Raw genomic sequence first — 116,067 nt, 5'->3', positions numbered from 1 at the left:
GAAAGAGGAGAAAAGGTCAGTGCATCGTTTTCTGGTCACCTCTGCTATCACAAAGTGGCAACAGCTGTTGTATTTTTAGCCTGATTTTCTACCTGCAGGAATCAGACCACTAGACTCCGGTAAAGGAGTTTTCTTCTTGGGGTGCTGGCTGCAAACGTTTTTTGACGAGACTATTCTTAAGGAGTTGCCCATTTGAACTTAGAAAGAGCAGTAGGTGTAGAAAAGTGTGGGTTATCATACTAAGTCCTAGTTTTGTTATTAAAGTATTTTCTCTGAATTATTAGTGTAGAAGGAGAATAAGACATGAGAGTTTAATGAGTGGATGTGGAAGCAACGATGCCTTTCTTTTCTACTTTTGGTGCCCGTAGATCAGTGGGACACAAGAGAGAACTAGAATGGGATCTAAGCAGACAGAGAGAAGGGAGGGGCAAAAATAGAAATCTGAATGGAAACCTGGCTTCCAGATTTTTGATGATTATGGATTATCCAGACATGTCTCAGATCACAGGAGCCAGTGCATTGAGCTCATTCATGGGAGATCAATTGTAAGCCCAAGAAAGAAGTTAGAGCAAAAATCAAAAGGGATTTTAACTGTAGAAGAAAGGTCAGGAAACTGAAGCTGGAATAGCCTCTTGGATCTTTATTCTCATGTCTAAATTCAGCTTTTTCTCAATGAAATTTTTTAACACCTCAGATAGAATTTAATTCACCAGTGGAGGTCTGCCTTTCTATACTAGCCTCTGCCTTTCTATACTAGCCATCATCAAAGGCATGAATGACAATCTCTGACCTCAGAGGAGCATAGGATCTCATGGGGAGAATAAGACTCATAGACCAGGTAATAGTATGAAACACCTTTTGAAATTCTTATTCTGGAAACTTTCAAACATACACAATATAGAGAGAATGACATAATCAACTTCCATGTACGCATCACTTGCTCCAAGGATCATCAATATATGGCCAGTCTCGTCTTATTCATCCCCCTCCCCACACCGTTATCTGCTGGATTATTTAAATACCAATCCTACACACCACTGGTGTGTGGCGTTTAAATTAAGTAATGTAGATAGAGCTAAAGGAGTTCAGAGAAGATGGAGGATGTAGAGAAATCTTTATGGAGAAAGTATGACTTAGTTCTTGAGTGATGAGTTAAGCTGGATAAGCACAGAGGAGGCACGGGGAGAGTGCATTCAGGTAGGAGGGCGTAATGTGAATAGAAGAAGGACCATTTTTTACAAAAAGGAATGAAGCACAGATGCGTGCTACGATGTGGATGAACGCGGAAAACAATATGCTAAGTGAAAGAAACCAGACGAAAACGGTCACATGTTGTATGATTCTCTTATATGAAATATCCAGAATAGGCAAATGCATAGAAAGAAAACAGATGGGTGATTGCCAGGGGCTCTAGGGAGGGGAGAATGGGGAATAACTGCTTAATGAGCGTGGGTTTCATTTTGGCATGGTGAAAAAGTTTGGGACCTAAATAGAGGTGGTGGTTGGAAAACATGGTGAATGTATTAGATGCCACTGAATTGTTCACTTTAAAATGGTTCATATGAGTGGCATGGACATATATACACTACCAAATGTAAAATAGATAGCTAGTGGGAAGCAGCCGCATAGCACAGGGAGATCAGATCGGTGCTTTGTGACCACCTAGAGGGGTGGGATAGGGAGGGTGGGAGGCAGACGCAAGAGGGAGGGGATATGGGGATATATGTATATGTATAGCTGATTCATTCTGTTATAAAGCAGAAACTAACACACCATTGTAAAACAATTATACTCCAATAAAAATGTTAAATAAATAAAGTATAAAATATTTACTATAAAAAATGGTTCATGTTATGTTATGTGAATTTCACCCTGATTACAAAAACAAAAACAAAAAAAGAACAGTAATGATTAACTCCATGACACCCTTTGTTAGGTGTTGCAGGCACGATGCTAGAAACCGAGGATAAAAGGGCACCAAGCATTATGGCGCTGGCAGTCCAGTTGGAGTTAGCAGCCAGGTGAAGAAGCTTGTGCAGGGGCTACGGTAGAAATATGTCAGGGTGCACACTGAGGGCACGATGAAAGGGGCTGCTCAGTCCCAGCTGGGTAGCACTGTCCAGTACAAATATAATGTGAGCCACATGTGTAACTTTAAATTTCCTGGCAGCCACATTTTAAAAAACTAAAGAGAAACAGTTGAAATTCTTTTCAGACTATGTTCCATTTAACTCGATATCTCTAAAACATCATTTCAGCATGTAATCAATGTGTAAAATTATTGATGAGATATTTTATTTTATTTTATTTTATTTTGCGGTACGCAGGCCTCTCACTGTTGTGGCCTCTCCCGTTGCGGAGCACAGGATCCGGACGCGCAGGCTCAGCGGCCATGGCTCACAGGCCCAGCTGCTCCGCGGCATGTGGGATCTTCCCAGACCAGGGCATGAACCCGTGTCCGCTGCATCGACAGGCGGACTCCCAACCACTGCGCCACCAGGGAAGCCCAGATATTGTATATTTTTTTCATGCAAAGTCTTTGAAGTCCAGTGTGTATTTTAGACCAGCACATTGCAAGTGCTCACTGGCCACATGTGCCAGTGGCTGGTGTGTCACACAGGGCAGCTCCACAGGGACAGGAAGAGCTTCCCCACGGGTTGAGCAGTGGCCTGGAGTTTGTGTTGCTCCAGGCAACCAAGTCAGGGGTTGGGGGCCACAGCTGGAGGGGAGTTATGAGGGTGACATGCTCACCCTACAGCCAGGGCAGAGGGTCAAGCCTGATTTCTACGGAGAGCGTAATAGGGACAATGTTTTAATGCACATCTGGTATTGTTTTCTCTGACCTATTTCCCAGGAGTGGAGATAAAGAAGAGGAAACACAGAGGTCGAGTTCCCATTACACATAATTGATTTAATGCCCACTCCCTACACCCAACTGTCTGTCTCCAGCATTCTTTTCTTATTTTTTTTTTCCAGAGGAAAATTTATTTATTTATTGGCTGTCTTGGGTCTTCGTTGCGGTGCGCATGCTTCTCATTGCGGTGGCTTCTCTTGTTGCGAAGCACGGGCTCTAGGCACGCGGGCTCAGTAGTTGTGGCTCATGGGCTCTAGAGCGCAGGCTCAGTAGTTGTGGCGCACGGGCTTAATTGCTCCGCGGCATGTGGGATCTTCCCAGACCAGGGCTCGAACCCGTGTCCCCTGCATTGGCAGGCGGATTCTTAACCACTGCGCCACCAAGGAAGCCCTCTTTAGTCTTCTTGAATCTGGAACATTCCCTCAGCCTACTTTATCTTTCAAGACATTAATATTTTTGAAGAGTGTTTTACAGAATGCCCCTCATTTTAGGGTTCTCTCATGCTTCCTCATGCTTACATTCAGGTTCTGCATTTTGAGTACTGCATAAGTAATACTACTTCCCTTTTATTGCATCACATGTTCTAATAACTTTTGAACACTTTTCTAGTCACTAAATTGAAGAGAGTATTACTTAAAAGTAAGTACATACAAACACTTAGCACAGGGCAAGGCATAGAGTAGGCTCTGGACAATTCTTATGGATTGAGGTTTGGAGGCCTTATGCCAATAAGAGAGGGCTATTGCAATTCTCACATGAAATTTATAAAACAAATAGAAGTTTCCTTCACATAAAAAGCAGGAAGCTTCTGATTTAAGTATATATGGGAAAATTCTGAAAATGTTTAGAATGTGATTTCATTGAAGACATACATAACTACAATGAAACAAACCTCAGCTCACACACATAATAACACAATCTCTCTCATTACAGCAGATCAGTTTTTATAAAGAGGCTACATTCCATCTTGTTCTCTTTATCTTCAGCATTTTCTTAATTTGGTGGGTTTGGACAAAAACTTTCTTGCACATTTATTTATCTTTCTTTTGTGAATCATGTGAATTCTAAAGCTTATGTAGTTTTAGAGCTAAATGGTATCTATTCACTAATCCTTTACATGAAATGACTGAAAATGAAACAGGGTTTTTCTCAATACCTTGAACTAAATACGGAAATGCAAAAGAACTCCAGTTCAGTGAAGAGTGTGCCCAGCTGCACACTCTGTTCCAGAGCCGAGACCTGTGAGTGGAGTCGGGTTTAGGGCCCAGCATCACAGCCCTCACCCCCTGCTTCTCCCAGGGACCCAGGAGAAGGGGATACAGTTGGAAGCTGACACCAATTCTCATGGATCCCTTTCTTTTCACCCGTTCACCACAGAATGCAAATTCTATTACAATTTTTGAGTATGTGTGTGTGTGTGTGTGTGTGTGTGTGTGTGTGTGTATTGGGGGTGCCGATAATATTGAAAACAGGTCATAAAAAGTGTAATGTTTGACTGAAGCAGAGAGAGCAACTCCATAGCCACATTTGAATTTCTGGGAGAAGTTTGGGTAGACTGTGGTTCATGGCAGGAGTCAATGCTTTAAAGTTTAAATTTTTAAATATGTTTTGTTGTTCTTTTGACCACTTCCTTACCTTCTTCTGGCATTAGGAAACATTGATCTACAAAGTTAAGGCTATGCACTGAAGTGGTCAAGGAAGTTGCCTTTGTGAAACAAAGTGTTTTACTCGCTACATATAAATTTGTAGTTTCTACCCCTGCACCTATTTCCCCCAAGTTTTTGTGGGGCAGGACTGTGTGGATTATGTTCATGCCTGGGTCTTAAAGGCAGGTGGGACTGTCAGAATAGGACAAGAGTGTGGGGGCAGATCCCACAAAGTCATAGACTGAAAAAAATTTGGGAAACACTGATATTGAGGAAGAAGAGCGGCCAAATCTTCTAAAAGTATATAAAACCCACCACATCATAACACTCTCTTTACAGAGCTGGCATTTCGAGATTTCTAGGTTTAAAAATTATATTAGGGCTTCCCTGGTGGCGCAGTGGTTGAGAGTCCGCCTGCCGATGCAGGGGACACGGGTTTGTGCCCCCGTCTGGGAAGATCCCACGTGCCGCGGAGCGGCTGGGCCCGTGAGCCATGGCCGCTGAGCCTGCGTGTCCGGAGCCTGTGCTTCGCAACGGGAGAGGCCACAATAGTGAGAGGCCCGCGTACCTCAAAAAAAAAAAAAAAAAATTATATTATTTTTCTTGCTATTACTTGTCCTTGTTTGATTTTGTCTTCATTTGCTCATCTGCTGAACTGAGTGTGCAGAGGTTCATAAACAGAATGTGAAACACATAAGTCGGGAGAATCAAAGTGGCCACCTGTCGGGGCAGGCTGCCAGAGCCGGCGGCTCTGAATCACAGGGGCCCGGATCACATGCTGGGCATTGGCTTCACATCTCTCTGGAACCTGTGTGTTCACATCCTGGCCTTTCTTTCCTACACGCAGCAGCATGCTTTGGTTGGAAGCCATTACTATCGTCCTGTTTGATTGCTTGTTTAACCATTGTGAAAGATCACTCCCGTGATCCTGATGGACCAGCCATTATGCATATAAGAGTTTTGACTATAAGAGGGCAGGCTGTGGGATGCTATTCAATTTATGGCCTCCCACCATGTGACTCTGTGCAGCTGAGGGGCCTGACTGTGGACCGTTAAATTTCATTAGAAAAGACCATGCAGAACTTGTAAAAGCTACTCAGTCAATTTTGGTGCTTCTACAGTTTGAAAACCATCTGAAACTATTTGAAAAGTTTATTCTCTTTTAAAATGAGTTATCAATCATAGGGAAGGTTGGAATCAAGCTATTGCTTGGTTCCACTCAGAAAAAAATAGCTCAAATTTTTGGGTTGCCTTTCCAAGTTCAAAAATCAGCCTCATCATTAGTTAATCCTTAGGCAGACGCTATTCTTTGCCTACTCCAAAGCCATGCCCTATTCCTCGTTCTCTGATGCCGTTTGAGTTTTGGGTGGAGATCTCTAGCTCTCAAGGAAGGGGGATCCAGCCCCTGGCCTAAGTGAGCACATGATCCACTTCTGGCTAATACCAAGGGGGGAAGTCTGCTGGGACGGGGGTGTCTCAGGGAATATTTTCTTCTCCTATAAGAGAAGTGTATACCAGGTCATTTCTTTGCCCTTGTTGCTGCCAGTTTTCTGTCTTTGAACATGGTCACTTGAAGAAACTCTCTGAGGAGCTATCTCTATTCTCTTGCAACCCTGAGGGGACAGGGGAAGAGACCTTGAGCTGTTGAATCAGTGCCAGCCCTATCTCTGGATTCCTTGTCACGTTAGAATTAAAAACCCTATCGGTAGGATATTCTGTTACTTGAAGCCAAAAGTAGTCCTATGTGTTATAAATAGCACTGGTTACCTGCAAGGCCCTGTGCTAAGACATCAGGGAAATAAAAGACCTATTGGATACGACTCCCATCCTCAAGGGACATGCAATCCAGGTGGCAGACCTTTTCCAGTCAAGGGCCAGAGAGTCAATACTTCAGGCTTTGGGAGTTGTACAGTCTCTGTCACAACTACTCAGCCCTGCAGCTGCGGTGAGAAAGCAGGTGTAGACAAGATGGAAATAAGTGATTTTGGCTGGGTTCCAACAGAACTTTATTTATGGACACTGACATTTCATAGGTTGTTCAAGTGTCACAAAATATTCTTCTTCTGTTTTTTCCTCAACCATCTGAAAATGTAAAAACCTTTTTTAGCACACTGTACCAAACTGTGAGGTAGGCTAGACTTGGCTCATGGGCCATAGATTACTGACCCCTGAGCTGGACGAAGGAAAACCCTAGAAAAAAGACTATCTCTTTGATTTATAGGAAGGACGAATTGAAAGTTTTGTTGTTCCACTTTTGTTTTTAAACAAAAGATAACCTCTCGGCAATTGAGAAGGGCTGACCAAGAGGTGAGGGAGGACTGGAAAACCAAGGTGAATGGAAGAAATGTTCAAGGACTTTCATGCTTTTGAGGTTTAGTTTAAGAAGTTCTCTACTCCGCCAGGTCACTTAGATAGTCACCCACACCTACTTCTATTAATCCCATTGTTTCAGCTTTCAGATATTGGTCTTTAATCGATCTAGAGTTCACTTCGTACGTAGTGGTAGGTGGGGATCCAATTTTATTTTCATCCATGTAGTAGCAAGGTTTCCCAAGACCATCTTCCGAGAACCTCTCTTTTCCCCGGTTTGTTGTAGAGGATGTTTGGGAGCAACTTGGGTGTCTGTCACCTGGGGACCAGGAGAGTCAGATGTAAGGATGGGTGCTCTGGGGTACTAGGCAGCAGGGAGAAGAGAAGCCTAGAAGTCCTCACAGCCGCGTGGACCTTAAGACTGTAGGGGGAACATCACACACAACACATGTGTAACTTAAAGACACGTGCATTCACCACTGCCACACCGCCTTTTCACAGAGCCCGAAACAGAGAGTCACCTTAAACATAGAATGCTGGGGTGGGGGAAGACGGGAGTGAGGAAAGTGAACAAGAGAATAAGTAAAATATAAAACAAGGGAACAGACTTATGTGGAGACTAATGAGAATGTGCTTCAAACAGAGGGATAAAGTTAACTCAACTTTCCATCTAGGTTAACATTTTTTTTTTTAAGTTTTTTACGTTAACGAGGATCTTGAAAAACCAGATCTGTTTCATGTTGTGACCTGGGGTTTCCTGATCATTTCTGCCTTCTGAGTGAAAGCCTGGTGATTTATCCTGCCACAGAAATGAAACTTCCCCCAAGGGGGAGTGGCAGATCACTTGATGAATGAAAAAATGCCAGAGGTTTTGTCAAGTGTGGGCTAGTGTGAGAAAAGAAGGTAGCAGTGCTGCAGGAAGAACATTCTGGCAGGGCTGTGAGGCTAGAGCAGAGAGAGTTAGTGGTCATCCACACAGGATAACAACAATGGCAATGACAATGATTGTTTTCCATATGTTGGACAATATTTTTTTTTTTTTTTTTTTTTTTGCGGTACGCAGGCCTCTCACTGTTGTGGCCTCTTCCGCTGCGGAGCACAGGCTCCGGACGCGCAGGCCCGGCGGCCATGGCTCACGAGCCCAGCTGCTCCGCAGCACGTGGGATCTTCCCGGACTGGGGCACGAACCCGCGTCCCCTGCATTAGCAGGCGGACTCTCAACCACTGCGCCACCAGGGAAGCCCATGTTGGACAATAATTTAAGTGTTTTACATCCTCACAACAACCCACCAAGGTGAGGAGAGGAGACAATAGGTACTCTAATTGTTCTGATTTTTCAGATGAGGGGACTAAGGCACTGAGAGGTGAAGCAATTTGCCCAAGGTCACACAGTAAGTACTAGAACTGAGATGTGAACCCCTGCAGTCTGGTTCTGGAATCTGCCACTGAACCCTCTTGCTGGGCTGAGGGTTTCACTAGGTGTTATCAGTACCTGATGAAGCTATATCACTGGTACCACTTAACTTATGCTCGTGGTATTAGTGGTTTAACTATAAAATATTTAACCTTTTAAAAATATGGGGGCATTCAGTATTACAGGGGACAATATATAGATTTTTTTGCCTTAAAATCTTCTTTCAGGAATATTTGTTCTGTGGTTTTATTTCTCAATAAATTCATATACCACCAATTATTTTTAAGTAAAAAATATTGAGGGTCATATTCTTTGCTGGTGCCACAATATACTGTGAAGTGTTCTTCCTGGGTTTGGATATTGGGAATGACACAGGTGAGAAGGGGCCGCTTTGATGGAGGTACAACTATGACAAATTAACAGGTTAACTGGACCTCTTAATCTCTAATTATATTATTCATAACTGAATCAATGGAAAGGATCCTGGCATGTCTTCATTAGTCTCAAAAACAAATGGTTGCATTTTACACTACCAAACAGATAAAAATACTGTCAGTGAGCAGAATAAATGAAGAGGAAAGAAAACGATTAGAATAATGTCAGTGAGCTGTAGAAAAGGGAAAGTTAAAGATTTTTGTATTCAGTGCTGTCCAGTGTTAAACTGATCTTTCAGGCCAGTGTTTTGGAGTGTGTTCAAACCACGAAAAAAGAGCAACATTCTTCATTAGCTGGAGATAATAAGAGGCATTTTCAGTGGGATTTAATGCTGGGTAGAGACTGCACCAAGCATGGATATAACTGAGTCTGAACTCATTGAACTGATTTGTGCTGTTTACTGATGTTCAAAAATAAAAAGACCCCATTGATTCAAGTTTTCTGTCCCCAAATCCTTTCATCAAGTGTGCAAGGAATTGGCATGACACTCAAGGCCACAAAGAGCGACACCATGGAAAAGAGACTCGTAAAGGAAGTGGACTTTTCTGGCAGGAACACGCCACGGCCTGTGAAAGGGAACACTGAATGTCTGTAGGGCCAGGCCAGGGGCCACAGCTGTCAGATGGGGCCTGAGCGGACACATGGCTTCTGCCGAAGGAATCGGGTTTCTGAGAAAGAATTAAGGCTCGGCCGAGGTGCCGGAGGAGAGCTCAGAATGGTGAAAAAGACAGCTGGGGTTGGCACCAGGAGAGCACGCCAGGCCCCCTGAAAGGCAGCAAATAAGGGCCATTGTTCAAGGGCATTCCAGCCCCCAGGGGCTCAACCAGACCTGCTGAGAGGAGGTGGCTGTCCCCCTGTGGGGGCTCACACTGGACTCCAGGATGCACAGAGCTGGAGTTTGCAGGCTTAATCCAACTTTTAAGAGGAGAAGATTATAAAAGTATGCTTTAATAGGGACATCTTTTAGAAATACAGTCCACCCAAAGGGGATGCCCTCGTGAGACAAATGAAAGCGACAATTAGGAAGCATCAACATAAAGGAGGAAGAGGAGAAACGGGCTTTAAGACAGAATTCTCTCTCTCTCCACACCCATCTATATGTATGTATATTTACATTTTAATATGAAAAATTTCAGACATATCTAAGGGCAGAATAGCACAATGATTCCATGTATATCTATCACCTGGATCTAGTCATTACTAACATTTTACCGTGTTTTCTTCATATATTTTGATCTATTTATTTCTTTACCATTATTTTAAAATAAATCCCAGACACTTCCTGCATATTTCTGTATGTATCACTAATAAAAAATCACCTTTTTTTTTTAAAGTTGGAATTGCTTTCACTGGGGTGAGCACCGCTGACCCGCCATGGTCAGGTAAGTGTTCTACCCCAGAAGGCAGCTGAAGCCTGGCGCCTCCACCCACCACCTCCCTGGGTCAGCGGAACATGCAAAGCCCAGTCAGAGGGTAGAGGCAGGGGTGGAAGCCACCAGGACCTGGGGCTGGATGAACAGGAGCGGGTGGCATCGGGCTGGGCCGCCTTGGTCAGCACATACTGTCCAGGCAGCGTCACTGGGCCCAGCACAGGGGTTGAGGCTCTCTGGGAGAGGCAGGCAGGCAGCACCCCAGGGTAAAAAGAACATGTTTTGTAACTCCAAATTGTAACAGTTCTAACTTAGTAATTCCTTAATATCACTTCATACTTAGGCGACTGTATTGGTTATCTGTTGCTATGTAACAAAAAATTTAGTGGCTTAAAATAGCACAAATTCATTATTTCCCAGAATCCATGATATGGAGGACCACTTGCATTATTAATTAAACAATAATTATTAATTAAGACAATAGTAATTATTACTAGAGCAAACACATTTTTGTGACAGGTATTGTTTTAAACACTTTACAAAACTTAACTCATTTAAGTCTTCATAGCAACCTTACTTAGGCAAATGCTATTACTATTCCCATTTTATAGGTGATAAAATTTGAGGCACAGAGATGTTAAGTAACTTTTCCAATGTCACACAGCTAATAAATGATATAGGTATGATATGAACACCAGCAGACTGGGTTCAAGACCCAGACCCAACCCAAGACCCAGAATCTGTGCTTGTACCACTATATTATGCTGCAGCATTTTATTCCCCTGCCTACTATACACCTCTACTATTCTATCTAAAAGATACCTTAAAGTTACCGTGTTCAAAACTGAACTCCTGATTTTGTCCCCCAAACCAACTCCTTCTACAGCGTGATGGGTATTGTGGATTTGCTTGCTCTACATCTACCCCAAGTTCCTTCTAAAGTACCTTTCAGGGCTTCCCTGGTGGCACAGTGGTTAAGAATCTGCCTGCCAATGCAGGGGACATGGGTTCAATCCCTGCTCCGGGAAGATCCCACATGCTAGGGAGCGACTAAGCCTGCACGCCACAACTACTGAGCCTGCGCTCTAGAGCTCACGTGCCACAACTACTGAGCCCTTGCTCCGCAACAAGAGAAGCCACTGCAGTGAGAAGCCCGCACACAGCAACGAAGACCCAACGCAGCCAAAATAAATAAATACAAATAAAATAAAGTGCCTTCCAATACTGCAGAGGCTGGAAAGCTAAAAACTACATTGCCCAGACTTTCTTGAAGCTAGAGTTCCAGATGTCAGTTAGGTTTCGACAATCAGTTGCAAGACCTGAATTTGGAACTGATTTTATGAGGAGAGGCAGAGCACATGTATCTCTTTACTAATGAGGAGGAAGTGGTAGAGCTCTGAGGCCTGCAGAAGTCAGGGTGGCTTCCTAGCTTAGCAGAGGCAGCTTGCTGACTCTGGCTTGGTCGTGAGACTGAGAGTTTTTCCTAGAAGCTCAGGGTAGAGCCTCTATTGTTACATCATTTTATACTCTGAAATGTCTTTTTCTGCTTCAACTAGAGTGGAAATTTCTGCTAGAGTGTATTCTGTTCTCTGCAGCTGAACCTTGACCGATGATGTAGTCTGCCTTCCCTCAGCAGCAATTCTGTTCTTCCTGGATACGTATGTGTGTCAAAGTTATTTAACTGTACACGTTAAATATGAGCAATAATTTATTATTATTTATTATGCCTCAGTACAGCTATTAAATTAAAGATGAAAATGAAAACATGGTCCATTTGAATTAATTTTTATGTATGATGTGAGGTATGGCTCAAAGTTCATCTTTTGCATGTGAATATCCAATTGTTCCAGCACCGTTTGCTGAAAGACTACCCTTTCTCCGCTGAATTGCCTTCAGATATTCATCAGAAATCAGTTGTCCACCTCTGCTTAAGGACCTGGTATTAACCAGCCCTGGGAAGCCACCATGGTGCATCCTAGGGACATTATTGAGGATGCTATTGAAGGCATCACATGTACACTAGAAACTCCTCTGATCTCAGCACAGGGAATGGTTAGCCTTGTCCTGAGCAGCTGTTTGTTTGTGTTCTCTTTTTAGGAAAAAAGTCAGGGTCACTATGGGCTCATCACTCATTGTTGCCTTCACGCTGTGAGGAAGCCTAGAGGCCCCTGTGCCACCACCGCTAGAAAGCACAGAGCCCGTACTGCAAGCATGTTGGTGACAGTCCTCATTCTTGGCTCCATTTTATCTTTCCTGCTCTCACTTGCCCTTTTTTTTGGCGGTACGCGGGCCTCTCACCGTTGTGGCGCACAGGCTCCGGACGCACAGGCCCAGCGGCCATGGCTCACGGGCCCAGCCGCTCCGTGGCATATGGGATCTTCCCGGACCGGGGCACGAACCCGTGTCCCCTGCATCGGAAGGCGGACTCTCAACCACTGCGCCAACAGGGAAGCCCTCTCCCTTTCCTTTTGCCCTAGTTTCCTCATCTACTTGTTTAAAGTTTTATCTTACTGTGAATATTTTTGTAAGTCATCTCATATCCTTTCTAGAATAAAGTTATACCTGAATAAATAAATAACAATTGTTAAAATAAATTAAGTCCTACAAGATCAAGCACCTTCTTCCCATAAAATTCTTATAACATAAGATTTTTCCAGGACCTACTCACTTGAGCAGTATCATTCACAGGGGCATTCTGGCACAACAGTGAGTGGGGGCAGTCCCTTGGAGTCATGGGATTTGCTCTGCAAGGGCCCAAGCCTGGTGTTGAAATGCCTCCAGGCCAGCAAGTCCTGTGACTCTGAGTCAGCTGCCCAGGGCTCCTGGAGAGAAGATCATTACCTCCCTCTTCGTCTTTCTCAAAAGTAAAACAAATGCCAAAGAACTCACTAGCCACGGAGCAGATAAATGACCGGCATCTTCTCTGATGCCCAAATTCAGCACAATTAGTTCAGCAGGTGGGTTCTGCTTTGCTGCACCAGCTACGCAGGAAACAAGGAGCACAGAAAGCCAGCCACTAAGTTAACTCACCTTGCCTGTGGCAGACTATTTGAAATATTGCAGGAAAAAGGATGGATGAGGGTCAGGTATCACATTATTGAACTCTGATGAAGCACCATAATGTTTCAGGCAGCATGAGAGAGAGAGCAGGGTCTTCTCAACCTCAGTCACCCTTGTACCACCTTCCTGATTTTTGTCATATCTGTGTACTTTTTATTGTAGTTTTTACTTAATATTTATCTTTGGATCTACTAGTGATACTTTAATCTCATCCTAAGCAATAGTACTCATGAATTCAGGAGTTTGATACGCTAGCTATGTTTTTTCTATCTGTAGAAAAATAATCTACTGTAGCTATAGAAAAGTAATCTATTGTAAAATAAATATTGGAAACCGGTTGAAATTTAAAAATGTGTTCACCTACCTCCAAAAGTCATCTCAGGTACCTCCAGAGGTAGACGTGCCACACTCTGGGACAAACCAGAGGAAAACAATCCTGGATCTCATAGGACTGCAGAAAAGTGTTGGCTCCAGTGGGACTTGGGGGATCAGAGAATCTGTTCTTTAAAAGAGTCATATGTGGGACTTCCCTGGTGGTCCCGTGGTTAGGAATCCCCTTTCCAATTCAGAGGACGTGGGTTTGATCCCTGGTATGGGAACAAGATCCCACATGCCTCGGGGCAACTAAGCCCATGTTCCTCAACTACAGAGCCCACGTGCACTGGAGCCCACGCCACAACTAGAGAGAAGCCCACGCGCCGCAACAAAGAGCCCGCGTGCCACAAGTAAGACCCGACACAGCCAAAATAAATAAATAAATTTTTAAAAAGGAAGGAAATTAAAAAAAAGAGTCATATGTACATATGTGCATTATTATAGACTGAGACATTGAATACCATAAATGTAATTCACCACCCCCCAAATTAATCAAATCAGCAAACATTCGTATATTGATCCACCTTCTTTTTTGTTTGGCCACACTGCATAGCATGTAGGACTTAGTTCCCTGACCAGGGATCAAACCTGTGCCCCCTACATTAGAAGTGTGGAGTCTTAACCACTGGACCACCACGGCAGTCCCTTGATTTACCTTCTTAATTAGGTAATGGAAATAGGCCAGCTGGGGTTTCTTCTGCTTCAAGCCTTAGTTATTTTCTTCTTTTCTTTTTTTTTTTTTTTAATTTAGTTTCAGCTGCGTTGGGTCTTCGTTGCTGCACATGGGCTTTCTCTAGTTGCAATGAGCAGGGTTACTCTTCGTTGCGGTACGCAGCCTTCTCATTGTGCTGGCTTCTCTTGTTTCAGAGCACGGGATCTAGGCATGCGGGCATCAGTAGTTGTGGTACGAGGGCTCAGTAGTTGTGGCTCGTGGGCTCTAGAGCGCAGGCTCAGGAGTTGTGGTGTACGGGCTTAGTTGCTCCGCAGCACGTGGTATCTTCCCAATCCAGGGCTCGAACCCATGTCCCCTGCATTGGCAGGCGGATTCTTAACCACTGCACCACCACGGAAGCCCGCTTAGTTATTTTCTTACTAGAAATTTTGTTTCAGTTGAATAACTTTCCTTTTGAGCTCCTCTCTTCTAAATCTTGTGAGTAAATGGGAACTAGGGAGCTATGTAGTGATAAAGTACTACTTTCACAGGATAAAGAATCACTCATGTATGCAGATCTAGAAAAAAATGAGGCTTTGGAAAACCAAAATAATCACAAGGCAGGGACTATAACTTGTACACCATTCCTGATTCTGTTTTGAAGCTTCTGATAAAACGGAGTCTTTAAAACAAATGTGTTAACTAATGTCAATAGTGCAGTGTTTGTAACACCCTTTAGAAACAATGCTGGCAGTTGTAAGTTCTCTCTATATTTTATGAGTAGTACTTAAAAAAAAATTATTTATTTGGTTGTGCCGGGTCTTTAGTTGTGGCATGTGAATTCTTAGTTGCGCCATATGGGATCTAGTTCCCTGACCGGGGATTGAACCTGGGCCCCCTGCATTGGGAGCATGGAGTCTTAGCCACTGGACCACAAGCGAAGTCCCTATGAGTAGTACTGATACTTGTTCATTCAGTTTACTAAGTGCCAGTAAAAGAAAGTTTCGTTTACAAAATATCAGCAAATGTGACCCGAGGGAAGACCGTATTCCAAAGGGGGCTGGGATTTTCCCTGGGAACCCCTGTGGAGTTGCAAATGCTGAGGGAGAGGGGCAGGGATCCCATCAGAAAGGGCTAGGAGAGAGAATATTTTCAGTCTGTGTTTTCACTCTCTGCTGGGCATGGGGGGAGAAGGAGGACAAAGAGGACTTTTGTTGTAAGGACGGGAGAATGGGGTTGGTGGTGTTTGGTCACGGCACTGAGCATGTACAGGCACAAGAGAAAAAAATGCAAAAACAATTTTCCGCAAGTCAAGGAAGAGAAAGCTTATTTATCAACAATAAAAGGACAGGAAGGGGCTTCCCTGGTAGCGCAGTGGTTGAGGGTCCACCTGCCAATGCAGGGGCACGGGTTCGTGCCCCGATCTGGGAAGATCCCACATGCCGCGAAGCGGCTGGGCCCATGAGCCATGGCCACTGGGCCTGCGTGTCCGGAGCCTGTGCTCCGCAACGGGAGATGCTACAACAGTGAGAGGCCCGCGTATCACAAAAGAAAAAAAAAAAAAAAGGACATGAAGTGTAATCAAGTATTAACTGCAGACAGATCTGGATAGTGTTAGAGCTGAGTTCTAGGACTTCTAAACTGAAGCTAGCCCAGAGAGGTTTGTAAAGACATTATTTTTTAAAAAATCAGGCATCAGAAGCAGAAAGAACACATGACATTCTGAGAGATGCTGCATTTCGTTAACCAGAAGTGCTGATTTATAGCTTCAGAGTGATGGGTTGGCAGGATAAGGGCATTGTGGGACAGGCAAGGCCAGTACCACAAAGCAGGGGATCAAGACAAGGGCTAAGACATCAGGCATTGGTCTGGGGGTGCTGTCACTTCCTTGAGGATGGAGGTTGGAGGGATGTGGTAGAGGCTCTCTCTGCAGCTTGGGTCATAGCAGCTCTTAGACAATGGCAAAAGAAGGCAAATGGGAAATTTCAAGGTTTTTAACAATTCCTGCGAACTCTTATGGTGGAAACAGAGGCTACAGGGCAGAACAGATTAGGAGAAAGTTGCCTCCCACTGCACCCCCAGGTCACCCAGAGAAATTAGAAGGCAAATGAGACTTCCATAGAAATTTGAAGCTTTTTTTTCTTCTAATTTTAGGTTAAACTTCATAGAGCTCCTTTCTTGACAGCTGGACTACATTTAGTGAACTGAAGACAGTGAAGACAAAGTCTAGACATTGCAGCCTCCAGTGTCCCCTCCCCCCTTCTCTTCCACATAGTGGTCACAGGAACATACAATGTGACATGTTGGTGGTGTGATGGAAAGATCCTCAAAAACACAAAAAGCACAATTCAGCAGTCATGAGCTCTATGAGTTTGGTGAAGAAAGAACTGTGTGAGTATGAGTGTGTATGTAGGTGGGCAAGGTCTAAGAAAGTGCATCCTGGCATTATTTATGTTAGTAAATTGCTAGAAAAACCCAAATGTCCATTAGCAAAGGAGAGGTTAAATAAATAATGATACATTCATGCAATGGAATACTATGCAGCCATTAAAAAGGAGACCTTTGTATCAGAGTTTGGTCAGGACATCCGAAGAGCCTCTGTGTATTCCATGACTGATCCAGGATGGGCACATAGCCCTGAGCAGAGCCAGAGAGGCTGTGGGAATTTTGCTTGGAATGTTTTTTTCTTCACTGACTTTCAGAGAAGATGTAGAGTCTGGAGCTGTGGCAGGAATGTTGTCAGATGAAAAGGGAGCCTGAAAAGAAGCCTAACTGGTAGTGAGACCTTACCAGGGACAGTTTCAGGCGAATGGCGGGTGGGAGACAAATGGGTTGAAGAGTGAGAGGAGACTGGGCAGAGGAGGGGAGCCATCGAGTGAAGCTAACATTTAAAGACACATGGCTGTTACAGGGAGTAGAGAGCTGGAGTGGTGGCGAGAAGATGAGATGGAGAGCATTTTGCATTTGTTTCTCCACCCCCCAAGCAGGGAGGAGATGCTACAGCATGTGTGACATTTATGGGAGACTCAGTGAAGGGGGAGTGGATAACTGGTGGTGTCAGATAGCATGTGTGAAGGGCTGGACTTGGAGTGCAGAAGAGAATGACCAATGTCTTCTTGGATGGCTTTGAATTCTCTGTGAAGTATGAGGAGGGGTCATTCTTTCAGAGAGAAGATAGGTTAGGCGACAGTGGAGAACGGCTTAGTTGGGAACAGTGTAATCGAGTATTAACTGCAATCAGGTATTAACCTTTCGGTACTGCCCGAGCCCCCTGGAGGAACTGTGTGGATTTCTGGGCAGTGTCACCGAGATCGTAGATCGTGACTCACAGCGCAGCTGTCTGTAGCACCACTCTGCCCTGCAGGTGTGTTGGTCACAGGAGACAGCCTCCCTGGGTTTCAGGTTGGCCAGGCAAGTACCTGGAGGAAGGGGGTGCAGAAGAGTTGCAGTTACGTATCTTTAAGAGTGATTGACTGATGGGCCATGGACTCTAAGCTAGATAAGGAAGCATGTGAGGTCAGGAGGTGCCTCAGTCACTTGGGGATAGTTCTCTCTCCCTTAGAGTTTCATTTTCCTCTTCCTTTAGCAGCTTGTTAGAAGCTGCTTGGCCAGTTAGAAGGCTAGGGTTGTTTCTTAAAGCCATCCCTGTCCAATTCTGCCCCCACCAGTGAGCTGCCTAAGGTGGTACTTTCTGCCAAGAAATTTTTTTTTTCCTTTCTGTTTTGATGAGATTCTGCTGTTTGGTCAAGCACAAAAACTGGTCTGCAGGGCAGATGGCATCTTCAGAGCAGTTGGGAATCCTGTCTCTCTGGGTCTCTGGATTGTTCTTTTTGTTTTTTGAAGGTAAAAGAAAAGTTTTATTTTTCTTACTGTTAATTGATCTAACAAATATCAGTCTGCTCAAAATAATAATAGCAACAATGTATCTGATTATGTATGCCTATGGATGTATTATATATATATACGGATCTCTGGTTTTGATGAAAAAAAGCACATAAGACCTGAGGCAATGTCCATACAGGACTGATCCAGGGGCTCACTGGAAGGGACTTACAGCAACGCTGCTGATCAGTCTCCCAGTCTTCATGGCTATTATTGCTGTATATTTTCAATGACAAAAAATCCATCATCTATTATCCTTTGAAATGCGAATAGGTTATGTCTTCTGTCTTCAGCACCTACATGGTGGGGAGGAAAGCGGAGAGGGATAAATCAATAAGACTTTTCAAAGAACAATTTAACAAACTCTATTAAAATGAAAAATTTTCAACTCAGCACTTTTGCTTCTTACAAAACACTACCACAATGCAAAGATATATGTTCTAGAATGTCCTAGTGAAGGACTGTGGGCCCATAAATAGGGGCCTGGTTAAGTAAATTAAGCAATGGACACACAGTGGAATACTATATGGACTTTGAAAACAGTGAGGTCAGCCGCTCTCGCCTTTTGAGATGGCCCGCCCCCTGTATGTGGAGCATGTTTCTGCTGGGGCCACTCGCCTTTTGGGACAGACCGCATTCTGTCCATGGAATGTGTATCTCTGCTTTCAGTTTATTATGGCTCACTCTTGAATTCTTTCCTGTGTGAAGGAAAGAATTGGTGGCCCAACCCAGGGACTCACCTGGGACATGACCAACCTCTTGTGCCCAAGTTTCCTGCAATAACTTTACAAAGGAAGAGGAAGAAGGTGGTCTTTTCTCCCTCCCCACTTTTCCTTTGATTATAAAAATGTAGCCCACTTAGTTCTCGGGGCAGAGCTCTCTTGCTTGCCTGCTTCTATCCTTCATAAGCATCCTATATTATATTAGATCTACTTATCTAAAAAAACAAAAAACAGTAAGGTAAATCTATATGTACTGACATGGAAGGTTCTTCAAGACGTTCTGTTCAGTGACAAGATGCAAAATAGTATGATAGCATCGATAATGATAATACCTATCAGAATGTGTATAAGGAATAAAAATGGAAGAAATGCACACAAAAATGTTAAAGACAATGTTATTGGGAACGTGGAGTATAATTTTCACTTTATGTATTTCTATGTGGTCTGAATTCTCTATAGTGAACAAGCATAATTTTAGTGAATAATGGAATTATTGAACATAATTTCTCTCCTACGGATGTTACACTCATTACTGATCACACAATCTCTGGGTGGTGAATATTACCTATTCTACAGATAAGAGAATTAGAAAAGTTAACCTGCCCAAACTCACATTTAGATCATCTAAAGAGATAATCTTTTCAAACTCTATATCATAAAGTGAATATAGTCTTCCCAGGCTCCGCTTATCTCGCTTTAGAAGCTCACTTCTGGCCCTTTGAGCTACTTCTCCTTCCCATTATGATTTCACTTCCCTCTCAAAACTATTCATTTCCTCTGGGAAGTTACCACAGGCTCATGGCTCCTCGTGACTCCATTAACCTTACTCTGTAGCATTTTGATATACTCACTGCAGTGCTTTTGTATATATGTTACCGTTTGAATTTGATTTATTCTCCTTCATCTTCATCTTTGATGATGAGCTCCTTGATAGACTTGACACTTTGTTTAGAACTTCCCATAATCCTTCAGAGCCTGTTTCCAAACCTCAATAGGTCTTAGGACTGAATCCTTAGTGTAACATTTGCATTTGGTGGGTCCTTAATATTGATGATCAACAATTCCTATAAATCAGGCAAACTTTTTCTTACACAGAACTGTATGTTTTCTCTACTGAATTATGTAAATGTCCCTCAGTTGAATAGCTTCTAAATTAATAGATAATTCCAGTAAAGTCATGTCCTCTTTTGAATTTTTTTTCTTGGTATAGGGGAGATGTGAATCACATAGAGTCAATAGAAGGTTTCCAAATGGAAAAGCTTGACAACCATTGTGATAAAAAAATATCAGTGGCAGAGAATTCCTCTATTTCTCCACTTCAATGCTGACAGGACTAAATGCTGTTTACATTATAAATGACCAAGGAAATAAGACTAGACTTCCAGTTGGTTGATAACATATGGTTGAGAAAAGAGCCTCAAGGTTATCATATTGATTCTAGATTATCTTCCTTGTCTGGTGTAAGTAGAGAGACAAACACATATTCTTACCCAAATAAGTGAATCAAATGTAGTTTCCATTTTGCTCCACAAATATTTGAATGTGTACCTTTAACATTTCATTAGCAGCAAAAATAACATGGTCTACATCCACAGTCAGTTGTTCTTTAGAGTAGTTTTACTCCTTGTACTTCAGTACTTGAATGAATGGAATCTTCAGAGTGGAATATTTAATTCAAGACTTGGAAACAATTTGACAAACTAGTTGATTCATAGTGATCACTTCAGAAATCTAAAAGCTACTCGATAATACAAAATTGAGGGTGGGAAAGAAGGCATTCCTTTTTTTGTTTTTCTAAATTAAACCTTTAAAAATTTGTAAACTTAATTCAAGTACATGGAGAAGTACAGAAAAAATATAATGAATAATTATGTACTCATCACCCACTCTATAAAATTTTACTATTGTCATATTAAGTTTAAATTTTTAAAAAGTCACAGATATAAAGCCCCCTGTATATGCCTCCTAAATCTCATTCTTTTTTTTCCCCACCCTGAACAAGCTCTATTCTGAATTTGGTGCTTATTATTCTCATGCTGTTATTCCTTTACTATGTTTATAAATTCATAAGCAATATATAATATTGTTTTGTACTTTGTACTTTCAGTGGTATATTATACAAATCATTCTGCACCTGTGCTTTCTTGGCTGTTTATACATGTAACTCAAGTTGTTGTACAGATGTATCCTATTATACCAAAGTGTATCTGTTATTATGGGCATGGACTTCTGGTTTTTTCCAATGTTTTGCTACTACAAGCAATTCTATTTAAAGTTTTATACATGTCTCCTTTTCCCACATGCAGTAGTTTCTCATATATTCATGTGCATATAATCATCTGGTGAGTCTTGTTAAAATGCAGACTCTGATTTGGTAGGTTTGGGATGGGGCCTGAGATTCTGCATAGTTTCCAGATGGTGTTGATGTTGCTGGTCCTAGGACCACGCTTTGAGGAGCAAGGGCCTTGCAGAGGAGTAAAACTTCTAGGTTGTAGAGGATGATCATCTTCAAAGTTACTAGATATTGCCAAATGGTTCTCTGGAGTGCTTGCACCAATCCACACTCCTATCAGCAGCTCACCAGAGTCTCCACAATGTTACATCTTCATTAACATTGTTATTGTAAGACTTTGATTTTTGCCCATTTGATGGGCATGAAGTGGTATTTTGTTATATTAATTTACCTTTGATGAGTATTATTGAAGTCAGACCCCATTGAGTTTCTTCTTCTGCAATAATTTTTTTTTTTTTGCGGTACGTGGGCCCCTCACTATTGTGGCCTCTCCTGTTGTGGAGCACAGGCTCTGGACGCGCAGGCTCAGCGGCCATGGCTCACGGGCCCAGCCGCTCCGCAACATGTGGGATCTTCCCGGACCGGGGCATGAACCCGTGTCCCCTGCATCAGCAGGCGGACTCTCAACCACTGCGCCACCAGGGAAGCCCTGCAATAATTTTTAACATAAACTAATGTTTTGGGTAAAGAAGATATCTTCATTCATCTGTTTCATACTTTAAAGCATCCTTGTGCAGCCATGGCCAACATTAAGTCTTGAGACTTTCAGGCTAGAAGAAGGAGGAGCTGCTGAAACAGATGGATGACGTGAAAGTGGCGCTGTCCCAGCTGCATGTCTCCAAAGTGACAGGCAGTGCAGCTTCCAAACTCTATAAGATTCGAGTTGTTTGCAAATCTATTGCCTGTGTTCTCACTGCCATTAACCAGACTCAGAAAGAGAACCTCAGGAAATTCTACAAGGGCAAGAAGTACAAACCCCTGGAACTGCAGCCCAGGAAAATATGTACTATGCACTGCCAGCTCAACAAGCGTGAGGAGAACCTGAAGACCAAGCAGCAGCAATGGAAGTAATGGTTGTGACCACCATCGAAGTACACAGTCGAGACCTGAGCATTGTGGTGTCAATAGAAAACAAACTGGCTAGGAAGAAAAAAAGGAAATACTGAAGGGAGTCCTTCAAGTTAAAGCAGAAGGATGATAAAGAGCAACAAAAACCATACAAAAATATAAAACTCCTTGGTAAAGGTAAACATATAGATAAATTTAGAATTATGTAGTATTGTAATGTAAGTGCATAAATCACTTTTAAATCTGGTACAGATTCAAGAAAACAAAAGCAAGCATAAAAAGTAATTATAAATTTATGTTAATAAATATGCAATGTTACAAGAGATAATTTATATCTCAATAACATAAAGTGGGTGAGGCAGAACTGTAAAGGAGCAGAGTTTTTATATGTGATTAAAGTTGTTTTCAGTTTAAAAACATATTATTATAACTTTAAAATATTTTATGTAATTACAGTGATAACCACAGAGAAATTATAGAATATACACAAAGGGAAATGAGAAGGGAATCAAAATATGTCACTACCAAAAAAATCAGCAAAACGCAAAATAAGGCAGCAGGATGGAGAGAGGGACAAAAAGTTTATAAGATACAGAAAACAAAATGGCAATATAAGTCCTTTCCTGCCTATAATTAATTTATATGTAAATCGATTAAATGTACCAATTAAAAGACACATTGGTTGAATGGATAAAAAACAAGAACCAACTAATATGCCATCTACAGAGACATGCTATAGGTCTAAAGACACACATAGGCTAAAAGCGAAAGGATGGAAAAAATATTCCATGCAAACACGAACCTAAAGAGAGCAGAGGTGGCCATACTTAGATAAAATAGACTTTAATACCAAAACTATCATATGAGACAAAGAAGGACATTGCATGATGATAACAGGGTCAATTCACCAGGAAGATATAACAGTTATAATATACATGCACCTAACATTAGAACTCCCTAATATATGAAGCAAACATTGACAGAACTGAAGGGAGAAAAAGACAGCAACACAATAATAGTAGGATACTTCAATATTCCACTTTCAGTTATGGATAGAACAGCCAAACAGAAGATCAATAAGAAAACAGAGGACTTAACACTATAGAATAATTGAACGAAACATATACAGAACACCTCACCCAACAATAGCAGAATACACATTCTTCTCAAGTGCACATGGACATTCTCCAAGGTAGTCCATATGTTAGGTCACAAAACAAGTCTTAGCAAATTTAAGAAGTCTGAAATCATACAAAGTATCTCTGACCACAATGGAATGAAATTAGAAATCCACAGCAGAAGGAAAAAACACAAGTATGTGGAAATTAAACAACATACTCTTAAACAACAAATGGATCAAAGAATAAATCACAAGTGAATTTAGAAAACACTTAGAGACAAATGAAAAATACAACATACCAAAACTTACGGGATGCAGCAAAAGCAGTGATAACAGGGAACTTTATAGAGATAAACACTTGCATTAAAAAGAAGAAAGATCTCAAATCAATAATCTAATTTTATACCTTGAAGAAATAGGAAAAGAACAAACTAAACATAAATTTAGCAGAAGGAAAGAAACAATAAAGATTAAAGGAGAGGTAAATGAAATAAAGAATAGAAAAACAATAGAAAAAATCAATAAATCCAAGAGTTGGTATTATCAATAAAACCAATAAAACCAACTGAATGTTTGTGTCCCCTCACCTAAATTCATATGTTGAAGCCCTGACCACCAAAGTGATGGTATTTGGAGGTGGGGCCTTTGAGAGATAATTAGGTTTAAATTAGGTCATGAGGGTGGGAGCCTCTTGATGGGACTAGTGCCCTCGTAAGAAGAGGGAGAGAGAAATCTATTTCTTCATGCACATGCATGACAAAAGGCCACCTTAGTACCCACAAAGAAGGCAGCTATCTGCAAGCTAGGAAAAGGGTTCTCACCGGAACCTGACTATGCTGGCACCCTGACATGGACTTTCAGGCTCCAACACTGTGAGAAATAAAGATCTGTTTTTTAAGCTATCCATTCTATGATGTTTTATTTTGGCAGCCCAAGCAGGCTAAGACATGGTCTTTTAAAAAGATCATCAAAATCGACAAACCCTTATCTAGATTAGCTAAGAAAAAGAGCTAGAAGATTCAAATAACTAAAATTAGAATTGAAAGAGTAGATAGTGGGCTTCCCTGATGGCGCAGTGGTTGGGAGTCCGCCTGCTGATGCAGGGGACGCGCGTTCATGCCCCGGTCCAGGAAGATCCCACATGCCGCGGAGCGGCTGTGCCCGTGAGCCATGGCCGCTGAGCCTGTGCGTCCAGAGTCTGTGCTCCGCAACGGGAGAGACCACAACAGTGAGAGGCCCGCGTACCGCAAAAAAAAAAAAAAAAAAAAACACTCAACAAACTGGGAAAAGAAGGAAACTACCTCAACATGATAAAAGCCATATATGAAAAGGCCACAACTAACATCATATTCAACCACGAAAGACTGAGTTTTTCCTTTAAGGTCAGAAACAAGGCGAAGTGGAGCGACTAAGCCCGTGCGCCACAATTACTGAGCCTGTGCTCTACAGCCTGCGAGCCACAACTACTGAGCTGACGTGCCACAACTACTGAAGCCTGCATGCCTAGAGCCTGTGCTCCGCAACAAGAGAAGCCACTACAATGAGAAGCCTGCGCACTGCAATGAAGAGTAGCCCCCGCTCACTGCAACTAGAGAAAGCCCATGCGCAGCAATGAAGACACAACGCAGCCAAAAATTAAAATTAAGTAAATGAATTTTAAGAAAAGCAATTAGGATTAAAAGTGTCCATTAAAAAAAAAAAGAAACAAGGTAAAGATGCCCCCTCTCTCCACTTGTATTCAACTTAGTACCGAGTGTCCTAGCCAGAGCAATTAGAAAAGAAAAAGAAATAAAAGGCACCCAATTCCGAAAGGAAGAAGTAAAATGATCTCTGTTCACAGATTCCATGATCGTATATGTAGAAAACCCTAAAGACTTCATGCACACACACAAAAGAACCCTGTTACAATTAATAAGTAATTTCAGCAAAGTAGCAGGACACAAAATCAACATACAAAAATCAGGTGTATTTCTATACACTAATAATGGCTAATGTGAAAAGAAAATTAAGAAAACAATCACATTTACTATGGCATCAAAATGGATAAAATACATAGGGATAAGCTTAACCAAGGAGGTGAAAGACTTGTACACTGAAAACTATAAAACATTGCTAAAAGAAATCAAAGAAGACACAAATAAATGGAGACATCCTGTGCTTATGGTTTGGGAGACTTAATATTGGTAAAATGTGCATATTACATAAAGCGATGTTAAGATTCAATGCAATTCATATAAAAAACCCAATGTCATTTTTTTGCAGAAGTAGAAAAAAAATCCTAAAACTCATACGAAATTTCAAGGTACCCTGAATAGCCAAAATAATCTTGAAAAAGATCAAAGTTGGAGGCCTCACATTTCCTTATTCCAAAACCAGCTACAGTGCAACACCAACTGAGACAGTCTGGTACTGGCATAAAGGCAGATATACAGACCCATGAAACAGAGACTAGAGCCTATAAATAAACCCTTGCCTATATAGCCAAATAATTTTTGGCAAATATGTCAAAACTACAAAATAGGGAAAGATAGTCTTTTCAACAAATTGTACTAGGAAATCTGTATATTTACATGCAAAAGAATGAAGTTGGACACTTACCTTATACCATGGACCAAAATTAAAATAGGTTAAAGACCTAAATGTATAAAACCACTAGTGGAAAACATAGGAGAAAAGCTTCAGGACATTGGATTTGGCAACGATTTCTTGAATGTGATACCAAAAACACAGACAATAGAAGCAAAAATAGACAAATGGGACTATATCAAACTTCAAAACTTATGTGTGTCAAAGGAAACAATCCACAGAGTGAAAAGGCAATCTGTGGAATGGGTGAAAATATTTGCAAATCATATATATGATAAAGGGTTAACATTCAGAATACATAGGGAATTTCTAAAACTCAACAAGAAAACAAATAACCCTATTAAAAATGGGCAAAGGAGTTCAATAGATAGATAGTGCTCCAAAGAAGATATACAAATGGCCAACAAGCATATGAAAAGATACTCAACAGCACTAATCATAAGAGAAATGCAAATCAAAATCACGAGATATCACCTCACACCTATTAGGAAGGCCACTGTCAAAACAAGAAACTAAGTGTTGGGGTGGATGTGGAGAAACTGAAACGCTGCTGCCGGGAATGTAAAATGGTGTAACTCCTATGAAGGGCAGTGTAAAGTTTTCTCAAAAAACTAAACACAGAGCTGCATATGATCCAGCAAACCCATTTCTGGGTGTATATCCAAAAGAATTCAAAGCAGGATCTTTAAGAGATGTTCATTAAAACATTATTTACAGTAGCCAAGAGGTAGAAGCAACCCAAATTCCATTAACAGCTGAATGGATAATCGAAATGTGGTTCATACAATACATACAATGGAATATTATGCAAACTTAAAAAAAGAAGAAGATTCAATCACAGTCTACAAGGATGAGCCTCAAGGACGTTATGCTAAGTGAAATAAGCCAGCATAAAAGGACAATTACTGTATGAGTCTACTCATATGAGGTATCTAAAGTAGTCAAATCATAGAAACAGAAAGTAGAAATGTGATTGCCAAGTCCTGCAGAAAGGAGGGAGGGAGAATGAATGTTTAGTGGGTAAACAGTTTCAGGTTAGCAAGATGAAATAGTTCCAGAGATCTGTTGTACAACAATGTGAACGTAGCTTAATGCCGCTGAACTTAAAAATGTTTAAGATGGTAAATTTAATGTTTTTTTTTAACCACAATAAAAAAACCAAACAAATCTGAGCTATTATTAATTTTAGGCTTTTTCCTCCCATGAATATATACTTTCCCCCAAAACTGGACCACATTGTACATGCTGTTTTATAACAGGTTTTGCCCATTGACTACAGAGTGAAAACTTTCCAAGTTTATTCCCTATTCTTCTAGGTCATTCAGAAAGGCTGTTTAGTATTCCAATATGTGAACCTACCACATTAACCAATTTCCTGTTGTTGGACACTGGATTGAATTATTTTACTCTTATGAACAATACTATGTAGCTAAATCATGTTATGCCTTTTAAATAGTTTTAATATCAGCTTCTCTCTCTCCTTCTAGTCAGCTCTCAGCTGTTACACTTCTCCCCTTCTAATCTGTGATCAGATAATCAACCTAGTTAAATCAGTTTACTTGTAATAAAACCTTATATACGATTCTGTCCCTTGCTCTGAGTCCGAGGTAAAAGGGACAGCTGTTGTAGAAGCTGTGAAGGGAGGCTGTTTATGCTTATTTTGGGTCTACTTTCAGCTCGACCAGCTCTGCTAGAATCGGTTCTTGCCTCACTGAATAAATCCAGACGGTGAAAAAAAAAAAAAAATCCAGATGGTGGCACTTGCTCTCGTGCCTTGTGGTTGCCTTTTCCCTTCCACTCTCTTAGGGTCTTGAAACTCAATCTACCTTTATGCCTGGCCACCACCTCAGTGTTACCTGTTTCTGATTTTCTGAAGCCCTGCTGCCCCTTAGGGCCTGTCTAGGAGTTCCTGGCCTCCTTGGACTCCTGATACCAGTATGCATGCATACTGCTGACTTCTACTTTGTGGACTTCTTTGCTTCAGTTTCTCACACTTTTAAGGAACTCATAGCACCTATTTGTACTTTTTGACAAGTGCACTATCTGACAACTTTGGATCTCATTTGTGTGTGTGTGTGTGTGTGTGAGAGAGCACAGAAAATAGACTTCCAACAATTACAACTCCCAAATTGCATATTACTAAGTAGCCTAAATGTAGTTGGATAGGCTAGTTTCCCAAACTTGCCTGAAGGATCTCATGGGTCACTTGGTAAAAAAAAAACACATTCCCAAGCCTAGCCCAATGGATATATTATTTAATCAGTACCCCAGGTGATCCTTACAGTCAGGCAGATTTAGAAACACTGGGCCCTTAATCTGCATCCTCAGAGCTTCCAGGACATTGGGAAGTTCAATTGGGACCCCAGGGAGCCTGGTAAGCCTGTAACCAACCTAATGGTAGCACAGGGTTCATTCCATCAGGGTAGGACAACTCTAGGAGTCAACTGTGTTGAAAAAAACATTGGAAAGTCTTTAGAGCTTACGACCAAAGCAGGAACTTAGGGTCTATTTATCACTTCTATACCAAGGATGGTTTCAAACATACACCCCCTTGATTAGATTTTATTCTAAATGCTGGGGTTCCACAACTTAGTTTGAGTCATACAGTTCTTCAAAAAGTGTAACAGAGAAACTGGATCCCATGAGGATTAAACCCTTTGCATATATGCTAAAATCACGTGGAGTGCATATCTTTTAATAGTTTTTACCTTCACTTAAAAAAATGACTTCAATGCCAGATCTGTGTCAGGAAACTGTTCTCACAGTGCTAGCTGTGTAATTTTTGAGGCTTGAGAAAGGAACACAGAACTCTGACACATATGCTTCAACTCATGACAGGTCTCTGGGTATTTGGATCAACCATATGTAAGATATACAAGGTATTACTCCCTCAATCTGAGGACACAGGGAGATCCAAACATGTCTGAGAATTCTAATAGAAACTCTAGAAACAGCTGGTGAATCCTCACCGCTCTACATAAACTATTTGGGGGAAGCAGGGAGAAGATTACTGAAAATTTTAATTTCCTTGTTGGAAGTTTCCAAATTTATTATAATAAACATATTTTATAAAGAAGTGTTTTAATAAATATACCACAAAGGAATAAGAGCATACCATAATAATGTAAATGGAGGCGGAAGAAAGCAGCCTAGATTTGTTCAAAAACTTTTTTCCAGTTATAAGTCCCTTCTCTGTTACTTAAAAAAAAATTCTAGAGAAGATGCATCTTGAATAAAGAGTTATTCGTTAGTTTAAAAAAAATGCTTTTCGGGCTTCCCTGGTGGCACAGTGGTTAAGAATCTGCCTGCCAATGCAAGGGACACAGGTTCGAGCCCTGGTCTAGGAGGATCCCGCATGCCGCAGAGCAACTCAGCCCGTGTGCCACAACTACTGAGCCTGAGCTCTAGAGCCCACAAGCCACAACTACTGAGCCCCCATGCCACAGCTACTGAAGCCTGCACGCCTAGATCCTGTGCTCTGCAACAAGAGAAGCCACGGCAATGAGAAGCCCGTGTACCGCAACAAAGACCCAACACAGCCAAAAACAAATAAATAAATAAGTAAATAAATTTATATTAAAAAAAAATGCTTTTCAAAAATGCAGCTAGAAAAACTAGCTTGATCATAAGTATCATTAAACTTGCCAATAATGTTGCTGTTTATAGTTGAAAAAAGCTTCCTAGTCCTTTTTTAATTTTCCTGATTTTCTTTCAATCAAAAAAACAAAGTAATGCATGTACATGGTAAAATATTCAAACAGTTCAAAATGGTATATAAAGTATTTCTCCTAACTCAGACACCAATTCTTTTCCCAGAGGTAATCATTGTTAGCAAGTTTCTTAAATATTCTTCCAGAAATGTTTTATGCAACTACAAAGGATATTTATATACTATTTATTCACAGGAGATCATAATTTCTACTCCTCTTACAATCCATCCACTTGATGGGATAATGTGAGGAAAAAATAGAATTACATAAAAATTAGGCCAAGATAAAAATTAGCCCAGAATTGTTGAAGAAAACTCAAATGGTCCATGAGAGAGCCAAAACTGAGGAGGAAAAAATATGAGGGGAAAATGCTTCTTAGGTCTTAAAAAGTTTTCACCCTTTAAAAATTGTTATTTCTCTCTTTAAGAGAATCTTCTTTAACATGAAGTTTAAAGTCATGCTACTGATGTTTATTTGGTAAGTAGGCTAAACATTTAAGCATTTTTTCTCTGCTGGTTCTAGAAATTATCTCCTTCCTTTTAAAAAAAATGTTTAAATGTAAAATTTTAAATGGTAAGAGAGTAAAGTGATGTAGAATAAGAAAAGTACTTTATTCACTGCACCCTGACAGTTTTTTCAGTTCCATTCATAATTATAGCAAAAAAAAAAAAAAAAAAATCCGTTGCTGAGTTTTTGTTTTACTTAAATAGTTACACTCAAGAAAATGCTAAATATAAAAACTCCTATTATTGAAAGTTTATACTTCTTATAAATATATATGTATATATATAATATATATGTATGTATATATATATATCTGCCCTTTCATATGAACCACTCAAAACAATTTTAAAAGCTGTTCTTTTCTGTATTTAAAATTACTCGTTTAAATATTTAGAAGTTCCACAGGAGGTGGCTTTAATGGAATTTTTCCCAGAGTAAATTTCTTGGATTGAAATTGTTCCTGTTCTTCTGCTGTTAGTTGATCCCTGGGTGTGAATAATACATTATCTGTTGTGGTGCTGCCATTTGAGAATGAGAGAGAGGTGGATATGCTGCTGTTTCCAAAGGTGTCACTGGATGACTTGGAAAAAGCAGTGTGAGACTGTGAGCCTGGACTACCAAAACCAGCTGAAGAACTGCTGCTTCCAAAGGCTGGGGCCTCTGGAGCTCCAACAGGTCCTGCTGCCGTAGAAGCTGGAAATCCTGAAAATCCGGATGATCCAAAACCAGAAGCTGCAGGGCTTTTAAATGAAAATGAAGCAGCAGATGTGATCTGGGGTTTCCCAAGTCCAAAAGCTGGAGTAGAAGCAGTGATGGCAGAACTGGCGGAGGGTACAGCTCCAAATGCTGGAGTACTCCCAAACACAGAAGGGCTTCCAGAAGGCGCAGTAGCAAATCCAGAGCTTGGTTTAAAACTAAAATTCTGAGCACTAATGCTGTTGTTGTTATTCACTGGAAAACCTACAAAAACCAGAAAAAGAAAAAAAGAAGCTATTAATCAGAAAATGTAGCTATATTACTACTCCCCACCCGCCCTTTTTTTTCTTATTTCTGCCATATTTAGATGATAATTAACTTATTGGAAGGAAGAAGAGAAAAGTAAAAATGAGAAACTAGGACAAACCCACTAAACCCTGTTGTCCTGTCTTTCTGCTACATTGATCTCATTTGCACCATAATTTACACTCAAGGAGGCAGCTCTTGAGAAACCTCAGGGATTAGGGAGTAAACCTTCACTTCACCTGTCCCCTCATCTCATCGGAACTATCATTTGAGGACAATACTATGCTGTTATATACAGGGACAACAAAGTCCTCAAAGGTGCTGCTACCCTAACTATGTATTACTATGGAAGTCTTGAAAAACCATTCCTAAAATATACTTCTAAAGCCTGAGCCATAGGGTCTTTCAAAGACCATGCCCATTCTGAATCCCATTTCGCAAATGCTTGATGAGCCAAATTCTTTGAAGCTCTATTATGGAAGGTGGTAGAGTTTGCAAGAGTGACTTAAAATGGCACTAAACAAAACTTCAGGCTTTATATTTGAAACCTATAAAATCCTATTTTTTTGAATCAGTGAAGTCCTTCATTACTTTGTCACTTACCTGGTGACCCAAACGTTACTGATGGCCTACTGCCAAATCCAAATGCAGGTGCTGCTTGATTTACTCCACCCTTTATATCAGAGAGCTATTAAAAAAAAGGTAGGCAAGTGAGTAATTCTCAAGTACCTTTTCTATACACTTTATAGCCAAATTCAATTTTTAAAATGTGCACTTAAAAACGTCTTCATTTTGTTTAATATAGAAAAATGCCTACAAGTGAATGTTCATAGAAAAAAATGGGCCAACCTCAATGAGTTCGAAGTGATTGTGCGGCTGATGAATTATGAATGATTTTAATTTTACTTATGCTTTTAAAACACTTTCTAAATTTCTTCAATGAACACATATTAAAATCAGGAAAATACTTTTTAATTCTAGATTTTAGTTTCTACTGGTTGATCTGCATTTATCAAAAAACCTAGATATTAGGTAAAGGACCTTTAGAGGCTACTCAGTCTACTTACTCAAATGCTTGAACTGAAGTTAATTCGCAATTACATTATTAAAAGCTTACCACTAAAATCTATTAATCTATTCCCTGAAAATATTTTATGCTCTTGCTATTTTCTGCTCTAGAAATGTCTTTCGTCTCTGCTTACTGAAATCTTAATCTCCTTTTCAAGGAACTGTTCACTTAATCCTTACCTCTAAGAAGTCTTCCCTCATCAACCTAAGCACATAAGATTTCTCTCATTTTAAAACCCTATTGGCATTTTTTCTTTAAAAACAAAATCAACTTTACTGAGGTACAGTTTACATAAAATAAAATGCGTCCATTAAAACAATCTATCTATATCTTGATGAGTTTTGACAAACTTATAACCACAACTACAATCAAGATTTAGAATATTTCCATCACCCATAAAAGTTCCCTTGTGTTCCTTTCCAGTCAACACTCTCCCAAGCTCTGGCCCCAGGGAACCATTCACCTACTTTCTATTACTAGAGATGAGGTTTGTCTTTTCTAGAGTGTCATATAAATGGAATCATATAGTATGTACTTTTTCTTTTTTTCGTCTAGCTTCTCTCCCTCAGTCATTAACAGGTATGTGGATAAACAAATTATATCCATATAATAGATTAAAGGAATAAAGAATAAACCACTTGGCAGGGACTTCCCTGGTGGTCCAGTGGTTAAGAATCGCCTTCCAATGCAGGGGACGTGGGTTTGATCCCTGGTTGGGGAACTAAGATCCCACATGCCGCGAGGCACCTAACCCTGCACGCCGCAACTACTGAGCACGCGGGCAACAACTAGAGAGAAGCCTGCGCCTTGCAATGAGGAGCCTGCGCAATGATGAGCCTGGGTGCCGTAGTGGAGGATCCCGCATGCCGCGATGAAGATCCCGCTAACCGCAACTAAGACCCGACACAGCCAAAAATAAAATAAATAAATAAATATTTTAAAAAAACCAATCACTTGGCATGAAGAATTGACACATGGTAAGCCAGTTGTAGGTGGGCTGTCCAAGATTCTCACCTACAGAAGGGCTCTTAGGAAGGTGGCAAAGGACATGGAACTTCCAACCTTAAAGGAAGCTCTGTAGTTCTCTGGACTCAGTTATCCCTTCTACATCAGCAATGGTGATGGCGGGCCATCTCTCATCTAGAGAAAAAATACTTCTGAGGAGTCCTACTGAATTCAAATGGCATTACAACAACTGAAAGGTAGAAGAAATTAGCTTGCACAAGAGTCTAGTCATTTGCGGGGGGTGTGAGGAATTGGGACATTGGGGTTAACACATATACACTATTGACACCATGCATAAAATAGACAACTAATGAGAACATACTGTATAGCACAGAAAACTCTACTTAATGCACTGTGGTGACCTAAATGGTAAGGAAATCCAAAAAAGAGGGGATAGATGTATATGTACAGCTGATTCATTTTGCTGTACAGTAGAAACTAACATAACATTGTAAAGCAACTATACTCCAATAAAAATTAATTAAACAAAAATAAAATGCAATGCCCCCCAAAAAAAGAGTCTAGTCATTTAGAAGCACATATTTAAAAAAAGAGTAGGGGGACTTCTCTGGTGGTGCAGTGGCTGAGAATCCGCCTGCCAATGCAGGGGACATGGGTTCGACCGCTGGTCCGGGAAGATCCCACATGCCGCAGAGCAACTAAGCCTGTGTGCCACAACTACTAAGCCTGCGCTCTAGAGCCCGTGAGCCACAACTACTGAGCCCGCGCGCCACAACTACTAAAGCCCATGTGCCTAGAGCCCGTGCTCCACAACAAGAGAAGCCACCGCAATGAGACGTCCGTGCACTGCAACGAAGAGTAGCCCCCTCTCGCCACAACTAGAGAAAGCCCACACGCAGCAAAGAAGACCCAATACAACCAAAAATAAATAAATAAATTAAAAAAAAAAAAAGAAAGGAGTCGGGACTTTCAAACAGTCATTCACTAACTTTAGACAGCTACTACTCTCATAGCCTTTTTCAGAAAGTACAAAGAAAAACCACCTCGTAGACTGGAAATATCAAATTCTAAATGTAAATATCTTATTTAAAAATAATATTCTTAAGAACTTCTTATGGGGGTAGCAAAATAAACTATTGACAGAGATAATGAATATGCTGCAGTAGGATCATGTATCTTTGGGGACAAGTGGGCATGTATCTCCTAAAGGCATTTCTGTATAAGACAAGGAACATATGGTCCTTCAGTCACAAAAGTATACATTAGTCTAAATATGCATTCATATTTTTCAAAGCAATTTCTTTTTAAATGCTGATAACCTGGCATACTTGAATTTATGTAATATTTTCCAATGTTTAAAACTAGTACCACCAAAGTTAAACACCTTATCCTAAAAATAGTTTTAGAAAAGCATAATTATCTGTGCTTTTCTGACTAAGGAACAGAGACAAAACAATTCCAGGACTGTGACTCTAAATGATAATATAGTTCTTGAGAATGTGTGTATCACAATTCTTGACAGAGAATTTTAGCTTTGCTTTCCAAATCCAAAGTGAAATTCTGCAAAAAAGCAATAGATAAGACGTTTCCCTGTAGAAAATTCTCCAATACTCACCAAAGCTATTGTAGTTGATGTATTTAGACTTTTCAGTTCATTTACCCGGTTCCTCCACTGATTTATTAACTGTTGGATGGAATGTAGCTGGAGAGAAGACAGAAAAATGATGAGTCAATATTGAGTGTTTAAGATAATCTCTCCAACAACTTCATGTTTGTATTTCCAAAGTCACAATAAATTTATAAAACATTTTTACAACACATAACTTGTAAAATTTGCATTGACCTACCCCTACTTGCTAAAGATACTCCAGCTGTAGACCCCCTTCCCTGTTCTCCAACTCCTTGTATCACCTAGTTAAAATCACAAGTACCTGGCAGTACAGAGACAAACATGTGCACTAGTTGAAACACATGATATTGACTGTAGACAATAGAAAAATACATGATTTATGTCATTTCCTTTAGGCACTGAACTTATTCAAGCCCAGCTTTTCAATTTTTTGATATTTGATATATGAGAATGTTAATCTATATACAACACTGCATTTTATTTAAGTTTGTTTTTCTAGCATTCATTGTGGTGTCTGCACCTAAGACATACTCCATAGATGTTTGCCAAATAATGAAAGGTATGATTTCTGGGACTGATTGCTGGATAACCCGTAATAAAAATAATGACATTCCTAGTTACTACAGTCAAAGTATATTATCACCATTTTAGATAACCAACCAATTTCAAAGAAATTCTAAATTTTAATTTAGAATATAAAAATAGCCTTGTTCTGAAAAAAAATTATAGACCTCATCCACTTTGCCAACACAGAAGCAAGCCACTACAGAGAAGACAATAATTAACAGCTAATCGGTTAGGTAGATGAATAGGAAACAAACTTACATAACTCTGTAAGTTATTGCTGGTTAAGAAGTTATGGTATTCAAGTCTCAACTCCTCTGGTGAAATATCTGTAAAACCTGAAGTGAGGAATCAATTGGAATCTTTAAATACCAATACTTTTGATAGTAGAGTAAAATAAGAGGTACTAGACAGGAAAATATGCTAATCTTGATCATTAGAAAAATTTCATAATCATAAGGAAAAAATTCAAAGCCTATACTCTATTTAATAAAGTATAAAATTAGAATAAAATATAGTTGTTATCTGATCTTTGAAGGGGAAAAATTTTCTAAAGATAAATGGAGTGGAAGGAATAATAAACAAAAGAAACAAGAAAGAATTGACTACATATACATTCATACTTCTAAAAAAAATATTCTGTAAGTCAGAAACTACAATAGCAAAATTGAAAGGCAAACAGTAAACTGGGAAAACCATAATTGCAACATATATGACAGGATAAGAGCTAACATCAATGTATAAATAGCTATTACAAATCAGTAAGAAAAATAAGTTAGTATGGGCAAAGATAATGAATGGGCAATTCACAAAACAATTCAAATAGCCAGTAAATAAATGAAATTAAAAAGTTCACGCAAAAAAAAAAGTTCAATTTAAAAATACAACTTAAATAGAGATACAATGCTTTATTTATCAGACTGACAAAAATTAATAATGAATAATTGTTATTAAGGATGTGGTGAAATGGACATTCTCCTAAGTTGCCATTATGGAAATCAAAAAGGTAAACTTTTCTGGGAAGAAAATTGTCAATAAATGTCAAATGCCTTAAAAATGCTCATACCTTTTGATCTTAGAATTTCTAGGATTTAACCTCAGGAAATAATTAAATGTATAAACAAAGGGTGTTACATAAAAAGATGTTCATTCTAGTATTTTTAGTAATGGAGACACTGAAAACAAAGCAGAATACAACACTAGGTTATGATTCCTAATTATACATATAAATAAGAAATATGTGTGCACATGTTTTGAAAGAAATACACTAAAATGTTACAGTTGTTATCTCTGAGATTAGTTGATCTTTATTCACATATTTCTGTATTTTCCAAGTTTTCTATGGCAACAGCTGTAACTTTCATAATTAGGAAAACTTTTTAAGAAAGGGAGAAGAAGTTCAGGATATTTTTCTACAGAGAATTATTTATAACCAGACACCATTAACTCCAAAGACCCTTACCTCAGAATAAAGAAAAGACTAAACATTCAAATCAGAATCCTGGAGCTCTCTAACAACTTGTCTTTACCACCTTTATTAACTGCTCAGGCCACAAAACCTAGAATCACTTTGCATTTCTCTCTTTCTCCATATCTAATTAATAAGCCTCTTGCCAGTACTAGCTCCAAAACAGAACACGAATTTTGACCTATTTTGTCTCCACTGCTAGTAACTCTCGGTCATCAGCAGTTGTCTCCTAACTCATTGCCCTGCCGCTATTTTGCCCCCCAACATACCATTTCTTTTCATACAACAGTCTAAGTGAGCTTTTTAAAAATTAATTAATTAATTAATTTTAATTATTTATTTTTTGCTGCATTGAGTCTTTGTTGCTTGTGCGCGGGCTTTCTCAAGTTGCAGTGAGCAGGGGTTGCTCTTTGCTGCTGTGCGCAGGCTTCTCAGTGTGGTGGCTTCTCTTGTTGCGGAGCACAGGCTCTAGGCGCACGGGCTTCATTAGCTGTGGCACGTGGGCTCAGCAGTTGTGGCTCGCGGGCTCTAGAGCGCTGGCTCAGTAGTTGTGGCACATGGGCTTAGTTGCTCCGCGGCATGTGGGATCTTCCCGGACCAGGGCTCAAACCCATGTCCCCTGCGTTGGCAGGCGGAGTCTTAACCACTGTGCCACCAGGGAAGTCCCTAAGTGAGCTTTTTCTAATCAGATCATATCCCTCCTCCTGCTCAAAGCTCTTTCTGGCTTCCTAGTGCAATTAGGCCCAACATAATCTGGCCCCTGGCTGCCTCTCTCTGGCCTTATGTCATATTACTCTTTCTCTTATTTACTCTCCTCTGGCAAATTCAGGCCTTGCTAGACGAAATACATGGCAACCTTGTTTCCACAAGGGCCTCTGCACTAGCTATTGTACTGTAAGCAACATTTTCCCCCAAATCTTCCCATAAGTGACATCTTCTCTTCATTCAGGACTCAGCTCCAATACTGCTTCCTAAGAATAGATAACCACTCTCTGTGAAGAAACATTATCCCTCTGGCTACTTTCTCCTCCTTCCATCTGTTACTCATCTGAACCATGAAGACAGAAAATGATTTGAGTGACTATTTCCTCAATTCTTTCAAGGGTGGTACAAATGTAGTATCATTCTAGCTGCACAGGAAAAATTAATTCATTATAATGGATGCCTACAGACAGTGATTCTCCAACTTTCTGGTTTCAGGACCCATTCACATTCTTAAAAATAAATAAGGATGGCAGACCTTTTGCTTACATGGGTTACATAAATCAATATTTACCATATCTGAAATGAAAACTGAAAAATTGTACAAAATATTAATTCACTTAAAAATAAGAAATATATCAACATAAATGAAAAAACTATTTTCCAAAACAAAAAATAAAAATTTAGTGACATTGTCTTATGTTTGTAAATCTCTTTAACGTATGGCTTCATAGAAGACTGTTGGATTATTATATCTGCTTCTGCTGTTCAATCTGCTTCAACCTGTTTCAGTATATTGCCTGGTTCAAGTATATGAAGAAAAACTGTTCTCACACAGATGTGTAGCTGGAAAAGGATGACTTTAATGGCCTTTTCAGACAATTGTGGATATCCTTCTTGATACTATACCAAAACTTGACAGACAGTAGTTTCTTAAAGGTTAGCTATAATGTGGACTCAAATCATATTAATGAAATCATATTAATAAACCAAAACTATTAATTGTTTTATCTTGCACTTAGAAAGGATTTTTCAAACATGCATAATTTTGTAACGTCACACATTGGTCATCTGGAAAATATTGGTTCACTGAGTTATCCAGAACCTCCAAATGTTGGCACATGTCATCTTACAATATCAAAAAATTTGTTAATGTTACTTTGTGTGTGCTTCCCATTTTGTCACATAGAATATTTAAAAGGTGTACACTTAAGGGTCAATATTTAATAAACTTAATAATTTTTACCTCTTCATCAAGGACATTCTTAAGTGAAAATGGCATTAAAATTTTTTTTATTGACTATTATAATCTGCTAGTACAGTTTGTTGCCCGTGCCTCATCAAAGCTTTTGTACGAACAGTGCAAATGTCAACACAGTGAAAATGGCAATTAATGTCTTAGTATTATTATGAAAATATTTCTAAACTTGTACAGCCCCTAAAAGGATTTTAGCAATAGGGTTGCCAGATTTAGGCAAAAAAAAGAGGATGCTCAGTTAAATTTGAATATTTGACAAACAACAAATACTTTAAAAGTACAAGTATGTCCCAGGAATTCCCTGGTGATCCAGTGGTTAGGACTTGGCGCTTTCACTGCCGTGGGCCCGGGTTCAATCCCTGGTCTGGGAGCTAAGATCCCACAAGCTGCACGGCGCAGCCAAAAAAAAAGTATAAGTATGTTCTAAATACTATATGGGATATTCATATACTAAAAATACTGTTTATCTGAAATTTAAATTTAACTGGATGTCCCATATTTTATCTTACAACCCTGCTTATGGATCTACATTTCACAGTGAGAACCACTGCTCTAGGGCATTAGGCATTATGTTCAATTCTGAACTTTTTAAAAAAGGCTTAACACTTATTTTCTTTACAGAAAAATCACTATCTAAAATTATCTTATTTATTTGTATTACTTATTGCCTCCATCCCTCAAGAACATAAACTTCATAAGGGATGGATCCTATCTATCTTACTCATTGCTATATCTCTAGCACCTAGAATGAGGCCTGGCACAAAAGAAATTCAATAAGTATTTGTTGAATGATTAAGTAAATAAACAACTAAGGAGTGGTGTGACACAAATGCTCACAGAGAATGAACAGATAGAGCAGAGACAGACAGAAATCCCAGAGTTCTGAGAGACTGAAAGGGCTCTCATCTTCTAGGCACTTGCTGTTCAACTTAATAGGGCCCAGGACCACCCAGAGGAGGCTTATAAAACTGTGGTGGTCTAACGCAAGAGGGAGGGGATATGGGGATATATGTATGCATACAGCTGATTCACTTTGTTATACAGCAGAAACTAACACACCATTGTAAAGCAATTATACTCCAATAAAGATGTCAAAAAAACAAAACAAAAACAACTGTGGTGGTCTAGCTTTCAGCCCAAAAAGGGCGATGGACAAAAGAAAATGGGAAGGAAAGGAGTATTCTAAAGAAATGCTATCTCTGTAGCCCAGCTAAGGCTCCTTACCTTCAAATATTACCCCCAGAATAGATCTCAACATGCTTTATGAAAAATAACTATCCTTAGAAAAAAAGATAGGGGAGAAAGAGAACAGAATCAGGCAGCCAAAGCCTTGGCATAACAGGACTCTTCTATTCACTGCAGGCAGCTAAAGGGTTCTGAAGTTGTATCGACAGGAAACCAAGGAAGCAGAGCCTCTTCTTGGGCTTACAGAATTGGAAAGGTGGTGGTTCCTGATTCTACTAATTTTCCCAAGGGATCTATATATCTTGAACTATATCTTCCAACCTCAATCTCTGAATTATGAAGTTCTGCTAGAATACTCGGATACTTTAAACAATGTCCAAACTCTCCTAACTGTAGCTAAGTTTGTGGTCGATTTCTTTATTTGACATAGTCTTGGTTTTAGAAAATAATAGTTGTAAAACACATTTTAAAAACACATAATTTCTAGTTACCTGAAATATTAGGTTTCTTTTTCACTGGTGAATAAACAGAAAACATCCACTGCCCTGATGATTCCCAAACCTCCATATCTTTTACAATTCCTTCCCTGAAAAAAAAAAAAGGGCGAAAGATCTTTTTCTACTGATTGTTAAAATTTACCATTTATAATTTTCAATGATTGAAATTTTAAATTGTACTAAATATATAATTTTAGATTTTTCCGTTATATTTTCTGAGGAGTGTTCTTTAAAGCAGAAGCTTATAGAAATATGAGCTACATTTCATGATTATAAATAATATCAAAGAAGTTCATAATTTTGGTTTTCCAATACACTGAACCATTAACTGATACATTTACTGAGAACTCAACTATCATACCATACATATCTTAAAGAACTGAAATATAATAAAATACACAATACTAAGTTTAATCTTTCTTTGTTCATTATTAACATCAATGATCATTTAACTGGGAAAGAAAGAACCAGTAAGTAATAAAGAACCATAAAATATTTAAGTGGTTAGGATTTCAGAGATCATTTTGTCTAATTCTCACATTTTGCAAAAAGGGAACAGACCCACGTCCGTGGTTAACTTGTTGGCAAAGTCATGGATATATCTGGGTCTAAATTAAATATTTTCCCCTTATCCAGAATAGCAGAATTAATCAAATAAGAATAACTGATAATAAAATAATAATAAAATTTAGGATTTTTATGATGGCAACATCAAATATAGGAAGGAGGGTTTCTTTTTCCTTTTTTAATTTTTTTAATTTGGTTTTTTACTTTATTTATTTATTTTAATTTATTATATATGGTACATGGTTCAAAATGTTTACAACTAGTCTAATTTAGTTATGGGATGTAAAAGACTAATGAGTATATTTAAGTTCTGTCCTAATTGCTGGGGGCTTGACGGAACAGTTATACACAGCCAGGCACTGTTTTGGCACCAATCATAAATTCTACTATGAATGTTCTCAATAAATGGTAAGCAATCTACTCCACAATAATGAAGGAAATCAAATGAAATGTTTACATGGGCTTACTGAAGTAAAAGTTTTAGAAAGAAGAATACGAGATGCTATAAGTGACCTCCAAGATCACAAGTTGCTTTAAATCACCTCATACTTTGTAAAGAACTCGTAATTTAATATAAGCAGGACTACATTAGAAAGATATTCACAGTACGGTGTTATCAATAGAAAAGTGGAAAAAGCATAATTATCCCCAAGAACTCATTGTATCGATAAAGAAGAATGACATTTTTAAGTGAAATAAAGTCTAGTATGATACCTGCAAAATAGTAGTTATCTCTGATCATGGATTTTTTCCTGCTTTTTGCTTATTCTGATTTTTTAATAATTTAATAAAGTAATAATAACATTACCTCTTTTTTAAGGAAAGTACTGTAGGTACTTTTGAAAAAAAATAAGCAAATGGGAAGGAATTTTTCTGAAGGCTTTCACTTACAGAAGTTTCTTATCATCTTTCTGCCCATCAGAGCTAGGTGAAGCAAATGGGTTCTGAGACCATCCAAACCCCCTGTTCCTGCTAGCTGACGCTCCAGAATCAAAAGGAGCAAAAGATGGCTTTTCTTGATCTTTGCTGCCCCCCCATGGTGTGGATTTGGAGAAACTGGATGGCTGGATAACACTAGAATATCTCTGGCTGGTGGTATTCCATCCTCGTCTGTTACTACCTGAAATAAACAACAAAATAAACAATTTTACTAGCAACTCATTTTTAAAATCTCTTAAAATTTCATTGTAGTTTGTTTTATTATATGTGCAGACATTATGTGAAGATTCAACAAGCACTACATTTCCACTCATTTTTTTTTGCGCTACGCGGGCCTCTCACTGCTGCGGCCTCTCCCATTGTGGAGCACAGGCTCTGGACGCGCAGGCTCAGCGGCCATGGCTCACGGGCCCAGCCGCTCCGCGGCATGTGGGATCTTCCCGGATCGGGGCACGAATCCGTGTCCCCTGCATCGGCAGGCGGATTCTCAACCACTGCGCCACCAGGGAAGCCCTCCACTCATTTTAAATTACAAAACTTTTCACTTTCAATTTATATAGGTAAGTGTAGTATCAACAAATCACATAATGGTCTAAGTTAACAAGATTGAGAAGATTGTAAATCCACAGAAAAATAATGATATATTACTAAATTCAGCTGACCTAAGTTTATTAGGTAAACAACTGTTCGATAATGGAGTGGATAGAAGGCATGTACCGAAATCATAAGCTCCTTCATGATAAAAAGATGTGTCTGTATCATTCTTTGCTCCCCAACTGGGCCCTATATATTAGTAAAATCTGAAAAACAGACAATGTATTGAGAAGTGTATTGAATATAAAAGATTAGAGTCTACCTTCTGTCCTTGAATAGATGGGTAAATCTATTTGACTCAGTATTCTCTCTGAGAAAACAACACCAACCCACCTACCTTCCACAGGGAGATTATAGAGGTAATTTACATATGAATAAAGTGTACTGAGTTCCTCTATTATGAGCAGATTTCTAGTATTCTATAATTATCAAAATGAGCCAACATTTTTATCCTCTCTGTCTCTATATTTTACAAAATTTTTTCACTTCTGTCTCAATTATTCATCACTTCTTAGTTGGGGTCAAGATAATTCACCTTGTTTCTGACTGAATTAGGAGATATGCCATTAAATATGTATATTAAAAACTCGAGCGATGGGAGATACACTCCTTTATGAAAATTCACCTCCCAATTCTAAAACTGCTTAACGAAACCTAAGAGGAAAGGGGGCAGATTGCTAGACCAGATCCCTCAAGTATGGGTTAATGATATTTTATTTTCCTAGAGTTTCAAATCCTTTGCGGGGACGACACAACTGAAGAAATTCATTCCATCTTTTGTATACAGCTTTTGGTCTTCATACTTACTAATTCCATAAGCATTTATTTGTTTCTGGGCATTAAATACACTGTTTACTTGACTAGTTTTATCTCCACTTTTAAAATCCATTAACATTTATCCATTCAACATTTATTCTCTAATTACTGCATTTAGAGTGAGTCTCAACAGAATGTCATATTACGTTTTGTTGTTCCTGGAAATACTCGCACATTTATCAGATCCTGAGTCTTAATTTTTGGTTTGGAATATTTCACTAGACCAATTTGTGGGTGATGCAAAAAGACTGCCCCCAAGAAGAGGAATCAGACGTGAAACCACAATGTAACACAAGGTTTAAGGGTCAGATGAATAGCCCTAAAGGAGGAAAGAGAAGGGAGAGGTGGTCAGCATCTTGTGGTAACTTTAAGGACTAAGTTTCAGTCCTAAGGAAACCTAACGATTCATCTGACCTCTAAAACCTTGCATTGTACTATGGTTTCATTTCGGACCCCTCCTCTCCTTGAAGACAGTCAATCCTTCTGCATCATCCACAATTGGTTTAGTGAAATATTCCAAAAGCTTCGACAATGACTTAGGCCAGGAAGCAGGTCAACGTAGTCCTGCACCCCCTTCCCTCATAGCCCAGAGTTCTTAACTGAGCATCCCACTCTCGATTTTACCCCAAATTTTATAAGCATGTGCATTTATCTGAGGTTAATGGCTCTGTAGCTTTTATTAGATCTTCAAAGGAGTTTCCCAAAGTTAAGAATCCTGACTTTGACCCCAGTTGCTAGCCTCTCCCTAGAAAAAACGTTTAGAAAAAGTTATATTCAAGGCATCAAGGGGCAAAAGCAAGTACGCAAAAAGGTAGTAAAGTAGTAAAGAAAGGAGGCGTCTGGGTCGACCTATGCCAATTCTGCGAACCACTGCCGCCCGAAGACAAGCTTAAGTTCTGACACGTATTCCTGTTTTTCATTAGTAAACAGGACCAAGCCCATGCCTCCAACCGCTCAACAAAAGCCAACCGAGCTCCTAATAAATGAATAAAAAAGCCGGTGGGCGGGGCGGGCGAGGGGACGACGCGGGCACGTCCGCGTCACCTGACTGGTGCGCCTCGGCGCTGTGCCCAACGGCTGGGCCCACGAGGGACGGCCGTTCGTCGCCGGCTCGGCCCCACGCCAGGCCTTCCCCAGCTCGGCTAGGGGCGAAGGATGGAGGAGAACGTCACCTGAGAACTGCTGCTGCCGTCCTTCGCCCGCACCCCCGGCGCCGGGATGTTCGTTCCAGCACCGATTTCCGAAGCGACACCGGCCTTGAAGGAAGAACTGACAAATGGTCATGGCGACTGCATCGCGGACGGAACTGTTTTCAGTCGACACCCTCAGCTAGCAGAGCCCAAAACAGCCGGAGGTCGCGGCTCCGCTACTGTGACGTCATCTTCTCGCGCCTGGGAAAGGCCCTTTATCTCTTGTCCCGTCCCCACTGCGAAGAGAGGCGTGACTTTACCCAATAGGATTTGAGAAAAGTGGGACCGCCCCCCACGCACTGAGCGTGGCCTGGGAAGGCAGGATGATTGAAAGGTTACGTGGAGAAAGGCGTCGAAGACCGTGGTGCAGCATCTCGTTCATCAGGGGAGGCTTGAGGTCCAAAATGAGAGGAAAGAAAGTTGGTCGGGCAAACCCATAACTTCAGCAAGCCCCTGAGAGGAGGATCAGCTGTGGTTTGAGAGGCCGAGTCGTATTTTTCATTTGTAACTGCTGAGAAAGTAAAAATCTGCCCAGCCATTCATCAGGATGGGTAACAGTATAAGATAAAGCCAGTTGTAACGTTTACAGGAAAGTTTCTTTTAAGGACAAACTGCAACTAAAAAGTATCATAACAACCCGCGTCTTTGGATACATTCTTACACGGAGAAACCTTGTTCTTTAAAGTCCATGTAAACGTTGCTATTTGAAATTTTATCAGTAAGAATGAAACATTCCACTTTTGCCTGGAGGATCTAAGACACTTTGACACAGAGAAGCAGCTTCTATTTCTAATCAGGTGCAGTGCTGCAGACAAGGGGTTCCTGAAAAGAATGTTACTTATTCTCTTAACTTTGTGGTTTCCAAGGGAACATGATCCTACACCCACTTCTCACTCCAGATGTGATTGTGATGCCTCTTTACACCGCTCTGCTTTGCTTTGAGGCTATCAAAACTGTTTCATTTAGATTTTATCTTAACTCCACCTTTCCCACAAATCCTACATCTACCTTTTCCATTGTGTGGTGAGACACCCTACAGTTCCTCTACTGTGCAGTCTCCTTGGTTACAATGCGTCAATAAATCTGACTTTGTTGGCTTACAGGTTCGTCCCCGGTGGTTTAAGATGACTAGCCATTGTTCTTGCTCATATACTTTGTTTGGATTTTGATGACAGCAGAATCTACAGGAGCACTGGGAATAACTGGTGCAACCTAGTTTATTATTTTTTTAAATCAGTTTAATTCATTTGTTTTGAAAAAAATTTATGGAGTTACATGTATATATAGTACAAAGATCTTTTTCCTGAACCATTTGAGACTATATTGCAGACCTCATGCCCCAACACCCAATTATTTATTGTATTTCCTACAGACAAGGACATTCTACTTAACCACAATATAATCACCAAAATCAGGACATTAATATTGCTGCATACTACTATCTAATCCTTAGATTCTATTCATATTTTGCCTAACGTCCGAGTAATGTCCTTTAAAGGACAAGGATGCAGTTCAGAATCATTGTTGCCTTACTCATATTTCTTCAGGCTTCATTCTGGAACATTTTCTCAGTCTCTCCTTGACTTTCATGACCTTGACACAAACATTACAGCTAGTTATTTTGTAGAATTTCCTTAATGCAGACTTAATCTGTTTTCTAGTAATTAGATTTAGATTATGCATCTTTGGCATCCATGGTTTTCACAATGTACCTGTCAAGTTGTGCACAATTTCTGTTTGTCACATTGTCACGTTCACTTTGATCACTTCAGGTGTTGTCTGGCAAGCTGCTCCACTGTAAAATTACTCTTTTCCTCTTTGTTAGTAATAAGGATTTTGTAGGGAGAGACTGTGAAAGTATATAAAAACCTCATTCCTCACCAAACTTTTAGTTCACTCATTTATTTATTCCTATCAGTATGACTTATGGTTTCCAATTTTATTCATTGGGTTATAATTTGTTACTATAATTTATTGTGATGCTCAAATCATTTCCAGTTGACACATCCCATGATTCTTTGAGCACTTCACTTCCTGGCCTAAAATATGCTCCAGGGTCATCTGACACTTTCCCTGCTTCAGTCCTGGAATCAGCCTGTTCTCCAAGGAGCCCTGGGTCTTTTTTGGTGGCACTTAGAAGCCAAGATCTGAGCTCTAAATTTGCTCATTGCTATTGTGGTATCTTTGTTCCCAAATCCTTTCATGGGCATTGCTAGAGAATACATACTATAGACAGACACATTTACATTAATACATATTCCTATATCTATATGTCTATTAAAAACTATGACTGCACACTGATAACCTCCAATTTCAACCCAAGATCACAGAATTCATTTTATTTCCCCTTTGTATTTCTTTCATAGTGAGAAACTTGGCTCCCATCATTCTTAACGTATCTATTTTGAGCAGTCCCCTTGTAGTAATGAATCTCTCACTATGTTCACTGACTTTTCATCCATGCAAATGCCAGCATGTGTAAGAACTTTGCTGGCATCAAAGACCTAAAATAATACCAGTTAGGCTGAAGCTTAAACAAGGGTGTGTATGGTGCTCCGTGAAGGTGGAGAGGTGGGCAAAGCCAGAATCCTGACTGAAATCATCTGAATAAAGTGCTGTGTGAGATGATGACAGCCTAGGGCTGAGGCATGTAGAACTCAGTAGTGATAGGGGAGGGGTAGGTGGAAATCAGGAAAGTGAGGTCACGGGAAGGAAACATCTGGTTTCAAGGTGGCAGAGTAAAAATGCCTCTGCCACCCTTTCCTCTTGAAAATATCTCACAATGAGGGGAAAAACAAGCAAAAACATCATCTTTGATTATACTAGGAGATAACTGTAATTTCAAACCACAATTTATGAAGACTGAATGCACATAGAAGAGTACATAGTAAATTACTTAGAGGAAGAATCATATTCCTGTAAGATGGACAACTGATGTCCCCAGAGAGGGCTGAAAAGCCACAAGAATTAAGAACCACTAGGTATCACAGAACAGTGGACTGTTTGAAAATCTGTTATGAGGTTCAGTTAGAAATCCATTAGGTGACTATCCTTACCTGTTGGGAGATAGGTTCTTTTCTTGAAAAAAGGGAACAAGAGAGGCTTTAGGGTCCAGGATGTAAATATAGAGGGTCAAGTTATGGTACTGACAAAAGAGGAACCGAACTCTGCCTGTTGAATGGCGCTTTGTCTGAGCTCCAGAAATCCTGCAGCCAGGCTTATTGTCAGTCTCTTCCCAGCTTGCTCTCCCACACTCAAGGGGCAGGAGTTTTTAAATTTATATTCTGGAGAATCAAACACCCCAGAAAAAGATCTGTGGATTTCTTACGGATCTCCAACAAAAACAGGCAGCCAGGGGCTTCCCTGGTGGCACAGTGGTTAAAAATCTGCCTGCCAATGCAAGGGACACGGGTTTGAGTCCTGGCCTGGGAAGATCCCACATGCCGCGGAGCAACTAAGCCCGTGCGCCACAGCTACTGAGCCTGAGCTCTAGAGCCCACGAGCCACAACTACTGAGCTCACGTGCCACAACTACTGAAGGCTGCACGCCTAGAGCCCGTGCTCTGCAACGAGAAGCCACGACAATGAGAAGCCCGTGCACCGCAACGAAGAGTAGTCCCCACTCACCACAACTAGAGAAAGCCTGCGCACAGCAACCAAGACCCAAATAAATAAACAAATAAATTTATTTAAAAACAGGCAGCCATTTCCTTAACATATGATGAGATTCACTGACAATTCAGCTCACGTTTGTAAACAAAAGTTCACAACTTTTTAATGTCTAATTTTAAATATAAAATGCACAGCCAGGCACCAGATATTTGAGGAAAGACTCCAACAGGAAAGAGCAAAGCAATCTAAAAAGAAGTCAGAGGAAAGAGAAACACACCAAAAATATAAGTAATGTTAAGGAAACTAAAATATCCTCAGACAGGGCAACATGAAACAAGACCAGCATGCTATATAAAAGGACAATCCTAAAAAGAAAATGCTCTTGGAAATTAAACATGGAATAGTGGAAACAAATTCAATGGATGGCTGGAAGATAAAGTCAGGGAAATCTCCTACAAGAACTGAATAAATTATACTCCAATGAAGATGTTAAAAAAAAAAAAAAGAACTGAATGAACCAGACCTTGAACCCCATTTTACAGCTTTGTTATCAGAATAGGTTTAAAGCTCTGGAAAGTAAAAAAGCTTTCTAGTTAGTAAGGATGACATTTCAGACAATTTCCCAGTACAGATTTTCTCCTAAAGTAGTTTGAATTACCTTGGGAAGGAGGAAAGTTAGGAAGATGAAAGTAGATTCAAGCTTTTAAAAGTCTTTTGAGGCAACTGTAAGGAGAAAGGGGGTTATTTAAAGGAATGATTTATCAAGTGCTGAATGATGTAACCTGTAAAATATTCTTTCATGTTAGCAAATTACGGGGACTTAGTGAGAGCTGTTTTGGTGCCATGTTTGAGTGGATTGAATTTTTGAAGTTGTTGATGTGTGTTAACACTACCACCCTTAAAAAGCAAAATTTCCTTCAAATATCTCCTTTACCCTGGCCTCTGCAGCAAATCCAAAATATTTGCCGTTAACAGTGTATGAGGCAAAAGGAAAATAGACTGCTGGATTTAAAAAAATGGCTCTCTTCATGACTCTAAATTTTCCATGACACTATATGTCACATTTTTGAACGCTAGGTCACAATTGTAATTAATGACTGTTTTTGACAGCAACAATTTTTTTCAAGACATTAAAATTTCATGTTCACACTGTGATTTTCAAAAGTAAAAGCCAAACTGCTATGTCATCAAAGTCGTGTCACTGTAAAAAATATAACATTAACAATCACATATCTACTAAAAAGAAAGTAGAGCACTATACAGGATAGGAATTTTGGGTGGGGGAGTAACAGAAAATATACTCGCCAATATATTGTATTTTTACTCATTATCATGATATTGACAATATCATAGACTACTTCCAGGACAGAAAACAGACACTAATTAGAATTACTAAGATTACTAAGGGAAAAAACCACACACAATTCATTATAACCTACATCAAAGCTGTCTACATACTTATCGTAGTGTGCTCTAGTCAGCAGATACAGCCTAAAGAAAAGGGTAGTTATTTAAAATACCTTAAACAGCTGCATATTCCCATATGGGAAATTATTGTATCAAATTAAGTAATATAACCATTGTAATATGATAAATGGATATTCTACCCTCAAAAAACATTGACACATTTTTTTCAACGGAGAGGAAAATTCAAAATTCAACATAAAAATGTTCAGAATGGGCAAATCTAGAGACAGAATGATTAATGGTTACCTAGGGATGAGGTGTTTGGGAGATGCAACTGGGTTGAATAATGTCTCCTCAAAACTCCAAAATGTGACCTTATTTGGAGACAGTGTCTTTGCAGATGTCATTGGTTAAGATATGGTCACAATGGATTATGAGGAGGGTAAGCTAAATCCAATGACTGTTGTTCTTATAACACCACATGAAGATGCAGAGAGACGAGACACACAGGGAAGAAGGCCCTGTGAAGACTGGGGCAGTGACTGAAGAGATGTAGTTATAAGCCAAGAAACACCAACATTTGCCGGCAGCCATCAGAAGCTACAGGAGAGGCATGGCAAGTTTTCGCCTCAGAGCCTCCAGAAGGACTCAACCCTAACAGCACCTTGATTTAGGATTTCTGGTCTCCCAAATTGTGAAAGAATAAATTTCTGTTGCTTTAAGCAACAAAGTTTATGGTGATTTGTTACAGGAGCCATAAGAAGGTAACACAGGGAAAATGGGGAGTGACTGCTAATAAGGATGGGGTTTCTTTTTGCGGTGAAGAAAGTGTTCCAAAATTATGGTGATGGTTGCATAACTCTGTGAATATATTAAAGACCATTGAATAGTACACTTTAAATCAGTGAACTGTATGACATGTAAATTATATCTTAATAAAGCTGTCATGTACATAAAACCTTACATAAATAGAAATATATCTACCATAATCTTTTTATAATTCCTTTTTCATATAAACATTTTTAGGTTTTAAGCTTATAACCCCCATTATAAAGAAAACAATAAAAATTTAAAGAGAAACATTGTTTCACAAGTTCAAAAAACAACCATTACCTAACACATTTAAAATGAAGAATGAACTTAGCGGTCTACTTGAAGTTTAAAAATATTTAATATTACCAGGTAAAAACATGGATGGTGACAGCTTTACATGGCTCACTCCATACATTTCATAATGTAAAAGGGCAAAACATTACTTGGAAAGAAATGAAGAGTTGGTTTTGTAAAAGATTTACTGACCACATATAAGCAATTAATACAAGATGACAAATATTTAACTCAACTAAAAAACTTTTAGAGACAACTGGGTCAAATATTAATGATGTGCTCTGCTAAGGAAGAGAAATCATGTACCTTTCTAATCTGTAAGAAGTTCAAAATGTATAACTATCAGTGCTATTCTAGTGACCTAGAAATTTGCTATAAGTAGCTTTCTTTTGCTAGGTAATAATTCTTATAATGATTGGATTTTATTTAACAGAGTGAGCACTGAAGAGGCATAATCCTTTTTTAACCCCTGGGAAAAAAAGTGATATAAATTAGTGATGGGTACTAGGCTTGACATTTTGTGTTAAAAAGATGGAACTATTTAATTGGACAGAATATATTTCATGAGGAGTTGGGTACATTTTTAACTCTCAAAATGTGTTTATGAAGTTTTGTGAGATATAAGTGTATGCTTTGACTCACTCTGGCTTGCTTTTAAAATGCAATACATTTGGCACTAAATGGAACAAATGAAGACAAGCAAAATTACGTGAGACTAAGCTGCTCCAACAGAACTGCCTATCTTTGACTTACAATTCATACTATTTCTTAGTTCTTGACTGAACAGAAACAAACAGTCCTAACTACATAGCACTTCTATGATGTATGAAAATAGAATCTAGAGCTAAGATGAGGTTGCTTCTATGGTGAGTCAATCCCCCATTCTGCCATAATCATTGTTACAAATGTGAAATTCATTTAAGAATTCATACTTTCACCAAGTGCTTATAACTTTACAAGTTTTCTTGCTAGATATGTTCTTGGTTATGTGGCCAGCTGAAATATGGTCTTTGAATGAAGTAAGAAATCCCATATAAAAGAAAATCTATTTTATAGGAATCTTACTTTACTTGAAACTTCCTTGAAAAGAACAAAACACCAAACTAAAACTTTGTAACCAAACTCTTGGAACAAAGCACTGGTGGCCATACTTTTGAGTCTCCAGTGAGTCTTGAAGTTCACTCATTTTTCATGTTTCAAGGGTTTCTTCATTTGCTCCACAAGTATCAACAACACAAATTAAACAACTTGTTACTGGAAAAGCTCGGACTTTGGAGTTGGCGATCCATTTGTCTGTTTCAGTGTTATATTCAAGGATGTGTCCTAATCGACCCACACCTTGAAAACCAGCCAAGACATAAACTACAGAGCCGACTGCTGCACATTTGACTGTTACACCCTTCCATGGCATTGGTGAGACCATCTTCCATTCGTTTAATTTAATATCGTAATATTCCACATTGTCCAGACCACCTTCAAAAGAATAAAACGTGAACAGCTATATGAACAATTCTAAGATCTCTTAAAGTAATAATTCTTTGTATTTTTTCCAAACCTCTCATTATGAAAAACTTCAAACATGCAGAAGAGTTGTAAGAAGTTTACAATGAATCCTCACATATCTACCATTTAAATTCCTATTCCTACTTGAACACAACAGAAATTTAACTTAATTTTCATTTGTCATTTTAGAATCATAAATACTTATATTTATTCTATAAAATTAAAGATGTTCTATCTGCTCTGGAAAAATTAAAAAGTAGACCAGTGAAGTTTCCTTCTGATTAAGTTTGATTATAATCATTCAAATGTCCTTCTTTTTCCTTCTACCATTTATCTGTCAGCAGCTTATGAAAAACAGCAATGGATAGAGACAGAAGGAAATAAAGCTATTTCTTTGTTATACTTAAGTAGTGATTAAAGGTACTGACTAAAATAAGCTTTGTGGAATCTTATTTATAGATTCAGTCCAAATTCTACATTATTAAAAGCAATTATTTAAGATTCTTTAGTACAACATTATTTAAGAAAATAAAAAGATCAAATTTACTCATTTAAAAAAGTAGTACCAATATTTTCATGCAACGTTTAAAAATGTTTAGGAAACACTGCCATTCAGAGCCTGAATACAAGTCCTAAAAGTTAAATTAAGAAGTTTTAAAAGTTATATTAAAGTTCAAATGTTTCTGTCACTCAACAGTTTTGTTTTTTTTTTAAATATTTAATTTATTTATTTGGCTGTGTCAGGTCTTAGTTGTGGCATGTGGGATCTTTAGTTGTGGTACGTGAACTCTTAGTTGCACCATGTGGGATCTAGTTCCCAGACCAGGAATCGAACCCGGGCCCCCTGCATTGGGAGCATGGAGTCGTAGCCACTGGACCACCAGGGAAGTCCCCACTCAATAGCTCTTAAGCTAATGTGATACCATTCCCCAGAGGGTATTTGGAAATGTGCTAAAGCCGCCTGAGACTGTCACAATGACTGGTGGCTATTACCTACATTCATAGACAGAAATGTTACAATGTTTCATAAACCGTTAGTTCACAGAAACTATAAAAAAAAGTCTAATGATGTATGTGATCAAGAAACATTTTCATAACTTAAGATAAGGAAATATCAGCAAATTCATTGCAAAAGTTGAAAAAGTGAACTAATTTCACATACCTAAGCCATTCTGACCACCCACAGCAAATATCTTGTCTTTTACAAATACCAGTCCATGATTCTTCCTGGCTTCAATCATTGGACACAGCTCAGTCCACCTGAAAAAACAAAGGAAAGTTTTTAGTATACATGTTCACAAGAAGTAAAAGGACTCATACGAATTTATAAGAAAGGTCTGTTATCCCAAGTAAGCGCTCATTTACCACTCACATATGTGTACACATGCACACACACACACACAAATGTGCGCCTGCATGTCTGGAAAGCTAGAAAACAAAAGTTTAACAGCGGTTTTCAGTAATTTATAGGTGGGGTGAATAGGGATTTTATTCCTTTCAACTCCAATAGGATATGGGAAACAGAGGATATCTGGAGACTATTAACATGTCTTTGGAAGACATCCATTTCCTATAGTTCACAATAACTTGTAAAACAGTAACAAACAAAACAGGGAAGATATGTAAGAAAATATAAGGTACTAATATGGTTTTAGTCACATGTGGTTTTAATTAATATTTACATACGGTAAGTAAAACGAATTTATCATGGGCCTCTAGCAATCAGCAAATTAGCATATCTGTTACTATTCACACATACATCTTTAAATATACACTTAGAACTTCAGGCAGCTCCTATCATTCTGTCACGTTTAATAACTTATTAGCATGTTGCTGTGATCACAGGCACTACTATAAAGAAAGAGATTGAGAATATAAATGTGGACACAAGGGTTGAAGGATACTAATTCACAGGTAGCAGCATTAAACACACAGACAATTTTGTTATTGTTTTCTATGAGATTCATCTCTCTCTCTCTTTTTTTTTTTTTTTGCGGTACGCGGGCCTCTCACCGCCGTGTCCTCTCCCGTTGTGGAGCACAGGCTCCGGACGCGCAGGCTCAGCGGCCATGGCTCACGGGCCCAGCCGCTCCGCCGCACGTGGGATCCTCCCAGACCTGGGCACGAACCCGTGTCCCCTGCATCGGCAGGCAGACTCTCAACCACTGCGCCACCAGGGAAGCCCTAATATGGTTATTCATAACTCTTCTTTTAAATAATTTAATACATTTAACTTTTCAAAACATAATTAGAGCATAATGATGAACTCTGAAATATCAACAACTCTTGTTGCCTTATATTTACATACTTTTGGTTTGTTTTAAAAATGGTTTGACAGTCACCACTCTCATTTTCTGAGCATTCAGTTAAAGTAAGTCCTCCTGTTTTTCAGGATGAACACACGTGCTCTTCCAGGTGAAAAGACAGGCATTCAGCTAGAAAGTGGGAGAGCCAGTACTTGACCTCCACAGCCTCTCCACACAGTGAGCTGTCAGTGTGTTAAACAGAGGATCTGACTTGGAAAAATTCAATATACATACCCCTTTCTTCTCTAAATATGTCTATGATATAAAATAAGAGAATGTTTTATATATATCTAAGTCTCCTCAAGGTTTAGAATTAAGGAACTTCGTGAAACATCCTTCCTCCTATAATTCACATGCAGAGTATGCACTAGGTCTCTGCTCTCTCCAACCTGAGTTTAGTGTTCAGTAGCTTTTCTCAAAATTCTAACTGTGGAAACTGTGTTGTGTTGTTTCCATAGGTTTCATTTCTTAGCTTCCAATCGAACATATTCTAGTTAAAAAACACTTTAAAAATTGTCAAAATTGGGAAGAAACAGTTTTACAAAAAATACGTTGGATGGACACAACATATTAGAAAGGAAATCATAGTAGTATATAACATCTTTCATTATGAGATTTGGATAATCATATTCACATTAGCTTTTCACTTAGGAAAATTTAGAGAATATAGAGAATTCAAATTTAATACATAAGCTCAATATATATAAAAGAAATGCTAAATTGTGTAAGTTTTAAAATATTCCCCAAACTGATTATATTCACCTAGTTTTAAAAAATACTGAAGTTGTAGAATCCCTTTATACTCTTTCTCTGCACTGATACTGCCTGAATAAAGATCTCAGAATTTAGAAGCCTGGAGTTCATATGGTATGGGCTCTACTCCAAGATATTTTTTAGAAACGAAACAATAATTAGGCAGCAGAATGAATGAGATTACAGTTTTCCAACTAGTATGCTGTAATGCTTTTTGAGTATAGGATTTATGTGAGGTAAAGTAGAGACTGATACAGGAGGGAGGACAGTTGGTATATACCCTGCTCCTATGGTTTAGGACAAGAGGGGATGGATAGATAGCTGGATGGATGGATGATGGGATTAGGATAAGGTGTATCCCCAGTGTGCCCTGGCAAGTACAAAGGTACAGTTTAAAAAAACATTGGGAGAAAGAGACTTCCGGGAAGATGGCAGAAGAGTAAGACGTGGAGATCACCTTCCTCCCCACAGATACACCGGAAATACACCTACATGTGGAACAACTCCTACAGAACACCTACTGAACGCTGGCAGAAGACCTCAGACCTCCCAAAAGGCAAGAAACCCCCCACGTACCTGGGTAGGGCAAAAGAAAAAAGAATAAACAGAGACAAAAGGATAGGGACGGGACCTGCACCAGTGGGAGGGAGCTGTGAAGGAGGAAAGGTTTCCACACACTAGGAAGCCCCTTCGCGGGCAGAGACTGCGGGTGGAGGAGGAGGGGAGCTTCGGAGGCGCGGAGGAGAGCACAGCAACAGGGTTGCGGAGGGCAAAGCGGAGAGATTCCCGCACAGAGGCACGGTGCCGACCGGCACTCACCAGCCCGAGAGGCTTGTGTGCTCCCCGCCAGAGCGGGCGGGGCTGGGAGCTGAGGCTCGGGCTTCCGTCGGAGCGCAGGGAGAGGACTGGGGCTGGCGGCGCGAACACAGCGTGAAGGGGGTTAGTGCGCCACGGCTGGCCGGGAGGGAGTCCGGGGAAAAGTCTGGACCTGACGAAGAGGCAGGAGACTTTTTCTTCCCTCTTTGTTTCCTGGTGCCCGAGGAGAGGGGATTAAGAACGCTGCTTAAAGGAGCTCCAGAGACGGGCGCGAGCCGTGGCTAAAAGCGCGGACCCAGAGACAGACATGAGACGCTAAGGCTGCTGCTGCCGCCACCAAGAAGCCTGTGTGCGAGCACAGGTCACTACCCACACCCCCCTTCCGGGGAGCCTGTGAAGCCCGCCACTGCCAGGGTCCCGGGATCCAGGGACAGCTCCCCCGGAAGAACGCACGGCGCGCCTCAGGCTGGTGTAACGTCATGTCGGCAGAGGCCGCCGCAGGCTCGCCCTGCATTCCGTGACCCTCCCTAACCTGGGCCTGAGTGAGCCAGAGCCTCCGAATCAGCGGCTCCTTTAACCCCGTCCTGTCTGAGCAAAGAACAGACGCCCTCCGGCGACCTACACGCACAGGCGGGGCCAAATCCGAAGCTGAGCCCCTGGAAGCTGTGAGAACAAAAAAGAGAAAGGGGAATCTCTCCCAGCAGCCTCAGAAGCAGCAGATTAAAGCTCCACAATCAACTTGATGTACCCTGCAGCTGTGGAATACATGAATAGACAACGAATTATCCCAAAATAAGGAGGTGGACTTTGAGAGCAAGATTTATGATTTTCCCCCTTTTCCTCTTTTTGTGAGTGTGTATGTGTCTGTGTGAGATTTTGTCAGTATAGCTTTGCTTCCACCATTTGTTCCAGGGTTCTACCCATCTGATTTTTTGTTTTTTTCTTATTATCTTTTTTATTTTAATAACTTTATTATATTTTATCTTTATTTATTTTACTTTATCATCTTTCTTTTTTCCCTTCCTTCCCTCCTTCCTCCCTCCCTCCCTCCTTCCTTCCTTCCTTCCTCCTCCTCCTCCTCCCCTCCCCCTCCTTATTCTTATTCTTTCTACTTTTTCGCCCTTTTCTTCTGAGCCGTGTGGATGAAAAGCCTCTTGGTGCTGCAGCCAGGAGTTAGTGTTGTGCCTCTGAGGTGGGAGAGCCAACTTCAGGACACTGGTCCACAAGAGACCTCCCAGCTCCACATAATATCAAATGGCGAAAATCTCCCAGAGATCTCCATCTCAACACCAGCACCCAGCTTCACTCAACGACCAGCAAGCTACAGTGCTGGACATCCTATGCCAAACAACTAGCAAGACAGGAACACAACCCCACCCATTAGCAGAGAGGCTGCCCAAAATCATAATAAGTCGACAGACACCCCAAAACACACCACCAGACGTGGACCTGCCCACCAGAAAGACAAGATCCAGCCTCATCCACCAGAACACAGGCACTAGTACCCTCCACCAGGAAGCCTACACAACCCACTGAACCAACCTTAGCCATTGGGGGCAGACACCAAAAAAAACAGGAACTACGAACCTGCAGCCTGCAGAAAGGAGACCCCAAACACAGTAAGATAAGCAAAATGAGAAGACAGAAAAACACACAGCAGATGAAGGAGCAAGATAAAAACCCACCAGACCTAACAAATGAAGAGGAAATAGGCAGTCTACCTGAAAAAGAATTCCGAATAATGATAGTAAAGATGATCCAAAATCTTGGAAATAGAATAGACAAAATGCAAGAAACATTTAACAAGGACCTAGAAGAACTAAAGATGAAACAAACAATGATGAACAACACAATAAATGAAATGAAAAATACTCTAGACGGGATCAACAGCAGAATAACTGAGGCAGAAGAACGGATAAGTGACCTGGAAGATAAAATAGTGGAAATAACTAGTGCAGAGCAGAATAAAGAAAAAAGAATGAAAAGAACTGAGAACAGTCTCAGAGACCTCTGGGACAACATTAAACGCACCAACATTCGAATTTTAGGGGTTCCAGAAGAAGAAGAGAAAAAGAAAGGGACTGAGAAAATATTTGAAGAGATTATAGTTGAAAACTTCCCTAATATGGGAAAGGAAATAGTTAATCAAGTCCAGGAAGCACAGAGAGTCCCATACAGGATAAATCCAAGGAGAAATACGCCAAGACACATATTAATCAAACTGTCAAAAATTAAATACAAAGAAAGCATATTAAAAGCAGCAAGGGAAAAACAACAAATAACACACAAGGGAATCCCCATAAGGTTAACAGCTGATCTTTCAGCAGAAACTCTGCAAGCCAGAAGGGAGTGGCAGGACATATTTCAAGTGATGAAGGAGAAAAACCTGCAACCAAGATTACTCTACCCAGCAAGAATCTCATTCAGATTTGATGGAGAAATTAAAACTTTTACAGACAAGCAAAAGCTGAGAGAGTTCAGTACCACCAAACCAGCTCTACAACAACTGCTAAAGGAACTTCTCTAGGCAAGAAACACAAAAGAAGGAAAAGATCTACAATAACGAACCCAAAACAATTAAGAAAATGGGAATAGGAACATACATATTGATAATTACCTTAAATGTAAATGGACTAAATGCTCCCACCAAAAGACACAGACTGGCTGAATGGATACAAAAACAAGACGCATATATTTGCTGTCTACAAGAGACCCCCTTCAGACCTAGAGACACATACAGACTGAAAGTAAGGGGATGGAAAAAGGTATTTCATGCAAATGGAAACCAAAAGAAAGCTGGAGTAGCAATTCTCGTATCAGACAAAATAGACTTTAAAATAAAGACTATTAGAAGAGACAAAGAAGGACACTAAATAATGATCAATGGATCGATCCAAGAAGAAGATACAACAATTGTAAATATTTATGCACCCAACATAGGAGCACCTCAATACATAAGGCAAATACTAACAGCCATAAAAGGGGAAATCGACAGTAACACATTCATAGTAGGGGACTTTAACACCCCACTTTCACCAATGGACAGATCATCCAAAATGAAAATAAATGAGGAAACACAAGCTTTAAATGATACATTAAACAAGATGGACTTAATTGATATTTATAGGATATTCCATCCAAAAACAACAGAATACACATTTTTCTCTAGTGCTCATGGAACATTCTCCAGGATAGATCATTTCTTGGGTCACAAATCAAGCCTTGGTAAATTTAAGAAAATTGAAATTGTATCAAGTATCTTTTCTGACCACAATGCTATGAGACTAGATATCAATTACAGGAAAAGATCTGTAAAAAATACAAACACATGGAGGCTAAACAATACACTACTTAATAACGAAGTGATCACTGAAGAAATCAAAGAGGAAATCAAAAAATACCTAGAAACAAATGACAATTAAAACACAATGACCCAAAACCTATGGAATGCAGCAAAAGCAGTTCTAAGAGGGAAGTTTATAGCAATACAATCCTACATTAAGAAACAAGAAGCATCTCAAATAAGCAACGTAACCATACACCTAAAGCAATTAGAGAAAGAAGAACAAAAGAACCCCAAAGTTAGCAGAAGGAAAGAAATCATAAAAATCAGATCAGAAATAAATGAAAATGAAATGAAGGAAACAATAGCAAAGATCAATAAAACTAAAAGCTGGTTCTTTGAGAAGATCAACAAAATTGATAAACCATTAGCCAGACTCATCAAGAAAAAAAGGGAGAAGACTTAAATCAATAGAATTAGAAATGAAAAAGGAGAAGTAACAACTGACACTGCAGAAATACAAAAGATCATGAGAGATTACTACAAGCAACTCTACGCCAATAAAATGGACAACCTGGAAGAAATGGACAAATTCTTAGAAAGGCACAACTGCCAAGCAGCTGAATCAAGAAGAAACAGAAAATATGAACAGACCAATCACAAGCACTGAAATTGAAAGTGTGATTAAAAATCTTCCAACAAACAAAAGCCCAGGACCAGATGGCTTCACAGGCGAATTCTATCATTTAGAGAAGAGCTAACACCTATCCTTCTCAAACTCTTCCAAAATATAGCAGAGGGAGGAACACTCCCCAACTCATTCTATGAGGCCACCATCACCCTGATACCAAAACCAGACAAGGATGTCACAAAGAAAGAAAACTACAGGCCAATATCACTGATGAACATAGATGCAAAAATCCTCAACAAAATACTAGCAAACAGAATCCAACAGCACATTAAACGGATCGTACACCATGATCAAGTGGGGTTTATTCCAGGAATGCAAGGATTCTTCAATATACGCAAATCAATCAACGTGATACACCATATTAACAAATTGAAGGAGAAAAACCATATGATCTCAATAGATGCACAGAAAGCATTTGACAAAATTCAACACCCATTTATGATAAAAACCCTGCAGAAAGTAGGCATAGAGGGAACTTTCCTCAACATAATAAAGGCCATATATGACAAAGCCACAGCCAACATTGTCCGCAATGGTGAAAAACTGAAAGCATTTCCACTAAGATCAGGAACAAGAAAAGGTTGCCCACTCTCACCACTCTTATTCAATATAGTTTTGGAAGTTTTAGCCACGGCAGTCAGAGAAGAAAAGGAAATAAAAGGAATCCAAATTGGAAAAGAAGAAGTAAAGCTGTCACTATTTGCAGATGACATGATACTATACATAGAGAATCCTAAAGATGCTACCAGAAAACTACTAGAGCTAATCAATGAATTTGGTAAAGTAGCAGGATACAAAATTAATGCACAGAAATCTCTGGCATTCCTATACACTAATGATGAAAAATCTGAAAGTGAAATTAAGGAAACACTCCCATGTACCAATGCAACAAAAAGAATAAAATATCTAGGAATCAACCAACCTAAGGAGACAAAAGACCTGTATGCAGAAAATTATAAGACACTGATGAAAGAAATTAAAGATGATACAAATAGATGGAGAGATATACCATGTTCTTGGATTGGAAGAATCAACATTGTGAAAATGACTCTACTACCCAAAGCAATCTACAGATTCAATGCAATCCCTATCAAACTACCACAGGCATTTTTCACAGAACTAGAACAAAAAATTTCACAATTTGTATGGAAACACAAAAGACCCCGAATAGCCAAAGCAATCTTGAGAACGAAAAACAGAGCTGGAGGAATCAGGCTCCCTGACTTCAGACTATACTGCAAAGCTACAGTAATCAAGACAGTATGGTACTGGCACAAAAACAGAAATATAGATCAATGGAACAGGATAGAAAGCCCAGAGATAAACCCACGCACATATGGTCACCTTATCTTTGATAAAGGAGGCAGGAATGTACAGTGGAGAAAGGACAGCCTCTTCAATAAGTGGTGCTGGGAAAACTGGACAGCTACATGTAAAAGTATGAGATTAGATCACTCCCTAACACCATACACAAAAATAAACTCAAAATGGATTAAAGACCTAAAGTAAGGCCAGAAACTATCAAACTCTTAGAGGAAAACATAGGCAGGACACTCTATGACATAAATCACAGCAAGGTGCTTTTTGACCCACCTCCTAGAGAAATGGAAATAAAAACAAAAATAAACAAATGGGACCTAATGAAACTTCAAAGCTTTTGCACAGCAAAGGAAACCATAAACAAGACCAAAGACAACCCTCAGAATGGGAGAAAATATTTGCAAATGAAGCAACTGACAAAGGATTAATCTCCAAAATTTATAAGCAGCTCATGCAGCTTAATAACAAAAAAACAAACAACCCAATCCAAAAATGGGCAGAAGACCTAAACAGACATTTCTCCAAAGAAGATATACAGACTGCCAACAAACACATGAAAGAATGCTCAACATCATTAATCATTAGAGAAATGCAAATCAAAACTACAATGAAAAAAAAAAAAACTACAATGAAATGTCATCTCACACCAGTCAGAATGGCCATCATCAAAAAATCTAGAAACAATAAATGCTGCAGAGGGTGTGGAAAAAAAGGAACACTCTTGCACTGCTGGTGGGAATGTGAATTGGTACAGCCACTATGGAGAACAGTATGGAGGTTCCTTAAAAAACTACAAATAGAACTACCATATGACCTAGCAATCCCACTACTGGGCATATACCCTGAGAAAACCACAATTCAAAAAGAGTCATGTACCAAAATGTTCATTGCAGCTCTATTTACAATAGCCCGGAGATGTTAACAACCTAAGTGTCCATCATCGGATGAATGGATAAAGAAGATGTGGCACATATATACAATGGAATATTACTCAGCCATAAAAAGAAATGAAATTGAGATATTTGTAATGAGGTGGATAGACCTAGAGTCTGTCATACAGAGTGAAGTAAGTGAGAAAGAGATAAATACCGTATGCTAACACATATATATAGAGTTTAAGAAAAAAAAAAATGTTGTGAAGAACCTGGGGTTAAACAGGAATAAAGACACAGACTTACTAGAGAATGGACTTGAGGATATGGGGAGGGGGAAGGGTAAGCTGTGACAAAGCGAGAGAGAGGCATGGACATATATACACTACCAAACGTAAGGTAGATAGCTAATGGGAGGCAGCCACATAGCACAGGGAGATCAGCTCGGTGCTTTGTGACCGCCTGGAGGGGTGGGATAGGGAGGGTGGGAGGGAGGGAGATGCAAGCGGGAAGAGATATGGGAACATATGTATATATATAACTGATTCATTTTGTTGTGAAGCAGAAACTAACACACCATTGTAAAGCAACTATACTCCAATAATTAAAAAAAAAACATTGGGAAGTATTAAGTGTGATGATCTCAAGAGATTTCCTAGTCTAGACACTTAGCAAAAGATATGTTTCAAGATAAGCTTCTTTCAATTCTATCCCTAACATGGGTGACTAGTTGAGCAAAAAATGAGAAAAGAACAATTGTAATTGCACTTTTCTTTGGGAAAGGAGTTACTAATTTTGCTTCCTTAAATCCTTCAAAAATAGGTGGGAAGCATAAATAACTACAAATGACAATCATATTTTATAATTAAATCTTTACGCTTAATTTAATAAAAGCAATAGCTGGAGTAGAAGACTTCTATGTTTTGTAGCCTGGAAATATTTCCTAAGTACAAAATTTGAGCATAAGAGTTTTGGTGCGGCTCTTTGGCATAACATTTATGTTGAACATATTTGCCCAATAACTTGTTCTAGTAAAGGAAGAACAATCCTTTCAAACGAGCAAGTTAATTTTTTTATTGAAGGTCTTTGGATGTTTCTGATTATCAACAAAAGGTCTGACTGGAAGATCACCTGCGTTCATTTTCTTGTTAGTTAATTACACTATACTTACCACCCCCCACTATCAATAACTGGCTCATATCCTTTGGCTGTATTGAATGGGTTCCATCATTAATTACAAGATCAGAAAAACGGGCTAACCGTTTATTTCTTTGTATTTTGCCTTTTAAAAGCATTTATTTTACTTCCCAGTTGACTTAAGAATATTTTACTTAGGGACTTCCCGGGTGGTCCAGTGGTTAAGCCTCTGTGCTCTCAATGCAGGGCGCCCAGGTTTGATCCCTGGTCAGGGAACTAGATCCCACATGCCGCAACTAAGACATGGCGCAGCCCAATAAATAAGTAAATAAATATTAAAAAAAAAAAAGAATAATTTTATTCAATAAATATGAATCCAAACATACTTTAGTAAGCACAAACTCAAAAAAGACATTATACCTAGGGGTATGATTCATTAATGCCACGAACCAATACATAATATTTCTAACTAAAGGCAAATTTACTACTGGTCATAAATTGTTTCCCCCTCTCTACACTTCCCGATCTCTCAAACGAAAATATTTTGAGTTTGATGAATCAGTCATATTTTCTTATTCACAGACATTTATTTATTGCACAAGCAGGAATAGAAAGAGAGGGGCTCCCATGGGGTATAAGGTCAAGCTATTTCTTAAGGTGTAGAGGAAGGGTCAAGGCTATAAACATGCCCCTGACCCTAGCACATTCAAAAATCCTTCTGCTGGGTTCCTTCTGCCTTTTGACATCTTCTTCCATTGAGCTTATAGAATACAATTAATTGTGTAGTAAGAGTTTTAAACTGATACATACGTTTCTGTGGCAGGATCATAAACTTCACAGGAATTCAGTACTCGCCCAGAAACATTGTTCCCTAAACTTCCACCGCAAACGTAGATCAGGCCGTTGGCTTCCACCATCCCATGGCTGCAGCGCTGAGTCAGCATGCTGGGCTTTGTGTGCCAGCTTTCAGTTCTTGTATCATAGCACTCAAATAAATACAGAGCCGAGTTTCCTGTAAAAGAAAAGGACCCCATCTTGCTTAACTTAGTGTGTATGTGGGCCTGGAGTGAGTTGACTGTAGAGTTGAATCATTAATTACTGGAGGAAAGAATTTAGGGTTGTAGAGTCTTTACTCAATCGACAACAACAAAACGTAGAAATAGTTTCAGAAAAAGCTACCTCTGTTTGTATAGACCTTGGAAAATATTCAGAAAAGGATCTGCTGGAGAGACTTATTAATTGGTAATTAAACAACAAAAAAAAAGAAATTGGTTTGATTTCAAAAGATTTTCAAATTAAATAAGAAACATTATGTATGTCTTCCAGCCCAGTTATGATGATGGGAATTAACTGAACCTCAAATGTTTATAGAGAGGGGGAAAAACACAGCTGTTTACAGATGGTAAGTCTATACCTTAAAATATGAAGACTACTATCTGAGAGTATCCTCAGGCTTGTCATTTAATGTTCTGCAACAGCCACTGCATCATTAACAAAACTGTTCTTCCTGACTGCTCTCAGCAGTTGTGTGGGTAGGCCCTGAAGTCATGCCGGTCCATTCTTGAATATACACTCAAAGTATCGTTATGTGTTTCTGGTGTACTTTGATTATACATTTTAACAGCAAAACACACCCATCCTGTTTTGCAACTTCTGCACATTTTAGGAGCTCAATAAAGACTTTTAGAAATGATACCATTAAAGATCAAGTGCTTTTTTTCTTTCCCAAGAAAAACGAAGCTAGAACTTTATCAAATTATTGCTCCCTTTCCACTTTTCTGGACTCTTCTAACGCTTAAAAGCAATAACACACTTATAAGTCTCTATCAAAACCAAAGCCTATGAAGAGCAAAGTTCAAAGAGTAACAAACAGAAGAAGTAATAGTCATGACTAACAGCAACTTCTTTTTAACTTTTTAAACATTTCAAATTTGGCAGATTCAGTCGGCTGACACTAAAGGGAAATAGTATATAGCAGATTAAAAAGAGTTACTATTTAAGTCAAAAACTGACTTAGTAGAGTAAATGCTGAAGAAATGAAGTTATCTACTATACTTTCCACAAAAAAGTATATGTATAAAACACTCAAGTGTTTTAGAAAATCATAATCTTTTATGATTTTCAAGTCACATTTAGAAAATCATAATCTTTCTTGTATTCATTTTGCATCTAGTGGGAGTGGGGGTAGAAACTTAAAACAAATAAATATGCTGACCAAAAGTAAAACAGTCTTTGGGCTAATATAAAAATCATAAAAGAAAACAAAAAGACAACGTTTAAATTCCATACTTTAGATTTACTTGGTCTTCCTAGTTTTCTTTATAAGCCCATTATTTAGCTAAAGAAATCACTTGAAAAGATGAAAGCATATAAAAACTAGTCTGCACCTAGAATATTCATTTAGAAAAATTATTCATTTAATAAACGAACACTAGTGGACACTTATAAATTATCCGTCAATGAGAAAGGTTTTTATACCCATACCCACACCCTGTTCTGATCAATAAGCTTAAGATACCACTTCCAATCATTACATTAAAAAGTTAAAGAATAGGGAGTTCTCTGGTGGTCCAGTGGTAAATAATCTGCTTTCCAATGCAGTGGACACTGGTTCAACCCCTGGTTGGGCAACTAGGCCCACGTGCTTCAACTAGACAGCCCGAGTGCTGCTAACTACAGAGCCCGTGTGCCACGACTAGAGACAGAAAACCTGCACGTCACAACTAGAGAGAAGCCCACGCGCCGCAACGAAGATCCCGCATGCCACAACGAAGACCCGACGCAGCCAAAAGAAAAAAACAAAGTTAAAGAATAAAGCAAATGAAAAAGATTATTCTTACTTTTTTCTGATACAAAGAAAGCAGAGATAATACAGATTTTAAAAGCCTGAATGTGGGTCTATGAGTAAGCCAAACTCCAAAATCTTTAAAGCAAATAATATTACGTATATAAAATAACTAATCCAGATGGCAACAATGAAACTAAAATCCAGATGACGTCAATGAAACCGTTGTCATGACAAAAAATGGATAGTTAACATAATCTAGGAAGTTGAAGTTCTCGTAAATTAATGACTTAGAAAGAGTAAGGTAAACCTTCAGGGAAATGTGCTCTAAAATATGACAGATATGTATTTAAATTTGTCAAAAAGTACCTGAACAAATAATACCAACTCTGTTTAAATATGAAAGCCAAGACCCTCAGCTTTAAAGCACAAACAAATACTGAATAAGTCCTTACCAACTTCGGAACCTCCAGATGTATAAATTTTGCCTTCTGCAGCGCAGGCAGCAAGGCTGTCTCGAGGTGTTGGAGGGCCCAGTTTGGAATACCAGCTATCTTTAACGACATTATAGCAGTCCATTCGTTTTATGGGGAAAAGCTGAGAGCCACCCAAAATGTAAACTACATTGTCCCAAAACACGCATGCTGCGTCTCTTCGTTTTTCAAAGGGGCAGCGGATGTCTGTCCAGCTATAATCCTGTAACAGGAAAGGACAGGAAGATTTCAGTAATGGAAAACTATAATAGGAAAGGATGAAGCAAAGATATAATTGAGAACATACAAAACATAAGAATATGTTAAATTTATCAGAGTACATATAAGAATGTTTGGCTTGAGACTATTATTTAATCTTGCATGATTTCTTCAGAATGTTGGTTAGTCGTGGCAGAAGGCAAGAGGAAGACAGTGACGGCTTTGGGTCTTTTCTGGCTCTAAAATAAACGTTAATACATTTGTATGTATCACCAACACCCCGTCTTCTATTCCTTCTGTTATTGAGGATAACAATACAAGAAAATACTAAAATAAGCAGTTTTGTTATTTAAAGGAAGATTTTTTTTTCAAATGTAATTATGCGCATCCCTTCTTTGCCGGATGTGTAGGGATATAAAGAATCAATGGATAATCTGAAGCTTTAACTGCCATTAACCTACTAATGTCTAAAGCCAGAAGGCATTTTGTAGACTTCTGAGAGATATTAATTTTCCGTAAATATTCAGGTGAGCCAGTATAGTCAGCCAGACTCTTAAAGCTGTGATAATATGAAATACTTGAATAACCTGAGTAGTCTGGAAACTTTTTTCTTCTCAATGAGAGGAAATGGGCACCTATCAGTACTTCACAATAAAGGCTGTTCACAGCACCACTGATTCCTATGTTTGATGACATCCAAGGACACCTGTGCCCTTCTTCTATGTAAATATGTGGGGGAATGCTCCCAAAGTTATAGCTTGTTGGATCCTCCCCCTTTTAAAGCAAGGAAGTTACAGTGTTCCTGCTGCTTTCTGAAAATGGTTGAAAATAATTAGGGTCAGATAGAAATCCAAATAATTTCCAATCTCATCAATCAAAGCACTGTGATTTATTAATGTGGATTTCCCTTTGGGAAAATTTGATATCTATCATGCTAATGTCCTGTTTTTCAGGCATTCACTGAATTAGATCAAAGCATCGTAGAACGTAAGAAATGGTCTCTCAGGTAAAAGAAGAGTCCCTGATTGAGAATATCTTGACTCCTAGTGATGATAAACATTCTGCTTTTTAGGTGACCAGAGAAACAGAGCCTTAATCCCTTCCTTATTCTCAAATTAGAGTCTATGAGGCCCCCTGGGTTACTCAGTGGTATTTTTATTGGTAGGCACACAAAACTGCAGGATAAACGTAACATCTTCCTGAAGCTTCAGTTTTACTCAATGGATTTGAAAAACTGAGGAAGAATATTTTAAACATTTGTTTTCTTGGGGAAACTGTGTACCACAGAGTGAAAAAAAAGTAAGCGATAAAATATTCTACAGGGAGCAATACCTCAAAAGTAAACAAAATTACTCTCTTACATATTATGCAGATCTACTCGTAGCTCCTACCTGACCAGGTTCATTAGCAGAGAAATACAATTTCATTAATAAGGTACATTAACTTAGTGAATCTCAAGTCTTGCCACTCTTACACCCAATTTATTTGATATTATTAGAAAGTAATATGCAAATTTTCCCATAATTTCTAAAGACATCCTTAAAAACATTATCTTTCTAAACTCTTCCTTAATTTCAGGATGAGAAAGTTGGCCAGATATTTTTTGAAATGGTCTCCAAGACCTGATACTCTTCAAATTAAAAAGAACTGCCCAGGTAGAAGCTGGAACTGAAAAAACAATATACTACTTCTTTTAGCTAGATGAGCTTAAACACTTAGACACTAAGATTATGAGGTTCCAAAGAATGAAATAATTTCAAAGAGCTTGGTAACAGAATAATTCTAACTTTCCAATACTACTCAAGGGTCTGAGTAGGGAACGGATGATCATAAGTCATACAGGACTTGGTTATACTTCATATTTAAGAATTAAAATGCATTGCTCTCTCGGAACTCTAAGTCCAAGGGAAAATTGATTAGCGTGTGTGTCTGCAGTGTGTGTGTGTGTGTGTAACACGGGAATAGGCACATGTTTCTATCTACTTGCAATGTGGGCTCTCATTTCTCTAGAAGCCCTTTTCCAACTCTCCCAATACTGTCATTGGTCACCATACATGTTAAACACTATGCTTGATAAATACTAGCTATATATAATATTCTGCCTAATAGTTCATCTTCTACACAGGTAAGTGAAATATCCTTCTTTTTACCTGGAATGCAAAATAGACTTCATTTCAGATAAAATGTAATGCTTTACATTTGGGCTCATTAAATATACCTGTCAGGTGTTAAATGCACCTATGTTAGAGCATATCTGCCTTTGGTTCTACACAGGGGAGCTTACGGTCTTTTTTCTCGGTGCGTGTATGGGCCAACCTCCCTTGGAAATCTACCCAATTCCCTCAATCTACCCCCCATCCAAAATAAAGTACTGAGAATGTGATTTAACGTTTGCCCTTTGATAACTTGTTATACTACCTAGGAGATGTGTGCAGTTGAAAAAGCAAGCAGAGAGGGGATAAAAACAGATGGGAAGTCAGGCTTGTCAGCTCAGTGGATATCTTTGCCAGGTCTTATTCTAGTCATGGGACCACTCCCAACCTGGGGCCTGTAGGTGGAGGAAGAATTACTTATGGCTCCCAGCACTCACAGGCTACAAGGCAAGCTAGAAGGGCATGGAGCTTTCATGTTAGCAACAGATGGATGAAGAGCACTAGAGTCACAGTGTATGTGTGTGGGCAGGAAATTGTTACCCTAAAAATATAATTTAATGCAGTTTTTATTGAGTACCTATTCCAGGCAAGGTTATATGCTTAGCTGCTGAGAAGATATGAAAATGAGAAAACCGGAAAGCTTAGAAAAAACACAGGTAGAAGGATTTCTTAAGTTCTGACACATCACCCATGTATGCATCCACACATATATATGCAGACATACCCATGTATAAAGTCCTGTCTTTCCTGGTCCCAGTCAGTCTTTCTTGCCTCTGCTGTGATATATCACATTCTAGACTTTTTTCAAGCTCAAGACTCCTTTTCTTTTTGCAAGCTTCCCTGATTTCCTTTTTCTGAATCCCCACCACACTGAAGTCTGCAGTTGATGACTGAGTATGCCATTACATCTTGTCTTGTGTGACTTTTCAGCTGTAGGACACTGCTACAGCAAGTGAAAGTGAAAGCCCTTCTTGAGTTGAAGGGCTGTAATATTTTTCTCCAAATGCCTTAGGGTAAAAACATCAGCCTGCTATTTTCCTTGAGAGTAAGGATTGATTTAATATAATCTTTATTCTGAAAACACATGAATCCTCAAATAATAGAAACACTACAGATGTAAATTTTAACAATAATCAAGACAACCAAAATGCAAAATGAAAGTTTTTATTTTTAAGACTTGAGAACTTTATTTTGCATCGTTTTGAGAGAAAATCAAGCAAAGCTAGGGGAGAGAGGAGGTATATGCCAGATGCCACAACATTCCTAGAAGCAGTGTCATGAAAATTACATCAAAACACTGTGGCTAAAAAAAAAAAAAAAAACAAAAAAACAAACAAACAAACAAAAAAAACACTGTGGCTTATAAAAAAAGGACAAAATAATGCCATTTACAGCAACATGGATGGACCTAGAGATTGTCATACTGAGTGAAGTGAGACAGAGAAAGACAAATATATGATATCACAAATATATGATATCCACACATAATGTAGAATCTAAAAAAATGGTACAAATGAACTTACTTACAAAACAGAAATAGAGTCACTATTACAAATAAATGATAATATTATATATCCTTATGAGGAATACTCCACAGCCCTTCAAAAGGATGGTATTTTCATTGACATGAAAATACCACAATATAAATGCTGAGAGAGTAAAAAAAAAAGTTTTTGTAAAATAGCACGTATGGCATGATCCCACATATATAAAGTGAGAACACTGGGGACTCCCCTGGCAGTCCAGTGGTTAAGACTCCGTGCTTCCACTGCAGAAGGCATGGGTTCGATCCCTGGTCACGGAAGCTCTGCATGCCATGAGGTGCGGCCAAAACAAAAAATAAATAAAAAATAAAATTAAAACAATAAAAAATTCTAAATTAAAAAAAAATGAGAGGACTGGAATGATGTTCACCAACTATTGAGGACTGTTTGTTATGCTGGGAGCACTTTGGCTTTCTCCTTTTCATCTTGCTATGTTTGAATTTTCTACAATGAGCATATATTATTTTTTTTAATAGAAAAAGTAAATACAACAATTAGGCAAGTAGTACCAAAAGTATGGTACAAAGAAAACAACTTCTCACATCAGATGCTTATAATAGTACTAAATGTTTTAACATAAATGTGGACTTAAAAGTAATTTAAGTTAAGGCTTTAAAAACTTAAACACCTAAAGAGCTATTATACTATGCAGCTGAATTTCAACTACAAGATGGATCAGAAACAATCTTTGCCTTCCTTCCAAATAGCACACTATTAGGGCATATCTAGTTTTTTAGAAGTGAACACTTGATTGTACTTAATTTCCTAGGCTGTACCCACTTTTAAATGCACTCATTTTCAATGGGATCACACAGATATTTCTGTAAACATATTAACCTCGCAAAGTCCAGAAAGGGATTTAATAATCAGCCATTGGAAGAAAATACTCTTGTAACTTAAGTTCTTCATAAAACATAGCATCACAGCTAGAAAAAAGGCTTCCACAATTGGGTGTGGGTGGGCAGGGCGTGACTGTGCTACTGTAAGCTGCTAGATAAACTCAGGAACAGTGAACATATAAACGGGCAGTTCCCAGCTACTGATCAGTTAAAACTAGCAAGGAGTGGGAAGTGAGGCCAGACACCAGCTCAAAGGGAATTACTAATTAAGAATCACTACTGTTTTATAAAGTCACAGCATGTTCTCCCCCCTCCACTCTCAAACTAAAACCATACCACCAAGACACACAACTCAAATCTACTCAGAAATTTAAGTGAGATGAAATTCAGTTCAAAAGTGAAACCTGATATGAATATTATGCTCAATATCAGCTCTTGTCCTTTCAGTAGAAAATACATGAAATAGCAGGGGAGCATCTCTGCGCTAGCACCTTGCCAGATATCTCAATGACAAGATTTGCCTTTAGATGAACTCTGACGTGTAATTTTTTATCTTGGCACAGGAAGGCATATTATACTTTAAATGATTATCTCAAATCTCAAAATGCAGTAACATACCCATTTAATAAAATGTTCTCACCAATGGGACAAACATCAACTCTGTCTCAGATGTGTGGAGTATAGGAGATAATGCACCCAGTCAGGAGGTTTGGAAGAGTTAGGCAGGGTAAAGAAAAAAACAAAATGGAGATGGTAAGCCTTTTTACATTTAAATATGGGAAAATGAGAAAAACTTAAGGATGGCAGGGAGAAAGAGACTCAGTGAATGAAGATCAAAGAGTCAAATGAACATAATTGATATTAACGCAAATCCTAAGATTTAAACCTTCTGTTAATAGACCAGAAAACTGAAGTTCAGAAAGGCTGACTTGCCTAAGCTCCTATACCTAGACTTGAAATGCTCTTTCTACAAAACAGCTTCTTTCTTTTAGAAATAAAGGAAGGAAGGAAGGAAGAAAAGGAGGGAGGAAGGAAGACAAGGGACCAAAAAAAAGGTCTCACAAAAGAAAAAAGACCAATGATTGAGTTCTTCAGTTCTTCCACCTATATCTAAATTCTTTTTTTTTAAAGCAAAAAGTTAGACTCCATTCAGTTAAATAATACGTTGTATGCATTTTATGAAAACTTTTAATACTCATACTTATCAAACCAAAAAGATATATTCATACTTAGGACTCAATATATTCTTTTCTTTCTCTTTCTTCCTATCTAAACTCTACCAATAAGTGTCCCTCAAGAAAACTTCCATGAAGCTTCCATGGACTAATTCAACCCAGAGGAATCTCTTCTTTTTAGACCACCAAGGCTGTCATTACCTATCCCATACCGGGACTTTTAATTGGCTACATTCGGTGGCAGCTTCACCAACCTCGGCCTCTGTGTTCTCTAACTGCTTCAAGCTTGTATACATCTCATACACTTTGAGTTTGACTCCTTCATAATCCCTGCTGCAGCCTAATCCCCAAATTTCAAATTCTAGACGAACTGTCATACTGGTAATATATGACAAAATATTTGCTCAAACTGCAGTTTATAACCAGCTAACTGTACAATATGCTATGGTACAATCTGCTGTTGTTTATAGCAATGAAGTTAGCTTTCTCTTATACTGATCACCAATTTTCAAAGACTATCACAAGAAACCTATCTGAACATGATTTAATACTTCTAGGATAAAAGATCTTACTGTGCCTTTGGGTCATCATATGAACAATCACCAAAGGTAGCCAACAGTAATTTTTGAATGACACGGTATAGTAAATATTTACTTCATTCCCTGTTGGTTTCCCTCAGCCTCTTACCCCCTAGCCCTGCATTTATGTAGCCACTAATTGTAATTAGTGTATATGTATATGTAGCCAGCTAATTCCAGGATGACGAGAGTCCTTTAAAGCACTACCACACAGATTTATCATCCCTAGTCTCCTTATCCCTTCCCACCTGTGGCCCTCAATCAAATACCTACAGCTTTGTTTCTGCCTTCTCTGTCCCTTAAGGGGACTGATCTGTTAATTTATAATAATTATGGCTGGCCGTGGCTTACAGAGAGTCTGAAGTCATCCCTCTCTTGGTGAGTCGTATTTTTACTGGGGTTTTTTGTAGGCACAGTGACTAAACACAAAAGGAAACTGATCCCTGAAGGTGGGAACTTCAGGTACTGCACCTTTGTAGGGTACGAGGGCTGTGAGGTTGACTTTACAACAAAACTACAAAAGTGTGTTATGGAGATGCTTGAAAACAAAACAAAACAGAGGCTCTCAATATTCCTATTGTGGAAGACATTCTAGGAAGGCACTCTACTGAGAATTTACCTCAGAATTTACCTCTTCTACTTGAATGTGAGGACCACCTGTCTAACCAAACTGCCTGCAAACAATCAGGTATGAGAAATACTTATTGTGCATAAGTGGCAAAGAACACTGATTTTTACCACCGGCGCCTGTTATACTGACCACTAAGGAAGCTTAAGGGATACCCATGGTGACCCACACTTGCATTCCAGCAACGTCAGTCCTTGCGGGACACAGCTATAGGTCTAAACCACCTGGGATTACTGCTGTCCATTTTGGATATTTCGTTCTTACAGGTGCCCCTGATCATTTTAGCAGGACTCACTCTTTGACTCCAGCACACTGCTCCTACAACACTCTTTTGACGGTGACAAACACTACTGATGCACTCTTACAAAAGCTTCATTAATTTTTTAATGTAACACCATTTTCCTATAAGGTTTACACTTCTTTTACACACAGGTCTTTTAAAATCACATGCAACGTATAACTGCCAGTTTCCACCGTGATGACAGTGTAGGACTGTCTCCTTAGTGAAGGCCTGTTTGAGAGGGAAGGTAGCTATGATACTGTGAGAAAAGGCACTGTGATACCTTTAGTAAACAATATTTCCAAGAGGAAAATGTGTTTTGTGTTGAAAGTAACTTCACTTCTTTTGATTTAGGGCCCACCTATATTTAAATCCAGTCCTATAAAACCAACTGACAAAATTGCTTATGAAATATTATATAAAGTTACACTGGTTCATTCATCCTCACAAACTTGACTTCCCACACTGGGCCAGACACTAAGCTCAGTGATGAGTCTACTTCAGAGTTTTAAGTAGGAAAAGGTACTAAGAGGGAATTCCCTGGCAGTCCAGTGGTTAGGACTCTGTGCTCTCATTGCCAAGGGCCTGGGTTCAATCCCTGGTCAGGGAACTAAAATCCCACAAGCCCCGGTGGTGAGACCAAAAAAAAGAATAAGAGAAGGTACTCAGGGTAAACCTTTTGAACCTGATGGTTCCATAAAATATGGCACCATGTGGTTTTCTGCCTTTGCAATTTACAGGGTCTAGTCCTCACTCTGCTGGTCTTACTCCTTGTTTGGTTTTGGCAGGGAATATGCAGAATCCCTTTTTCTCTAGAGTATACGCTCCTATTTTTTTTTGTTTTTTTTTGGTTGCGTTGGGTCTTTGTTGCTGGCCACAGGCTTTCTCTATTTGCAGCAAGCAGGGGCTACTCTTCACTGTGGTGGCTTCTCTTGTTGCAGAGCACGGGCTCTAGGTGCTCGGGCTTCAGTAGTTGCAGCACGTGGGCTTAGTAGTTGTGGTGCACGGGTTTAGCTGCTCCGTGGCATGTGGGATCTTCCCGGACTGGGGATCGAACCTGTACTGGCAGGCAGATGCTTAACCACTGCGCCACCAGGGAAGTCCCATAGTCTCCTATTTCTCCACCATATGAAAGTGGTGAGCCAAGACCCCTACAAAGTTTTAAGCCCTCAAAGCTGATCATTTCACTGACAAGAATAGTCCAAATAAGCTGATCAATTAAGTCAACTTTTATTTGGCATCAATATCATAAAATGTTCCCATACGACAATTTGAGAACACCAATTCTAAGAGAACAGAGCACTGGATTCAGAAAAATAACTCTTTTAGTAATCAATAAGCACTTGAAAACTTTAAAAACAGGTACAGGTGGGGAAGGGGAGACTCAGCAGGCTTCATGAAAGGACCCTGACAAGAAGAGTATCATTTCAATTCAATCTAGCAACCCAAGATTTCTTTATCTACTACTTTATCTACTTATCTACTAGAAAAATTGTTAAGATTTTCTTATCATTTTTCAGTCAGCAGTTAATACAAATATTTGCCGCCTCTCATGAGCAATATCCAAGGAATATCTAAAGATAATAGTTTATAGGGATGTTGGCTTAATTCTAGATAATTCAATTAAGTAGTACTGCTTAAATCGTCTCTTTGAAGGAGATCAATTCAGTGAAAATAATCATTTTGGGTTGGTATAGGACACACATCAATGAGTTCCGTTTAATGACAGTTAAAACCATTTTAGCATCTCTGAAAATATTAAGTTCAAGAATTTTAAAACAATTCCTATACAGTACTTATTATTAAGCAGTCTACTTAAATAATGAAATAATGTTCACCTTGGGAGATTCAAGGTAGATAACTTATAATGAAATCAGCCTTTCCAATTGTTTTAATATTAGAAATAATAAAGACAACCAACTTATATTAAAATATTATAAATAACAGTAAATGGTGAATATTTTCAAGATGAAGTTTTTAGCAGAAAGAAAGGAGAGGTTGGTACTTCTAATAGAAATATTTAATAAATATTGTAATGGGATTCTAATGGTGTCAGCGTTAGGGAATAAAGTAATAACTGATGGAATGAGGATGTTTTTATTGGTAGTTATATCCTCAGTTATTTACATTTTTCCACTGAAGTCTAAAAACCTGTGACTGAGTATACAAAAGAGCACTAGGAACGTGCCATTTATAAGTGCAAAGTAAAACATCAAATGAGAATTCTGAAGTTACAGTCTCATTTCCAGGCTCGTGCAGAATATCCATCCTTTTTTTTTATCTCTCCAATTTAAAAAAAAAAAATTTAAGGAAAGTTGTACAACTACAGACCAAAAACAAAGTGTTAGTTGTCATTCCATATTTGCCTTATTCTAAAAACAGTGCTGTCTCCCAAATGGAATCAGGATTCTCCTTGTCCCCCTGTACATCAAAACAGACATCTACTTTAAGATAAAGTATTTTCTATCAAAACATACTTTATTGCTTTTTAACTGTCAAAATCAACACCAAAGTTAGGCTTCGGGAAACAAGAGGGGTATAACTATTGTCACCACCTGAAAGCTGTGGTTCATAGATTTAAGCTCCTATGACTTCAGATTTTCCTTGGGAAAAAAAAAGTTTATTTATAAATTTCCTGCTGTTGACTCAAAAGGATCCTGAAAAATTAAAAAAACAGTGAAATTAAATAGCCACTGAAATGTCAGTAGTCTTAAAACTTACCTGGTGTGAAACAGATGTGTAGGTGTATCAACCTGTTAAGCACACTGACACTGTGCTTATTGAGCTATATTGCACAGGCCATGAAACCTCATGGTACCTGCCAGTCACTCAGTCGTCTACTAAGAAAGGAAGCTAGATGTCTTTAGTAAAAAATCAGCCTATATATTGGACATGGAGGAATGGACCAGAGATAGATATATGACCTGAGAGCAGCCCACAGGGACAGTCCAAATATGATGGTATTTAACCAATCTAACCTGATACTCTTTCCTTGGAGGTCTTTTTGATATCTGGCAGCATATATACTCTATAAGTTATATGACTCACACTGGTGACTCTAACTATTGTAGCAGGGCCAGATGTGGTCTCCTTACTGGACCAGATTGACTAAAACTTGGTCTGTAGTTAACACTCTGGGTAATGTGTATTTCTGTTACTATTTACCCAGATCATTACATGGAATTTCAACTGGCAGGGAAAATAAAATAATTTCATAGTCTGACCTCAAGATCTCTAGACTCTAACTCTCTGCTATAATCTCAGCTGCAGGAGCCCTGGTCTATCTCACCTTGCCAAAGGTCTCCTATATCGATGCCTATAATACTGATCAGTTCTGGAAACAGAACTGAACAGAAAATGGAAAGGATCCCGTATGTCTTGGTGAGACAAGTGCTTCACAGGACAGGAGAGAAGTTATTCTAGAGTACAGAGTTGGTCACTTCAGAGTGCCTAGATGTCCACATATCTGCAGCAGGGGTTGGCAAACTATGGCCTGCAGGCTAAATCCAACCCAATGACTGTTTCTGTAAATAAAATTTGATTGGAGGGATTTCCCTGGTGGTGCAGTGGTTAAGAATCCACCTGCCAATGCAGGGGACACGGGTTCAAGCCCTGGTCCAGGACGATCCCACATACCGCTAAGCAACTAAGCCCATGCGCCACAACTGAGCCCGCGCTCTAGAGCCCGTGAGCCACAACTACTGAGCCCACGTGCCACAACTACTGAAGCCTGTGCGCCTAGATCCCGTGCTCTGCAACAAGAGAAGCCTTCGCAATGAGAAGCCCGTGCACTGCAACGAAGAGTAGTCCCTGCTCGCTGCAACCAGAGAAAGCTCGCGCACAGCATCGAAGACCCAACATAGCCAAAAATCAATCAATAAATAAACTAATTTAAAAAAAAAACCTCATCACACTGTTTAAAAAAAAATCTGATTGGAATACAGCCATGCCCACTTGTTTACGTATTATCTATGGCTGCTTTCCTGCTACAGCATCAGAGCTGAGCAGTTACGGCAGAGAATATGTAGCCTAAAAAGCTAAAGATATTCTCTGGTCTTGTATAGAAAAAGTTTGCCAAGCCCTGATCTACAGCATGTTGGCATAGCCCCTTGGAAAGGAAGGACAGCTTGCTGCCCCAACCATCTTCTGACATTTTACAGATGACACATATCCTGTGTTTGGGTGTCCTACATTTATACTTTTACTGGGTAAGCTTTCTAAGTGGGACAGGCTATAACCATATGGCTCAGCTGCTCAGGCTATCCTGTGATCCTAGGGCATTGGGATGCTGAATGAGATGCTGCATATAACTTCAGGCATGTCTCAATATGACCAGAGAGCACACGTGTGGGATTCTGGAGCAAGGCCAACCTACTTTAAGCAGGGACCATTTTTTCAGTAAATAGCTCCTGGCTGGCTGCTAGGGTCTGACAGACAGCAAATGTCTGACACCAAGGGACACCATGTGACCATATCATTACCCCATTTTGAACAGTTTTATCTGACCTACCAACTCACAAATAGCATGCTTTCAACCCATGATCTAGTATTTAAACATAAAACTGGGCATATGGAGGTCCCCAAGGCACAGAATACCCAAATGGGATCATCACAACCCTTACTCAGTAGGCCTTCTCTCTCACCCAGGGTTATGTCTTCATGGAGGCGGTCCCTACAGATCAGCTGACAAAATTGAGAGACCCGAGCTTGGTTCATTTGTGATAGTATTAAGCCAAAAGTGGACTGCTTAAGGACCATACTCCCTTCAGGAATGGTACTGAAGGATAATACAGAAGAGACATATCCTGATACGGCAGATTTTCAAGCAGTTCCTTTTATTGTCCATTATACCTCTCAGTAGAGAAAGCCTCAGGTCAGTTTTTATCCATTCTCGGATGGTGACTAAGGATTTTTCCAGATGGATACAGACTTAAAACAAGCAAGCACGAAAGACTGCTGACAAGGAGATCTGAGGAAGGATAATGTAGAACGCACTCCAGAAAGGAAACAAATTTGGGTCCCACATGAGCTCTTACCAGAGTGCCCACAACTGCAGCAAAGTCTCTTAATAATCATGTGGACAGGACTGCATCTATATCTTTCCTCCCCAGTCCGATGCTTGCCCAATGGGCTTATGAGTGACTCCAGTGGCAGCGATAGATATGCATGCAGTAACCGCATAAGTCAGTGGCTCCAGAAGCTAATGGACTTTCCCTCCCTGAGGCCGATGTGGCTATCCACTACTGGCTAGCACCCACTTTGTTGGCAATACTGACTGATTCTAAGAACTTGATTTGTTATCACTCCTTGAGGGAACCAGTTAGTTACCTAATACCAAGCTAACTACACTGGAACGCTTCCATGGTTGAAGGGACAAAGCTCTGTCCTCATTGGAATTGATACTTATTCTGCATGTGGATTGGCCTTTGCTGTCTTTTGCACTCTTGATAACACCATCATATGTGTTTTTATAAATGCCTTGTATATCACCACTACAGTATTACACAGAAAGCCTCCAAGGACACACTTCTCAGAGAAAGAAGTATCAGAAGTATCCTGATGTAAAAAGGATGTTCTGGACTCACCAGGTTATCTATCATCAACAAAAAAAAGGGCCTATGAGATGTTGAAAGAGACCATTAAGTGCTGAGATTCAACATCAGTTATGGGTACCACCTTGCAAGGTCGGGGTACTATCTTTTAGGATTATGGTATCTGCTCTGCTTGGGCAATACATGTAGTAACAGCAAAATATGGTATTATCTCCCCCACAGCCAGAAAACACAGTTCTAAGAAACAACGGGTAGAAACAGGAGCGCACTTTCTCATGATCTATTTTTAAAAATTGTGTTCCTACGGCTTCCCTGGTGGTGCAGTGGTTGAGAGTCCGCCTGCCGATGCAGGGGACACAGGTTCGTGCCCCGGTCCGGGAGGATCCCACATGCCACGGAGTGGCTGGGCCTGTGAGCCATGGCCGCTGAGCCTGTGTGTCTGGATCCTGTGCTCCGCAACGGGAGAGGCCACAACAGTGAGAGGCCCGCATACCGCAAAAAAAAAAAAAAAATTATGTTCCTAGACCTATGACTCAGGCTCTGCTGTCCAACTGGCATAACACATAATGGAAAACACATTAAAATTGGTAATAATTTCTAGACGGTTGGGGCTTCCCTGGTGATGCAGTGGTTATGAATCCGCCTACTACAAGGGACATGGGTTTGAGCCCTGGTCTGGGAAGATCCCACATGATACGGAGCAACTAAGCCCATGCGCCATAACTACTGAGCCTGAGCTCTAGAGCCCACGAGCTAAAACTACCGAACCCACGTGCCACAACTACTGAGCCTGCGCACCTCGAGCCCGTGCTCCGCAACAAGAGAAGCCACCGCAATGAGAAGTCCACGCACCGCAACAAAGAGTAGCCCCCACTCGCTGCAACTAGAGAAAGCCCATGTGCAGCAATGAAGACCCAACGCAGCCAAAAATAAATAAAATAAATTTATATTTTTTAGATGATTGGATTAAAGGTAATTTTATCTTTTTTTCTTCATGATGGTCTAGATTCTCCACATTTTCTAGAATGACTGTGTATTATTTTATATTCAAACATAATTACTAAGGGGAAAAAAAACAACCCACATAGCTCTAGAAGCAGATTTTCAATGAAAATCGCACATAAGGAAAGCAAGGAGCTGTAATGAATGCAAGGAGCTCCTCACAAAAGACAGAACTGTTTCCCGTTTTCTTTGATAATGGTTACTATGTAGCACTCCAGAGCAATCATGGAAACATTTGAAATCTGACTAAGCCTCAGTTTCCTTATTTGTAAAATGAAGGTGATAACTATGTATCTTGTAAGGTCTATGAAAGAACACCATAAACTATAACATCTCCTATATGAGTTATTACTACTGGTGGTAGGTGCGTGTCTATGTGCTCAGTGCTTTTAAAAACAAAAACAAGAATAAAAATTAGTTACCTTTGGGTTAAAATATCTACAAGACTGTGGTTGGGAGCCTCCAAATAGCGCTATGCGGTAGTCATGTTTCTTTCTTCTGGGCCTTGTGCCTTCTACCAGTTCTTCTCGATCCTCTGGAGACAGGAGATGATACCTCATTCCACCTGTAGAAAAACACATGGCAACTCTTCAAGAACTTCAGGCACTTTAATACTTTGAAAAGGAAATACCCAAACAAAATAGTGTTTTTATTTCTGGAACTTTTTTTTAAAAAAATCATCCCTCTATAAATGCTTAAATGCTATAGCATTTAAGGAAAGAATGAGGGAGAAGAGGCAGGAGAAATATTTAATAATCTGAGTCCTAATCAATTTATTATTCTCAGCAGTCACCATTAATGCTAAGATTGTCCCACCCACTTACTAAATACCAGGGAATTATCTGGCTTTTCAAGCAACAGCTGCCACAACACTAATTACTGAAATGCAGATCTCCCAACCCAGCTGTTCTCAATCTTCACTGTACATAAGAATCACCTAGAAAATCTCAGAAACTATCTATACCTGGGCCCTACCACAGGCCAGTTAAATCAAAATCTCTCGTGGTAGGGCTGAGGCACTGGTATCACCACTTAAATGTGGTTAAAAGATCAGCAGCTTCAGCACCTGGGAGCTGGTTAGAAATACTGAATCCCAGACCTACTGAATCAGAATCCACATATTTAACAAAATCCTAAGGTAAATCAGATGCACATAAAACTGTGAGAAGTACTTTCTGCTTATTCTAAAATGCAGCGAGGATTCGGAACTATTGTGATCTAACATGACCCTTTTCCTTTAAGCAATTCCTTAATTTTGTCAAGTCAGGGGACACTCAACAGTTAAAAACTTTGAAGATGTCATTTCAAATCAGTGTGGGAAAGGTGGATTGTTCAATAAATGATGTTAGACAATGATATGGAGAAAATATTTGTACCGCTACCTCATATTTTACTCTAAAGCAAATTCCAAATCAATAGAATATTTTAAAACGTAAAAAACCTCACAAACGAACTATAGGAAAAATTGGATAGTTAAAAAAAGAAAAAGGCCCAGAACGAGGAAGCCTAAGACAAATAACACAGAAACTATGAAAAAAATATTCAGAACTACATAAAATTTTAAGTTAAACTACTTCATGGCAAAAAGAAAAAACAAAATCAAAAGACAATGACAAACTAGGAAAGTATTTATAAATCATATAAAAGACCTAAAGATATTCTTAGTAATATTAAGACGATCAACTAACAGAAAATTAGATTAATAATCTGAACAAAGTTCACAGGAAAAGAACTAATTACAAATGACTCTCAAACATACGAAGAGATGCTCAACTGCCCTAGTTAGAGAAATACAAATTAAAATCATACTTTCTCACTCATCAGATTGTACAAGATCAAACTATCTGGAACACAGGGTATGATAAAGGAAGCAGCACGCTCCTCCACTGCTGGTGGGGATGTGGATGGGTACAAATTATCTGGAAGGCAATACAGGATGATCTGTGAAAATTACAAATGCACACACCCTTTAGCCAGTAATTCCCCCTTTAGGATTTTAGCAACCTAAAGTTCACTGTCAGGCAAGTGGTTAAAAATTATGGTATATCCACATAATGGAATACTGTATGTGGCCGTTGAGAAACATGAGGAAGGGTAACATGTACATATGAGACGATTTCCAAGAAATAATGTGGAATGAAAAAAAGCAAGAGGGGAAATTTCCTGGTGGTCCAGTGGTTAGGAGTCAGGGCTTCCACTGCCAAGAGCCCAGGTTCCATCCCTGGTTGAGGAACTAAGATCCTACAAGCCATGTGGCGCAGCCAAAAGAAAAAAAAAGAAATAAAAAAAGCAAGACATAAAAGAGTACACAGAGTGGAATACCATTTTAAAATTTATATCTTTATTCATATATATTTTTATACATAATTTATACAAGTATATGTCAGTAAATTACTGTATATGCACAAACTCAAGACTACCTTTGGAAGGATATACAAGATAATAATGGTTACCTCCAGTGAGACTTACTTTTCACCATATACCCTTTTATACCTTTTTGAATTGTAGATGATGTGCAGTATTACTGATCCAAAAATAAAATAATGTAAGCAATTCTCAATACATGCAGAAAACACTTCTGTTCATGAGGCTGTGTTGGGCCTTTATAAGAGAGATAGAGAGGACACGTTTGGAAAACAGGTTGTGAATGAATATCAGTATCAATATTTCTAGCATCTCCTTCCATTTCAGAGTATGAGTAGAAGCACTGTGCATTAGAACAGCTGGAACACTCAGCAGCCTGCTCTACGTCAGGGGTCAGCAAACTTTCTCTGTAAAGGGCCAGACAGCAAATAATTTAGGCTCTGCAGGCCACATATGGTTCCTATTATTCATTTGTTTGCTTTTTACAATCCTTTACAATTATAAAAACCACTTTTCCTCATTCCCTCCTCTCCCACTCTAGGTCTAAGACTGTAGTTCTTAAGGTATATAGTTCCCTGACTAGCAGCATCACTTGGAAACGTGTCAGAAATCCAAATTATTGAACACTACACCTGAACAGATCTTGTGGGGTTTGAGAGCTGCTGCTCTAGTGAGGGCTCCACATAGGGCAGAGGTGTACTGTGAAATCTATGAACACAATACTCCCAACAAGAGAAGACAGGCAGCAGGGAAGGAGAGAAACAGGAGGGAACTGTTTCAGGCAACAGGCCACTGGGTAAAAGTGGCTGACTGTGGCTAACCAGGTCAACCCTGGAGGAAGCACAAACTGTGGCTCCTTCACTGATGGGCTGTTTCTCTCCCAGGACAGGGCTGGGGACAAACTCTCTGGCACCTTTCCCTGAGAAACGCCTTGCTCCTTAGGCTTATTCCTTTGGGAGTTATTCCTTTGAGAGTCAGGTACTGTCATTTGCAAATTTTGAATAAGAACTTAGTCTGACCCTTTGTTATGGTTTTTTTAAAAAAAATATAAATTTATTTATTTATTTATTTTTGGCTGTGTTGGGTCTTTGTTGCTGCATGTGGGCTTTCTCTAGTTGTGGCGAGCGGGGGCTACTCTTCGTTGCGGTGCGCGGGCTTCTCATTGCTGCGGAGTATAGGCTCTAGGCACGCAGGATTCAGTAGTTGTGGCACGTGGGCTCAGTAGTTGTGGCACGCAGGCTCTAGAGCGCAAGCTCAGTAGTTGTGGTGCACAGGCTTAGTTGCTCCGCAGCATGTGGGATCTTCCCAGACCAGGGCTCAAACTCATGTCCCCTGCATTGGCAGGCGAATTCTTAACCATTGCACCACCAGGGAAGCCCCTTTGTTATGGTTTTGACTGTGTTCTTCATTTTGTTTTTATGACTTGTTTTCTTTTAGTTATAAATTCTTTCAGTTTAGTTTTATTCTATATTCCTATCATCTTTTGTTTTTCTTCTTCTCTCAAAAGGCAGACCCTAAATCAGATGGTAGGAAGGTAATTGATGATCTGAAGAAGGGAGGCCTTCTTTCCTCCACTGAGCTCTACCCAGCCTCCAAAGCCTGGAAGAGTCTCAGCTGCTTGTGCCTAGTCAAGGAATTTTAGAACTCACAGTTCTTTATTAGAACAAGACGAAACAAAAATGGAAAAGAAAAAGAAAAAAATGTAACAAAAAACAAAGATTCCTGCTCAAGAGCCTAATCGCCACACTTGTTTGGATTTCTTGAATAATCCTGGTATCCTGTTTCTAAATCAACTCAGAATCCACATAAGAACTAAATACTTCACTGACTGGCTAATTTATCTTCAACAGCTTACACCATGTATGAAGAAACAGGTGCAGCTCTCTACCCAATGAAACCAGAAATATAACACAGGGTTTGCAAATAGAGGCATGACAAAAAATCTATTAACTTGTGAAATCCAAAAGATGAAAGTCCTAATCTAAAGACATCTTCTTGGTCCTGATTTTCTTTCACGTCCCTGTACTTCAAGAAACTAGCGGCAACCTATGCTGTACTTCTTAAAACTCCCTACATCTTGGTTATCAAGATACCAGCCTGGGAAGGGTAAGCTGGGATGAAGTGACAGAGTGGCATGGACTTACATACACTACCAATTGTAAAATAGCTAGCTAGGGGGAAGCAGCTGCATAACACAGGGAGATCAGATCGGTGCTTTGTGACCACCTAGAAGGGTGGGATAGGGAGGGTGGGAGGGAGATGCAAGAGCAAGGGGATATGGGGATATATGTATATGTATAGCTGATTCACTTTGTTATAAAGCAGAAACTAACACACCATTGTAAAGCAATTATACTCCAATAAAGATGTTAAAAAAAAAAAAAAGATACCAGCCTGTGGTTGAAGTAGCTTGGTGAATTCTCCTTTCCCGGTTCTTTGTCTACTACCCCTTAAATGTAGATATTCACAAGGATATATCCTTGCTTCATACCCTCTTCTTTTTTCCCTTGACACCATAACTGTAACCAAAAGGTATTATACCATGCACTGTCTTATGCTTTTGCCACTCATGAAAAATTTTTATATTATTAGATATTCATCTAAAATATTTTTAGTAAATATAGAGCATTCCATTGTATGGATATATTGTAATACTTTTCCAAACTAGGGGACAGTATTGGGTCAACTTACCTAAAACCACAACAATATTAAGTAGTAGCTATGTGATACGTTTGACAGAAATTTTACTTTACTTCCAATTTAATAATTGGAAGTAATTAATAAGTATTAATTAAAGTAATTATTAAAGTAATTAATATTTATTAATTACTATTTAATAATCAGGGCAAACTTATTGTCACTCTTTTTTTTTTTTTTTTGGCGGTACGCGGGCCTTTCACCGCTGCAGCCTCTCCCGTTGCGGAGCACAGGCTCAGGACACGCAGGCTCAGCGGCCATGGCCCATGGGCCCAGCCGCTCCGCAGTATGTGGGATCTTCCCGGACCGGGGCACAAACCCGGGTCCCCTGCATCGGCAGGTGGATTCCCAACCACTGCGCCACCAGGGAAGCCCATTTCCACTCTTGAGAAGGGTATCTCAGGCAGGAATGAAAGTTGTCATTTCTCTTTTATTTCCTTCCTTAATTTTGTGTCTGAAACCAGCTATACCTTCAATGAAATGTGCAAATGAATGCCAAAAACAACTTAAGGTTTCAAAGTAGGTTTCTAAATACCTTCTAGGAGAGGCTTTCTTGCTCATTACACATTAATTGAAACCTATACTGCTATCCCATGTGTGGATACTGTCCATGTGGTTTTTGGTTTAAGATGAATGGGAACTCAAGAAGAGCCTGGGAGAGTTAGCAGGAGCATACTTATCTCAGCATATCACAGTCATACACTACACATTTCAGGCCTGTTTAAAGAACAAGCTGAACTTCCACTTACAGCAGCATGACAGTTGAGACTTTCAGAAATAACTTTCTGCTACAAAATTACTACAGTGCTGGAAAGAATAAAACAAACATTCTTTTAAGTGCATAGCTAAGATCAGAGGGCCAAAAATGGAGGGCGAACTAAACACCGGAATAGTGAGTGTTAAGAGACCCTGGAGCTACTCTGAGAGCTTTCGATAATACTGGAAACCTAGAAATTGATGTTATTGGCTGCATGAGGGAAATAAGATTAGGTCTTGGATTTGCACAAGTGTTGGAACTGAGAGCTCTGTCTAAAGCTGGATCACTTGTATTGGTTATACTTTTAATGAAGATAAGCTAAGAAAACTGTCTAATGGCAAAAAGGAGAAATAGTAATCTGCCTATTTCAATTTCACCTCCAGGCAGAGGTAAAGTCTCCCTCTTTCGAGAATTTATAAAGACAGATCATACAGGTTTGAGGTTTGAATTTACCTGTCTACAAGTCTAGAAACCCATAAGCCGAGAAAAATTCAGAGTAGTCCTGGATTGTTGTGGCCCACGGCACTTGGCAAAAGCAAACACTATTCTCTTCTTAAGGAAAACAGGGAAAACCTGGAGGAATACAAACCACACCTCCCAATATTTCTGGAGATTAAGATCGATCAAATATAAGCTCATGGGACTCCCCTGGTGGTATAGTGGCTAAGATTTTGCCCTCCCAATGCAGGGGGCCCGGGTTCGATCCCTGGTCAGGGAACTAGATCCCACATGCTGCAACTAAAGATCCTGCACGCCGCAAGGAAGACCCGAAGCAGCCAAATAAATAAATATTAAAATATATATATATATAAAAGCTCACAATCCAAAATTATAAAACACAAAGAATTAAGCCACCAGGAATAAGTCAATGAAAAAACAGCAGCATTTGGTCTTCAAAGACTTCAGATACTGTTATTATCAAACACAGAATATAAAATAACTGAATTTAATGGGACTTCCCTGGTGGTCCAGTGGTCAAGACTCTGAAATTCCACTGCACGGGGCACAGGTTCGATCCCTTGTCAGGGAACTACAATCCTGCATGCCACACAGTGCAACAACAAAAAAAATAAATAAAAGTGCTGAAGGAAAAATTAAGCCTATCTCCAAGAAGATAGAACAAAGAGGCAAAGATGGATAACAAGAGAGACTTAAGATTAGAGACTCAATGCCTAAAGAATCACAATATCAATAATAAAGAACTGAGAAATCTGTGGCTGAAAAGATAGAGAATGCCCAATACGATAACTTAAAAAAAAGGAAAAAAAAATAGATGCACACCAAGGTACATTACTGTGAACTTTCAAAACACCAGGGATTAAAAAAAAAAGATTTTAAATGCTTACAAGGAAGAATAAATAAACTGGCATCAGTTTTCTCAAAAGCAACAATGAAAGCTAGCAAATAATGGAGAATGCTTATGATTTTCAACGTAATTCTACACCCGGTTTAACTATCCTTCGACATTTTATGATAAAATAAAGATATGAGATTTGTCAAATCTCCAAATATTTGTTGATCATATATTCTTTCTCAGGAGCCTTTTAAGGATATGTTCAATCAAACAGAATTAAGAAAGGTGAAGACCTGGGGTTGAGGAAGATAGTGAATCTAACTTAGGAAAGGAGTGAAAGAACATCCCAGTATGGCAGAGAAGGGAAGTCCCAGGACAAGAACTGTGCCTTAAGCCTAAAGGGCAAACACTCCATCCTGGAATAGGCAGAAGGAAGGCTCTATAAATGTGTTTCCAAAAAATAAAATCAACAGATTGTTTAATTGTACAGACAATTTTATTAAGAGGCATTTTACAGAGGGTTTGGAACTTAGCCTGCAAGTCAAGAAAAATTAAGTAAATGGAAAAAAAAAATGTGGCAAAAAATGTGCTCCACGCGCAACAAACAAACCTTTTTCTTTAAGAAAGAAAATGTGATCACAGTACACTACTTGGCTAAATTATTTTAAAAAGGAAACACAAAAAACAAAGTGAATGAAAGTTATTGTACACAAAAGGAGACAGAGCATAAGTAATTTTTAAACTTCTATCACACATGTTCCTATAAAATAAGGGCTGAGGCTAAGTTCCCTCCGGATAGACAGTTGAGAACCCCAATAGATTAATTATCCAGAAGGGCAAAGTCTTGAGTGTTTCTCCCTGGCTACCGAGTCTGATCCATTCTGAAGGGTTTTAAGCCCATGAGAAACTGGCTACACGATAAGTTATAAATGGATATTAAGGCAACTTACTTATCACCATCTTAAGGCATTCAGGATTGTCTTGAATAAGTGGTTCAGCTTGTACTGTTTTACTTAAGAAATTCTTTGATATAAGAGGAAACCTGACTTTAGCAAGGATGTCAACCATAAATGGCTGGCGGTTAGGTTCATCATATTTCAACCACCTGACTGCAGCATCATAAACCTAAGGGGAGAAAAACAGCATAGTAAAGTTCTTAGAAGGCAGCAGCACTTCCAATTACCTATGTTTACTCTCACGTTGAAAGGGGAGAGTCTCATGAAGGCACAACTTCTTATTCCCAATATTTTATTCAGATATTTGCTTTCATCCCCAAACGCTATCTGTACTTCAGAACAGTTTACACAATGCTCTAGTGATTCTTCTAGGTAATATGTTTTTTAGAACTAATTACTACTACTTCTAGGTAACATGTTTTAGAACTAATTACTACTACATAATGTAATGACAGGTAAGATGTTGAATCTATAATCGTTTTTAAACAAAATATAGCTTCCTTTTAGGAAGGAGATATGATGTACATTTCCACTGAAAAAAATCTTTTGGTCAATGATAGTTTCAATATATGTTCATATGGTACCAGGAGAACAGGTTAATTTCCTCAGAGGCCTTCTACCCCAAGAGATATGAAGGTCATCTATGATTTTATTCCTGAATTATGAATTGACAGACTTATTTACTTTCTGGAAACTTTATGATATAAAAATTCTATATATGAAAAGTAAATTACAGGATATTTACATAAGAATTGCTTTCCAAAATAATATGGTAGCATTCATTTAACTGTACCAAACAAGCCCAAGTTTATTAACATAATTGGATTTATAAATCACTAGTTTAAATACACTGAAAACAAACCCATTATTTCATATACATATACATCTACCACACACATTTGAGTTACTTACATTAGTTATTTTGGGTTGGTGTTAATAAGCCCTAAGTCTGATATAGTTAATTTTTTATGAGAATTGGTCTGTTTTTTTAAATAAATTATTTATTGGAATATTTTTTGATTTACAGAAAAGTTGCAAAGATAGTGCAGAGTTCCCATACACCCTGCACTCAGTTGTTAAAATAGTACATTAGTATGAAACTCTTATAACTAATGAACCAATACTGATACATTATTTATTAACTAAGGTCCATACTTAAAAAAAAAAATCCTTTAGTTTTTGTCTAATGTTCTTTTTCTGTTCCACAATCCCATAAAAGATACCACATTACATTTAGTGGTTATGTCACCTTAGGCTCTTCTAGACTATGACTGTTTCTCAGACCCTCCTTGTTTTTGAGGACTTTTTGACAGCTTTGAGTTCTGATCAGGTATTTTATAGACTGTCCCTCAATCTGGGTTTGTCTGATGTTTTTCTCATGATTAGGCTGGGGTTATAGTTTTTTTGGGAGGAAGACACAGAGGTAACATGCCATCCTCATTACACAAGAGTACATGATATCACTGATGATATTAACCTGTAGGTAGTGTTCATCAAGTTTGTCAGGTTTCTTCAGTCTAAAATTATTCTTCCCTTTCTATACTATATATGTCAGTCAATTTTGCTCATATAACTGAGTTTTTTCTTTATGCCTACTCAGGTTCTCCGGGTCCAACCTGTCAACTTGAAAACTAATACTCTGGGCCATGAAGACTGGGAGAAAGAATACGGCTCAGTGCAAACCTTTTATCTCTAGAACAAAAGTAACTAAAAGCATGCGATTTTACTGTACCTCTATTAGTTTCCTATTGCTGCTATAACACATTATCACAAACTTACTGACTTAAAATACAGAGAAGGATGGGGAACTGAAAACAGGGTTTAAGTGAATGTCTGCATATCAAAGTGTTACCCCATCTAGTTCCCAACACCTGTACCCAGCTTACACCTCTGTTTATCTGACAGTTCTGGAGGTCAGAGTCCAAAATGGGTCACAAACTGGGCAAAAATCAAGGTGTCAGCAGGGCTGCCTGAAGGCCTACAGGAGAAACCATTTCCTTGCTTTCTCTAACATCTAGCAGCCACCTGCATTCCTTGGCTTGCGGCCCTTCCTCCATCTTCAAAGCCAGCAATGGTTAACCAAGTCTAATTCATATCACATCACTCTGACACTGACTCTTCTGTCCCTCTTCCATATTTAAGCACCCTTGTGATTACACTGGACCCACCCAATAACCTCCTCCTCTCATGATCCTTAACCACATCTGCTGAGTCTCAACTGCTATGTAAGGTAACACATTCACAGATTCCAAGGATTAGGGTGTGGACAACTCTGGGGGAGGCACTGTTTTACCCACCCAAGAGCATCTCTACAAGTGGCCGGTCTCTCAAAGAGTCAGCCCCTACAAGCACCCAAAACTTATTTTTCCTATGAAACAGAATTTGGAATTAGTGTAAAGAACACATTCTCTCCTAATATGATTCTTTTCTTTGTCATGTATCCAAAAATGAAGCATAAGAAATCCATAGGGACATTTTTACTAAGAAAAATGTGAGAAGCCAGTTTAGTCACCTGATCCTCTGCCCTCACAGTCAGAGTGTCCTGGTTGAGGAGATGTGTAACTCGCTTGACATCAAGTTGTAGAAATTCATCAGTTTTATAAACTTCAGTAAAATGCTGATGAATAAAGTCATCTGCGGTTGCTTTCAATTCAGGACAGTCTAGACACTCTGCTAGCACACTTATACCTGAACACAGAAAGAAAACAAATGAATAAAAGATGAATACCTTAGAAAACAAACAAACAAATATACATTAAAGATTAAGTATGACTCTAGGAAAATGCGACAATAAATTTCATAAATCTGGGTCCTTTTCTTTTCCATTGATTTGTCTATTGTTATCCCAATATACTCTCTTATGTGTGGCTGAATTTGGTACTTTGTAGGACAGGCCCCCTTCAGTGTTTTTTCAAACTTTTCTTGGCTACTGGTATAACATTTTCTCTTGTAAATAAATTTAAAATAAGCTTATAACATTCTACTTTTTTAAAATCCTGATATGACTTCAATTAGGATTGCTGAATTTCTGGATTACATTAGGGACAGTTGCTTGTTCTGCAACATGGAGGAGTTCCACTTAGGAACATGACATAGATCTCCACTTACATTTTTTAATGATCTTCAATGTAATTAACAGTTTTTTTCATAGAAACCCCATATATTTTCCATTCAGCTATCTTATTTTCTCTTTAGGAGGGAAGATCCCCCTTAATTGATTATTAATGTTCTGTATCAGGAGTCTGCAAAATACTGTCCATGAGCGAAATCCAGCCCACATCTAGCTGTAGGGTCAGCAGCTAAGAACGTTTTTCATATTTTTGAAGGGTTGTGAAAAAAGGGGAAGTGGGGAGAAAAGGGGGGAGGGGAAGGAGAGGAGAAGCAGGAGAGGGAGAAGTAGGAAGAGGAGCAACAAGGACCACACATGACACATGGCCCACAAAGCCTAAAATATTTGCTATTTGGCCCTTATAGGAAGTTTGCCAACCTCTGCTAAATAAAACCACTGATTACTGTATATGATCTTGTGGCAGGCCGGCATTCAAAGTCATTAGTTAAATTTATTTTAGTTTATTAGCTTTGATTTTCCATGTTTCAACTTCAATGCTGTCTTCAGATAGTTTTGACACTTTCGTATTTATAACCATAAAGGTTCTCATAACTGATGCCTGCTAGTGAGTTAGACTAGTTGTCATTTTCTAAATGTAGTGACCAATGCCATGGCATGCTATGTGCTCAGTCTGCTACACCTGAACATTTATGTTCCCACCAGGGAAATGATATTTTCACCAAGAACCAGTATTTGTTTTTTAACTAACTTTTGGCAGTTGATTTTGTTGTAATTATGCTACTCAATTAAATATCATGCAGATCAATAAAATATGAATGTGAAAAGAAAGCAGTTGCTTCTATGAAACCTAATTCTAAGGTTTACAACAGACTTGAAAACAGCTCAAATTAAGCATGACCAGGACAACGGATAAAATCGGGGAAAACACTGCAAAATTCTAGAGGGATTCTATAATCAGACTGTCTTGCTCAGTTATCAATTCGTTTTAAGGAAATTAAAAATAAAAAATCATAGATAATATATTACTGATGTGACTTAGGTAAGACAGACAATGGATCTGCATTCAAATCACAGACTTGGTCTTACAGTCACAGATTGGCAGATTGGTATATTTTTATGTTACACTAAAATAACACCTTTACGGCAGATATAATCTTGTTTAACCACTCACTGCGTTAATGAAATTTTAAATTAGCCAACAAACTACTGTTATGATTATGCCTGATAAGGAAACTTTTATTGTTACCTTATTTATTTTTTTTGATTGACTACACTGGTGGAAATCTTCAGCACGAAGCTGAACGGTAGCACGTTTCCATGCAAAGAATATTAGCTTTAGGTTTCAGACACATACAGGTTAACTTAGGTATTTTATTTCTAGTTTAAGAGTTTTTTTTAAACATTAGGAATGGGTACTGAAAACACAAAAGTGCCTTCAGCATCTGTTGCTATGATTTTAAGTATTTTTTTCCTATAGCATGTTAGTATAGTATATTATGTTTGGTTTTTTAATACTGAATCATTCTGTCATTTCTGAAGTAAATCATTACTCGTTTTCCTAAACACACAAAAACTCATTACTGAGGCTATTTTTTATTTTGGAAAATGTTGATACGGTATTTTATGGCTTGTTTCTGCCCAGGTTAATATGTACCTCCCTAACCTCCTCTTAAAATATATTACTAGGTGACCACCTATAGCAGTGGGATAAGGAGGGTGGGAGGAGACGCAGAGGGAGGGGATACGGGGATATATATATACATAGAGCTGATTCACTTTGTTATACAGCAGAAACTAACACAACATTATAAAGCAATTATGCTCCAATAAAGATGTTAAAAATAGATAAATAAAATAAAATATATTACTAGAAAATTTTGTACTGGACAACACCTTTAAGATTAAATGAGGGTAAAAAAAGATTAAATGAGGACACTTATAACCACGCTTTTTTTCTTTATTAAAATATACATTAACGGTGTTTTTTGTTTTAAAAAATAGGAATCTCATTTCTTACCAAGACAATTTGAAGCATCAACTTGTTCTTTCAAAAAATCAACACACATTTTCTTCACAGGTTCAATCTGGTACTGGTTTGCTGCATCTAACAAAGACTGAACATTGTTGCTATTCACAGAAATTCTGTAAGTAAGTTAAAGTGAATGTTAGTTTCCTACAATTTATTACTTAAATAATGCTACCATAGAATGTATCCTTCTAGTCCCCGAAATTAAACAAAAAATTAAACTTTACAGCCCTTGAATTAGTATGGCATAGGATCCTCAAACCCCGCCCCTACCATCCGTGTAGTTTTTCATTCTGAAGACTCTGGAGCACACCAATTTGTTACAACAACGCTTTGCCATGGCAGATCCCGACCTTACTCCTCCACAACAGAAACGATCCTTAACTTACCTAGCGGTATAAGCGAATTCCACAAGTTGTTCAATAATGTCAGGTTCAGCATCTTTGAGTTCCACTTCAAAGGACTTTGATTCAAGCATGTTAGCTAATACAAAGAGAAGAAACATAAATGGCATGAGTACTACCCTGAGTTTAACTGAAGAACCCGATCATTCTAGGCTGTGTTAAATGTTGGAGAAAAATAACAGGACAGAGACCTCCCTGAAAGAAAATACCTCAGAAAGCCCAACACATTCCTATAATAAATGCAAATTAATTCTCCATACTTGACATGTGCCTTAAAATAATTTAAGAAATTAGTGAATTAGTGTACTTCTAAAAAAAAAAGCCCAAATGAACAGAGAGACATAAAAATGCATTTAGTATTTCCCCAACTCCTAAATTAATTTGGTAGCATTCTCTTAAATTGTTATGGGCAAAATGCCTCTGATGTAGCTGGAACAAACCTACAAGAACAATGACAATTATATGTATAGTCAGCTTTCATTAGCAAAGCTCTCATTCTTCCCCAAAACCCTGGTAGGTAGCCAGAGCACTAAAGAGAAAACTTGAGGCAGATATATTATATAACCTGATCAAGCTCACGAGCAGTACTAAGTAGAACCAGGACTTGGACCCAATTCTCAACTCCAAACTAGGGTTCTTTCTAGTATAATGTATTTCATTTTTCTTTAGTTTAACTTGCTAGATAAAATGCCATAAGACTTATCTGCTCCTTTGCCTTTCCACCAGAGGTTAAGAAAAAAACCTGGTATTCAAGCAGAAGCTATATCTCCATTAATAAAGACTTCAGGCCTTTAGGGCTAACGAAAGGACAGTTTTCCTTTGATCAATCATCACCATGACCACTCTTCAATCTCTTCACTGTTCTGTGGACTTAACTTAAAGTGCTTTTAAAACTGGGAAAAATGGCATATTTTCAATTAGATCCCACCTAATTCTCATAGAAAAATTATTATGCTTTATCTTAAGATACTTACTTGTGAACATTAAGTTAAAAAAATGACTCGCTGCAGCAAGGACAACACGATGAGCAGGTATCTTTCTTTCCTGGACCATAAGGATCACATCACACAATGTTTTCTAATCAAGAGAGAAATAAATAAAATTAAAAGGGGTTCAATGGGCATGGCTTAGCCAAGATATAAAACAGGCACTTGCCAAATGCTTTATCTCTATTTTGTATTTAAATCCAGTCTTTTTCCAGCACAGATTTTGTTTTTAATATAAAACCTATTTAGGAAGGACTTACAGAGTTGCTGTCATGAGTTTGCTGTATCAAAATTTGGCACTTAGCTTCTCAACAGTCAGGAAAAAAAAAAGATCTTATAATCAGAAAAAAAGTAGTCTACTAATCTTTGGGGGAAGCCAAATTTTTTTTCTGACATAAATTCTAAGATATTTCTCATGGTGAGATTTTATGGGGACATTAAATGACCTAATGGCAATGTCCTTGATGGTTTTTCAAATATAACAATCTGCTTCTTAAAAATTGTCCTTGATAAAATGCAGGTGCACACTGCATTTTCCAAGAAAGTTGCCTTCATAGATCTAACCTGCAACAGAAACAACTCAGAATATACAGAGTGGATGAACCAAATGTCCATTCAGCACTCTTTCCTTAAATAACATCTCTCTAAAATGCACTTCTGAAGGGACCTGGATAGCAGCCACTTTTAAATTGTGATTTCTGACCTAGGCCAAAATGTGTCGCTCTAGGTTACTGAAAGAAGGCAGATCTAGATTATACACTTAAAATGTTGGAAAAATGGGGTATATTAAGGAAAAAATTTAAGATTTACTGGAACCCTTAAAGATGAATTCCAAGGAAAAAGAAATGTCCTTTTTATCAAATAAAATTTCAATTTTTTAATGAAGTTAAAGATAACATACAGCTTGGGCTCAGAAAAAATTTTGTAAAGCACCCTCTTAGGCACTGGGAATATGAGGTAAATAATATTTTCAGAGTAATTTCACTCACAAAACTAAATAATGGCTCAAGAGCTCAGAGGATATGGCATTGTCCAAATTTTAAGTATTTTACTAAAACTACTGATATAGTTTCTGATAGATAAATCACTGCTATTTCCTACTTTATTACTTCATGAATAAAAAACCCAAATAAGACGGTAATGCTTAGAATGAGAAAAGAAATGGGTCCCAATTAATGGGCTAAGGGATGAACACTTCACTCTTACAGCTTACTTAAATATTTTTTTATAAGGCCTATAGATTATTGCTTAGAAATTATATGCAGATTATAGTTAAAGCTACTATTACTCCAACAGTGTCTTAAATTTTTATTTCCTTTTATTTGGGGAGGGGGTACAGAACAGGCATAGCTCTCAGGTGATTTTGCTGCACCCAAAAATACCAGGTAGCAAAACCAAGCCAACTATTTGGTTACTATCAAAACAAGCTGATCAAGTTGCTGAAGATAAAGAAAGAGAAAGGGAGGAGGGAGGGAAGGAAGGAAAAAAGGAGGGAGAGGAAGAAAGAATACTGACAGAATAGCAAGCAAATTAGATAGGTGAGGGACCTATGGCTGCTGATGGGAAGTTCCAAAAAATGTAAAGCTAAACTGAAATGTAGCAAAAAACCTTTCCAAGGCATACTCAGGAATGGGGAAAGTTAGTGTAGTGAATTTACAGGCACTGAAGGAAGTTAGAGAAATCAGAGGGATCTTTGTACAATTTACTCTTAGTCTAAGATTAATCTCTAGCCAGATAGTAACGTTGTGTGTGGCGAGTAGGAGGAGGTGAAATGGGAGCAATCTTTTATATCCAAATGGTGCATTTATTTGACTGGACTACAATAGATTAATAGGTCCTATTCAACAAGAAATGAGACGACCTAAAGGCAGAGGTCCCTCCTGCTATCAATCCTCTGGGGAAGAGGTGTATGCAAAGACAGGAAATGGGAAGAGACAGAGATTCAGGTGATCTGGAGAATGAGAGGTAACAAGTCCTAGGTGAATGGAAGAGAAACAAAACAAACAAAACTACCTTTTGAACAATACATCTTCACTGGATTAAACAAACCAAAAAACCTTGCAATTTCTCTGTTTATGTCCTTCCAAAATTATATCTTTGTATTTATTATTTTCAGCTTCTGAATCTTTAGTCTCTTATAAACAGCATAGATTTTTGTGTAACTTAGTCTGAAGTTCTCACCATCTAATAATTATTTTTAGTAGGGTTTAGTTGAATCCCTCCTATTTATTACTGATAACTTATGTTTCATCTTACATATGCCATCTTTTTAAATACTATTTATTATGTTTCCTTGCTGTCTTCATTTTTTTTTTTTTTAAACTGTCGGTTGCTATTTTGGTCACATTTTCTTTGGACTTTTTCCTCCTTTAGGTGTCTCATTTACAGATCTGTCAAGTATTTGCAAACTGAATCCAGCAGGGTATTGTTCTAGGAATGCAAGAAGGGTTCAAGAATGATAATTCTATAAATGTAATTCATCATACTGACAGGTTAAAAGAGAAAATTTTCATGTAGTAGAAGGACTTCAGGGAATTCCCTGGTGGTTCAGTGGTTAGGACTCCCGTGCTTCCATTGCAGGGGGCACGGGTTCGATCCCTGGTCAGGGAACTAAGATCCTGCATGCCGTGAGGCTTGGCCAAAAAAAGAAAAAAAAGAAAAACTTCAATATATGGGCAAAAGAGTGTTTGATAAAATTAAAAATTCATTTCCTGAGATTCTTTAATAAAGAAAATGATGTGTCTGTATGTTGAAGGTCATTCATCAGAATCAACAGCAAACTAGTGAAGCAGGAGAGACATTCTCATTCAAGTTTGAAATATACACACACACACCCTGTCACATTGTTCTGGAACTTTTAGCCATATCACTAAGGAAATAAAGATAAATCAATTTAACACTTGTAGAACTAATATGAAAAGTTAGTAAGGTGGCTAAGACAAATAAGATAAACATGAAAAAGCAATTAGATGTGAGTAATATGCCATTAGAAAAACACACAAATGAGAGAAATAAAAATCCCAGTCATAGCAGCAACAAAATAATTAAATGTTGAGAAATAAACCTAAGAAATGTGAGGGATCCACAATAACGGGCATTTGGCATATGATAAAGATACCATTTCACATATGTGGTGAGAAGGTGGAGCACAGGTAATGTTTAAGGCAGTGAAATTATTGTGTGTGATACTCTAACAGTGGATATATGTCATTATACACCTGTCAAAACCCACAGAATGTACAACACAAAGAGTGAACCAATAATGTAACAATGGCTCATCCATTGTAACAAATGCCCCACACTTAGACAAGATGTTAATAATAGGGGAAACTGGGGCGAGGGGGAGGGACAAAGGGGTAAATGAAAACTGCACTTTCTGCTCAATTTTTCTGTTAAACCTAAAACTGCTCTAAAAAAAAGTTTAATTTAAAAAATGTGGTGAGAGATTTGATAATTGAAAAAATGGGATAACATATCAATTTGAGAAACAACAGATTTCTCTGTCATGAAGTACTCTCTCTTCCTCTGGGGAAGGTAAGTACTGGGAAGGAAGTTTCAGTCCTTTCCTCCAACTGTCACTTGTCGAAGAGTGACTACAGGATGAGCAAGAGCATGGCAGAGGTCACTGACCACACACTGCCAGGCCTCCTGGCTCACTCTTCTTCCATTAATCTGCCCCCAAAGTAGAACGTAATTCATTGGGAGGCTTGCCCCTATCTATGGCAGGAGAGGACTGTTCCCATTCCTCAGCTGCTCTGCCTCAGACTGGGTAAGTTTTTAGTTAAGGGGAAAAAGAAGAGGAAGCCCATTTTATGCTCAACTCAACGCCATGTTCACTAGTCTGTCATCACCATTAATTTATCTGTCTCCTACCTTTACTGCTCAAATATTTAGAACCAGAAGAAGAAAAGGGCCCCTCAAATCCATATGCATAGACACTCAGAGGCAAACAGAAACTTCGGTGCTACTTTAGTGTTTGCAAGTATTAGACACTTTTGAGGGAAGAGTCCTTTGGTTTGGAAAGACCTCAAAACAGGCAAGCATTTTAGGCATGCATTAGTGGAATAACCTTTTGCTCTCTGTGTGTATTTGCCAGACAGGACTGCAAAGGCACTTCAGGTTCCTGAAAGCTCCACAGCATTGCATGAGGTTCTAGCTTTTAACAATATGTGCTGGCGTTAGTAGGAGGCATGCAAGCAGCTGTCCCAATTCTATTCTTTATTGTATCCCAAGGAGAGGACTGAGGAATGACTAACCTTTGGATTTATGTAGCTTGTCAACAAGGTTCTGCAATCAGTCCCTCCCAGCGTGATTTCAAGTTGACCCTGGGTACAAATCCCCGGGTAGACTGTAGATTCAACTATAGTTGGGTGGTGGATTTAAATCACTGAAAGGATAAACGAAAATGGAACCCTTATTATATAGGGTAAATCATCATGTTGGATTGAGATACTAGAAAAGTCTCAACAAAGCCATAATAAACCCAAAGGTTAAGAGAAAAAAAATTAAAAGGCCTCTTTAGAAATCATCTTTGTTCAGAAAAGCAAGGAAAACAGCACTGGGCTTAAACACATGTATAATCACAATAAGGCAAGTGGGAAAGTTGAAGAAAAACAAAGGAACACACCTAGATTAATAAAGGAAAAGGGGATTTCCTTCCTTAAGGGGAACATACGTATGACAAGCTAGGCCAAACAGCTTTGAAAGGGAAAGGAGATAAACTTTGGTATAACTGTTCTTTAAAAGACGAAACTAGGAAACAAAAAAAAAGGTATTTTTATTGTTATTTATACAAAAGCAATATGGACCAAAGAGATATAATGAAGGAAGAAAGAATTCAGGAGCAGATTAAATTGTTTCTCTCAGAAAGAAGCTTGGTCCTGGAATTTTTTTATAAGATTTCTTTTAAAGCTAAAGGTAAGAAATCAAACACATAATTAAAGGACTGACCTCAAGGGCTGGGACAATTATAGTAGGTGATTACAGTAAGCTCAGATTGATTTGAAAAGGGAAAAGAAGAGCAGCAATAGAGTATTTCATGCATTGTTAAATAATCTGGAAGGTGATCTGGTGGGAAGACAGGCAAGGTATATGCTCTAGTGCAACGTATATGGGAAGTTTGTGGAGATAAGACTAAGGGACAGTAGTAGGACACCTTAAGGGAAGCCAAATAATTCAGACATAGTCCAGACCTAAGTTAGATGCTGGGCTTCCCCATAATTAAAATTACCTTACTGAGGGTGGTAAGGGTTGGCAGTAATCCTGAACACAGAGACCTCTTATTTTCCACCATGGCAAAATCTATAGACTTTGAAAGGCACTAGTAGAAGTAGGTTAGCAAAACATCTGGGCCCAAAAGGAAAAGAGGCATTTGATCTAAACAATGTTAGCTCTACAGGATAGGAAAGTATTCAATTTAAAAACAGGTTAATAACTCAGCTGGGGCTATCTGGAAGGAAGAGACACAAAGACACAGCCCATTTTGACACAAATAGGTAACAGAAAGGAATGTGTCTGCTACCACCAAGTTTCCAAGGCCTGGAAAACAAAAAATGAAGAAAGGCAAGGTTTTGAGGAGCGCACTGTAAAGGGCCACAGGCCTTAGAGGAATCTGTTAAAGGTCACACTCCAGCTGAGACAAATGGACGGGAATAGAGAAAAGGCTCTTCCAAGAGATAGGATTAATGTATGTAAAGAAACTGAATCACTTTGCTGTACACTTGAAACTAACACAACATTGTAAATTAACTATACTTCAATATATTTTAAATATATACATGTGTGTGTATATATATATATATATAAGGAATTTCACAGGAGGTGAGGCTTCTAATGAGGACACAAAGGTGCAGAACAACCAGGAGGATTAGAACTATAGAGAATTCAAGGCCACAAACTGTGCTCTGCACAACTGCCTGTTACAAATGTACATCACTCTCCTCCCAAAAGGGAGGGAAGAGTTTGTCACTAGACAAAACTCAATCATTTCTGCCAGGACCACAGGGTTCAAAAAAGAAAGGAAAATTAATCTTTAAACATGCAGGATGGACAACAAGGGGAAAAAAGAAACTCTAAGAGACTGAGCAGCTGAGAAATCCCCCTGGCAAATACCTAACACTTTGCCCATGAGAAACAATGTATCATATGCCAATGAAACATTATTATGCATATGTGAAATTCCTTCCCTATCCAGTAAACATAGTGTCCTTATTGGCCTCTTGATAAGTGATTCCTCCCAGCTGAGTTTAGTCTTACTTAGGGTCTATCAATTACAGAGAGCTGACACAGACTGGCAAGCTGTCAAAACCAAAAGCCAAGATTTTCTTACTTTGAGGACCCTGTTCCTCCAGAAACGAAGTTTCTATCTGTTTTTGGCTGGGGACAATAAGGTGGGTTAGGACTGTATAATAATGTGTCAACATATGCACTATTTATTGTAGAGAGAGTAGATGTGCTTGTATCTTTTCAGGTTTGTAGGGGTGGGGGTGACACTATGCTAATCTTAAAAGTCCCAGAGACCCTTTGACATACTGAAAACATGTGACGCAAACTACCTTGAAATTGGAGACGTTCAGCTTTGGAGGTGCTAAACTAACTTAATCTATTCCAATGGAAGACAGCCTACGCTGAAGCTGCTGAGGAAGTTACCCTGACTTGACCCAAACACTTAAGTGAATGCCTTCTGGCTGAGACTGAGGGGTTTAAGAAACCAGGGAGAGCAGACTTTTGCCTTTCAATTGCTTTAATTTTAATTTACAGGGAGATTACAGATGTGGGAATTTAATAATGGGGGTTCATAACAGACAAATTTGGGGGATTTTCTGTTGCTAGTATGGAATTAGATGGAGTGCTGTCATTTGGTTCACTGCAGACAATCTGGAGAGCTATGCATGACATCTTGGCTGAGAAAAATTTAAGATGAGAAATGGAAATGACCTTCCAGTCTAGAGTTAACTTAAGAGGTATCAACCCATTCCAGAGCTTTCTGGAGTAAAAATTTAAATAACCTCTTCAACTGTTCTTCAGAGGCTACAAAAAGGAACAGTCATTGATAGAGGCTGCCTTGTCAGCCTTTAAGATAGAACAAAGCACTCCCTGTGCCAGTAAGAAAACAGAACAACTAAAAGACAAAGCAAACCTGGGAATTCGAACTCACAGTACTTTGTCCAGCCAACTTTTGTGAGGGGATTTGGTGCCGGAATTCTACCATTCAGCTCTTGAGATTCTCAACTCAGGGAGTTTATGTAAAGATCAATAGCCAACTGAGACATAATAGAACACCCTATTGACAGATGGGCAACTACCTGGCAATCCCCTATATGCAGTGCTTTTCTAGTAAATTAAGTTGGAAGATGAGGCTGTGCTTAAGACCACCCCTGCAAATCCTCTGTTCTCAACACCGCTTAGACACAGAAAGACACACACAGTTTATTCTCTTTTCAGGGAAAAGCCTCAGATCAGTGGTTTTCAAACCGTTTTCTTTAAGCAGCTGAATCCATTTTCAGTCCATTTTCATTCTATCTATACAGATTAAGTGGTTTCACTTAATCTGTATAGATAGAATGGGTTCTAGCCAGAACTAGCCTGGCAACCAAGGCATGGAAGAGGCTCCCCTCACTAATATGCTTAAGGATTCATTTACAAAAATTTTGTTTCTTATCTCAGCAATTAGTCTTTCTGGAGGTGGGTTCTGCTAGCAGTTTAGAGATTTGGGGACCCAAAAGAAGAATCATTTAATCAAGAGGTATAACAACATTTCCACAGAACTGACAGTTAAGACTGTGACCTGGCCATTTTGGCCTCCTCATGCCACTGGGTAAAAAGTTATTACATTTGGGGAGGCGCCTGATCCTGGCCACCAAAAAAAAAGTTGTTGCTCTTCCTCCATGGGACAGAAGATGACTGGAACTCGGGGACCCCCCTGGATACCTCCTGGTTGTTGGGAGAGACAGTTATCTACGGGTCTCGAGTTCCTGCATATCTTCCTGGACATGCCAAGAATGCAAGGCTCTACCACTTTTTACCCAGGCCATCATTTCTCAGGGTTTTGTTGGCAGAAAGCGACCATAGGGTGAGATAATGTCTCCCCTCCAGGATAAACAGCAAGCCTGCCTATCATTTGCTATAGAAGTGGCAGATTCCTTACTGTTTATTCCTTAGCTGCAACACAAACCCTAACATCCATCTGGGTCCCACCATGTCACCCTCATAGTACTTGTGGGGCAAGGGGAACCGATGCATACATGCTGATGCTGGTGATGCTGTGAACAATCAAGTCTGTTCTCTCTGACCTAGGGGTCTCATGTCTTCTGCCAGCATCCATTAAACAGCAACAGGTTAACTAATCAGCTTTTAAGACCCAACACTAGTACTGCCAACTGCAGTGGTAAATGTTAATGTAAGACTAAAGTAACCCTATACAGGCAAGACCAAGGAATACCTAGGAATAAAAGATACCTAGGATACCTAGGAATAAAAGATACCTAGGAATAAGATACCTAGGAATAAAAGACCCGGTCACCCCATCAGATAAAGAACCTTAAGGGGTTGGCTAAAGACAAAGAATAGGAATAGCCAGTGAAGGAAGAAATCACAAACACAACAATGAACAAATAATAAACAATGAATGTGGCTTCTACTTTTATTTTCATCTTTTTTTTATATTTACCTAAGTTTTAACTAGTTTCCTTTCCCCTCCACGATCATATAAAGAATCTATTATTACATATACCCTTAGGGTCTTAAAATGCCTATAGAAGGAATGGATATCACCAAGTGATCCTGGAGTTAGATATGGTAAGTGAAAAAATTTAATTGGTGATATATATATAATTTTTAAAAAAATTATAGGACAGGGCTTCCCCGGTGGCGCAGTGGTTGAGAGTCTGCCTGACAATGCAGGGGACGCGGGTTCGTGCCCCGGTCCGGGAGGATCCCGCGTGCCACGTAGCGGCTGGGCCCGTAAGCCATGGCCGCTAAGCCTGCGCTCTGCCGCGGGAGAAGCCACAGCAGTGAGAGGCCCGCGTACCGCAAAAAAAAAAAGAAAAAGAAAAAAAAAATTATAGGACAGAATAAGAGCATGCATGTTTGCATTGGACAACCTAAGGTATAGGTCAGAGTGGATATTTGTGGATTCTGGCAATCTAGCATCCCATTTCCCCTGCCTCCTAGAACCCCGAACTCTCATTTCTGGAGAAAATGTTCATTATGAACTATCTTGGGGAGAGGGCAATTCTCAGAGCCTGCCTCTCATTATGGAACCAGTAAATCAGATAATTCTTCTATTCACTCCTTAGCAGAGCCCTAATCTGGCAAACAATCTAAGGCCAACCAATTAGATACCTACTTCCAGGATTTTGAATCTTGGGTGAATGAAAGATGGGGCGGTGTGTTGTGGGACGACGGGATGTCTTTATCGTGGCACCAGCAAGTCGTCAAGGCTGTTCCTGCATTGTAACCTTGACTCCAGGGTTTCTGCAGCCTAGCTACCAAAGAATCCCTGGGCTTGTCTGCCAGGACTGCTCATCTTCCAGCCTACGGTGAATGGCGTAAGTTCCCGATACCCTTGCAATAAATTACTTTTACTTAAGACAGAATGGTTTCTGTTGCTGGTAACCAAGAATCCCAGCAGATTCACTGTGATAATAACAATACCAACAATATCTGTGTAACACTGAATAATTTATCAAGAGTTTTCACATTCTCTCTCTCATTAGTCCCAACATCAGTAAGGTAGATTCAGTGTGATATTATGATCATTGTGCACATAAGAACATAAAAGCCTGAAGAATCGACCTGCTCAACGTCACACAATTAGTAAGAAGACAGAGCAGAATTCAAAACCAGAAATCTGTTTGAATCCAACGTGCATGTTATTTCCACTATAGCACACTGCTTCCTAAAGCAATGAGTGACTGAAGGCAAAATTGCTAAAAGAAGTTTTACAGAAGACACAAAACCATTTTAAAATAATTTTTCACAGTAATAGCTTAGTGTAATATTAAATTGTGATCCAATTTAATTGCAACTCAAAGAGAAGGTCTAAGGCAGAACTCATTTAATCCTGGCACACCATTTTCCAGTAAGCTAACCTGAAATAAGATGGCATATTCTTAAGAGTGTCTCTCTTAAACGTTAATCAACCACATTTTTTGACAGCTCAACAGAATGTAACTAAATTATATGCTATATTATGTACTAAAAAATTTATCAGTGATTTCACTAATATGAATCTTTGCAGTAGATGCCAACTGGAGTAGCCACCTGACTTACAATTCCTCCTTCTCAGGAAACGGCCTCAATACATGGGCCTTTCAAGATCATGTTTGTGCTACATGGCCCTATTCTGCTTAGGATAATTTATTCACAGGATTAACATTTAACCCAAACTACATCTATCAGATCCTCTCTCTCCAAGATCTGAAATTCTGAAAAAGAAACAGACTGCAAGTAGTCAGAGCTGAGGTGCAATTAAGGCAGTGTCCTAGAAAAAGGTCAGAGGCTTTTGGGGCTACCCTGGTTCTTGCATCTCCCAAATCTTGACTGTCCCCCTTCTTCTCAGAAGGTAATTTTAATACAATCATGTCTCTCTTAAGATGTGCTTCTGTACTCATTTATTCAACACACATATGGTGTCATGATGACAGTATGCACTAGATACTATAGAGTTTAGCAGAACATTGATACCATCTGGGAAAGCTTAGGCCACAAAGGGGGCAGTTTCCTCTCCATATACTCCCCACTCTGTCCCTGCTTTGTCCTCTAAAATTTGCTTCCCCCCCCATTCCATTAAAACCTTACTTGCTAAAACCACCAATTTTCAAACCCACTGGACAATCTCTTTTTTGACCTCCCTAGAGCATTGGATACTCCCACCTGGCTCTCCTTTGTAACTTAATCTTGGTTTCAATGACATTATTCTCTGCTTTCTTCCTCCCACACCTTAATCGCCAATGCACTTTTCTGCCTATCCTTTAAAATGTTGATGCTACCCAGATCCTCTGTCCACTCATCCTGTAGGTGTTATCAACCATACATATGATATCAACTATTGTATTAACAAATATTTGAGCACCTATGTAGTAGATGTTGGCAATACAGCTGAACAAGCCAAACACAGTCCCTGCCCTCATGGAGCTTAGAGCCTAGTAGCAAAGACATGCAATAAACTAAACAGTGTTTATTGCCTTTATAGAGCTGATAAATGCATGAAAGAAAGGAATAGAGTGCTGTAAGAGCATATGTAATAGAGGGGCTTGACATAATCTAGGACATTCAGGGAAGAAGTGGCTTTTAAAGTAAGAACTGAGGGACTTCACTGGGGGTTAAGACTTTGCCTTCCAAAGCAGAGGGTGCGGGTTCAATCCCTGGTTGGGGAAGCTAAGATCCCACATGCCTCGGGGCCAAAAAAACCCCATAAACATAAAACAGAAGCAGTACTGTAACAAATTCAATAAAGACTTTAAAAATGGTCCACATGAAAAAATCTTAAAGAAGAAAAAAAAGAAAGAACTGAGGCATGAGTAGGAAGGGAAGCGAGTCATAGAACCTTTATGACAGGGCTTTGAAGGCCAAGTTAAGGATAAATATTCATTATAAGTTCATGATAATTAACCTCAAAAAATACTGCTGTCAATCCCTGGTCAGGGAACTAACATCCCACAAGCTGTGCGGTGTGGCAAAAAACAAAAAGACGACGACGACTTAGATAGTGGGAATTTGCTGGCGGTCCAGTGGTTAGGACTCCTACAGGGGGTATGGGTTTGATCCCTGGTTGGTCGGGTAACTAAGATCCCACACGCCACATGGTGCGGCCAAAACAGCAACAAAACAAAACCACACTGCCAGCCCTCATACCATTTCTATTCTTCACAAAAACAACTTTCCTCAACCTCCAGCTTCATCTTCTTCCTCCTTCATTTTAGCAGATGATCTCATCTCCTACTTTTCAGAGAAAACAAAAGCCTCTAGATAGGAACTCCTTCATTCTCTTGATTCCAAACACACCCACCTATGTACCTACCACTCCTATGTACTCCTTCCCACTCCTATGGAAGAGGAACCATCCTCCTCCCACAGGAGATTACTCACCTTTACTTTTGGACTTCATCTCAGGAATCATCTATCAATCACCCATTCTGTTTCACATATATTAAACCTCGCCATTTCAAATGAATTCTTCCTACTAGTTTTTAAACACACATACGTCTTCCATTTAAAAAGCCTTTATTTGATTCCCTCACTCCCTTCAGGGCCAAATCTCAAATGAACTGTCTCAATTTTCTCATATCCTGCTCACACTAATCTGACTTCCATCGTCTCCCCATCAAAACAACTCTCATCACAGTCAATAAGCCCCTCTTTGTTGCTATATCCTCTGAACATTTCTAGCTCTAATCTTACTCTGACTTCTCTTAGGCTTCAAAATTTGTCATCTCCCTTCTGAAACAATTTCTTCTCCGATTCTCAAAACTCTCATTTTCCTCCTATTCTTCTGGCCATTACTTTTTTGTCTTCTTTACAGGCTCATTCCCTACCCAGCCTTTATTTTAGATTCTTAACTCTCCACAGCTTCAATGAAGTTTATCTTCTATATGCAGATACCTCAAAAATTTATACTTTTAACCCACAACTCTCCAGACCTGTCAACTCATCAGATACCTTAATGTCTCAGGGGCACTGCACACTAAACTATCTAAAACACAAACTATAATCCTTTCTTCAAAGCCTTGATCCATTTCCAGTATCTCCTCTCTCAGAGAACTGTGTCACCATCCATCTAGTTATGCATTTCAGAACCCTGGAGGTCATAAATGACATCTTGTACAGAACCCCTCAGCATCCAATCAGCCACCACCATCACAAGAACAGCAAAAATAGCCAACATTTATTGAGAGCTTACTCATTATCAGGTTCTGTTTTAAGTTATCTTAATTTGCTTTTCTAATTTAGTCATCACAACCACATATCGTTACCATCACTAAGTCCTGTTGATCTTACCTCCTAAATCTCTTGAATATATCATCTTTTCTTTATTGATACTGCTGTCGCTGCTATCTCCTTAGTCCAAAGGACCATCTCACTGCGCTACTGTAACAACTTCCTGTTTGGTCTGCCAGCATCTACTCTGAGAGCTAATTCATTCACCATAGAGCAGTCAATCATCTTTTTCAAAAGAAAAACTGATACACCTATTCCTCCTCTCATACACATATATATATGAAAGCGTTTTAGAATAAAAGCAAAACCCCCTAACTTGACTTATGAGGCTATACACGGGCAGATCTTTAGCTACTTCTCCAATTTCATCTTGCACCATCCTCCCCTTATGTTCTGTGCTCCAGTCACACTGGCCTTTTATCAGTCTCTTGTACCTGCCATTTTATGGTAAGTAGGTCTCACACAATGGGTTCTCAACAAGTATTCATCTAAATGGATAAGTCAGAAAGCCAAACTGAAATAGGGGAATAGATAAACAGTGAGCCAAGAGGCAGTGATTCTACCCACCTTTTGGTTTTAACAAGGGGGAGACGGATATTATTTACAGGGAAATACTGAGACTAAGTGTATTGGTTTGTTTGTTGGTTTAAAAGCTAGAGAGGTTAAAACATGCCTAAATGCTGATGGCTAGAATCCAGCAGAGAAGGAGAAGTTAAAGATGCCTAACAAAGAAAGAATAACCAATGGTGTAACTTTTCTGACTACACTAGTACTGAGAGTCAAAGCCCAGGTGAAAGTACTGGCTTTAAATGGCTTTATCCATTGTAGCAGAATTTTTTTAAAGTTCCAAAACAGGTTTATAGATTTGGTGGTGGAAAGTTAAAAGTTAGATAGTTCCAGACTAATGACTTCTATTTATTTGTGACGTCAAAAGAGGGATGATGTACTGAAAGTGAGGATACAGAGTAAGGGCTTGGGTTAGAGGAAACCAGTAAAATAAATAGTAAGTAGAACTGCTCACCAGTAGTACTGCCAGCCCAGCTGAAGTTAGGACTCACCTGGCAGAGGACTGCCCAGTAATGGGATATTCTTCAGCTGTGCTTAGAAGCGGTGCACAAAGAAGGTAAACAGTCATCAATGCTTTTTGCCCAAAGGATGTAAAAAAAGGACTGAGGGCCAAGAAAGCTTAGGACATTGAAAAGAGAGTGAAGAGAGAGATATATCTCCTAAACTGGACAGACAAAAAGAGAAAATAGAAGAGAGTTAAGAATAGAAAGGTCTGGATAATGGGAGTTGTCAATGGGAGTTGTTATGAAAATTAAATGAGACAATCATATAAAACACTTTGGAGAATGGCTGGTACAGAATAAGTGCTCGAGAAGTGTTTCTGTTATTGAGGATTTAATGCAGAAGGTTTAGATTATTCACAAGAGACCCTAAAGATTAATGACATGTAGTAATTGACAGTCTTGGAGAGGTGAGTACACAGAAGCTGAGTCATTTTAGTTAGTAAGTGAGCCCAGGTGACTGCCCAGCATCCAATCCTCAAATCAGATTTGTGGTTCTCTCACTTAACTCTCAATGGGGCTTTAACATAAGCTTTTAAATTCTAATTATGTTTTAATTCATTTAACCTGAGGAAACTGTGAACTGCAGTGGTACTCAGAAAGTTCTCAAAACATCTCTCAATTGTTAAGGGTCTTCTGGACTTCATTAACACAAAAGCAACAGCACTGGGTACCTGCAAGAGTGACTGTGACCCTGCCCTGCTTTTTAAAGCCCCTTTCTAGTGTAACAGATAATAACATTAATCTAAAAAAAAGTTGGAAAAATGAATGAAAAGGTGCTCAACCAAATTAAATAAGATGCCACTATACGTCCACTAGAATGGCTGTTATAAAGACTGACAATACCAAGTGTTAGCAAAGATGCAAAAGCAAAAGCCAAAGTATGAACTGGCACAACTTTGGAAACTGTACCACAGGATCTATTAAAGCTGAATGTAGCCTAACCTATGACTCAACAGCTCCACGCTTGGGTATTTCCCAACAAAAATGCAGAAATGCATACATGTACACATCAAAAGTCATGTACAAAATGTACAAAAATATTCAAAGTAGTACTACTTTTAATAGTACACGATAGAATGGATAAATTGTGGTGTATTCATACAATGGGATATTACATACAATGAAGATGGACTAGAACAACACACAACAATATAGATAAATCTCACAAACAAAATGCTAGCTTTAGTGTCCATAAGTTTGTTCTCTACATCTGTGTCTCTATTTCTGCCCTGCAAACCGGTTCATCTGTACCATTTTTCCAGGTTCCACATATATGCGTTAATATACGATATTTGTTTTTCTCTTTCTGATTTACTTCACTCTATGACAGTTTCTAGACTTGGACATCAAGGCAGGAAAGTGGCGGGGGGGTGGTGGTGGTGTTGGGACGAATTGGGAGATTGGGATTGACATCTATACAGTCATATGTATAAAATGGATGACTAATAAGAACCTGCTGTATAAAAAAATAAATAAAATTCAAAAATTCAAAAATAAATGCTAGCTTTAAGAAAGCAAGACACGCAAGTATATACTGTATGATTCCATGTATACAAGTTCAAAAACAGGACAAAAAATCTATGGTAGTAGAAATTAGAAATTACCTTTGAGGGGGTAGCAATTGGGAAGGGCATTAGGTGGAGACTTTCTGGTGTACTAGCCAAGTTCTTTTACTTGGAGGGGGTGCGTTCGTTTTGCAATAATTCTTTGAGCTGCACATTTATGATCTGGATCCTTTTCGTGAATCCTATACTTCATTGTAAAGTTTACTTAAAAACAAAAGGCTGGAAATGGCTGAAAGGATAATGGAGGAAAAGGCTCCACGGGAAGCTGAGGCTGCGGGCTCAGCAGAGCCCCCTTTCACCACGACGTAGAGACTGGCTGCAATGCTACAGAGACATGAAATGACCTATATCTTTTTCTAATATCACAAAACTAATTAATGATAGAGCAGGAATTGGGATTCAGGAATTCTAATTTCACAGTGTTCTTAAATTTGTATAGGGATGTTTCTGGGGGCCCTTGTCATCCAGGCACTCATTATCTTGGTCCCCAAAGTAACGAGATCATAAGGGAAAGCAAAAATAGTAATAACACAAAAGTATTCACCATAGAAGAACACTTTTAAAACTGGTCCTCACTCAAACATTCCTCCTCTGGCTCAGAGCAGCTTCTATTTCTGCCACTTCCCATCAACTGCCCTTGTCAGTCATTCCTGGTGCGCCTCTTCTGTGTTATGTTAAACAGAACAATACGTGTATAATGTAAATCAACTGCAAAGTGAAGCTGCCCATCTTACAAAAGATGCAGAATTCCAAGAAGTTGGTAAAAGTGTTACTGGAGAACGGTCTGAATAACAAGCAAAGCCAATGACAAAAGGAGAAACTGGCAGATTAAGGCCAGTTAACCACTGTCGAAGAAATTCCTGATGTCTCACCCAGCATCCATTTTCCCCTTCCTACTCAGTAACAGAAACCTGGTATTTCAGTAACTTTATTTCTGTTTTAACAGTAAATAAGTAGATGCTAATATTGTTTAAAGCTAAGTCTAAGAAATGGATATGAATCAATTTTTAAACCCCAAAAGCTAAACATACAGTCTCAGACAATCCCCTCCTCCTCAACATCTGATGCTGCGACCCAGTTGCACCCCATCTACGCAGGAAATGAGGCAATGCTTTACAATGCTATAGTCTGTGTATGAAAACACATATTTGGGGGAGTGGGAGGGTTGTTGGAAACAAATGTGGGCACTGGTGAACTGCGGTGCAATTACCTTTCAGAGGCAGGCACTAGTTAAATGCACCAGCAATGCAAAGTCAGTGGTGTCCTAAATGTAAGAAAGGTTCACAGAAAAGGAACATGAAGGTATACATGGAAATAGATACATGAAAGTTACGTAAAATATTGAATTCAGGCATTCACAGCTACTTCAACCCAAAGACCAGGCAAGATATAAAGGCACTCCCACAAATATCTACTGCATCCATGCACAATGTCAGGAGCTGATGAACAAAGACAAGACCCCAGCAGAGTTTGCTTAAAGAAACCAAAGTTAATATCTTCATAAAACACTTAAATTCCTCTACTGTTGTCCATAGACCCATCAGAACTGAAACAGGAGGAAAGGGGGCAGGGCACAACCTTTAAAAGAATGACACAGCCATAGAACATGACAAAAACTGGTTAGAACCAACTAGGTCCAAAATGGTGGAAAGATCTGACTCCCAGTGCACCTTCTTCCTCATTACACGCTCACTGCAATGTATTAGCATATGCTGAATGACACACCCACCAGTGCCCTGACTGCTCTGAGGTTAACCATAAAAGGCCAAAAAATGGGTGGTGGCCCTGTTCCTGGAAATCTCCGCCTCTTCCCCTCGAAATAGTTGGAATAATCCTCCCACTCATTAGTCTATGAAATTACGCAGCCCATAAAAACAAACCACCCCACATCTTGGGGCCTCTTGCCTTCTGAGATGGCCCGCACCCATCTGTGGAGTGTGTTTCTCCCAAGGCCGTTCTCGCCTTTTGAGACAGACTGCATTCTGTCTATGGAATGTGTATCTCTATAAATAAATCCACTTCTTACCTATCACCTTGTTTTTCACTGAATTTCTTCTGCCATGAGACATAAACTACATGAGCTTTGGGAACTCCCTGGCGGCCCAGCGGTTAGGACTCTGCACTTTCACTGCCGAGGGCGCAGGTTCAATCCCTGGTCGGGGAACTAAGATCCCACAAGCCACACTGCGCAGCCAAAAAAAAAACCCCCAAACAAAAAAAGCACCTGAGCTTCATTAAAGTCCTGAGACCACGTGTGTGATCTCAATTAAAAGACGGTGGGTTCGAGTCCCTGCCTGTAGGTTCCAGTCCCAATCTGGGTTGTGTGGTTTCAGCACCACCCGATGAGCAAACTAGGTTTTGCAGTTACTTATACTCATGTCCTGCTTTTGTCATGAAAAACACGGTCACAAAACAAACATTCCCACAAATCTTCCTGGATGCATATTTCTAGAAATAAAGCTTCCAGGACGAGAAAATAACCAAGTGACTTTTCTACACCTACTGGTATAAGATGCTATGGAATTTAAAAACAAATAGATTCTCTAGTCTACATACTCTGGCGTTAAAACCCATTCTTTTCATAACCCACCTTTCGCCGACGTGCTGAAGACTTTCACTAATACGCCACACATCAAAGAACAAAGAACTACTCTTAACAGAGGCGCACGGTGCCCTTAAAAGGCGGCACGGTATTTATCCACGACTGTTTCTGCTCTAAATTAACACGTACAGGAGGATTTGTCTTCTACTAGCTCCACCCTGGTAACACAGAAGGGGGGCGGGGATCCTTATTTTAGAGGAGCTGATGTCAGGCCAGCAATGCTTCTCCCTTCCTTGGGGGGCTTCGGTTTGGGCTGTGCCAGTGGGGTTCTTCGCCCGACATCTCACGACACCTTAAAACGGCTGGCCAATGGAGGGCTCCTCGCCTCACAAAGAGATAACTAGGGCACAGCTGTTATACAACCGATACCCGACGCCGAACGCCGGCCCACGGGGCCCCATAGGAGTCAGGAGCCACAGCATTGGCGGACGACGAGGCACTTTTGCTCGAGAACAGTTTAACGCGACCCTCCACCGACAGCGGCTTCGCTGGCGTGCGAAAATGCAAGGAAGGGCAAGGACAGAGGAAGAAGAGGGTCGCGATCCCCAGGGCGCGGGTTTCAGCCGCGGCTGACAGGGGCCCGAGTCCCGGACCACCTCCCCGACGCCGTCGGTCACTCCCACAGAGGCGGTACCTGTTTCCGCATGTTATTCATGACGCCCATGAAGCCCGCCAACAGTTTAGCTTCCTCTCGAGCAGCAAGTTTTTTCTCGGTCTTCTTCTTGCTGCTCTTCTCCACCCCGGAGGCTGCCATCCTCCGTCAACGCGGTTCACGCCCGGGGCTCGCCGGGCCGGGCGAGGGGTTGCACGCTCCCGGCACGCTGGGGCTTCTGTTTACCAAACACCGAGGCCGGGACCGCGACTGCAGCGCCCTGCTCCCTAACAGCGCGGCGCGGCCACTGCGGTAGGACAAGGCCCGGCAGCCACCCGCAGAAGCACGCGGGGAGGCGATGCCTTCAACTCGGCTGCTTCTCCTGCCAAAGCAGAGCCCGGAGGAGGAGTCTGCGCACTTCGCTCAAGGGGGCGGGGGCGCTATGAAGGCAGCAGGGGGCGAAGCCTACGCGTCACAGCGGCGCGCCGTTCAGAGCGGCGCTAGGCGACGGCGCCGTCTTGCGCTTGGCGACCTGCGTCCTTCACGCACAGGCTGAGTTTTCATTTCAAGGTGGTTCGAGGATGTACGTGCCGTTCCCTTTGCCCAAGACAGATTTTACACAATTGGATTACGTGGCGAGATTATCTTTTTTGGATAATTGGGTGGCAGAACACATTAAAGGGTCTCCCATTAATGTAAGCTCCGTAGGAGCAGGGTTGGTGTTTTCTTAACTGCTGTATCAGAGACTGGCATATTGCAGGCGCTCAATAAATATTTATGAAATGAGGAAAGACTATCACATACTGAAAGTTAAAGGTTTATTGCATGGAGTACAAGATTTATTTGCTTGGGATTCATAAGGCAAGAACACACAATCCCCACTGATGTCTCCTTGATGTAGAATGCCTGCTTGCTTAGGCTGTTTTACTCCTCAATGTTGAGACTAAGATCAAGCGTCAGGTCCAGAAATCTTCAGTTAGGCTTCCCCCAAGTGTTCTACAGGAACACGGAACTTAGTCACAGAACTCAGGAGCATGCTTTTTGTAACTATAATAATTTATTCTTTCTAGTATATGATAATATACAAGATTATTTGAAATTGTACATTATTTTACATTTTGAAAACATACATATCCCTTTAATTTGCTACCTAGGTCTAAATAGGAATACATAGAAACGTTTTAAGTAAAATAATTGACACTATCAAAGCATTATGCTTTCTCTTGATGAGAACAAAACAATATAGTATAGCTCAGATGAAAGAGCAAGTGACATATAAGCCTACATTTCTACAAAAAAATAAGACATTTATGTTTTTGTGCACCTTTTCTTTTTTCTTTTCATCTAAATGTTCTCAGATCTTCTATTTCAATTAGCCAATACAGTCATCGCCGGGTATTTGCGGGGTGGTTGGTTCCGGGACCTGTCGGGGATACCAAAATCCATGAATGCTCAAAGTCCCATAATGAGCCCTCTATATCCATATTTCTGCATCAGGTGATTCAACCAACCATGGATCGTGTAGTACTACATATATTTAATGAAAAAAATCCATGTGTAAGTGGAACTGTGCAGTTCAGACCCCTGTTGTTCAAGAGTAAACTCTAATTTGAGAGTTTTAGAGTGGACCCTGGCAATGGAAACCATTTGTTCCTAATGGAATTAGAAATGAGGAAATTTTCATTTACTTTATTAAACGACCTAGGATACTGAAGAGTGAGTGTATTTAAACATTTTTTAATTGAAATGAAGTGGAAATCTGTCTTTTTACTCTAAGGCCTTGGCAGACGCTAAGGATCCATGATTCAAAGGCAGAAATGTTGGTGATGAGATGGAATGCTATTCTGTAACACGGCAAAGGAATCAAGGAGCAGTATCCTTTCTACCTGATGTTGGAACAGTCCTTTCACGTATTGCAGAATATAGAACACCAAGCGGCACGGAAGAGCCTTAGGATTCAGAGCTTAAAGAGACCATGGAGGTTATATAGCACAGAGCTTAGGCACTAGGCTTCGCCTGGATGCAAAGTCAAACTCGCCACCCTCTAGTTGTTCAATTTTAGGCAAATTGCTTAACTTCTCTTGTGTCTCAGTCTCCTTACCTGTAAAAATAGAACCTTCCATGGAACTGTTATAAGGTTTACAAAAATGCTTAGATTGGTGCCAGAGCAAGACAAACAGTATTACTTTATTGAGCTAATAATATTAACTATTATTATTTAATCCAGCATTTCCCCAAACGTGTTCTTCAGAATACTAGTGC

General features: G+C 39.3%; 2 protein-coding genes across 3 annotated transcripts; both read right to left on the bottom strand.

The window, feature by feature from the left end:
* Positions 1-28,890: 28,890 nt before the first annotated feature.
* Positions 28,891-44,620, bottom strand: NUP42 (nucleoporin 42). Its single transcript, XM_082662496.1, has 7 exons — positions 44,431-44,620; positions 41,801-42,029; positions 40,337-40,431; positions 35,494-35,570; positions 34,654-34,740; positions 31,607-31,691; positions 28,891-30,961 (listed from the first exon to the last, which is right to left on the bottom strand). Exons 1-7 carry the CDS (start codon positions 44,540-44,542, stop codon positions 30,384-30,386), a joined length of 1,263 nt encoding a protein of 420 aa, XP_082518622.1. The 5' UTR covers positions 44,543-44,620; the 3' UTR covers positions 28,891-30,383.
* Positions 44,621-50,517: 5,897 nt separating this feature from the next.
* Positions 50,518-114,206, bottom strand: KLHL7 (kelch like family member 7). 2 transcript variants are annotated; one of them, XM_082662113.1, is made up of 12 exons: positions 113,848-114,206; positions 99,294-99,424; positions 95,026-95,128; positions 94,037-94,130; positions 93,639-93,763; positions 91,064-91,239; positions 88,546-88,720; positions 80,906-81,048; positions 66,496-66,736; positions 64,066-64,267; positions 53,240-53,337; positions 50,518-52,047 (listed from the first exon to the last, which is right to left on the bottom strand). In XM_082662113.1, the coding sequence occupies exons 3-12, from the start codon at positions 95,102-95,104 to the stop codon at positions 51,764-51,766; spliced, it is 1,617 nt and encodes a 538-aa protein (XP_082518239.1). In that variant the 5' UTR covers positions 95,105-95,128; positions 99,294-99,424; positions 113,848-114,206; the 3' UTR covers positions 50,518-51,763. The 2 variants fall into 2 exon arrangements, with proteins under 2 accessions (XP_082518239.1, XP_082518238.1); XM_082662112.1 differs by lacking the exon at positions 99,294-99,424.
* Between the last annotated feature and the right edge of the window lie 1,861 nt (positions 114,207-116,067).

This window comes from Grampus griseus (genome assembly GCF_964374135.1).
Source record: "Grampus griseus genome assembly, chromosome: 9".
In the NCBI taxonomy this organism is placed as follows: Eukaryota; Metazoa; Chordata; class Mammalia; order Artiodactyla; family Delphinidae; genus Grampus; species Grampus griseus.
Note: the sequence above shows the minus strand (reverse complement) of the source record. Positions and strands in the feature narration are given on the sequence as shown.

Coding starts and splice junctions, on each gene's coding strand:
- NUP42 (XM_082662496.1), bottom strand. CDS start 44,542: ATGACCATTTGTCAGTTCTTCCTTCAAGGCCGGTGTCGCTTCGGAAAT. Junction 40,432..41,800: donor AAAGATGATAAGAAACTTCT/GTAAGTGAAAGC, acceptor TTTTTTTTTCAG/GGAAGGAATTGTAAAAGATA. Junction 31,692..34,653: donor CATCAACTACAATAGCTTTG/GTGAGTATTGGA, acceptor TTTTTTTAATAG/CTCTCTGATATAAAGGGTGG.
- KLHL7 (XM_082662112.1), bottom strand. CDS start 113,967: ATGGCAGCCTCCGGGGTGGAGAAGAGCAGCAAGAAGAAGACCGAGAAA. Junction 93,764..94,036: donor GAATTCGCTTATACCGCTAG/GTAAGTTAAGGA, acceptor ACTTACTTACAG/AATTTCTGTGAATAGCAACA. Junction 53,338..64,065: donor TATGATCCTGCCACAGAAAC/GTATGTATCAGT, acceptor TTGTTTTTTCAG/GTGGACTGAGCTGTGTCCAA.